Here is a 144,179-nt window from a genome sequence, read left to right on the forward strand (position 1 = left end):
GCACACTTGAAATACATCCGTAAGAAGATACGGGGCTATACAGCCCTTGTTACCAGAGTCGCAAAAAGGGATTGGGGATTGAAAAAGAAGACCCTCAAGCTGTTTTACAAAGCCGCCTTCCTGCCGATAGCTACCTATGCTTCCGGAGCTTGGTACCCCAAAGTCACCATGGCTGTAAATCGCAGAATCCTCGACTCTATCCATAGAGCCATGCTGCTCGCTATAACCCGGGCCTGCAGAACAGTTAGCACCCACGCGCTGCAGGTGCTGGCAGGAACCCTACCTTTAGACCTCGAAGTAGCTAAATGTGGAGTATTATATGAACTCTCCAAGGGAAGAGCCTGCACCTTCGCCGGCTTCGACGCAGATCCTACCACAAATCGTTTGACTGAGAAAAAGAGACTTGCAAATCATCTCATGCAAACCTGGCAAACCAGATGGGAGAATTCCCCAAAGGGAGAAGTCACCAAACGATTCTTCCCCAACGTTGGAAAACTCTATCCAATGGCTCCAGCATGGTTCACGCCGGGACTCCACGCGACCTTCCTGCTAACAGGACATGGTGCCTTTAAGGCTAAACTTACAGCCCTGGCCATTACAGATGACCCTACTTGCTGCTGTGGAGAGCTGGAGAGCTGGCACCACCTCATGCATGAATGCCAGCTTTATGATGACCTCCGCTGCCAACTCATCACTCGGATCACTTTTTTGCCCAGAGATAGAGAACAACACCTCCTGGATGGGAGACAGGAATATATTGCCTTCTCAAAGTTCGCTGAAGCCCTGTACAGAAGAAGACGGGACCTGAATGCACATTAGCCACATAATGGCTAGAAGCCAAAATGTGCATAACACCAAAGATGGACTACTAAGCAACCATGAAGATAGACAAAAAATCTGAATGAAGGACGAATAGCAGCTGTTCTGGCGGCCTGAGCCAAGCACTAGCCTGGCTCTCCTTTAATATCCCTTCCTGGCAGGAGGACGAGATGACCAGTCGCCTCGCCCCCTGCTACCCCACCTTTCCTTCTGGTGAGGCATGGGCATGCCTCACTGACCACCTGGGGGAATCTCTTCTGTGTCCCCCATACTTCTGCCTTTTCCCCCCAACCTTCTTCCTCCCCTCCCCCACTCTATCTATACACAACGCGAGCGCCCTACACACTAAATTTAATCTAGCAAAAAAATAATCTTCGCCCAGTCTCGGCCTAATTATCCTACGCAATGCCCTACTCCTGCCATATGAATGCATGCACACGTGCTGTATGCAAACATCCAAAGTAATTACGATTGCATGGATGCGTATATATTATGTATCACTGTTGTGTATATGTGCATATATGTGTATGTGTACATAAGTTTTTTTTTTTTTTTTTTAGGTCCTAGCTGCCGAAATCTCAGGAAATTAAGCGGCAGGACCTGCCAGAGTAAATCTTAGTCTACTGGTGTTTCCTGGTCTGCCTCCACGGGGCGAAGGTGGGGCAATGCTGGGCTCCAGCAGGGGTCCAGCGGCTAAATGACCAGATGAACAACGGTACACGACATTACACAGGTACAATACCCACACACTTTTAAACCTCTGGCATTCCCAGGAAACTGGTACACCCACAAAGAAAGCAACGCGGAGATGGGGGAAACCCCTGGGGCCGCATGACAACAATATACCTTACACCTTACACCTTACACCTTACACTGTGCTGCCACTTTATTAGGCACACCCCTGCTGTGCACACAAATGGTTTGTCCCACAACATTGCAAGTCACATGACCACAGTTGTGGATTGTAAATGCAGCAAAACAACCTTTCTAGTATCAGTTAAGCATACAAACCGTAGCAAGAATGGGAAAAACGAGTGATCTAACGGACTTCGAACGTGGCATGGTAGTAGGTGCAAGACGTGCTGCACAAAGCATCTCTCGAATGGCAGTTCTTAACTTTTCACACACAGTTTCAAGGGTGTATCGAGAATGGTGCAACGAACAGAAAACATCATCTCAAGGGCACTCCTGTGGAAGTAAATCGCTTGTTGACGAGAGAGGTCAGAGGAGGATGGCTAGAATTGTGCCAGCAAACACACGGGCCACAATGTCGCACATCACGTCAGAATACAACCTTGGTGCGCAGAACAAAATATCACAACGGACCACTAGTCGCACTTTGTCGCGAATGGGCTACAACAGCCGCTGCCACATCGCGTACCTTTATCAATGAAGAACAAGAGAGCACGCCTCTTGTGGGGATAGCAACACCAGCACTGGACTACTATCGAGGATTGGAAGAGTTGCTTGGTCTGACGAGTCGAAGTTCCTGGTGCATCACGTTGACGGAAGGTTCAGAATTTGGCGAAAACAATATGAATCCATGGACCCGTCATGTCCGACGACTACTGTGCAAGGTGGTGGGGTCGTGGTGTTATGGTGTGGGAAATGTTATCTTAGCACACGTTGGGTTCATTAATACCCATAGATTCACGTCTGAATGGCACATCGTACCTAAACATCGTTGCTGACCAAGTGCATGCGTTCATGTTGACAGTTTATCTTCAGTCAGATGGTTACTTTCAGCAGAATAATGCGCCGGTGCACAAAGCCCGAATCACTATGGAACGGTTCCAGGAACATTACAATGCCTTTTGTTTGCTGTAATGGCTCGCTCAGTCCACGGTTCTCAATCCTATTGAACACCTTTGGGATGAGCTGGAAAAGGCTGTTCGCTGCAGGCCTACCTACACCTCCGTCGAATCTCAAGGAAATGCGTGACACACTCATGTCTGCATGGTACTCCATTCCTGCACAACGTTTTCATCTTGTTCAATTCATGCCTAGACGAATTCAGACTGTTTTGAAGGCTAGAGGAGGGTCAACACGCTACGAGGTAGGTGTACCTAATAAAGTGGGAGCACAGTGTATCTTCAATCCATGGCTAGACGAATTCAGACTGTTTTGAAGGCTAGAGGAGGGTCAATACGCTACGAGGTAGGTGCACCTAATAAAGTGGGAGCACAGTATATCTTCCTTTCAAGGAAGATATTAGCACATACACACATATATATATATATAACAGGGTGTCTCAAAAATACACGGCATAACTTCAGGAACGAGTTCCTCATATGTTGCCAATAAAAATATTTTTATCAACATAGTTCCGGAAATGCTTGGTTTACGAGTTTTGATGGTTTGTCTATGACACTTAACTGTTCACATCACCTTATAGTAATTGTTCAAAATGTCCACCTGCCTGAATACAGGCCTCACATCGACGTCCCGTGGACTCACGAAGACGATACCAAATTCCTGGCATGTTTCGTATAGTCACGCAATTCGATTGCGGAGAGTTTCCACATCAGCTACCGGAGTCGAATACACCAATGACTTTAAATGGCCCCACAAAAAGAAATCTAGTGGTGAGCGTGGAGGCCAGGCAGTGGTCCACCTCTACCTATCCACCGACCAGGAAACCTTCGATTCAGGTAATTGCGGGCTAGGTGGCGGAAATGTGCGGGAGCGTCATCGTGCATGAAGTGTGCTTGTTGACGAATGATCAGTGGCGTGTCGTCCAAGAAATGAGGCATGTTTTCCAGAAAGTTTCTGTACCACTGCCCTGTGAGTTTGTTTGGAAGTACATGGGGTCCAAATAACTTAACACCAAAAACACCTGCCCAGATGTTGAGGCTGAACCGCTGTTGGTGATATGATGGAAGAATTGCATGCGGGTTTTCCTCAGCCCATACATGCTGATTGTGAAAGGTTTGGATTCCGTCTCGTGTGAACTGTGCTTCATCTGTGAATATCACTAAGGCAAGAAAGTGAGGAGTTGTACCACACTGCTGCAAGAACCACTGGCAGGACATTACTTGTGCAGGGTAATCTACTGGTGACAAGGCCTGTACTCATTGCGGATGTTAAGGATACAGTTGGTGTTCTCGCAACACTCTCCAAATAGTCGAACATTAAACAGCCAGTTGCATTGCTATTCTATGTGTGCTGATTCCAGGAGTGACATGCACAACATCCAAAATCTCCTCTACTTCAGGCGTCGTAGATCTTGGTCGTCCTCTGTCGGCAGCACGAGGTGTAAAGGTCCCGTGTTCACAAAGGTGGCGATGGATACCTTCAAACGTTTTCCTGTCTGGACATCTTCGTTTTGGGAACCTTTTGTGGTACAAACGACGAGGCTCCAGAGCATTGCCGTCCGCCAAACTTACATAAAGTGCATATTCGCTTCTGATTTTAGTACATGGTCGGAATGGAAAACCACCAGATTCTGTCAGTATCTTGTGATGAGGAAAATCACCTGAGGGAGACAAGACATTTCGGTTAATAACTCGGGAACCAAGCATTTCCGGAACTATGTTGATATAAAATATTTTTATTGTCTACATATGAGGAACTCACACATGAAGTTATGCCGTGTATTTTTGAGATATCCTGTATATGCCGCAATAATGTCTAAATTGCGTGCTTTCTGTGGTCGATTTGCTGTTTGGTGGTCGAAAAACTCGATTTTCCGGGAGACAAACCACACTACTATCGCCTGAGATCGACCAGCTGAGCTACATTATGAAAAATACCAAAAATTCCTTGCGACTTTGAAGGGATTCGAACTCAGGTCTTTTCCACCCGCTGTTGGGAGGACAGCGATTATACCAAATGTGATTTTGTATAATCAAATCATAATTTTATGATTTGATAGCATTTGAAATGTATAAAAATAATCAAGAAAGGATACTGTCATCAAGTTGTTGTGAATTTGTAGGGTTTTTGGCGCATCGGAAACTTAGGCTATATTGTGCCATATATAATATGTAAATTACGAGGAACAAATATGCTAAACACACTTTAGAAAGGTTGAAGCAAGCGAAACGATGTAGTCGTATGTTTTAGGTGTAAAAGCTATTAAATTTAACATAATCACAAATCTCAACATAAGAAATGTATATACAAAATAAAATCAAAAACAAAAGCACGGACAAAAAAAACAGGAAATTCGTTCTGATACGCGTGCGTGTTTCCGCGACTAGAAACGTCAACGAAAGGCACTAATTTTGCTAATAATAGCACTGATGCAGAGAGCCCCAACCAAAGAATTCAATGGCCTTTTATAAAACATTTAACTTGTTATGCCTTAATCAAAATTTATTAACGATATTGACGAACGCAGATTAAGTTTAATTTCTAAGTTTGCCGGTGATACAATGGTTGAAGGGTAGTTAATGAGAGAAATCAGGGTGTTATGCATTATGCCTAGAGGAATTAGGTGGATGGGGGTCATAAGTGGAAACTGAGGTTTAACATTGATAGACGTAATGTACTTCATTTGAGTGGCAGTAATTTGTTCAGTAATTCCAGAATAACTAGTTAAATTGCTCCACAAAATTAACACAGCATGTAGAAAACCTGGTGTAACTCGTGCAGCTTGCGATGAAGCGGGGCAATATTTGGTATGCTGGTGTAACATACAAGAACGGTGAAATGAGGAGAGAACGAGAAACTTAGGACTGGTATTAGGGACATTTATAAAGATTGTATTATGATTACCAAAAAGGCCACATTACAGAAGTCGATATAAGGTGCTCGAAATGACATCAGTACAGCGTGTGATCCTCTCCAACGGGAAAACAGGCCTAACAGCAGTGAACCATGTTTGATATAACGGTGTCTATAAGCTTGTAGGGCAATAAATCCCATTCTTCCACCAGCAGAGACTTTAGCTCCCCAAGCGACTAAGAAGTTGGCTGTCATATTGCAATGCGATGCCCAAAGGCGTCCCACACGTTCGATCGGATTTCAGTGTCGTGATCGTGGTGTCCACGGCAGTCGCTGGACATCTTCAGTTTCAAGACGTTCCTCCACCACTTGAGCTCTATGTCTGGTCGTGCAGGAAAACAAAATTTGCACCAAGAGCATCCTTAAAAAGTCACGCGGGGTTCGAAGATCTCTTCTGGGTACTTCTGCACAATTATGGTACCCCTGTCAAAAATATGGAAGTGCGGCCGTTGATCTTTATTCCGCCCCACACGAGAATACCGTCTCCACCATAAGTGTCCCTTTCTCTGATTTTGGAGAGATGATACCATATTCCTCTTGTCTCCAGATGAAATAACATCTAGGATCTATTTGTAGACTAAAAATCAACCCCAAGGCTCACGTCTGATGAGTACGGACTTAGCACACCCAGGGTCCTGAGCTGGATATCATCATTCTTCTCTTTCTTAGTGACTCCCTTCTCTCTTTCTCTCTTTCTCTCTCTCTCTCTCTCTCTGGGTAACTCGGGAACTTTTTTTTTCGGCTGGTGCAGCAAAAGCCTTGGGCTTCCTAGTACCGTATAGCTAATGATAATTATAATAAAACGGGACCCTGGAGAGAACAGAACTCTATCCCATTTGTCAGCGCTCCAAGTCACGTGATCATGGCACCAGTTTCGACGAGCTCTGTGGTGGTTTGTTAATGGGACCACTGGCTTTCTTGAGTAGGAACTACTTGAATTCAGTTTTCTTAACACAATCCGCTTAGAAAGGTGTTCACTCATGGCTGCATCAATCTCGAGAAACAAAGTATTCAAAGTATTGTATTTATTTATTTATTTTATTATTTTTTTTTTTTTTTTGGTGGGCTCCAGGGTTTCCCCTCTCCGCTTAATCTGAAGAGACAAAAATTCAATTATTATTATCATATTAGGGCCACCCATATTTTTCTTATATATGCCTGTACATGTATTATGTCTGTAAATTGTGTGTTCTTTGGTGGATTTGCCTGTTTTGCAGAACAAAAAAAACCCCAGTTTTTAGGAGAAAAATCTTGCTATATACGCCTGAGGCCGACTAACTCGGCCACGGAGTGACAAAAGCCCATTAAAGTTCCTCGCATCTTCTACGGGATTCGAACCCGTGCCTTTTCCACCCTGTGTGGGAAGGACGGTGACAATATCACTGTGCTACCGCGCAGAAAATCTCGAGAGACAGTAGAGTGTAGAGTGTGTTTAGTGTCAAACGGCACCAGGGGTTTCCTCCATCTCCGCGTAGTATACATTGTGGGTGTGGAACAGAACACTGTCAATGCCAGAGGTTTAAAAGTGTATGGGTTTTGTATACGTGTAGTGTCGTGTACCGTTGTTCCTCTGGTCATTTAGCCGCTGGGCCCCTAATGGGTTCCAACGTTGTCCACACTTTGCCCCGTGGAGGAAGACCAGGTACACCAGTATTATAGTTATTTACTCTGGCAGGTCCTGCCACCTAATTTTCTGAGATTTCAGTGGCTAGGATAAAAAAAAAAAAAAAAAAAAAAAAAAACGCTATAGATAGGGGTCAGCCAAAAGGATTACTGATTATGCAACTGATGTTGTTATTAAGTTTTTGGGTGTAGGGCTCAGGCAATTTAGAGATGGTTCAGACGCTGGTTATAAGTTAGAGAAGGGGGGGGAGACTGAAGGTTGGGAGGAAAAGACAGAGATAAGGGGTCCATAGAGAAGATGACCCCCAAATCAGTGGAGCAGGCCCATACCCGACCAGAGGGAAAAGAGGGATGGCAAGGGGGCAGGCGACCACGGGTAATCTCCCCCTGCCTGGGTGGTGGAGAAAAAGAACCATGCAAGGGAGCAAAGAAAGCTTAATGGCAGCAGCTGAACTGTGCTTTGGAGTGTCATAGCTGGGACGAAGGTCCGTCCCATCTTGTCTTCTTTTTCAGAGTCTGGCAAGGCTGTCACATTGGGACTGTACGTAATGTGTCCCGCCCGATGTATACTTGTCACTACGAGTTCGAAGCTTTTAGGTCTGGTCGTCAAGTGTGTGATTATCACTAGACTGTGTCGCTAGTACGGGTCTCACCGCGAATTTGTTCCTGTTGATGACAGGTCATCATAGGGTTCCGTCTTACTGTTAGAGCCAGATGCCGTCTGTTATGGTTGACAGCCTCAGACAACCTTAGCCAACTCTTCTTGTAATGGTTCCTGACTGCTGAAACTGCTTCCATAGTCCCGAAACGCCATTGCGTGACACATTAAGCCAACGTACCATCTCCGCCTGCGACTGCCCGGCTTCAGGTCGATCAATGGCCAGCCATATCAAAGAATCATCTAAACATTGATGGATGATAGAGCCACATCTCCAGTACTCAAGATGACTTGCCATCTTGAGTACTGGAGATGTGGCTCTCCCGCTGAACAAGCCATGTTTTTACACGCATGAATAACTTGCATAATATGCGGTTCTGAAATGTGGTAGATCGATTACTATTGGATACTCGGAATTTGCATGCCAGGATGCCTATAATATCACATATTCGACACTGTTCACAATAAAATATTCACGAAAAAGATGGTGTGGTGTGGCTTAGTTGGAAGCAAAAGCATAATGAGAGGGAGTAATATACAAACCAGAAGATTGTGAAGAGTACGAGAGAGTCTTTATATCTAAATGGAATGGAAAAGCAAACGTGAATGTCTTATTATGGGCGACTTCAATCTATAGAATGATTGGAATAAGTGGGAAGGAAACTCACAATGGGGAAAGCTTTTTCCAAACTTGATTATTATTTGTACCAGCATATGAGAGATAATATTAGGAATCGCTACATTCTTGACCCCATCATTACTCACGAATTGGATGACATCACAGCGCTTAAAATACAAGAACCATTGGCAGATGGTGATCACACAGTCGTCAGTTGGAAGATGAAGAAAGAGGTTGTAGTAATTAAAGTTATGAGTTTTAATTTCAAAATGGGGATGAAAACCGAAACCTACAAGAGCTACAATTTGATTTGTAATAGTACCAGAAATAAGGTTAGAGAGGCTGAAGTTGCGTAAGAAAAAGCACTGGCTAATAAAGAAAAGAAATGGAAAAAGGAATTTTTCATATATGTGAATATAAGGAAGAAAAAATCGAATCAGATCGAACGCTTGTGCCCTGGCTGCTGGGAAGTCTGAGATAATCCAGCTGATGTTGCTGATGAATTTAACAGGTATTTATATTTGTCTTTACTGAAGAAAGACCATTGATGTTGAGAAGAGGCTGTGCAAGTTAGTGATTTCTTAATTACAGGTGACCGTTTATTAGAAAAACTTTCGAGCATAAAGGTAAGTAAGGCTCCTGGAGTTAATGGCATAACCCAGTAATTTTGAGGGGGGGGGGGGCCCGCCTGAGAGAGTGTACTGGGCCACTGAAGTTAATTCTGAGCGCATCTTTTTGGACTTGGGAGAGATTCCTGGACTTGGTTTGGAGAAATGCCAGCTTATCACCAAAAACATAAAGGCAGTTCTAAGAGCGAAGTTGGCAACTACAGACCGGTTAGGCTGACTTCAGTGGTAGGGAAAATCTTAGAAGAAACGATTAAGAGTGCAGTTCAGGGACATTTAAATATGGCATTATGAATAACACATATCGTGGTTTTGTTAAGGGAAAATCATTTTTAAATAAGATAATTTGACCCAGTTACTCATGAGCTGGACTTAAGGAATAATTTCAACAGTTTATTTGGGTTTTAGTAAGGCATTTGACTCAGTACCTCATAAGAGCTTGTTGTATAAACTATAACATATTGGAGTTACTGGAAATTTTCTAAGATGGATTGCTGGGTAGCTGCGGGCAGGAGGCAGAGGGTTGTGATTAATGAATATTCTTCAGATCGGTGTAAGTCAGAAGTGAGGGACCTTAAGAATCGATTCTTGGACCACTGTTATTTCTGATTTTCACAAAGGACGACGATGGGATAGAAGACTTGATGTTAAAATTTGCAAACGACGTATAAGGATGGGTAGAGTAGTTAATGATCAGTACCAAGCAGTGTTCCTTCAAGATGATTTGAACAGTCTGCAATAATGGTGAGAAAAGTAGCAGACTTGTTTTAATGCAGCAAAATGCAAGGTCTTACATTTGCGAAATAGCAGCCCAAAAATAAATTATACGCTTGGTTTGGTTGAATTAAAACGTCGTGGCGCAAGAAAGGAATCTGGGAATTATAAAAATGAAGTTTTCTGAGCAATGTAAAAAGACAGCCAGAAAAGCCTATGGCGTCCTATAAATGATTTATCAAACATTATCCTGTAGATATTTGGAGGTCATAGTCCCACTGTAGAAGGCAATTGTAAGACCACATTTGGAATACTGTGTTCAAGTATGAAAACTTCATCTGAAAAAAAAGAAATTGAGCTTCTTAAAAGGGTCCAAAGATTGGCAACTTATATGGTGAGATCGGCAAAAATGCGACCTCAAGTGAAAAGAATCCATTTATGTGGGCTACAGAGCTTGGCAACCAGGCACCTCAGAAGTGATCTGTTTGAGCATTATAAGGCTCTGAAGTGGGGAGTAAGTAAAACGAAGGAAGGGAGAATTTTCGCTATTATAGAGAAGTTCAGAACTTCGGGCATAAATTAAAATTACAGGGGAAGAGGTTTAGACTAGATTGTAGGAAGTTTTCTTTTAGCCAATGAGTCGTTGATTGTTGTAACAGGTTGCTTGCACAGGTAGTTGAGGTTGACAGTTTGAATAAATTCAAAGGTTAACTGAATATTTACCTATGTGAGAAGGGAGCAAATAATCTGTATTTTCTTATCTACTTTTATTTTCTCTGCCAGTCATCAAATGCCTGTGGCTTTCTTGCACAATATGGTGTCCTCGTGGGTAGCACAGTTGGTAGGATCGCCGTCCTCCCCACATCGGATGGAAAAGACTTGAGTTCGTGTCCCATCGATGAGGTAAGGAAATTTTATAGGCCTTTTTTACAATGTGGCTGAGTTAGTTGGTCTCGGGCAAGGGTACTGTGGTTTCTTCTCACATACACACTGGTTTTTCGTCCAGCAAACAGAAAATCGACCTACAACGCACGCAATTTACAGACAATATACCCGGATCAATATGGCCTTAGTCGCTGATGCTCCAAAAACACTATTGCAACATTATATAGCTATTACTATTACTATAACATGCAAATTTTAGGGGTATCACACTCAAGCTGGTGCGGAACCAATTGGATAAAGGATCATCATACAGTTAGATCTGAAGTTCAATGAGATACAAATAGGCTGCTAGGACAGCTCTCATTGAGTTCTGTTAATGATATCCAGGAACTTTGGTAGTAGGAAGAATTAAGTGATTATCCTGTTATTTAGGAAATGTTTGTCTGCGTCTTGAACAGTGCATGTAAGTTTGGAAGTTGCTCTGTTCGAACGGGTGAAGAGAAGAGCAACAAGGCTAATCAGGACACAAAAAAGTATTATCATCATGGAAGACTTCAGTTGCGCAAAGTGAAACTTCTGAAAAGAAGTTGCCCTTTTCGCAACTCATAATTCAATATTTCAATCAGGCCTCCTTGCAGATGTGCAAGGAGGCCTGATTGAAATATTTAAGGCTTTAAATGGATTGGGTAAATTAAATGCTGTTGGCAACCTTGCTGTGTTTTTCGGGCAATACACATGAGGGTACATAAATGTCAATTGAAAAAGGATGATTGTAAGGATATATGTGAAAATTCACTTTTAGCCAGAGGGTGATTAAATGTTGGAACAAGCTTCCATCAGATGTTGTAGAAGCGGGTAGATTAATAAATTTAGAGGGCAATTGGAGAAATTATTAGAGGAAATGAACAATTGATATAGTTTTTTTTTTGGCCGATGTAGTATAAACTTTAGTCCTTGTATCATTTTCTTCTGCTAATATAAATATTATAATAACCTTTCAGAAGTACAATATTCCCTTGCCATTTGCGAATCTTCGGTTTCAGTTCCTCGAAAATACAAATTCTCAAATCGCATGTTTAAGTCGCGAACGATCCCATGGAATCCTTCCTAAATATTTTTTCCTCAAGCAAATTAGAATATAAAGATAAAACAAAGTTCTAAATGACAATTTTAAGCACCTTAAACGAGATAATGCATAGCTTCATGGAAGGTCAGGAAAGTGGTAGCTACTTTTTAATGCACCGAAATGCAAGGTCTTGGGGAAGAGCAACCCCGGAAAAAGTTATTCACTTGGTAAGGTTGAATTAAAGAAAAAAAAAAAAAAAAGGTGAAGAACGATATTTATTTATAAGTTCTCCAAGCGGTGTAGACAGGCGACAATGAAGGCCTGAATATGATTAACTATTGTATTCATGTTTTATTTTAAACTGCTCTGAACTGGTGGTCATCACGGAGTACAAACAAGAATATTTATCGAACATTTGCTTGTAGAGATATTGTATTTGTGATATGGGTTTATTGGCGCATAAGTTGCTGCAGCTATAGTATCCCTATCTCTACAGGTCACATGCTTAAATCCACGTGATGCCAAGAAATACGATAATATCATAATCACAAAAAATTAAAAATTAAAATGGAAAGAACAGTAGCTCCATGAAATCCGTGAGTTTATAACCTTGAGTGTTGGCGACTTGAAATAAAACTATAATCCCAGGGTCTCACATCTGGTGAGTATGGGGTTGGCACACCTAGGGTCCTGAGCTGATATCATCATTCATCATTCTTCTCTTGCTTGGTGATTTCCTTCTACTACACTTGACTATGGTAGCGCGTTGTGACAAGAATTACGCATTCACAAAGGGGAGAACGGTGATTACTTTGAATCCACATGATTTGCAGACAACTTACCGGCTCAATCTACGCGCAGGTAACAAGGGGTCTAAACATGCTTCTCCACACAGTGGGTGGGAATGGCTTGGGTTCGAGCTCTGTCAATGATCCGAAAAAAATATATCGGCTTTTTCTCCACTCCGTCGCTCATTTATTCGATCTCAGGAGAGGACAGCAATGTTCCTCTTCCGACCACCATGGAAACTCTGAATTTCGTCCGACAAAACAGGCAAGTCGACCAGAGAAAACCCGCAATTCATGAAGTATTACATATGGGAAGAAAATTAATTTATTCTCCGGTGGCCGTGAATGACATACCGGCTCGACGTGATTAGTCCTAGATCACATTACGGGGTCCAACTGGTTCGCTGTCAAAAAAAAAAAAAAAAAATAATAATAAAATTACAACTTATTGTTTACTGCTGGTTTTTCTGCAGTTTCGATGTTTCTTACTGTTAGTAATTATGGCGCTGGTATCTCCTCTGATCCTTGGACGTTAATATGGTGGACATTTTTATTGATTGAATTCCAGAACTTTATTGTCAAGTTCGTGTATATACATTGCCCTACCATGCCTTTAGACAAAAAAAAAAACGAGCTTTTATTGTGTCATTTAATTTTTTCTGCTGAAATCTTTTGCTTCTATGACGGCCTTCAATCTTCTCAGCATAGTCTCAACCATCTTTTTATAAATGTCAGGTGATATGTTCCTCCACTCGGCCTTTAACGCAGCCGCCAGTTCGGCCTTGTTCTTTGGGCGATCTCGACGTGCATGTACCCGACGATCCAGTATATCCCCAAGATGCTCGGTAGGGTTCAGAACAGCACTTTGTCTGGCCAATCCAATTTTTCCACACCCATGTCCTCAAACCACTCTAATACGACCCGAGCATGGCGCTTTGTCTTGTTGATACAGATATGGGCCTTCCCCGAAATATTGCCATAATGTTGGAAGTGCATAATTATCCAGATTGTCCTGGTATTGCAAAGCATTCATGGTTTTGTCGATAACGACTAATGGGCTCAAGCCTAACCATGAAAGGAGATCCATACCATGACACTGACTCCAACAAACTTCATTGGTGGGAGGATACAATTAGGAAGGAACTGTACCCCTGGCATTCACCACACCTAAGAACGGCCATCAGACTGGTAAAGTGTGAACCTTGATTCGTCTGTCCATAAGACTGTTTTCCACTGCTCTACAGTCCAGGATTCGTGCTTCTTATATCGTGTTAATCGGCGTCTAGCATTTGTTGAGGTGATCAATTCTGTTGGACTGAGGAGGTAATTCTGTTGAACGTGTCATCTTGCATGCCCACTTTTACAATTGCCTGTTCGATGCCCACTGTGCATATTTATAGCGGGTTCTGTGACGTGTTGCATGCATAGAACCTGTTTCCCCATCCATGGAGGGGTGTCCGGATGTTAATGGTAGGGCAGTGTAGCTACCCTTTTAATTACTGTAGTACAAAACTGGTGTATTCAATCTCTCATTAAGTATGAGAGAATTAATTTCGTTTTATTCATTTTGTTTTTATTTCATGAAAATTAAAATTTTGGTTTATGCAACGAAATATTTTGATTTAAATTTAATAAAACTAATGATTTGGGAATAACTTTAATGACAGACGGCGCACAATACAAGATTTTCGTTCAACCCTATTTGCAACGTTATTTACAAATTTCACCTTTTGGATTTTGTGGTCTTTTACTTTCGTTTAATGGCTGCAGCAATGGATCTTGATGATGATGTCGATAGTGAACAGCCAGAGTTGTCTTCTACGGCTAGTACTTCCAGAGGAGAAAAAAAGCGATTTGAAGTGAAAAAGGTAACGGTATTTGTTTTACAAAAATAATAAAAATAAATGTATGCGATTTAGTTGTAACTTAGTGGTTATCACAATTTTGATTACCTGAGTGCAGCCCTCACAATATAAAATAATTTAAGTTTTACGACGCAATTTAAAACTTGTAATTTGAAGGCATTTTATTGTTATTAAAACAATTAAGCGTATAGTACTAAAGAAATTCAGTCTTTGCAAGTAATACTTATAGTTGAGTTTAGTATTAATTTTGTAAATTAAAAACAGCATACGCTTTAGGAAACGACTTTTTTTGTGTGTATTTGGAAATTTTTTCTCTGGTGGCTTAACAAAGGGAAAAGTATACAGCAGTTTTCATATCCGTTGTCTAAGGTAGGTTAGTGAAGTAGTCTGTAAATCACTGGTTCCACGTGATATCATCAGGTAACTTTTGTGGCACATGTTGATACGTTTGCTATATGCATGTATTTATATCTGAAAATTCCAACATGTATACATTAATAATCGTTAAGGTTAGCTGATAATGATTTTAATTATCACCTAACTTGACATAACTTGAATTGTCATGTAAGGCTATGTTAGATATGGTTTAAAGTAAGTGTTGAGTCATCTGTAAGTTGTTTATTATATGATTTATTTGGCTGTGTTTCCAGGAGTGGTTAGACTATGGAAATCATCATTATAGGCTAACTAACTTGGCAATTGTGTGAAATTAATTCAGAAAAGTTCTTGCTGTTCGGTCCTTTGTGACAATATAGTGGTTTTGCTATATCACTTTTCTGGGAGAGCCAAGTTCGAGACTGGTCATAGACCAGAATAATTTCTAGAAATCTTTTCAATTGTGGCTGTAGTCCACCTTACTCCCTCTGCTTGAGATTGCTTTCCCTGTTATCTGGGGTTATCTGGGCTGTAGTCCACCTTACTCCCTCTGCTTGAGATTGCTTTCCCTGTTATCTGGGGTTTTTCTGTCCATACATAGGCATGTACAGAAATCATCCACAGTGTTAGTAATGCGATTAGACCCAACAACAACAAACTTCTTGTCCAGAGATAAATTGAACCCTGGTCTTTCCGGTGTGGGGTGCAAAAAATCCATGGTTTGGACTAGCTGTTTTAACGTTACTACAATTGCTTAATAAATTTTCCTTTCGTGCTCTTTGATGGCCCCTGAGTTTACAGCTTCATTACGTACCTACATTGAACAGCAGCATCATGTGAATGCAAACACTGTATTCATTATATTGATCACATGTTATTCTAGGACCACAGTGATCCTTGTATTAAAGTAATAATTCCTTCATGTATAATAACTCCTCTGAACATCATTTGCTGGAATGTGTACATCATATAACTGTTGAACCAGCTTGTCATGTTGATACAGCATGCACTACTAATAAGAATGTGGCACTGGTTGTGTGGTTGATGGCATGCATGACTATTAAGCAATCTGAAGATCTAGTATCTGGCAGTGAATTCAATAACAACCAATATGAATACTTGAGATAGTACATAGATGTCTCTTCCTAAGGTGCATATTATGTTCTCACAGTATCTTAAGTTTATCAAAAATTGTATCTATAATTGAATGTTAAAATGGCCAAATTTCTTCACAATCCAACTGTTTTGATGCCGAGAACAGCTTATTATGGCCCTTCCCAAATGGTGCTGAAATAGTTCAAGCAGACATGGAGTTTCATCTTTAATATCTTCCTGAACTAACCATTTTGCAGTGTTTTATCCTGTAAACAGACAAAATGACTTTAGAATGTATTTAATTTGTAGATGATTCAGCACCTCTCTTCTTTGTTGGAAGGCAGGGAGAATGAGAGAAGCCAGGATACGCTAGAAACCGTTTCTTGATCTGTGGTTCACAACCAACCATAAGAATTGCATTAAAAATAAAATAAAACAAATGCACTTGTATATTACAGAATGGTAAATCATAAATTTTATCACAGTAAAATTGCAGTTATCAAAAAACATACCTACTATGGGGAATTTTGTTGGAAAAACTTGCAGCTGTTGGGAATGCTCAAAATTTAATATTTTATATTATTTATTTTACAAGGGGTGTTTTGAACAGTTCATGGCCCGAGTATGAAAGGGTAGTGGTACAGTGTTGAAAATTTCTGTACTTTATGAATAACACTTCAAATAGTAACCTACCAAGTTTCATGCAGTTTCAGTAACATCTTGTTTTTTTAATTATAGTTCCCGATATTAACATAGTTGTGTGAATGAAGAAACACGGACAAAATTGGTCACCATGCACTCGTCCAGTATTTGGGGGGAAGGGGGCTAGTGCTAAGGGCAATTCATGAGGATATGGTTACATTGTTAGAGAAGGATGCCCTTATTCCATGGTTAAGAAGTGGACAACAGAATTTAAATGAGGGTGGGAGATCCTTGAAGGTGATCCATGCTGTGGAAGACCTGCAACGTCTATCACTCTAGTGTGCATGTCCTGATGATGAGTGATTGACAAGTGAGAGTTTAGTACATTGCCAGCATCTTGTGCATCTCATCTGAATGTGTATACCACATAAGAGGTACTTGCTATGAAAAAAGATGTCAGCACAATAGGTCCTAAAGTTGACAAGCACATCAAAAACACACAAGAAACTTGTCAAGTTTTGAAAATGATGCAAATGTCAAATGAACATTGCATTGTTTTCGAGCAGATCCAGAAAATTTCCTTGCAAGTTTTTTTTATGAGTTTCATGGCACAAGGTTAACTATGGCCAAAATGTGTCTGTCAGAGTCACTATATTCATTTTAATGAATTATGGATATAATATTAAAGTGTATCTATTATTCTAAGATGTTTAATATATATAAAGAGTTCACTTAGGTTTGCTTTGTCACTAAGTATATGAAAGATAATCAGAGGAGCTTGCAAGTTTGCTTATGATTGGAAAGAGATGGTATGAACAGCTGAATAAGATGGACAATCTATCAGAATGTGCCTTGCTGTGAGTTGTATATGACAGACAGAACAGAGTGGAGTGTGAGATTTGTGATCATGGATGAGATGTTGATTCATCACTTTCAGCTAGACAAAGGAGCAGTCCAAACAGTAGAAACACAGCTCTTCTCCTCCTTCCAAAGAGAGCCAAGTTGATTTTTTCTGCTGACAAGGTGGTGGCATTGGATTTTTGGGATGCTGTTGGAGTGTTGCTAGTGGATACATTCACAGGGGACATATTACACAGACCTTGAGAGGTGTTTGTGGGAAACATCAAAGACAAATGCCAAAGAAATCTCAACGATGCACCTGCTCACAAGTCTGTCATTGCTATAGTTTCACTGCATGAGTGTGGCTTTGAAATCTTGGATCATTCCCTATATTTTGCAGATATAGCTTCTTCGGACTTTTACCTATTTCCTAATTTTAAAAAATACCAGGCTGGAGTCCATTTTCCTACAAAGAGTGATGTCATTGCTGCAGTGGATGCATTCCTCCAGTGGACTGGAGGAATGTATCCACAATGGGATTCTGTTGAAAAGTAACCTTTTGCTAGACTCTTAAAATAAACCCTTCATAATCAGACCATGAACTTTCAAACATCTCTTATATATCAGTTTGCTCTATTAACCTTCTATTATTAGTACATAATTACCTAGTTATTGGTTGAAATTGTATCTATTATGAACTCTGTTATGCATTTATTTACCTATTATAATTTTTTTTTTCCAGTGGAATGCTGTTGCATTGTGGGCATGGGGTGAGTAATTTCTATTTTATATTTTAAAATAACTCATACTATATACCAAAATTTTTTAAACTGGTGTTTGCAAATCCATGGCAGGTTGCAGATGTATTCCACAGGGATGCTGAACTTAGTCTGAAATTACTGCCTTGCACACATATTACGCTGAAAAGTTATAGGGCATAGTTGTAACTAGAGTGAATTCGTGCACCTTATGTCATTGTTGCAACATGAAGTTTGTGGGTGGAGTCACTTTAGATGTGTAACTCTGTTTTGTGTTATCATTCCTGTAATAGGCACACTAAAGCCACAGTAGCTTGTGCACCATTTTATACTCATACCACACACATACATTCCTCCTGGCCGACCGGGCTAGCCGAGTGGGTAACGTACCTGCCCGGCAACCCAAAGGTCGCGGGTTCGATTCCCGCCTCGGGCTTGGATCAAAGTACTGCAAAAACCTTGGGAGGTGCAATATGGCCACAGAAGCCGATGCGCCAACAACTACCAAATCAAAAAAAAAAAAAAAAAAACATTCCTCCTGTAATTACATAGCAATACTCAAAGCACTAACTGTATAGTGACTTGTATATGCATGCATGTGTGTAGAAAAGTAAATTTTTAATTTGAATATAAGCAATAATGAAGCCGAACTCTATTTGTTATCCCATAATGCTGCTATGTAAGTGAATCAGATTTTAATTTTTCTAGAGGCATATTGGCGTGGGAGGATACTCCTCATCTCATTGTTAACAAATAGGAAATGGATACAAAAAAAATGGTAATTTTTTTATTTAACTTCGGAAAAATATTTGCCTGTCCATTTTATAGTTGTTTTTTTCTCAATTTAGATCTGCCTCTAATTGGCTATATCACATGAATACATCTAAAGACTCCCTCAGCATTTAGTTTACTTGACCCTTTTAAGGTCTTAAGTACCTCATTCAGGTCACCCTGCAGATGCCTAGTTACCATATACAGTTGATTCCGGTTAATTGGGACTAGTGCATTTTGGCCCGATTAATCGGCTGCCCCAATTATCTGAAGTTTCACGTAAAAAAAGTTAAAAATACAATGGACCCCCCGCTTTACAATTGGTTCACTATACAATCAAATCACATTATGATGGAGTCACCTAAGTAAAGTACTGTTCACTATACGATGTGTAGTAAGCGCTGGTCATTGTGATCACGTTTTTGAATTGAATTTTAGTTCTATTAAACAGATTCTAATTAGCAAAAATAGGAGGAATATTATCCACAGGCTATAAAAGTAAGATATATTAAGGAGAAATTTACCCTTTATTACCTTACCAATTAAAAAATTAAATGATACGTGAAAATCGGAAGAATATATGTGAAAATCGTAATAATTAATACGCACTATAATATGTACATACTAACTAGTTGACATTTCTGTTCACTGACATTTGTGGGTGGGGATTAAAATTCAAAACAGTAAAAAGATAAGCAATCAATAACAAAGAACACGGCACACACAAAATGAAAATTAATTATGAAAATTAATTTTTTTATATGATTGAAGATTTCATGGACGTGTAAACACATTTTACCATAATAACCCATAGAATTCCAGCTGTCGGTATTATTGCAAATTCAGTAAGATCGAGTTTACTATCTGTTTATGATAGATTGCACTAACAGAAAAGCCCAATAAACAGGTGAATGCTAATTGTTTTTATTGTTTTGTGTTTGTGACCTCCAGAAATCCGACCAAACCATGTGGTTCGGTCGGAGACAATGAAGAGAAGATTCCGAAAATGTAAAGTATTTGTTTTTATATCAGTGAAGGGGAAACACATTTCACCATAATAACATAAAAACCCACACAATTCCAGCTATCGGTATTATCGCAAATGCAATTAGATTGAGTTTACTACCAGTTTATAACAGATTCCACTAGCAGAAACATAACTGGAAATTGTTTTTATTGTTTTATGGTAGTAACCCCCAGAAATGTGAGCCAGTGAGGTGTTAAGAGTGTCTCTGCCTTTACAGTGTTGTTTATTGTTGCTACACGCGTGCAGCTTTGTTTATGTGTATCAAGCGGGCCTCCTCGTTTTGTAATTGTGCTTTATTCCCTAAAAATGAGTAAAATTCTTAAAAGGTGTGAAGAGGAAGTGTCCTGGTGAAGACACTACAGATTCAGAGAGAAAAAGAAAAGCAATAGCGATACACAGAGGCAGACTGGGTCAAAAATTCTTACCTGGGAAAATTTGTAGCGGCCTCATACTAGCGTTTATGGTCAAAATCACACTGGCCTCCGGCCCACCGGGGAAATATGAAATTGTGAAACGCTTTGAGCGAAGTGAAAAATCATGTGATATTGCACGTGCTACAGGCTTAAATGAGGCAATGCTGAGAATTAGAAAGAATGCAGAGAAACTAAAAACAACTTTCCTAGCAGGAATAGCTCAAAGTGTAATTAAAATCCATTAGATCAAGACACAAAGAATTGGAAGAGATGGAATGGCTGTCATCTGTTTGGATAGAAAATCAAACAAAGAACAAATTTGCTTACGATAGAAGCAAAAGCATTAGCAATATTTTATTACGATTATTTATTGTGTTTGGTAATGCTTTGATTACAAATGCGTGTTCAATCTTGGGTGGTCGGCACCTAATCCTATTTTTTCCATAGAGCCTGTTTATATTGCACGATTTTGCATTGCACGCGGGTTTCTAGGAACACAACTATTGTGCTATACGAGGACTGACTGTACCTCTCATAATGGTTTTGTACATGCCAGTTTCAAACAGTTGTATTTCTGTATCCGTTGAGAATTGAACACATGTTTATATTAACTTTTTTATTCAGAATTATCGATACTGTAACCTCTCAATATATTTACTATTCCTCCTGAATCACCCTGTATAATGGAATAATTGCATCTTTGTCTCTGCTGCCAAAGTTCTTATATATATATTTATTTTATCATATGATGTGAGCAATACACAAAGGAACCAGTTTTTTCCTGCTTCCTTCGTGTATTGTGGCCGTGAGGTCCAACCAGAGAGTACGGCACCATTGTAATATCCAAGCCCGAGGCAGGATTTGAACCTGCGACCTTTTCGTTCCCAGGCAGGCACTTCACCCACCCAGCTAGCCCGTTCGGCTTCTTATTTATATATAACATTGATACATGATCAGGTATTTCATCGGGGACTACAGCTGATCATGCATCAAAGGACTGTGTTTCCACACTTGCCCATAGCTGTGTAAGAGAAAATTTATGAAATATCAAATGTAAATATGATCAAAAAGGAAAAGCTATGATCAAAAAGGAAAAGCTATATACTTCTCACAAAGTACAGACGAGGTAGTCCCTATGCAGTGTTTATAATGAAAGTAAAACTAGATGTAAAATTATTAAGTATAAATGAAAGCTGAAAGATTAATAATTACTGAATAGCGTAAATAATCTATACCTGAAAATGGCAATGTGAAAATACATGCGATCAATACGATAGTTGCAACCAAAGCAGTAACAACTAGGGACAGATCTATTTTATAATAATAAAACTAACGTGAAAGATAGCTACAAAAAATTGATAACCAGTGACTTCTATTATCAATTTTGAAATGTGAGTGTATAGAGATATAAAAGGGAACGAAATATTCCAAAAATGAAGACAGTATTTTAAGAAAATATATAATATTTAGAATGAATCTATACTAAGTTTTAGACAGAAATGTGCAACAGACAGGACTATCTAAAGTTATAAGCAGAAGTGGCTGTAACATAGAAAGATTAAGCAGCAGATAACTAAACTTAAATTGATATAAAATATAATATCAGTGAGTTAAAACCAGGAGAAGAGGTGGAATGATAAAAATAGATTGGATATGACAAAGGCACCAAAGTGTACAAAGCAGCAGCAGGGATGCAGATGTATAAATAATAATATAACAGTAATATAAAGATGGCAGTGCAAGTTACACAGAAGGCCACAAGGAATATTCCAAAAATGAAGACAGTATTTTAAGAAAATATATAATATTTAGAATGAATCTATACTAAGTTTTAGACAGAAATGTGCAACAGACAGGACTATCTAAAGTTATAAGCAGAAGTGGCTGTAACATAGAAAGATTAAGCAGCAGATAACTAAACTTAAATTGATATAAAATATAATATCAGTGAGTTAAAACCAGGAGAAGAGGTGGAATGATAAAAATAGATTGGATATGACAAAGGCACCAAAGTGTACAAAGCAGCAGCAGGGATGCAGATGTATAAATAATAATATAACAGTAATATAAAGATGGCAGTGCAAGTTACACAGAAGGCCACAAGGAAAAGGACAGAATAAAAAATTTAAGCGAGCAAATGGCAAAAGGTGTTACAAACAAGAACATCTAATGACAGGAAACAGAAATGGCTTTATCTGTTGCTTTGCGTGATGCTATTCTTTAAATTACAGCCATTTCTGTTTCCTGCCATTAGATGGTCTTGTTTGCAACACATTTTGCCATTTGCTTGCTTTAATTTTTTATTCTGCCCTTTTCCTTGTGACCTTCTGTGTAATTTGTACTGCCATCTTTATATTACTGTAGTATTATTATATATACAGCCAGGCCCCGCATAACGCGAGTTGGATTAATGCGTTTTTCAGTTACCGCTATTTGAAAAAATTATACCACTTTACACAATGCAAATTTCCATTTAACGCAATCTTTTTTGTGATGGTTGAAAAAGATTTGAATCGCGCGTTAAGCTTACCGCGCCTCGGATGGACAGTAAACAAACGTTTGTCTACTGTCCGCTTCAGTGTGTTCCATCAACCATTGGAAGAAGACGTGTTGCTTGTTTGTCTCCTGCTAATAAAGTCAATGCAGACTTGCATTTAAAAATTCTAATTTTTAAATGAGCCAGATGAAATCTTTTGTATTGCAGAAAATCGCAGAGGTTCTCTGCGATATTAATTTCGCCAGGTCCCAGAGAAGATTGTTGTCGGCTATCAGAAATTGATTGATGAAAAGAGAAAGTCAGCACCATTCAAACGACTCTGTTCAAATATTTCCGTAACAAATCGTTTCATCATTGCATATTTTGTCAGAGGTTCCCAAACTTTCCTGGTTCACAGCACCCTTAGTGTCTCAGTAATTTTTTCACTGCGCACTTAGACCAAAAGAAATACCTAACAATTTTGTTTATTAAGTAGTTAGGTCCAAACAACTTAACAAAAGAAATGTTGAAACTGTGAACTACCTCAAGCTAGTAGTTTGTGTGGTGTCCGACAGATGTTGAGCATTGCTGTGTTTCCCTTGAAAATTTAAAATATTCCCTGGTGCACAGTTTGGGAACCACTATTTTATGCAATAAACATTTAATTCCATAATTATTTTCATTATCTTTTACATGGTATACAGTTAAAAAGTTATTTAAAAGGTATTTTTAAAAATTTTTATTGACATTCCTGAAGGTCAAGGACCAATTATAATTTTTCCTATTGATTATTATATTCGATTAACACGTTTCCGTTTTGCGCAGTGCGTTCGCGGGACGAATTAATCGCATTAATTGAGGTCAGCCTATACATCTGCATCCTTTGCTGCTGCTTTGGTGCTTTGTCATATCTAATCTATTTTTATCTTTCCACCTTTTCTCCTGGTTTTAACTCACTGATATTGTATTTTATATCAATTTAAGTTTAGCTATCTGCTGCTTTGTGCAATGCTATGCTTTAATTACAGACACTTCTGTTTATAACTTTAGATAGTCCTGTCTGTTGCACATTTCTTAATACATTTCTGTCTAAAACTTAGTATAGATTCATTCTAAATATTATTTTTTATCTTAAAATACTGTCTTCATTTTTGGAATATTTCATTCCTTTTTATATCCCTATATACTTGCATTTCAAAATTGATTATAGAGTTCACTGGTTATCAATTTTTTGTAGCTATTTTTCATGTTAGTTTTATTATTATAAAATAGATTTGTCTCTATTTGTTACTTCTTTGGTTGCAGCTATTGTATTGACCGCTTGTATTTTCACATTGCCATTTTCAGGTATAGATTATTTAAGCTATTCAGTAATTATTAATCTTTCAGTTTTCATTTATACTTAATAATTTACATCTAGTTTTACTTTCATTATAAACACTGCGTAAGGACTACCTTGTCCGTACTTTTTGAGAGGTATATAGCTTTTGCTTTTCAATCACATTTATATTTACATTTGTATTCATAAATTTTCTCTTACACAGCTATGGGCAAGTGTGGAAGTATAGAAACCCAGTCCTTTGATGCATGGTCAGGTGTAGTCCCTCGATGAAATACCTGATCATGTATCAATGTTTATTTTGGCTGACATCAGATCTATTTTATTTTATATTTAATTGCATATTTGCTCTGCTCTATTTCCCCAATTTGAATTATAGCCAAATTTGCCTGCCCTTATCTGATGCAAGCTGCCATCAACTTCATTTGACATTCTGATGTAATTTAATTTAATTTTATTTTTATTTTACAGGTTACTACTTTTTATTTCTTTAATTTAACCTACGTTTTTCTCATATTTCGCCTATCTTCTTTTTTTTGGCATTTGGCTATCTGTGTGACTTGCACTGCAATCTTTATTTTTATCTGTCATTTATTACAATATATATATATACATCCATTGCTGCTGCTTTGCACACTTTGTTACATTTGCCATATCCAGTTTATTTTTATCTTTCTGCTATTTCATCTGGTTTTTTCATCTGGTTTTCATCTGGACCCTGTATATATAATATTTTATATATACAGGGTCCAGTCACATTATTATGACCGCCTACCTAGTATCCAGAATATGTGCCTTTTGCCGCATGCACCGCAGCCAGCCACCATGGGAGGGAATCAGTAAGTCTGCGGAAGGTTGCTACAGGTATCTGTGACCATGCAGATTGCAGCGCACCCTGGAGTTCCTGTAGGTTCCTTGGTGGAGGATCCATCCATCTGATGTGTCAGTTGAGGTGGTCCTGTAGATTTTCAGTTGGATTAAGATCCGATCAGTTCAGTGGCCAAGGGAGTAGTTTGAAGTCTTTGCTGTGCTCCTCAAACTACTCGCGGACAATTCTGGCAGCATGGCATGGCGCATTGTCTTGCTGATAGATACCATTGCCCCCAGGGAACACGGTCAACTTGTACGAGTGTACCTGATCGATGACGATTGATAGGTAACCATTTGCATTCAGGGTGCCTTCCAGAGGTATCAGCGGACCCAACCCATGCCATTAAAATATTCCTCAGACCATAATGCCATCCCACCAGCCTGCCTTCTGCCAACAATCGTGTCCGAGTGTCTGTTCTCGGAGGTTTCACGCCTAATATGCCACCGTCCAGCCACTCAGTGGAGCAGAAACCATGACTCATCGGAGAAGGCCACCTGTTGCCACTCTGCCGGGATCCAGTGTCAGTATTGCTGTGCAAACATGGGTGCTGTCACCAAGCGTCTGCTCTGGAGCCCAATGTGCAACAGGTTTCGCTGCACTGTTGTGTTGGAGACCTTTCTGGTGGCCACTGTTCATTTGGATGGCTAGTTGAGCAACAATAGCACGCCGATCGATCCTGACCAACCGTTTCAGCCGACGTTCACCTCTGGGACCAATGGCGCACAAGGCTTCACAACCATTTTCGGGTCGTCAAAAATGTCCCATTCATCCAGTTTTGATACACTTTCACCACTGCAGCACATGAGCATTTCATAAAGTCCGCTGTTTCGGAAATGCTGGCACCCCCGGCCCAATAGCCGATGATCTTGCCTTTTTCCAGGTCTGATAGGTCGTGTGCTTTACCCACGACAGAGGCTGTTACTGTGTTCACGGATGTTGAACATTAAGCCTTATATGCTTGCGGTGTGCGAACTTGACACGTGTTCTGTATGCTTTGCTAGGCATGTGTGATGTTTGCATTGGGGAGTGGTCATAATATTGTGACTGTACTCTGTGTATATATACACACAGAGTACAGTATATATTTCATTGATAAAACCTGCATCATCGTAGCAGCCCGTTTACACTGTTCCAAGGATTTCATATTAGATGTTACTTTTCTTGCTGTAGGTCTGAGTCTACCAATCCTCCCATTGTCAACTATCATGAGTTTGATGCTACCAAAGCAGTATTACTCTAGGATTATACTAGAACCCATTTGTCTTGCCTTCTGTTTTTCAGTGTTTAACCTCCCTTGCCATGTCTCAGCCCATCCAAATAATTTATATATGTCTTGTTGAAGTAGCATACCCTTATTACTGTTTTTATCCATCCTTCCTGCCTTTTTATCAACAGCAGACTGTGTTTTTAAATTTGAAATATCTCTTTGGCATCATTCATAACTGTTAGAAACAGTAAGGGGATCCAATACGGAACCCTGTTCTTGCATTATTCCATGATGAGTAGTGCTCATTTATAACTATTCTGTCTTCTATCACTCCTTTGTTCGTAGCAGTAACTGGCCCGTAATTCCACATTTCTTCAGTCTATATAACAATTGCTCGTGTAGATGTGTACTAGAAGTTTTACTGCAGTCTAAAAGTAATGATACTTATTACATCCTTAATTGAGGACTCCCTGCATTGAATGTGGGGGGGAGATTTCTTTCTCCAATCTATGATTTCTTTGGCTGAATCAAAGAATAATACCATTATAAATTAAAGGTTTGTTTATTTCTTTTGTTTCTTCCTTTATTATAATTGGGTATATTCCATCAGCTCATGTCTTTTTCTCATTTAATTGTAAGTGGTATCCCGAAGCTTAATCTATACCTTCCACATGAATGTGAATGCATTTTCACCCAGTCTTTGAGGTAGCAGTGCCACTCTTTTAACCCTTTTATGAGTGAGTACATAGAGTGATTTTTGTTTAGATGGTTGTTTTAATATATGGCAGCACGAAAAGAGTTTTGTAAAGCAGTGTTGGGTATACACCTGTTATGTGCTTGTTAGTTTTATGGGGATTTTTTTGTATAAATGCTGAAATACAAGGAAATCTCGAGATTAAGATACTTAAGTTGCTTAAATTTAATTGAGTGATGCTTAATTATAGAGGATATTAACATGTTCTGTAGTATATGTGTATATACACTGGTGTTCAAAGAAAGTGCATCACCTAGGAATTTGACATTTCTAACCATTTTTTGCAATGGTATGTTACACTAATGACTAGCATCACAAATAGAAATATAAATAGAAGATATTTATTAATAGTTAAGGCAAAGCTAAGTAATATTTGACATGTGCTCTCAGAATGTTCCAAAATGAGCATTTGCAACCTTTATACAACAGTTTTGATAAACATGACAATTGTGGCTGAAATGTTATCAGAACCCCTCAATTTGCTTCAGTTTATCATTTTAAATGGAAAACAAAATGAAAAGTTCACCAGGTGCAAACTAATATTTAGTTGAACTGCCTCTGGCCCTGATGACAGCAGCACACTGTCGAGGCATTGACAAGGTCAATTTCTGAAGGTAATCAGTTGATAGTTCGTGGTTCCAAACATGAATTATGACTTCCTGAAGTTCACGAAGGGGCGTTGGTTTCTTTCTGGCAGCTGCAGATTTCACACGATTCCAACTGTTCTCTATAGAATTCAGGTCTGCCTGGGCTGTTTCCTGGCCAGCCAGCTAACAGTTATAATGGACCATTCTTCCAACAATTTTTTCACCTGTAACAAAAGTAAATGCATTACTGTCGAACCTCTAATGCAGAAATGAAGCTAACGTAACTACAGAAGTGCCTATTTACACTTTTTGCCCGATGACAAGGAGCAGAGTCGTCCTGAAAGAGGCAGTTACTTGGCAGGTTGAAATGGTCTCCAATGGTTGGCAGCAATTTGCCTTCCAATATAGCCAGGTATCCATTGGCATTTACGGAACCTTTTATAAACTGCAGGTGACCTACTCCACGATACAAAATGCACCCCCATATTGTTTGGCTGGCAAGGAATTTCACTGTAGACACCATACAGTCTGGATGGTATTCTTCACCTCATCTACAGCGAATCGTTTGTCTCCCATCAGAGCCATGCAGGTTGAATTTCTTCTCATCTGAGAAAATAACTGACTTCCACTGCTCGTGGGGACAGTGGAAGTCAGTTTGACATGCTCCTTACACCAAATTAATCAGGCCTTTTTCATTTTTTGTGAGGGGGGGTTTCTTCTTAGGACGACGGACTAGAAGTCCATTTTTGAAGAGGCATCTTCTGAGTGTTACTGCACTTGCTACCACTACTGTATGTTCTTCCCATTCTCTTTTCAGCTCAGGCAAAGAAGCTTTACGGTTTTTAAGGCATAAGCGCTTCAAAGCACGGTCCTGTTTTGGCATAGAGACGTCTTTGCATCCGATTCCTTTTTTCCTATCAGCAAAACCAAAATTCTTGAGTTTGGAAAGAAATCTACTCACTGTCGACTGATTACAAGACACTATAAGCAATATGAAGGGAAGAACATCCTTCCTCACGTAAAGCAACAGTAGCACTCTTTCTTTGTGGCGGCAACTGCACGTAACCTGCCATCCTGACACAAGCAAGGAATGACCGCAACTCTTGAAGAGTGTGCTTATATAGCTGAAAGTAACAGCTGATGCAATATTATGTCATCACCTATGCGTGTAAATCTTATATAATGCAATCTGTAAGAAATATTGCCATATACAGTACTTACGTTATTCGGACGACAATTACAATTTTAAAGGGTGATGCACTTTCTTTGAACACCAGGGTATATACATTCTTTGTGTGTGCTGTGGGGAGTGCTGTGCATGTGCGTATTTCAGTCATTTCAAGTACATTTCAAATAATGTGTCCATTTATGGGCATAAATGTACAACGTTTTCATTTTTACAAATTTTCAAAATTCCACGAAAAAATTTACTCCAAGAGCCAGTTCCTTGTGAAGTAAGATTTGATGAACCCCTGAAAGGTTTAATTTATACAAAAAATGAAGTAACAGTAATTTTAACAAAATTTACTAATGTTTGCCAGTCTAGTCAGATAAAAACAAATTAATATTTAAAAGCATTTATTATACATTTAACTTTAGACAGATTTCAGACACCGCAAACATTCACTCCACAGATCTATCCCTCTGCTTTTGGGGATTACTTGAAGCTTACAACCATTCAGAAAATTCACTTGTGCAAGGATTAAATAATAGCAACATAGCCTTTGTGATAATTGAAAGTTAGCTACTTAAGAAGAACTAAAACTATGATAAAATACTTTTTTTTTTCCAATGAGGCATACAGTAGTAAAAAGGAACAGTACAGTTCCTCTAATCTTTGTTAATATATAAACAAAATGAATAACGTAAATAACAGTAAAATCTTAAATCTGGAATTCACCAGTCACTTTTTTGAAAAATTTATGTTAAAAAATATCCTGATCTAAAAATTATTCTGCATGCTCCAGGCTTCATCGAATGCTGTTTTTTGTCAGCTGTAAATTATGTGTGACTACAGGAAATTTTGCTAAAACTTCTCAAAGCACATTATTATTTTAAGTAGTAACAAATAATGTGGGAAGGCAAACTTATACAGCAACATAAAAAAAAAAAAAAAAACCAACACTCACTGTTTCACCTGTTCATCCCCTCTAACAGAGTAGTTCTTCCTTGAATTTATTGAGACTATCCACCTCAACACCAGATGGGAGTTTGTTCCAGCAGTCAACCACCCTCTGGCTGAAGGCAAATTTTTGCACATCGGACCTGCAACTATCCTTCCTCGGTTTGAATTTATACTCTTTCAAGTCTGAGTAAGAGGAAAGATTCTATTGGCTTTGTGCTTACATGATCTATTCAAGGCCTAAAACACCTCAATCAAATTTCCTCGCAGGTGTCTAGTCTCCAGATGCTGCAGTTTGCAAAACTGAAGCCTTTTCTGGTAAGAGCACCCTTTTGCTTCACTCATTAACCTTGTTGCTCTTCCTGCGTCTGTTCCGACAGATCCATTCCCTTCTTAAAATGAGGAAACCTCGTGAGCTGTCCTGACAGCCTACCTGCACTGTTCAGAGAACTTCATAATTGACTTCGCTATTACCCGCAAGTCGTTTTCAATTTCCATTACACTGAGTGTAGTACCATACAGTTGGTATGTTAATCTGGGATTGCTACTACCCATAAGCAATACCTTGCATTTGTCAATGTTAAACTTCATCTGCCATTTCTCAGCCCATTGACCCAATTTTCTTAGATCTTGTTGCAGTAGCTCACCCTGATTACTGCTGTTAACCACCCTGCCAACCTTTGCATTATATGCAAACTTTGACATTAAGCCTGATATACAAACAGAAGTATCCCATGAGCAGTGAGCAGGCTCAGTGCTGATGGGATATGTCTGCTTGCTCAGATTAAGAACCTGAGGGGACATATATTCAAATTGAGGCATGGATTCAAACATAGATTCAAATTTAAGAAAGGCAGTTGTAGAATAGATGTGCAAAGTTTGCCTTTAGCCAGAGGGTAGCTGATTGCTGGAACAGACTTCCATCTGTTGTTGTGGAAATTGAAAGCTTAAATAAATTTAAGGCTGAACTAGACAAACATTTGGAGTGACCGGATGGGTGAAATGGAAAGGGTTTTTTTTATTTATTTATTTATTTTATTTATTTTTTTTTTTGGCTGATGCTCTATAATCTTGCCTTCTTGCATCATATGCCTCTGCTAATGCTAATAATTCATCAGTATCATTAATAAATATTGAAAACAAAGAGTCCAGCACTGAACCCTGTGAGACTCTGCTAATAACATTTGTCAACGAAAGGCAGTACCCATTGACAACCACTCAGTTGTTTCCCACTCAACCACCCCTTTATCCATAGCAGCAGCTTGCCCTTAATGCTATAATGCTCCAATTTGTATAGCAGTCTTTTATGTGTAAGTATAAAAAGCTTTTCTGAAATATAAATATGTGATGTCAAGATTATTTTTTGCATCTAAATCCTTTGTTATTTGTTTCATAGTATCCAATCAGATTGGTTAGGAAGATTGCCCCTTAACAAATCTGTGCTGTGACAGTATAACAGCATTCTTGTCGAGATGGTTGTGCATTACTTCTTTAACTAGTGACTCCACTATTTTTCCTCAAACAGAAGTCAAGCTAACAGGTCTGTAATCACTCATGTCTCCCTTTGATCCACGTTGTGAATTGGGGATACATCTGCACATCTCCAGTTCATAGGAACCTCCTCTGAATCCAGGGATGCTTCCGTAATCATGGCTAAAGGTTTTCTTGCCTCTTTTGCTGTCTCCTTTAATTAAAGTGGGTGGATCTTGTCTATCCCAGGGCCTTTTTTATGTTTATTACAATTTCTGCACTTTCCTCTCAGTTATCACAAAATCATCCAACTTCCCCCCCCCCATCCCTAAATAATTGCTCATGTATGGATGTAGTTGCAAAATACCCAAACATTTTGTCCACAATCTGAGCAGGATTACTAACAGTTAATTCATTCATTTCTAGTGAACTAATGTGATTAAACTCCTTCCTTCTACTGTTTGCATAAATAAAAATGCCTTTGCTGCTTTTCTTTTAATTCTTTGCTAGAGACTTCTGATAATCTGCATTAATTTGCCTAACCTCCTTTGTGACTTGATTGCAGTCTAGTTTATATCTACTGTAGGAATCTGTATTGCCTGATAATTTGTCACAGATACACCCATCGACAGTCAGACTGTCACTATGTTTTGTTGATCTGTCGTTACTCCTAATTGTGACTGACAACTTATATTTCAAATACACCAAATTTAACTACCTAAGTAATGTAAAATCATCGTTTGATTTTTATTTCGTATTGTGGCTGCTTTCACAAGATACCAGGTATTGCACGACTTCGAATAAATAATGCTTCTTGAGTTGAGGGACTACTGTTATTTATTCTCAGTGGGTGCCACCACCCAGATGGCACTGTTTTGGAACTTGTTGGCTCACTCATCGGTGGGCAGCAGGTACCCTGATAATGCAAACATGCCATTGTGGTGTATTTACACCGATGTTATATAGTTAATTTCAATCCATAACACATTATGCCTTGTGCATTTTGTCTTCAAAATATTATCATTATCTTTACCATTTCACATTTCTCATATTGTGGAATTAACTTCACAGCTGCGATGGCGTGTTTGCATTATCAGAGTACCTGCCTTTCCCACCGATTAGTGAGCCAACAAGCTCTGAAACGGTGCCGTCTGGGTGGTGGTGCCAACTAAGAATAAATAACAGTAGTCTCTACTAGAGAGGTGTTATTATTCGAAGTAGTGCAATACCTGGTATCTCGTTGTGAAGGTAGCCACAATATGAGATAAAATCAAACGATGCCTTTACACTACTCAGGTAGTTAAATTTATAGGTGAACATGGTGTATTTACACTGATATTATATAGTGAAATTTGTATGTATATGAAATATGCAAAGTTGTTTCAAAGAAAACTTAGCTGATTAAATCATCAGTATTTTACTTTAAAAGAACCTTATTGGACAACTGAGATAGTATTACCCTTTTTCCTCAAACAGTAAAGCTAAGATTGAATGTGCAAGAATTAGAGGAATTGGAAAATTTCAGTAAGGATTTTTTAAGACGCTTGATTTATAACAAATGCACTTATTAATCGTAATGTCTCATTAGATAATTTACTGTACTTCAGTTGGTTAAAGACAGAGCTTGAATACATAAATTCTGAACTACATTATCAAATGAAACGTTTCATTTGATAATGTAGTTCAATTATTGATGTTACTGCAAGCTGTCATTGTTTTATATGTTACATGCATTTGGGGCAAGGGTTTGGACCATTTTTCGAAAGCAGCATGTATGTTTTTTAACTTTCACTTTCATCACTGATAGAAAATCTTCATTTTTCTTGGTGATCAGCAGCTCTTTGGTGTTGTTTGCATTGCTGTAATAGGAACATCGTCTGCTTTAATAAAGTCCTCAAATTCCCCAACAAAATTTTATGTACTCTTTCAAAGTCTTATGTTCCCCAGTATTACCCTCAAATTTGTTCATGTTTTTCAACAGTATTCTCACCTTATAATATATTCACTTTTTTTTTTACCTATTGACTTTGTTATATATATTAATCTAATTTTGTAATAAACAAGTATGCAAGTAGATATATCATTGGCTAAAGGATACGCTTTCCATTTTAAATCTCCTCTTGTCAGTCCTTTCACTGAATTTTGCACATGTCCATTTTATTTTATCAATTAAATATTGTTTCTTAATTTGTTTTCAATAATTTATGTATTATATGTTTTATTTTATATTTCTTGTTTGCTTTGTCTCTGTACATTGTAATTTCTTCAGTGGATGAAATTATGAAATGAAATTTATGAAATAAATAAATAAATGAAATTTATGAAATAAATAAATAAATGAAATTTATTTATTTTGATGAAATTTAATAAAATTTCATCAAAATAAATAAAATGAAATTTAATAAAATAAAATAAATAAATTAATGGTTCAGTGAATGTGCATAACAGATTTTCTTGCATGAATTTAATCATTTTAAATTGTATGATATTATGTAAGTTGAACTGCATACGCTGAATGGCCACCTTATTAGATACACCTAGTTAATAGATCCCCTTTAGCCTTCAGGATATCCTGGATTTGTCATGGCACGGACTCACTGAGCTGCTGAAAGCATGCCACAAGAATGCTGGTTCTTGTTGGCCCATTTGCTTTCCACGTCAACATAGATTGTGATACTCCATCTGCATCCTGGTATGAGTCATGCATTCTGAAATGCCTCTTTGTTTACCACCATTGTACTGGGCTTTTATTTGACTAATAGTTTTTCTATTAACCTGCAACTCTTATCTGCCTTTTTTGGCCTCTCACATCAATGATTTATTTCCAACCACCTGATAAATATGGTTATTAGATCAGTCTCGACACAGCGAAGACAGTTGTATGTGAAAGCCCCAGCAAGGTTGCAGTTTCCGAGGTACTGGCATATCTGCTACCATCTACTATTCCATGTTCAAATTCACTTAAATCTCTTGTCTTGTCTGTCCTTGCACTGAATTTCACACATATAAAACTTCTATGTCCACTTGCTTTATAATGCACGATATGAAGACATGATGCTGTTACTGAACGAGTGCTCCATTTCATGAAAAGTGTGGATGTATCTAATAAAGTAGCCACTCATAGTATATGAATATATATAGTTAAATCTTTAATATATTTTATTATATTAAAAGTTTTTTTTTTTTTTTTTTTTTTTTTTATCTTTATAGACATAGTTGTGGATAACTGTGCTATATGCCGTAATCACATTATGGATCTTTGTAAGTACTCTGAAGATTTTAATTTTTGAACTATGTAAACTATAAAATTTTTAATTATTACTGTTTAGCACAGTGGTTCCGAACCGGGGGGTTCGCACAAAAAATCCAGTAATGGCATATGTTTAAATTTACATAGGTATATTATTGTAAACTACAAAATATAACTAATACAGTAAACCCCCCCGCTATTCGCGGGGGTTACGTTCCTGAGAAATGTCGCGAATACTGAGTTATGGCTCCCATAGTAATAAAGTGGTTCCGTTCCAAAGTATGAAATATATAAGAAAAACTAGTCTAAAATTTTGTCTATGTATGTATTATATGTACCTTCATAATATGACTATGTACATCGACAGTATATAGTGAAATGCAAGCATATGGCATCGAAATGAAAATAAGAAACAATTTAATATTAAATGTAATATTTATTAGAAATTTCAAACAAATCTTTCAATCCAGCGCCTTTGCTAGCTAAAAAACTTATCCTGCCAGTGTTATCACCAGTTTTGCTAAAAAGTGTTGATAAAGGAGTTTTGCCTTTTCACGAATGATGAGTGAACTTAACGGAATTTTATTTTGAGTTCGGTCTTCTATCCACAGATTTAAAGCTTTTTCCGTTTTTTCTAATTTAACATCACGAGTTACTGAGCAAATTTTTGAAGCAATTAGCGCGTTTTCACGGACACTACGGCGGATTTTTTATTCCGATTTCTTGATTGATCGCACCGTTGACTCATTGATTTTATAATGTTTTGCCACTGAGGAGACACTTTCACCATTAGAAATTTTATCTAATAACTCAATTTTATTCGCTAATGTCATCACCTTCTTTGATACTTTCACATTTCTCTTGTTATTCGTAGCCATATTTTTGTAGGGGTTAGAAAGAACTTGTCCACAATAAAGTCACTTTCTTCCGTTAACACACTCGAAAAAGTTTGTTTTACACTGCAAAATGGTAGATTTATCATTTTTTAAGCATATCAATTTATAAATTGATACATTTATTCAATTTATAAGCATATAAATTAAAAACAAACGACGAAACCTTCCATGAACAAGGATTAGCGAGAAACATACACGCTCGCGATTTTGTCACCTCTCTCCCCCACCCACTGAGCGCTGTTTTGACCGGGAAAGATAATTTTAGCCACGCCGATGTTTTTTTATGGCTGAAAACATTCACGGCGCTTTAAAATTCACATTTTTTTAGGTTTCATTTTATATTAAATCGGCGATCGCGAATACAGATACCGCAAATAGCGGGGGTTTACTGTACTACACAATAACTCCTACTCGAGGTTGGCATTCGAGGTGAGCGGACGCGCTTAGACAGGGCTCCTCAGTTAAGTGGTTTACTTTTGGATAGTGCTTTTAAATATTTGATTTATTTAGATATTGTTGGATTATTTTGTTATAGGTTTTCCTGTAACTGTTTGATTTTAATAATATTATAGATATAATTTTTTAAAGTTACTTTCATTGATATTTATTTAATTTTATAATGGTAGTTACGAGATCTGCCTTAAACACGTCACAGGGTATCGTGACTCACACGGAAATAGCAGATGGCGATTTACGGGTGAGTCATGATTTAATCCGTTGTGGAACCTGTGGTATGTTTTCCAGGGTCGACCTGGTGACTAATCCTACCTCACCTGGGGATTCTTTTCTTTGTGATCGATGTAAGGAGTGCACCGATCTTAAATTACAATTTGGTGCACTGAGGGAACAATTTGAGTCCCTGAAAAAACGAGTGCTTGCCCTCGAAAATAATGCATCTGGGAGCTCGTCAGGGACTCAAAACTCCAGCAATCTACCAAGTGATGCACACCCGATTCGAGCCTCAAAACAGAAAAACCAAGTGCAAACTACTCTGGTTAAAAAGGACATTGTATTATTAGGAGACTCCATTGTCAGGGAAACGGGGAATATTTTTTGTAATAAAGATAGGTGGAGGAGAACCAGGGTATGTCTGCCGGGAGCAACTATTGATGATGTCACCAACAGACTGTCAGATTTTAAAGGGGGTAAAGAAAATATTATTATTCATGTGGGGACAAACGATATTAAACGTACACGATCTGACGATTTGTTGGAAAAATACAGGACCATGCTGAGGAAATGTCGCGAGCTAGGCCATAATGTCTATGTGTCTGCAATTCTGCCCAGACACGATAGGAGGGATTATATGTTAAGAGCCTTGTGGATTAACTCAAGACTTGAAGGAATCTGCAAGGCTTTAGGGGGTAAATTTCTATCAGCATGGCCCACACTTGTAGGTAGAAGGAATTTGTTTTGTAGAGACGGGATACACTTAAACAAAGGTGGTGCAAAAGTTTTTGCCAGTATTATTGAGGATACCTTAAAGGTTCAGGGAAACTGCTAGTCAGGGGGGATGTGGGTAATACTGACACGCGTTTATCTGATAATATTGGTCAAAGTAACTCTTGCACATACCTTAAGAGTTCTTATCTGTTACCACAACTGGACGTATTATCTAGATGTTCTGGGGGCACAAACGTTTCACGTGGGCGGGTAGCTAATATCAGGGAAGAGAGCCTAAAAAACTTCAAGGGTTGTGTTAGGGTTGTTAAATATACAAGAACAGTAAATCTTAATTGTTTATACAGTAACGTTAGAAGTGTCGTCAATAAAATGAGCGAATTCGAACTGCTGGTTAAAACAAGTAACGCGGACATAATAGGGCTTACAGAGACGTGGTGCCACCCGGAAATTGGGGATGATGAGTTTCAGTACGGCTTGTATAATGTATTTAGGAAGGATAGGTTAGATAGAAGGGGTGGTGGGGTAATGCTTCTTATCAGAAGCAGCCTGAGTGCGACGATAGCTTTCCCGGATTCAGACGTCTCACATGCTAGTATAGAGTCTGTATGGTGTGAGATAGTTGGAAACAAAGGTATAATGCGAGTAGGAGTAATCTACAGACCAGGTGATTGTGAAGATTATGACAAAAGCCTCTACATGCAAATGGAATGGGCAAGTAAGCGTCAATGCCTTATTATGGGTGATTTCAATTTGCCTCTAATTGATTGGAGTAAATGGGAAGGAAACTCGACATGGGGAACAAAATTTTTAAACCAACTAGATGACTGTTATTTGTATCAACATGTCAGGGAAAGTACTAGAGAAAAGAATATCCTAGACCTCATCATCACACATGAATCAGATGACATAACAGGGCTGACAGTAGAGGAACCAGTAGCAGGAAGTGATCACGGAGTTCTACGGTGGATGATGACGAGAGAGGTAGCAGAAGTAAAAGGCAAAGGAATGGGTTTTAATTTCAGAAAAGGAAATAACGATGCCTTAAGGTACTACATGGCCTCTATTAACTGGGTAGATATCGCGCAGAGAATGAATACAATTGAACTGTGGTACGCTTTTAAAACATTAATCACAGATGCCTTGAATGCGTATATACCATTAAAAAAATACTCCACGAGGAGGGTTCCAAGTTGGATGACTAGTGAAGTTGCCGCATTACTTGAGCAGAAAAAGGTGGCATGGAAAGGTTACAGAACAATAAAAAGTACTGAAGCCTATAACAGCTACAAGGTGGTGTGTAATAGAGCCACAGAAAAGGTTCGACAGGCAAAGGCAATTTATGAGAAATCACTAGCAAACAGAGCAAAGAGGGGGGATAAAGAATTCTTCACATATATAAATGCCAAGAAGAGCAGGACAAACCAGATCGGACCTTTATGTAAGGGAAAGGGGATAGTAATAAATACACCAGCTGCCGTTGCAGATGAACTCAACAGTTATTTTGCATCAATATTTACAAATGAAAAGCCTTTTGTGGCAAAGGGAAATTGTGGGAGCGAAGTTAAAAAATATGTAATTAATGATATTGAAATTTCGCAAGATTATTTAATGAAAAAACTTTCGAGCCTACAGACCAGTAAGGCTCCTGGAGTTGATGGAATATACCCTATAATCTTAAGAGAGGCAGCAAGCGAGTGCATTGAACCATTGAGGCTAATTATGCGAGCATCATTAGACTCTGGGGAGATTCCCTTGGATTGGAAAAGTGCAAATGTATCTCCCATACATAAGGGTGGCTCTAAAAGTGAAGTTGGAAATTATCGACCTGTCAGTCTGACTTCAGTAGTAGGGAAAATCATGGAGGCAATGATCAAGGGTGGAATTCAGGATCATTTGGATAGATGTGAAATTCTCAAGGATACTCAGCATGGTTTCGTAAAGGGAAAATCATGTTTAACAAATCTGGTTCGCTATTTCGAAAGGGTCACTCACGAGCTGGATTTAGGGAATAATTTCGACATTGTTTATTTAGATTTCAGCAAAGCTTTTGACTCAGTCCCACATGAGCGGTTGCTTTATAAGCTGGAACAGGTTGGAATCACTGGGAAAATCCTTAGATGGATAGAAGGATGGCTTCAGGGCAGGAGGCAGAGGGTTGTGATAAATGGCTATTCCTCAGATTGGGTTGATGTAAGAAGTGGGGTTCCCCAAGGATCAGTATTAGGACCACTGTTGTTTTTAATTTTCATAAACGACATTGATGAAGGGATAAAGGGCGTGATGTCTAAATTTGCAGATGATGTTAAAATTGGGAGAGTAGTTAATGATCACTGTCAAGCTGAGCTTCTTCAGAGAGACCTAGATAGACTTCAGGAATGGTCAGAAAAATGGCAGCTGTGCTTTAATCCAACAAAGTGTAAGGTATTACACCTGGGAAACAGTAATCCCAAAAAAACTTATTCACTTGGTGGAGTTCAACTAAAGCCAGTACTGGAGGAAAGGGACTTGGGTGTTACGATACGGTCAGACATGAAATTCTCTGAGCACTGTAAACAGGTTGCAAGGAAGGCCCATGGTGTCCTATCGATGATCTATCGAACTTTTGCAAGTAGAGATAGGGACGTGATAATCCCATTATATAAGGCTTATGTTAGACCACACTTGGAATACTGTGTTCAAGTATGGAGACCGCACCTGAAGAAAGACATCGAGCTTCTTGAAAGGGTGCAAAGAAGGGTAACTCGCCTGGTGAGATCGGCAAAAGGGCGTCCTTATGAAGAAAGACTTCGAATATGTGGGTTGCAGAGTTTGGAAACTAGACACCTTAGAGGAGATTTGATTGAGGTGTTTAAGGCTCTGAGAGGCATCAGTAAAATGAATGAGCACAAAATTTTCAAGATTATAAATGATGCTAGAACTAGGGGACATAAATTCAAGTTACGGGGGGAAATGTTTAGATTGGATTGCAGGAAGTTCTATTTTAGCCAGCGAGTTATAAATTACTGGAATAAGTTGCCTTCATGGGTGGTAGAGGCCGACAGTTTGGGGAAATTCAAAGGTCATCTGGATAGTACTTTCGGGTAAGGGAAGCACATGGGATGATAGGTTTAATTTCCTTTTTATTTTATTTTTTTTATTTATTAATTATTATTATTTAGTTATTTATTTATTATTATTATTATTTTTTTTTTTTTATCATTGTTTTGTTCGGATTTTTTTTTTTTTTTTTGGCTGGTGCAGCATAAGCCATAGGCTTTCTTGCACCATGCGGCCGTTACTAATACTAATACTAATACTAATACTAATAAAGTTAAATAAAAAGTAAAGAATTGCCAAAGAAAGAAACCATATATACCACAATTTCTTAGAATTAGTTTACTATCTTATAGTACATAATGTTAAATAAATATGTTTTCTGTACTAAATTTTTTTTTCGTTCTTAAGGACCATTGTTATGTATAGGTACTTTTCTTTTTTTTAAGAACATATAGTACTTAGTACCATGCATGGGTTGAGGGTTGAAAAGATGAAACAAGATATAACTTCTTCTTTCATCATTAGAATTGAACTTTTGTAGATTGTAATTTTCAGGAAATACATATGAAGGAAGGTTGTTCGAGAAAACAGAAGTTGAATGAATAAATGAGTAAGAAGAAAAGTTGGTTCTTTGAGTTTGAACTTGGACATTAAAGGGTTGTTGACTGGTTTCAGCACATGTTCAGACTTCTTTGAAAGAGAGAGAGCATGAATTATAAAAGCCAATTCAGAAGAACAGTGCCCATGCAAGTATCTGTAGAAAAGGCATGCAGCAGAAACAGAAATTTGTGTCTATGAGACAGAGAGACTCTGTTACAGATGAGGCATTAATTAACCTAACTGCCCTCTTTTTAATGGAATCTAGAAGCCTGAGAGAAGTTTGGGGGGTATTGCCCCAGATGTGGGAACAATATTCCATGGTAGGCCGGATTTGCGATTTCTACAGAGTCAACAACTGTTTGGAAGAAAGGTAATGCCGAGAACAGAAGAGAAAACCCAGTTAGTTTTTTAGATGCAGAGAACGCAATATTTGTAATGTGCTTTATGCCAAAAGAGATTAGAAGTCAGAGTAATCCCCAAGATGTTGCCTAGAAATCGGAGTGTCATCGGAGATAAGCATAGGAGCAGAAGAATCCTTTTTGCGAGATATAAGACAGGACTGAGTTTTAGAAGGATTGAAATTAAGTTATCTTTGCCCCGTGGGAGAATTAACTGGAGATTAGCATTTAAGGATTTGGCAGTGGATACTCGAAGTTGAAGCTGTTTCAGCAGGGCAAGGTTTCTCAAACTGGAAGGTGAAATGCAATGTGCTATAGTCAGCAAAACTATGGATAGGATTTCCGGTCAATGGAAGAAGGTCATTAATATATGTAAGAGGAAAAGAGCGGGAGGAAGAACTGAACATTGGGTAACACCAGCATTAATGGAGAAGTTAGAAGACAGAGAGTCGTCTGTCATCACCTGCAGTGAGCAGTCAGAGAGAAAACTGGATACCCAATTACAAAAAACAGTGGCAAACCAAAGGATGGGTTTTATTTAGAAGGCCTTTATGCCAAACACGATAAAAAGCCTTTGAAAAGTCAAGAGCAATGGCTTGAGTTTCACCAAACTTTTCCATTAAATTTGTCCATAGATGGGTAACATACGCTTCCCTACCATTAATATCCAGACACCAGCCTTTAGACAAAAAAAAAAAGAGCTTTTATTGTGTCATTTAATATTTTGTGCTGAAACCTTTTGCTTTTATGATGGCCTTCAAGCTTCGTGGCATACTCTCAACCAGCATTTTATAAATGTCAGGTGATTTGTTCTTCCACTTGGCCTTTAATGCAGCCACCAGTTCTGCCTTGTTCTTTGGGTGATCTTGACGTGCATGTACCCGACGATCCAGTACATCCCAAAGTGCTCGATAGGGTTCAGATCAAGACTCTGGGCTGGCCAATCCAACTTTTCCACATCCATTCCTCAAACTACTCTGTTACAACCCGAGGCAGTATGGCATGAAGTGTTGTCTTGCTGATACAGGTATAGGCCTTCCCCGAAGTATTGGCGTAATATTGGAAGTGCATTTTCCACAGCATTCATGGTTTTGTTGATAACGGCTAATGGACCCAAGCCAAACCATGAAAGGAGCCCCATACCATGACACTCTCTCCACCAAATTTCATTGTAGAGAGGATACAATCAGGAAGGAGGTGTTCCCTTGGCATTTGCCAGACCCAGGAACGGCTATCAGACTGGTAGAGTGTGAACCCTTGACTCTTCTGTTTATAGGACTGTTTTCCACTGCTCTACAGTCCAGGATTTGTGCTCCTTACACCATGTTAATCAGCATCTAGCATTTGATGAGGTGATCAATTCTGTTGAACGTGTATTCTTGCATGCCCACTTTTGCAATTGTCTGTTCGAAGCCCAGTGTGCATATTGATAGCAGGCTCTGTGATGTGTTGCATGCATAAGACCTGTTTCCCCATCCATGGATGGGTGTCCGGATATTAATGGTAGGGCAGTGTAAGCCAGAATATCACCAGTGGAATGACACTGACAGAATCTACACTGGCAATCGTTGATCAGATGAAAGATTTCCAGATAGTTTAAGAGTTAAGTGGTTAATTGATTTCTCCATTAGTTTAGAAAGAATAAAGTAATCGCAATGGAACGATAATTGGATGGAAGGTACCCACTTTAGGAACTGGCTGGATATGAGCAAATTTCCAAGAAGGAAAAACACCTCTGGAATAAAAAAGTGAAAAGACGACACAAAACAAGAGTAGGTTCAGGGACACAGGTTTTGAGAACAAGTGGAGAAATACCATCAGGACCTGGAGCTTTCTTATCTTCGGATTCATCCAAAATTGTTCTGATATCCTTTTGATGGAAGACCATGGGAGGTATTGAATGGAGTGTACTGGGAATGGTTTGAGGTGATTTACCAAGATCATCAATACATGAGTTGGAAGAAAAATAGGATGCCAACAGGTCAGCTTTTTATCTTTGGCTGATGTGGGAACAGAACCATCTGGTTTTGACAGAGGTGGGAACAGAGATGGCCAATAGCTTTGGCAAGAGACCAGAATGCTCGGTTACCATTTGGACAAGAAGCAGTTTTCTACTCTTAGCCTGTTCGAAATCTAGTTTGGACTGAATAATCACTGCTTTACAAAGTATAAATAATACTTACTAATAATTTTTATTATTACACAATGTCGCTTATAAAAACGTAGTACTGGAAATATTTTATAATAAAAATTCAGAGAAAATAGGCTTAGTGTTTTGTATTAAAAATATTATGTTGTGAATGGGATTCGCGATAAAAAAATATTACGTTTAAAGGGGTTTGCGAGTAAAAAAGGTTGGGAACCACTGGTTTAGCAGATATATTTGCATTGTCTGTAAAAATTATCCCATGGTTCTGAGCTGGATATCATCATTCTTCTCTTTCTTGGTGTTCCCCCCCTCTTTCTCTTTCTTGGTGTCCCCCCCTCTCTCAGGGTGCAGCATAAGCCTCAGGCTTCCTTGCACCATATGGCTAATAATAATAATAATAATCAACCTGGTGTGCTGCAAGCACTAACCAAGCATTCCACAAAAGGTTCCACTTATGAACATTTTAATATTTTGATCCACTTTAAAATAAAAAGGAAATTCATTTGATATAGCTGAAGTAAAAAATTCTTTTGGTGTAAATTAATTTGAAAATTTGAATTATTTTTCTAGTCATGAAGGCAAAGTTTTTTTTTTTCTGCTGAAGGTGAATGAACAAAAGTTTTATATTTAAGGAGTTGTGTATATACGCATGTATGAAATGTGATCAAAACAATCAGGGACTGAACTAATATTTCAGAAATGAAGCTTACTGGCTATTTGGATGGATCTCCTTTGAAGTAGTCTTCTTACTGTGTACACCAGTGTCTGATTTTGCAGCTTCTTGAGCCATTTCTGATAGGTTTCTTTGGAATTTTCAATAGTTCCTATGTCACATTGTGAATAATTTCCTCAGTTATTCCAAATCTGTTATCTTTCATTGGGGCTATAAGTTTGAGAAACAAAAAAAAATTCAATGGAGAGCTAAATCTGGTAAGTATGGTAGTTCTTTGCTTATATTGAATATTTTCTGTGATAAATAGAGTAAGTAAGGTGCAGCCATTATCAACCCACTGCAGGGTGGAAGCCTCCTCAACAATTCATGCTGAGGGAAATGGACCATAATCTGCCACGCTGGTCCAGTGCGGGTTGGCAGATCGACCGTATTCAGCAGTCAGGGGCTTGAACCCCGGTCTACTCAAAGAGCGTGTGCTACTGCACTCCCGCTCCTGCCCACTCAGCTACGGAGGCCATTTGATAAATAGAAGTGAAAAGTAAATGTAGTTACTCCTTATCAATTAGTTACTAAGACTATGACTTTATAGAATACTTAATAAAACTGCATACTTTACATTCTCTAAACTTTGCCATTTAGTTTAATTACAACTGCATAATATTTGTTACTTTTCTTCCCATATATTTTTTTTTTTTTTTTAATCTCTTTTCTTTGTGTATCACTTTCTTCAGAAGTGATACCATGTTTACAAGTCTTACATAATAGTACATGCAAAGCATGCATGGACTGTCCAAAGCTAACAGTACTGCACTAAAACTACATTTAATCTCAGAATTTCTTTTTATATATAAATTTTTTGGAAAAAAGAAATAACTTTCTTTATTTCTATTTGTCCAATTTTTGATGAAATTTAGAATAGCTCGGCAAATTTTTAAAAGGTCCAAATATAAAATTTACTGAAAATCTGCATTAGGAGTTAAATTGTTATGCACAGATGGGCAAACGTTGTGAAACAGTAGGTGTTTATGCATGTACAGAGGTGGACAAAATAATGGAAACACCTGTGATAAGAGTTACAGGCTTACACTAATATGGTGTTAGGACACCCTTTGCTTTTACAAAACAGCTTGTATTGTACATGGAATGGATTAAAATAAATCTTGAACTGTCTTAAGAGGAATATTGGACCATTCTTCTTGGAGGTATGTTTCAAATTGTGTGAGTGAAGAAGGTAGAGGAAGTCTGCTTCTTGTTCTCCTCTCCAAATATGCCCACAGTGACTCAGCAATATTTATGTCTGGTGATTGTGCGGGCCATGGGAGATGCTTAGTTTCAGTTTCATGCTCCTCAAACCAAGACTGGACACATCGGGCTGTGTGTGTATTTGAGCATTATCATCTTGAAACATGGCATCATTTTGTGGAAAACAATGTTTGTACCATGGGATGAACCTGGTCACTTAGCATATTAAGGTATTCACTCATATGTGATGATAGAACCTAAGGAATTCTAAGATATTGTTGCCCAAGTCATTGTTGAACCATCTTTGATCTTTGACAGTTGGCACAAGACAGTTGCTTTTTTGCACTTTCTTTGGCATTCACCAAATGTCTCCTGATGTTGGGAAAAGTGTGAAGGATGATTCTTCTGAAAATATCCGTTTCCAATCATCATACGGCCAGTTTTTTGCTCCTTACATCATTCTGTCCTCTTTCTAGCATTATCATCAGTAATGAGCAGCTTGGGAGTAGTGACTGCTTATAAATATCGGCTTCGTGAAGTTCTTGCTGAACTGTTTTGCTATAAACTGGATTGCTGAGACTCTCATTAAGTTCTGAGCTTATTTTTGAGGTGGCAGTTTTATGTTTTCAGGCTACAATTCTTTTCGGTATCTGGTGGTCTCTTTCAGTCAGCTTCGATTTTTCTGTCATAATTCGTTCTATCAGATTTTGTTTTTCTGTAATTAATGCAGAAATCATTTTTGATACAGTTTCTCTGGACACATTAAACAAATTATCAGTTTTAATCACTGATGCCCCTGCTAAATATGACCAACAATCTAATATCTTTGAAATTTAGATACGTTGTCCATTTTCTTCATGTACTTTTTTTATATCATATCTAAGTAAACATAGCTTTATCATCTTTCCTTCACAGTACTATCTGCAAGAAACAAAACAAAAAAAATCACTACGTGTTAATAAATATGTTATACAAGGCATTACAAAAACTACTTTCATATCAGCTGTTTCCATTATTTTGTCCACCCTCTGTATATACAAACATGCCTGAATTTGAATATGAATGCCCAATGCTTGTGTCTTGGAAATTGTATTTTATGGCAATTGAGCATGCCCTTGTTACAAAAGAATGAAGAGAAACTATGTGAAGAGAATTAGGGCCATGGTCCTGTTTAGTGGAAAGTTGTTTCTCTGTAATTATTTTGTATTAGTGCTAGTAATATAAGCTGTTTTTTTTTTTTTTTTTTTCCTTGAAAGAGTCTCCTTGTTAATAACTGAAGAAGACTATTGAGTAACCACTCTTTTAGTGCAGAACTAATAAAATCTTCTTTAACCCAAAAGTTAAAGAAATGTGTCATGAGACAGTCCTTTCAGAAGTGAAAATATCTGTAATATTTTATCACAGTTAAAAAAGACTAGTTTCTAAATTTGATTGGTTTTCTATAGCTCTTGATGAATCTGTCAGTATTTCTGATACGTTGCAAATGTTCATTTGTGATAATTTTGAAATTACGAAGAACTAGCTTCGGTACATGGTATGCATGGAACACCAAGGGGCGAGAACATTTTCTAGAAAATGAAAGACTGTTCTATTTTAATCTTCATTGGAAGCAGTAAAAGGGCTTTACTACTGATGGTGGCAGTGGCAGAAATAAGTGTAATGCAAGCAAAGGATTAGTAGGATGAATTTTTAATGCAGCTGAAACTGTAAGCTCGTCCAGACATTGTGGCATTATCTATCAGCAGGTGTGCCAGAAAATCATTGGATATACTTTTTTGATTACTCACTTTCTTCAAAAAGATTGAATAAGAGTAACCCAATGTTCTGTATCACTGCAGTTTGATAAGTTGGGATACGGTACTGCTGAGATTTTGACATTTGAGTAAAAATGAATGTTTTAACTGATAAAACATGAATATACGTGACACATATAATTTAGAACATGAATGATTATGACCACATTTACAGTGGAAATTAAGAGATGCATTTAGTTTAATAGCATTTTAAAGGACAAGCTTAAAGAAGAAAATCTGAGATTTCTAAAAATGTCATTTTGCAGTCGTAGGTAGTACAATCAGTTATATTCATTACACTGCAAATTAAATTGCAGAAATCTTCAGATATTCACTATTGAACAATACAGAGTTTAAAACCAAATTTGATACAGTTGTGGCTGGCAAGAGACAAATATCATAGGTCACATTAATGTTCTGGATAATTTTCACCTTTCACTAATTTCAATTCATATTTGGTGGTGGTGGGATGGAATACAGCACTCTCGATTAACCAGGACACTTCAAGACTCCAAATAAAAAAAATCGGAAATCATAAAATTCAAGTAATGCCTATTCTGGTTATAAACAGATATTTTGTAAATCGTTAATAAATGACAAGTGGAATTATAAGTCGTCATTGGGAGATTAGTGTACCTGTTATCTTACAATCCCCACTGTCGTCACATCTGCCACTCGAAGAAAAGAGAGAGAGAGAGACCAAATGTTTAGTTTGTTTTAGTGCGTCGTGTCCCATCGCAAAGCAAAAAGATAAATTTTGTTTCGTTATTTATGTCAGGGATGTTGGAATTTTTTTTTATAGTAATTTTTTTTTTTGTTTAGAAATCTCGAAAATGATGGATAAATGGAAAAGAGTTGCAGTTAAACAAAAACTTAAAATTATTCAAAAGTTTGAAAACGGGGAATCTGTTAAATCTCTAAGAAATCATTATAATAAGGATATATGAAAATGGCCAAACATTAACAAGTATCGCGTGGAATTCAGATTTGTCAATAATAATATAGTAGCAATATGTTATTAGTCATTCCCGAGTTATGTAAAACTCGACAAAGTAAGAAGTCCTGGAATATATCTCTTACATATGTCGGGGACTTTTGTATTTTTGGATTAACCGGGAAATCGAAAGTCTACTGTATGTATACAGTAAACCCTTGCTAATCTGGTTACAGTTAATCCGGATGTCAGATAATCCGGATCGAAAAATGAAAAATTCTTTTCACATCTGAGTACTTTGAAAGACACATGGGATATAGGAAGACAGATAAAACACCCTGACTGTGCAGAGAGAGACCAAACAGACATTACATTGTCTTGCATGTTGTTGTTCAGTATTGTTGTTGATTGGTCCTAAAGAATTGAAAAGTGAAATAAAAAGAAAACACGTTGCTTTAACTATCATTAACAAGCTCAAAGTGATAGAACAACTTGAAAATTGTGTTCCTGGAAAAAAAATTGCCGAAGAATTTGGTATTGGCCAACACACTATCAGAAATTAAAAAACAAAAAGAATCTATAAAGATATTTGCTTTAAAATTCGATGTGGGAAGTGATAAAAGCAGTGTATCAAATAGACAGACAATAAAAAAAGCCAAAAGAAGTATCGTTGGAAGCAGCTGTATTTAAGTGGTATTCAGAGCAATGATCAAGTCACTACTCTGTGGATCAAGTGGCATTGGAGTGAGATGCCAGCACCATCTGTAAATGTATAAAAAGACAATACATTTGTTCATCTGACAATGGATAAATGTATTGTCTTTTTATAGTTTTTAAGTAAAGACCTTTACAATATATTTTTTTTTTTTTTCATCAGCACTACCTATATTTTTTTTATTTATTAAATTTTCCATTTATTTGTGTTCTAAATTTTTGTTCTTTTAAGGTTATCTTTTGCTTCACTAATCCAGATTTTTGCTTAATCCAGATTAGCAAGAGTTTACTGTATATTCATACACACAAAAGTTAAACTGTGCACATATTGAAGAACTTAGCCAGCGGGTGGTTGGTTGGTGGAACAGACTTCCATCCCTTGTGGTGGAGGTTGATAGCCTAAATAAGTTTAAGGCTCAGCTGGACAGGTATTTTGAACGAACAGAGGGGTGATGTGGAAGTGGGTTTTTTTTTTTTTTTGGCTGATGCTGCATAAGCTTGCTTTCTTGCATCAAATGCCTCTACTAATGCTAATGCTAACTTCCTCAAAAATCATAATTTATACAGTTCAGTAAAATTCTTTTAATATGAAAATATTGTGATTTGTAGGTTAGGTACATCAAATTTTTTAAAAAAAATTTAATGTTGATACTCTGGCCTGCAAGAAACAAGTGGCCCATTTATGAAAAAGATTGGAACTCCTGCCTTACAAGACCTTGTTCAATAAGATTATGAATATCATTAAGACATTTTAATTTCGAAATTTAAAGTTATAGTAAAACAGTTAAATGGTTTTCCTACACATTTATGATTTTTTGAATAAATATGTTATGACTTAATATTACATCACAAAAAAATATAATAAATAAATAATAAAAAATATATATATCCTCTATCTTGATTCAAAATAAAGGTTTAGTGCTGTTTAATCATACATGTTGCATGCTTAAGTATACGGACAGTAGTAGTAGTAGAGGCATGTGATGCAAGAAAGCAAGCTTATGTAGCATCAGCCAAAAAAAAAAAAAAAAAAAAAACATTTTCACCCATCCATTCACTCCAAAAGTTTGTCTAATTCTGCCTTGAATTTATTTAATCTATCAACTTCCACAACGACAGATGGAAGTTTGTTCCAGCAATCAACTACCCACTGGCTAAAGGCAAATTTCCACACATGTGTTTTATAAATGTCTTTCCTCAGTTTGAATTAATGCCACTTCAGGTTCGTAATCTGAGAAAGAGGCAGAATCCCATCAGAATTGAGCCTGCTCAACACATTCAAGGCCTTGTACACCTCGATCAGATTACCTCGCACGTGCCTAGTCTCTAGACACTGCAATTTGCAGACCTTAAGCCTTTCTTGGTAACAGCAACACTTTTTTTCCATTCACCAATCTTGTTGCCCTTCTCTGTGCTTGTTCCAGCAGCTCTGTATACTTCCTAAAGGCCTCCAGACCTGTAAGAAGTACTCAATGCGTGACCTGACCATTGCTTTATACAAAGGGATAATCACCTCCTTTTCACTACTACCAAAATTCCTGTATAACATTGACAACACCCCATGACCTGCTCTGGCTGCACAATTACTCCAGGTCTTTTTCATTTTCTACCACCCTAAGTGTAGTATCACACAGTTGATATGTTTCTCTGGGATTGCTTCTACCCCTGTGCAGTACTTTGCATTTGTCGATGTTAAACTTCAGTTGCCACTTCTCAGCCCATCTGCCCAACTTTTCTAGATCCTGTTGCAGTAGCACACTGCCAGTACTGTCATTATCAACCCTGCCAACCTTAGTATCATCTGCAAACTTTGATATTAAGCCTGATATACCTTCATCAATGGCACCTCCGTAGCCAGGTGGGAAGGAGCAGCAGTGTGTAACACACGCTTCTTGATTAGACCGGGGTTCGATCCCGTCACCACCAAATACGGAGGATGTGGAAATGTCAGGGAATGACCACCGCATATTCCCAGAGCAATATGGCCTTAGTTGCTAATGCTCCTAAAAACCAAATAACTAACAAACAAACCTTCATCAATATCATTGATAAATATACAAAATAACAGTAAGCCCTACACTGAACCTCGGGGGACTCCACTAATAACATTAGTCCATGAAGAGCAGCGTCCATTGATTACCACTCTCTGTCTTCTCCCACTCAGCCATCCTTTTATTCATTGTAACAACTTGTCCTTAATACCATACTGCTCTAATTTCTAGTCTTCCATGCACAACATTGCCAAAAGCTTTCCTGACCTTTATGATATAAAATTATTTTTTGCATCCAGTTCTTTTGTAACCACATAATAGTATCCATTAAAATTTGTCAGACAAGAATTCCCCTTAACAAACCCATCCTGTGTCTGAATTATTACTGCAGTCTTGTCTAGATGATCCTGCATTGCTTCTTTAACCAGTGACTCCATTGTTTACCCCAGAGCAGATATTAAACTAACACGCCTGTAATTATTTGTGTCACCCTTTGATCCCCTTTGTGAATTGGGGATACATTTGCACATCTCCAGTCCGTGGGGACTTCCCCCTTCCCCCAAGTCCAAGGATGCTCTCATAATTATGGTTTCTTCCTTTGGCACCTCCTTTAATATAACTGAATAGATCCCATCCGGCCCAGGTGCCTTATGTTTAATTTCAGCAATTTCTCCTCCACTTTGCTCTCAGTTATTACAAAATAATTAAGCTCCCTGTTAAGAGTTTAATAAGCTTCTGTCCTCCTTCTCTACAGAATTCCTCGTTTGAATGTAGCTGTAAAATGCTCATTTAGTTTGTCAGCTATCTGAGCAGGATTATCAACAATCAAACCATCAATATCAAGTGGACGAATCTGTTTCATCCCCTTCCTTCTAGAGTTTATATAAGTAAACAGGTCCTTGTTGTTTTTCTTAGCATCCTTTGCCAAGGATTTCCTATAATCTGCTGTAGTGGGCAAGAAAAGCTTGCCTGACCTCCTTTGTGACTTGATTACAAACTAGCTTATATCTACCATAGGCTTCTGTGTCACCTGATAATTTATATGCATCCCATGCATTTTTCTTCTCTGCCATGAGTCTCATTAGTTCATCTGATATCCATTTAGGCCTAAACCTTGAACAGTATTTCTTAATCAGTATGAAAAGCCTAGAATTCTTCTCATTTAGAATTTGCTGTTGGTAACAGTTAGTCCCACTGTATAGAATTTAAAAACTGTCTGAAACCCCTGTAGTCACCTTTATGAAAGCAAAAACCCTTCCCTTTACCCCTGATGGTAGTAATATCTTTAAGTAAATCCCACATCTGTACACTGTGATCACTGCCACTCCTGGTTCCTTTATCTGCAAATTCTTAATGCATGAATAATCACTGCTGATAACCAGATCAAGGGTAATATTACTCCCTCTGGTTGCCTCTCGAACATGCTGCTGCAGAAAACAGTCATCGAATAAATCCACAAAAGTCTTGCTAGTGTGCAAGTGACCAAACCACAAGTTCTAGTCAATATCTGGGAAGTTAAAATCCCCCATTATTAGGCATTTTGATTTACTGGCCCATTTACTGTACTCAATACTGTAATGAGTACAGTTGTTCATTGTACTCATTACAGTCATTAGGCCTATAACACACTCCCACTCTCATTTTTGCTTTCCCAGTGCTTATGTCACACCAAACTGACAACATTGCACTGTCCATCTGTGTCAACTGAATGCACTTCCTTAGATTTTGTGTTTCTTGACTAACATCATAACCCCTTCTCCTTTCCATTTAGGAAAGGAGGAGGGGTTATGCTTTCATCTCTCTCTCTGTCTATCCTTTCTGTACACTTTGTACTCCCAAAATTCCAATTATGCCTTGCTTATATCTGTGTGACACCATGTCTCTGATATCCCAACAATATCTGCCTTTGATGTCTTGACCAGCACTTCAAATTCATTAAATTTATTTACTGTACTCCCAGCAGTGGTGTACATGGAAGTATACATACACCTATTCTTACTCTTAGTTACCTTAACACAGCCCATGTATTTATTTGTTCCATGATGACTCCCACCAATCCCTGAAATCCCCAGCACTCCGCTCTCCAGGTCATTGCTTATTCTAATATAAGCAGTTCAAAAATCGGTTTCATGTCTGTCTGTGGCTACTGTTAATCTTTTAGTCTATGAATACCCCCAACCTAGGCACCTCTGTAGCCAGGTGGGCAGGAGCAGCAGTGCGTAGCACACACGCTTCTTGATTAGACCGGGGTTCGAGCCCGTGACCACCAAATGCGGAAGATGCGGAAAGGTCAGGGAATGACCACCGCATATTCCCTGAGCAATATGGCCTTAGTTGCTAATGCTCCTAAAAACCAAATAACAAACAACCAACCTGACACTGCCTTGATAGCATGAGCAAAGACTCTTGCACCCCTTCTGTTTAAGTATATCACATCCCTGTAGAAGCAGTCTCTCCTGTTAACAAGCACAAATCACGCTGAAAAAAATTCCACCCCCATGAGCCTTGCACAATCTCTCCAGGGCCGAATTGATTGACAAGGCTCTCATTATGTACTCTCTTGTATCATGTCTGGGCAGAATTGCAGACACTTTCAAATTTTATCCTAATTCATGACTATTTTTCAACACTAACCTGTACTTGTTAAGTAAGTCTGCAGATCTTTTACTCATAGTGTCATTAGTGCCAACATGTACAACAATATCACCTTTTGTTTGTGCTCTTAAAAGATATCTTCTCTACATCATCGACTTTTGACCCGGGCAGGCATACTCTGGTTGTATTCCATCTATCCTTTTTACACAATATATTACCCATCTCCCTAAAAATGGAGTCGCCAACAATAACTAGCTTCTGTGGGACTAGCATATTCTGCCTTGGAGATTGCTGCTGTGTTGCGTGATGCACAGGAGTGAGCTCTGGCATTGAGTTGGGCAGCTGAGAGCTTGATGGGTCCCAAACTTTAATACCTTCGAGGGCATCTACCTGACTCTTCAAACTTTCATAGTGTCAAGAAATTAGGTGACAACTCATCAGAATGCTGAGTTGTCACATTTCTTGACACTCTCTGCACCTTGCACACACAAAGACATCCTCCTTGACTAGATCATGTTCTGTTCCAGAAGGTCTGCAAACATTTCACAAGTCGCACATTTTTTTAGGCTGCGATGTATTGGAGAATCGTCCCCCTCGGTTCTCCCCAAAGCCACAGCACTCCTGCTACTTTGTGCCCATTGCTTTGCTGTTCTAGTCTGGGGCATGATATTCAATTGAATAATATTGATTAACAATGAGAATTAATAAGATTGATTAATTAATTATCAATACTACACTATCTAATAGATTCCTACAGGCAATGATACTTATTATGCTGTCTAGTTTTACGTTAGAGCCACCTATTTACCACAATTAAAAAAATTTTAATTCCCTACCACTCACTCTATATCATAACAATGGCGGCAAGATTCAAACAAAACAACGGCTTTACGTATATTGAGTAGTATCCTACAAAATCTCTATCTAAATTAAAAATAACAAGGGTAACTAGGACTATAAAGCTACTTATAAAGTATGATACAATATGACAATTAAGTGAATAAAATGGTAAAAGTTTTCAAAAAACTTATATTTCTTGGAGCTTGAGATTCACTGCTTTCACTTATAACGACACTCAACACCAGTTCTTGACTTTCAGACGTGTCTGAAAATGAACGTATGTGATAGACTTGCAGACTTCCATCAGAGGTAAAGGGAAGGGTTTTTGTTTTCGTAAAGGCGACTATGATGGTCTGAGACAGTATTTAAATTCTATACAGTGGGACCAACTGATGATGTTACCAACAGCAAACTCAAAATGGGAAGCATTCAAGGAACTAATCTTGGAGGCTACCAGGCTTTACATATCAACTAAGAAATATTGTTCAATGTTTAGGCCTAAATGGTTGTCAGATGAACTAATGAGACATGTGGCAGAGAAGAAAAATGCATGGGATACATACAAATTAATGGGTGACATGGAAGCCTATGATAGATATAAGTTGGTCTGTAACCAGGTCACAAAGGAGATTAGGCAGGCAAAGGCAGACTACGAAAAATCCTTGGCAAAGGATGCAAAGAAAAACAGAAAAGAGTTCTTTACATATTTAAACTCAAGAAGGAAAGGGATGAATCAGATTGGTCCACTGGATATTGATGGTTCAACAGTTGAGGATCCTGCTCTGGTGGCTAACAATCTAAACAAGTATTTTGCATCTACATTCACGCATGAGGAGTTATTCAGGAAGGAGAATGATGTAGGTAAAGTAAACATTGGCAGTGAGCTGGATGATTTTGTAATAACTGAGAGGAAAGTGGAGGAGAGATTATTGAGGATAAACATAAAAAAGGCACCTGGGGTGGATGGGATCTATCCAGTTATATTAAAGGAGGCAGCAAAGGAAGTAAGCAAACCCCTAGCCATAATTATGAGAGCTTCTTTGGACTCAGGGGAGGTACCCATAGACTGGAGATGTGCAAATGTAACCCCAATACATAAAGGAGGATCAAAGGCTGACACAATTAATTATAGACCTATTAGTTTAACTTCTGTTCCAGGTAAATTAATGGAGGCACTGGTTAAAGAAGCACTGCAGGATCATCTAGACAAGAATTCAGTTATAGCTCAGACGCAGCATGGTTTTGTTAAGGGCAGGTCTTGCCTGACCAATTTGATTGGATACTATGATGTAGTCACAAAAGAACTGGATGCAGGGAATAACTTTGATATTATATATTTGGATCTTAGAAAGGCTTTTGATACTGTTGCACATGGAAGACTGCTGCACAAATTGGAGGCAAATTGCTGCTATGGGTAAGGGGATGGTTGAGTGGCAGAAGACAGAGAGTGGTAATCAATGGACACTGCTCAACGTGGACTAATGTTATTAGTGGAGTTCCTCAGGGTTCAGTGTTGGGTCCGTTGTTGTTTTCGGTGTTTATGAATGATATTGATGATGGGATATCAAGTTTAATGTCCAAGTTTGCAGATGATACAAAGGTTGGCAGGGTTGTTAAGGACACTACTGACGCTATGCTGCTGCAACAGGATCTGGAAAGGTTGAACAGATGGGCTGAGAGGTGGCAAATGAAGTTTAACATTGACAAATGTAAAGTACTACATATGAGAAACAGTAACCCCAGAGCAACATATCAACTCTGCGGTACTACACTGAAAGTGGTGGAGAATGAAAAGGACCTGGGGGTAATTGTGCAGGCAGATATGAAGTTCTCTGAGCAGTGCAGACGAGCTGCAAGAGTAGCTCATGGTGTCTTGTCAATGATATACAGGAATTTTTCTAGCAGGGATAAGGAGGTGATTATTCCCTTGTATAAGGCAATGGTTAGGCCACATCTTGAGTACTGTATACAGGTCTGGAGACCTCATTTCAAGAAGGATGTAGAGCTGCTGGAACGGGTACAGAGAAGGGCAACAAGATTAGTGAATGGAACAAGGGGTTGCTGTTACGAAGAAAGGCTTAATTTTTACAAATTACAGAGTCTGGAGACTAGGCACCGGCGAGGTGATCTGGTAGAGGTGTATAAGGCTTTGAATGGTTTGAGCATGCTCAATGCCAATGGGATTCTTCATCGTGCTCAGAATAATCACCTCAGAGGGCATAAATTCAAATTGAGGAAGGACGGATGTCGGATAGATGTGCAGAAATTTGCCTTTGGCCAGCGGGTGGTTGGTTGGTGGAACCGACTTCCATCACTTGTTGAAGTTGATAGCCTAAACAAATTTAAAGCTCAACTGGACAGGTATTTCGAATGAACGGAGGGGTGAAATGGGAGTGGTGTGTGTTTTTTTTTTTTTTTTTTTTTTTTGGCTGATGCTGAATAAGCTTGTTTTCTTGCATCATATGCCTATGCTAATGCTAATTATGAGGTGGATACTGTTTTCAGAGAGCCAAAAATATTATTAAAATTCCTAATTATGGTATAAATTTTTAGTTTTTTTTTTTTTTTTCTTTTACCTCTGGCAGTGGTATACAAAGTATTTTTAAACATTTAAAAGCTACATTTGACATCAAATATAACCAGTAAAATTAATCTTAAATACTACTCATTAAAATTCTCAAATTCACATTTGCTTGGTTGGAATGCTGGAATATTAGAAGCACTTTGCAGAGATTTCTCTAGTTGTGGTACAAACTGATAGCCTTGCCTTGAATGATTGAAAGACATTATAATTCCCTTTTTTTTTTTTTTTTTTATAATGTTGGTTCTGCCCATAATTTTTATAGCTATAAACTTTCTTTTTAATTTCTGGAAAATTTTTTTTTTTTTTTTTTTTTTTTACTTTTTAATTCTACTTGGAGTAGATCAATATTTAAACTTTAATGGATTGCTGTACTTATTTGTTTCCATATTTTAGTTTTTAATAATATTAAATATTTAAAAATTATTTTGCACCTTTTTTATTTTCAAGAAAATCAAATTCATTCTGTTAAATTTAAAAAAACAAACGTTAGAGGCATAAAATATAAAGATGAAATTATTAGTCTCTTCCATTTTCAGTTTTAAAAACTGTTAAATGCATTGAAACTTAAAACATGCACAGGAGCATATATTTTTACTTATTTTGTGTATGAATAATTTAAAAAATATGCATATATTAGATGCTTTTATTCTCTTCCATTCTCAAATTTTTTTAAAAATTTATTTCACATTTTGCACACTATGAAGCATGCAAAATTTTAGTTTTATACAAGTTTTTAACTCTCTATCCTGAGTGATTATTGTTGCTAACTTTCTTTTGTTCTTTCTTTGATCATGGGAAGGTTGGAGAATTGCTATTTTACTGTTCCTGGTTGAAGATCATCATATATTTTAATACGTATTGATGGGAAAGTTTTAAAGGTCCTCAGTTTTTAGAGTTGGGTGTCATTTCATAATGTAATTTCAGTTATGTTTATATTTTTTCCTTACTTTTCTTGTGGTTTAAAGATTTGTGTGATTTCCTGTGGGATGTTTTTTTTTTTTTTTTTTTTTAATTTATTTATCTACCATTTTTTTTAGTTAATCAGTTTCCATACATTTATTGTTCATAATAAGGAGCCAAATATGCTAAAATCCTAATGTAAGTTGCATTTGTTCTGTTCTACGTATATAGCTTGTCACAAAAAAAAAGAAGCTATTTGTTTGTTTTGCATCAGGCTTTCTAAGTTTTTGAGACAACAGGACATATTTCTTCTTTGAGATTTTAGTTGTTGAAAATAATAAGTGTTTAATTGGAATTTTTGAAAGAATTTCTACAACTGAGTAAGTTGATACACAAGCAGTTATGTGGTTTCAGATTATTTCCATTAACTTTTTCTTTTTTCAGGTATAGAATGTCAAGCAAATCAAGCTTCAGCCACTAGTGAAGAATGTACAGTTGCATGGGGAGTTTGTAATGTATGTAAAATCTTTTTAAAATCATGATAAAATTAATGTACTGTTTGTTAATATAAGTACAATAAAAATACTTAATTTTTACTAAAATAGCTTTCTGTAACTGTCTACATTTGGGTTACCAACTACATTATAAAGTTAACATTATAATGATAATTCACTTAGTCTTAGAAAATTGTAGATTTTCTGTTGAATTTATAATTTTCATATTCATTTGAATTTAAGAACATAAAATCTTAAATTTCATGTAGAATAAGTGTTTCTTAAGCTTTCTTAAATTGTCTGAATATAATAATAGATTTCCTCCTTTTTAATTATGGAAGGGAGGGATTTTCTTAGTCATATGTTGAGAAAACAAATATAAACTGAATATTTTCAAAAATTTCTGTTCTACTGTATAATACAAGGTGACAAAAAAGTAAACACATTTGGGGGTTCATGAAATATTAATCAGTCTGACAATAAATTCTCAAATACCAAATGCTAGATAAACTGAAATTTTTTATTTTATTTAAAATTCTCAATGAGATATTATTTCTGTCTTATTCACTGGTGGTGGGGGGGGGGATTGTTAAAATGGCTTCATTTTAACACGTTAACAACCAATTTGCAAAGACAAGTTCAGTGACTAATGTGCAGTGTGACTTGTTCTTGTTACAAAAAGGACTTGCCATAACATAAGTCCGTTTACCTTTGGTAAGGAACTCGGGAGCAAAGGCTATATTTTCAGAGGGAAGGGTCTAGTTGTTCCTGCACCACTAATGAAATAGTGTGGTGTTTAAGAGAAATCTTTCAGTAAAGCCAGCAGTAGTCCACTTGGGGGCAGATATGCCCTAAACAAGAAGCTGTTGTTTTTTCGATAAGTGTTCACTTTTCAAAGCTTTACAAGTTGCAGAGTACATGCATACATGGTCCTTGAGGTTGTCACAGGCATTCTCTCAGATATGTCAAACAAGTGCACTTGCTACCTGGGAGTCTAAAACGCTGATGGAACTGATATTCAAGTGACACTCAAATCTAGCGGATCCAATTTCGGCAAAGTCTGGACGGTCTGTGTCAGCCAAATCTTCTGCTTGCACCTTCACGATGGTGGGATTGTTAGTAATCCTGGGTATAACCTCCATCTACAAGCACACAGTGGGTGACCACCCAGGTGTGAACCAACGTAAGCAGGGGTCGAGGTGTAGCGCCCACACCACATGGAGGAATGCCGTACCTCTGTGTTACCAGGCAGTACTCGGTGTTAGATGACTCATCAAGTGGGGCAATGCCACCACTTTGCTTATTGGAGGCTTGAAGTTGTAGAACCCATGTTTAGTCTCCAGAGCTAAGTTCCAGTCAACCCTTCCGCATCTTTTCCATCATGCAGTATGATTGATGACTTTTGAGGTTATGATGAACATTGTGGCGAGATCCAATCTTCCTTACATTTTGAGGGTACAGCTCTAAAACTGTGTTTGCAGCCCGGCCGCTAGTTAGTACACCAGATCGAGCCTATTGGTAACTCTCTAGGAGGCTTCCGGATCAGCTAGTGTATAATCTTGCTACCTCTACACTGCCAGATAGTGACTAGAGGGAGTCCGAGTAGTCTCTATGCAGGGATCATTGTCAAGGCCACGTGTACGCCTTATCCAAAAATTTCATTACTTCATACAGCATTTCCACTTGCACTCTGCCAAATCCTATGTACTTTTTCTGACAATCTCAGTTATCAGTTGATTCAACTACTGCTCATCTCAGTTGCACAAATTTTTCACTTTACGATTCCTTTCACCTCAAAGGTGGTACTTGTGCATATGTCCATTGCGATATTCCTTATCAGAGACTTGGTAATTTGGAGTCTCCTCTTTTCGATCTTCTCTGGCTTAAAATCTCTCTACCTCATTGTGTCAAATTCATTTGTTGTCTCTACCGTTCTCCCAACTCCACTAATCACTTGGAGCTCTTTGACTTCCCCTCTTTTTAACTTGACTTTCTCCAGTCCAACTTTCCTAACAGTGAGGTAATTTTTCTTAGTGATTTTAATGTTCACAACTCCAGCTGGTTGAGATGCTGAAGCTTTTGCAATTACTAATGACCCTGCACAGATTGTTCATTTACCTACAAGAATACTGGAGAATCCTAACCATACAGCCAACATGCTTGATCTTTTTCTCATAAACAACCCTTCTAAGTACACGGCCGAAGTGAGAGGTCCTTTAGGCACCTCAGATCACAACTTGGTGACTGTCTTCTCCAATGGAGCCTTTATCTTATGGCTATTCCCAACCTTAGTACACGGCTGAAGTGAGAGGTCCTTTAGGCACCTCAGATCACAACTTGGTGATTTTCTCTTCTCCAATGGAGCCTTTTTCTTGGCTATTCCCAACCTCATATTGTTTGGCATTACAAGAATGCAAGGTGCCTCCGTAGCCAGGTGGGAAGGAGCAGCAGTGCGTAGCACACGCTTCTTGATTAGACCAGGGTTCGAGCCCATCACCACCGCATATTCCCGGAGCAATGTGGCCTTAGTTGCTAATGCTCCTAAAAAAACTAAATAACAACAAATAACAAGAATGCAAAATGGGATGACCTGTGAGAGTTTTTTTCCTTGGTCGGATTACTGTTTCAAAACTTCTGATGTCAACATTTGCTCAGATTGTGTCAGTGAAATTATCCTTTATCCTACACTACACTTTAAAATCTCGTCCTTTATCTAAACCTTGGTTTTCCAATAAATGTGCTAAGGCTGTTCAAGAGAAGAATGTTGCATATCGTAATTGGCTTATTTCTAATTCTTCAGTTTCATTTCTCCCTACACCAAAGTGTGCAACAACTGTAAAGCAGTTATTAATTAGTCCAAACTACAGTTTGAACAGGCTAAGAGTAGAAAACTTGCTTCTTGCCCTAATGGTAGCCGAGCATTCTGGTCTCTTGCGAAAGCTATTGGCCGCAACTTTTGCCCATCTCTGCTCCCACCTCTGTTCAAACCAGATGGTTCTGTAGTCACTTCTGCCAAGGATAAAGCTGACCTGCTGGCATCCCGTTTTTCTTCCAATTCATGTATTAATGATCTTGGTAAAACACCTCCCTCCATTCCCAACACGCTCCATTCAATGTCTCCTGTGGTCTTCTGTCCAAAGGATATCAGAAGGATTTTGATGAATCTTGATTTTTTTTTTTTTTTTTATGTAAACCCCAAACACGAGAGGTATTAGAACCTATAGTACTTAATACCGTGCTTGGGTTGAAGGTTGAGAAGATGAAAGAAGATATTTGTTGATATTGGGCTTGAACTGTAATTTTCAGGAAATACGTACGAAGGAAAGTTGTTCCAGAAAATGGCAGTTGAATGAATAAACGAGCAAGATGAAAAGTTGGTTCTGTGAGTTTGAAGTTGGACAGTAAATGGATGTTGGCTGGTGGAAAGAGAGAGCGGGAATTATAGAAGCCAATTCAGAAGAACAGTGCCCATGGAAATATCTGTAGAAGAGGCATGCAGCAGAAACAGTAAGTCTATGAAACTGTGAGTGGAGAGACTCTCTTAGAGATGATTCATTAATTAACCTAACTGCCCTCTTCTGAACAAAATCAAGAAGCCTGAGAGAGGTTTTGGGGGCACCACCCCAGTGTGGGAACAATATTCCATGGTAGGGCGGATTTGCGATTTGTACAGAGTGAACAGCTGTTTGGAAGAAAAGTAACGCCAAGAGCGAAAGAGAAAACAAAGTTTTTTTAGATGCAGAGGAAGCAATATTTGTAATATGCTTGTGCCAAGAGAGATTAGAAGTCAGGGTAATCCCCAAAAGAGATATATCATTTTGCCTAGAAATCGGAGTGTCACCAAAGATAAGCATAGGAGCAGAAGAATCTTTTTTGCGAGATATAAGACAAGACTGAGTTTTAGAAGAATTGAAATCAACTAAGTTGTCTTTGCCCCACTGGAGAATTACCTGACGATCCGTTTAAGGAATTGGTAGCAGATTTTCGAGAAGTTGAAGGTGATTGAGCAGGGAAAGGTTTCTCAAAATGGAAAGTGGAATGCAATGTGCTATCATCGGCAAAACTATGCATAGGATTTCCAGTCGATGGAAGAAGGTCATTAATATACACAAAGAAAAGAGTGGAGGAAAGAACTGAACCTTGGGGGACACCAGCATTAGTGGAGAAGTTAGAAGACAGAAAGCCATCTACCATCACCCTCAGTGAGCAATCAGAGAGAAAATTGAAAGTATGTTCAGAAGACCTTTATGCCAAACACAATCAAAAGCCTTTGAGATATCAAGAGCTACTACTTGTGTTTCACCGAACCTTTCCATTGAATTAGTCCATAAATGGGTAACATAAGCCAGAATATCACCAGTGGATCGACACTGATGGAATCCATACTGGCGATCATTGATCAGACAGAAGGTTTCTAGGTAGTTTAAGAGTTGGCAGTTAATGGATTTGTCACCCTTTTTAGGAACTGGCTAGATATGGGCAAATTTCCAGGCAGAAGGAAAAACACCTTTGGAATAATAAAGTGAAAAAAGGCAGCAAAAAATAGGAGTAAGTTCAGGAGCACAGAGTTTGAGAACAAGGGAATAAATACCATCGGGACCTGGAGCTTTCTTAGCATCAAGATTCGTTAAAATCTTTCTGACATCCTTTTGACGGAAGACCATAGGAGGCATTAAATGGACTGTGTTGGGAATGGAGGGAAGTGTTTTATCAAGATCATTAATACATGAGTTGGAAGAAAAATGGGATGCTAGCAGGTCAGCTTTATCCTTGGCCGAAGTGACAACAGAACCATCTGGTTTGGACAGAGGTGGGACCAGAGATGGGCAAAAGTTGCGGCCAATAGCTTTCGCAAGAGACCAGAATGCTCGGCTACCATTAGGGCAAGAAGCAAGTTTTCTACTCTTAGCCTGTTCAAACTCTAGTTTGGACTGATTAATAACTGCTTTACAATTGTTGCGAGCTTTGGTGTAGGCAGAAAATGAAGCTGAAGAATTAGAAATAAGCCAATTACGATATGCAACATTCTTCTCTTGAATAGCCTTACCACATTTATTGGAAAACCAAGGTTTAGATAAAGGATGAGATTTTAAAGTGGAGTGTGGGATAAAGGATTCCATACCTGCAAGAATAATTTCAGTGACATGATCTGAGCAAACATTGACATCAGAAGTTTTGAAACAGTAATCCGACCAAGGAAAAGAAGAAAAGAAATCTCGCATGTCATCCCATTTTGCATTCTTGTAATGCCAAACAATATGAGTTTGGGAATAGCCATGAGATAAAGTCTCCATTGGAGAAGGCAATCACCAAGTTGTGATCTGAAGTGCCTAAAGGACCTATCACTTCGACCGTGTACTTAGAAGGGTTGTTTGTGAGAAAAAGATCAAGCATGTTGGCTGTATGATTAGGATTGTCCGGTATTCTTGTAGGTAAATGAACAATCTGTGCAAGGTCATTAGTAATTGCAAAAGCCTCAGCATCTCGACCTGCTGGGTCGGTGTGACTAGAAAACAGAAACCAGCTGGAGTTGTGAACATTAAAATCACAAAGTAAAATTACCTCACTGTTAGGAAAATTGGACTGGAGAGAGTCAAGTTGCAAAGAGAGGAAGTCAAAGAGCTCCAAGTGATTATTGGAGTTGGGAGAACGGTAGAGACAACAGAAGAATTTGACACAATGAGGTAGAGAGATTTTAAGCCAGAGAAGATCGAAGAGAGGAGATTCCAAATTACCATGTCTCTGACAAGGAATATCAGAAAGGACATATACACAAGTACCACCTTTCAGGTAAAAGGAATCATACAGTGAATAATTTGGGCATATGAAACGAGCAGTAGTTGAATCAACTGATAACTGAGATTCTGTCAGAAAAAGTACATGGGGTTGGGCAGACTGCAAGTGGAAATGAACATCGTTGAGATTAGAATTGAGGCCACGTATATTTGTGAAATGAATTAGGAAGTGTTTGGGAGGTTTAGATCTTTTTGCAGATAAGCTTGCTCTATTAGTTTGACAATTCATTGTGTATTCAATAGTAAGAAAAAGTGGGTGGGACATGTTGTATGAAGTAATGAAATTTTTGGATATGGCATACACATGGTAAGAATATACCCAGATCCTTGACAATGCCCCCCATGCCCACACTACTCGGACTCCCTCCAGTCACTATCTGGCAGAGTAAAGGTAGCAAAATTATACACTAGCTGATCTGGAAATCTCCTAGAGAGTTACCGATAGGTTCAGTCTGGTGTACTAACTAGCGGCCGGCCTGCAAACACCGTTTTAGAGCTGTACCCTCGAAATGTACGGAATAATGGATCTCGCCACGATGTTCATCATAACCTCAAAAGTCCTCAATCATACTGCATGATGGAAGAGATGGGGAAGGGTTGACCGGAACTTAGCTCTAGAGACTAAATATGGGTTGCACCGGTTGATGAGAGTCATCTACCACCTAGTACTGCCTGGTAACATAGAGGGGCATCATTCTTCCATGTAGTGTGGACGCCACACCTCGATCCCTGCTTACTTTGGTTCACACCTGGGTGGTCACCCACCATGTACTTGTGCATGGAGGTTATACCCAGGATAACTAACAGTCCCACCATCGTGAAGGAGCAAGCAGAGGATTTGGCTGTCACAGACCATCCGGACTTCGCTGAAATTGGGTCCACTTGACTTGAGTGTCACCCGAATATCAGTTCCATCAGCGTTTTAGACTCCCAGGTAGCAAGTACAGCTTGTCTGGCATATCTGAGAGAATGTCTGTGACAACTTCAAAGACCATGCTAAGAAAGCTCCAGGTCCCGGTGGTATTTCTCCACTTGTTCTCAAAACCTGTGCTCCTGAACTTACTCCTGTTCTTTGCCGCGTTTTTTCACTTTCTTATTCCAGGGGTGTTTTTCCTTCTGCTTGGAAATTTGCTCATATTCAGTCAGTTCCTAAAAAGGGTGACAAATCCCTCCCATCCAATTATCATCCCATTTCAATTACTTCTACTCTCTCTAAAGTACAGTGGTACCTTGGATTGCGAGTAACTTGGTCTGCAAGTGTTTTGCAAGACGAGCAAAAATTTTTAATAAATTTTAACTTGATAAACGGGCGAGGTCTTGCAATACGAGTACAGTCAGGCCTCGTATAACACGTGTTTACACTACATGAATTAGATCATACACGATTTATAAATACCGGAACGATATCTTATATAACACGAACCGAATTTGCTTATGCACGATTTGCCTTTGTGTTTACAAGAAATGGCAGTCAAACGCAGAATCACCCCAACCGAACACAACACGATAAGAATGAAGAGAAGATTCTGAAAATGTATTTATGTTTTTTATATCAGTGAAGGGGATATACATTTTACCATAATAACGTAAAAACCAACACAATTCCAGCTATCGGCATAATCGCAAATGCCATTAGATCGAGTTTACTACCAGTTTATAACAGATTCCACTAGCAGGAACACAACTGGAAATTGTTTTTATTGTTTTATGGTAGTAACCCCTAGAAATGTGCTTTAGTAAAATGTGAGGTGTTTAATAGTGTATCTCTGCCTTTACGGTGTTGTTTATTCATTTACTACACGCGAGCAGCTTTGTTTATGTGTATCAAGCGAGCCTCCTCATTTTGTAATAGTGCGAGCGATGAATCTGTTTAACGACAATGCAATGTCATATTTCTGTGAAATCCTCAAAAGGAGGCAAAAGCAATTGTCATTGGATAGGTTCCTTGTTAAAGTCACATAAAGAAAAAGTCAACAGATAGCAGTGATTCCGTTAGTGACAGTGAAAGTCATCCTACCCAATAATTAATAAATTCGATTGCTTTATGTATATTAAATTTAAATATTAAAAATATAAAAAGGTATGTATGTATTTTGTATTAATCATTTTTACAGTATATGAATATTTTTGAGTTTTGGAACAAATCATCTGGGTTTCCATTATTTCTTATGGGGAATTTCGCTTTGATATAAGAGTGCTTTGGATTACGAGCACGTTTCCAGAACGAATTATGCTCGCAAACCAAGGTACCACTGTAATGGAGAAATCAATTAACCGCCAACTCTTAAACTACCTAGAAACCTTCCGCCTGATCAACAATCAGCAGTATGGATTCCATCAGTGTCAATCCACTGGTGATATTCTGGCATATATTACCCATTTATGGACTAATTCAATGGAAAAGTTCGGTGAAACACAAGCAGTTGCTCTTGACATCTCAAAGGCTTTCGATCATGTTTGACGTAAAGGCCTTCTAAACAAGCTTCCATCTTATGGTTTGCCAACTGTTGTAATTGGTTATCCAGTTTTTCTCTCTGATTGCTCACTGAGGGTGATGGTAGATGGCTCTCTGTCTTCCAACTTATCCACTAATGCTGGTGTCCCCCCAGGTTTGGTTCTTTCCCCCATTCTTTTCTTCTTGTATATTAATGACCTTCCATTTACTGGAAATCCTAACCATAGTTTTGCCGATGATAGCACATTGCATTCCACTTTCCATTTTGAGAAACCTTTCCCTGCTCAATCAGCTTCAAGTTCTCGAAAATCTGCTACCAATTCCTTAAATGCCGATCTCCAGTAGGGCAAAGACAACTTATTTGATTTCAGTCCTTCAAAACTCAGTCTTGTCTTGTATCTCGCAAAAAGGATTCCTCTGCTCCTATGCTTATCTTTGGTGACAGTCCGATTTCTAGGCACAATGATATATCTCTTTTGGGGATTATCCTGACTTCTAATCTCTCTTGGCACAAGCACATTACAAATATTGTTTCCTCTTCATCTAAAAAACATGGTTTTCTCTTTCGCTCTCAGTGTTACTTTTCTTCCAAACAGCTATTCACTCTGTACAAATCGCAAATCTGCCCTACCATGGAATGTTGTTCCCACACTGGGGTGGTGCCCCAAAACCTCTCTCAGGCTTCTTGATTCTGTTCAGAAGAGGGCAGTTAGGTTAATTAAATGATTCATCTCTAACAGAATCTCTATACACTTGCTGTCTCGTAGACGTACTGTTCCTGCTGCATGCCTCTTCTACAGATATTTCCATGGGCACTGTTCTTCTGAATTGGCTTCTATAATTCCCGCTCTCTCTTTCAAAACAGTCAGAACACGTGCCAACACCAGCCAACATCCATTTACTGTCCAACTTGAAACTCACAGAACCAACTTTTCATCTTCCTCGTTTATTCATTCAACTGCCTGCCATTTTCTGGAACAACCTTCCTTCATACGTATTTCCTGAAAATTAAAGTCTACAGAAGTTCAAGTCCAATGTCAACAAATATCTTCTTTCGTCTTTTCAACTTCCAACCCAAGCACTGTACTGAGTACTATAGGTTTTAATACCTCTCGTGTTTGGGGTTTACATAAAAAAAAAAAATTATAAAACTCTTGAAACATTGTTTCATTATTAGCCTCTCTCTCTCTCCTTCTCTCTGAGGATCAAAATGAAATAGTTGTTTTGTTTATAACATATTTTTGTTTCATGTTACAAATAACTCTTTCACTGTTTGTCAACACAGTCATTTGTTTCCTGGTTCACTTCTAATGATTTACCAATGCCCAGAGGCCATTGTGTTGATTATATATCATAGTAAAACTGTGAGGAAGCCACTCTACACCATCTACATCTTCAAACAGCCATATTACTATTAATGACTTTTATTCTGCAGCTCATGTTTTCTGATGTTGTCAGCTTTATCTGCTAAAAATCGTATAATGTGTTGTATTTCCATCTTGAAAAAATTTTTTTTGTGGTAACAGAACACATGCACTGCACATTTCATCTCCTGATGTTGTCAGGAGATGAAATGTGCAAAGCAGGTCACTTAAAAGGGCACATACTTATAAAAATTGCTTGATGTGAGGTCAGGTTTATGAGTTTACTTCCGTGGACAGGTCCTTTATTGATGTGCATGGAACAGTACATTATCCGGGCGCTCACATCTGGTGAGTATGGGTTTGGCACACTCAGGGTCCTGAGCTGGATATCATCATTCTTCTCTTTCTTGGTGATTCCCTGCTACGTCTCTCTCTCTCTCTCTCTCTCTCTCTCTCAGAGTAACTCAGAAAATTTTTGTTTGGCTGGTGCAGCATAAGCCTCTGGCTTCCTTGCACCATATGGCTAATAATAATGATAATGCAAAAAGGCTCCTCATGTAGCAATCCCTACTATTTGCTTATGATGCATGTACTTTGTTGAATCCCACTTCCTTTGGACCACTTTATACACAGAAAGCAACACTCATGTAATAATAATAGTAAAGTTATCCATGAATTATCTGAATTTTTTTTTTTTTTTTGAATCAGGCTTTCTACTTCAGTATATTCTGAGGTGATGATATGGTGTACTTGGATTGGCTGGGGAGCATCATTCAGTTCCTGTAGACTATTTAAACTTTCACTTAGAGACCATCTTCAGTCTTTCCTTCTTTGTGTATTATTGCATAAGTGCAAATTAGTAATATTAAAAATATTAATAATTTGAATGTGCTCAGAAAAGGATGTAATGCAGTAGTGCACATATTACATAACTTCCTTTACTATTCAAACTCCTGAGGATGAATTTTTTCAAATGTTCGGCCTAATTATGGGCAAATGGCTATATTTGACTGCATTGTATATTTGATTATATAGAATGGATTTTTGTGTTGTATGAATGATGAGAATGAAAATGTAAATATTTCCCTGTGTGTGTTTTCTTCCTGAATGTTTTAGTCCTAAGCCTAGTGTCTTTCTTATAACCAAATATACAATGCAGTCAAATATAGCCATTCACGGGAAGATTTAGCAGTGGAACTGCAATATTTAGCAAAAACGTTTACAACCAGAAAATATCCCATACAGTTGATTCAAAATATAATATCAAATGTTGAAAATAATATCAACAATCCCCGTATTAGTAATATTAGTAGGAATTACACACAGGGCACCTAAATTGTACTTCCATGTCACAGCCAATTTGCAAGACAGTTTCGTAGAGTGTTCGCTGCCACAGACATCACACTAATATTCTCTTCTTATAATAAAGTAGACACTTCCTTCAGTAAGTATAAAGAGTACATACATACACATATCAAACACAGAACATAATAATGTAATATATCTCATCAAATGTTAACCGGGTTGCGATGCTTGCTGTATAGACAGCACCACCACAAAATATGGGTCATCAAAAATAGCAAACACACGAGCATACTACCATTATAAGTTTCAGAACTAATCAGTCAAGCACTGAGCTTATGCTGCACATGCAACTTCACAAGCATAATCCTTCAGTCGATTTTGCCATTACGTTAATTAAATTAATGTCTAATTATAAAATACTTAAATACGAAGTGCTAGCAATAGAGTGGTTCCGCTACAACACTTCACTCGAAATATTAAACACAAAATTACTGACTAGCTTGTCTTCGATATGGAGCCTTGTGCGTGTTAAATTTCATGTGTCTAAGTGATTCATCATGGGAGCTTAGGACCACTTTTAAACTGTCTTCGCTTTTGGCCAGCTGATAATGAATACTTTGAAAGTCCTTCGTTTAGACTCTTGGTTCTATAACTTTTAGTATTTTAAGTTCACTTTTACATAGTGATTTTATAGATGACAACCGGGGGTGGTGCACTTCACTTCTTCCTCCATGCTAATCTTAAATTACTATTGCAGATGATTTCTATTTTTAATTAGTTCTTATTTCATGCTTTCATCTTTCCAATGAACTTGAAAAGATAATATACAGATAATGAGGTGAGTACTGATAAAACTAAGCTGTCGCTACATAATTAATTTTGGCCAGTACTGTGTAATTAAACAGAATGGGGGATTGGTGAACAAAGCAAGGAATTTTAAAATATAGTATTGCATTCCATGGTGATATGTAATTTATCTTCTAAGGGAAATGGTATGCATGTAATTTACTGTAGCAGATCAATGATAAATTACATGTTGGATACCTTTAACTATTGTGAATGTGTTAAGGTTATCTCATTAACAAATTTACTGGTTCCCAAATGCTAATATGTGGCTTTGGATTTTAATCCACTTGGAGTGGGGAATTTTTTTTTTTTTTTTTGGCTGGTGCTTCATAAGCTCATACACATGCTTTCTTGCATCACATGCCACTACTACTACTACTACCCTACATTTAGAACTTTTCTTCCACTTTGACAGAAGAAAAACCGGATGTTTTTGTCAAGCAACCTGCACTGGAGACTGATTAGTTCAGTCATAGTGAAAAGAAAGCTCAAAAATATTTCTTCCCTTTCCAATTCAGATCAACTTAATTTCAGGTTGAAACCATTGTCAGAAAAACCAGCACCAAAAGTGTTAACAGTGTTTTGTCACATGAATGCCAGAATATATTATTAAAGACCATAAACTAGTTGCATGCAGTTGAATTAGTTTATGATATAATGACATGTAATTTTAAGAGTATTGTTTTATTTTCTGTTTGTCTTCTCTCTTCTTTTGATTGTATTGTTTCTGTCTTCTTTTGATTGTAATGATCTTATTCTTCTGAAAGGCTTACCTACAACTGTTGTTTGAAGGATTTTTTTTAACATGTGATAATATATTACCAAAGACCATAAACTAGTTGTTTTTAAAGCATTACTTGTTCTTCGTCTAATAGCATTTTGTTCAATTTTTAGCATGCCTTTCATTTCCACTGTATATCACGTTGGTTAAAAACACGTCAGGTGTGTCCTTTAGATAATAGAGAGTGGGAATTTCAAAAGTAAGTTACAAGATACTAGTTTAGTTTATTTTAGTATATATTTTTACTGTAACATGTATTACATTTATTTATTTTGTCTGGTCATAAGCAGGTAGATACACATTGTATTAGGTACTAATACTGTGCCTGAATAAGGCATGTAATTTCAGTCTAATTGTTATACATTTTTCTTATTGGACAATGGAGAGGTCTAACAGTGTGTTGGGATGTTAAATAAGTGGACTCCATGTTCATTTGAGCATTCAGGAAACTATGACTAATTCAGGAAGAAACATAATGAAAACATGAGAATATATATAGGGATGATTTTTTTTCTGAGAGGACTGATAGACAGTAAGTTTATTTATTCCTTAGAAAATTTGTGAAAGAAAAAGAATTCTCCACTTGTCTAAAAGGAAGAGATGTCCTGATGAACAAAGCATTCTTGTTTTTTAGTGTTCCAGAAACAAGGAGAATTGTGTCACTACCATTTCTCTGCATAGTTAAGCATAAATAATTTAAAATGTTAAAACCATTGAATTATGAAAGTGACAATGTGTGGAAATTGTTATCCCTCCTCCCATACCATCCTTCTGTGTATTGATGAAATTGGGATATTTAAGGCTTTAAAAGGACCTAATTACTAAATGCTGAGGGCTTCTTTATTCTTTCTCACATGACACATGCACAAGGGGAACCTAGATTTAAATTGAGGAAGGATAATTATAAAGTAGAGTTATACTACTTTAACAAGTAAATAAAATAAATGGCGCCTCCTTAGCCAGGTGGGAAGGAGCAGCAGTGCGTAGCACACGCTTCTTGATTATACCGGATTTCGAGCCCTTCACCACCAAATACGGAGGATGCGGAAAGGTCAGGGAATGAAAAGTCAGGGAAAGGTCACCGCATATCCTGGAGCAATATGGCCTTAGTTGCTAATGCTCTTAAAAACCAAATAACAAACAAACAAAATAAAATAAATAAATAATATATAAAGTAGTTTAAAAAGACTTGCATCTAATCTTATGAAGTTGGGAAATTTGCTTAAATTTAAAGGGGGATTGAGCAAATATTTAGAAGAAATGGATAAATATAACGAATGAAGGTGACATAGTTACATTTATTATTTCCCCTCCCCCCATTTTGGTTGTGTTATATAAGATTGATTCCTTGCATTGCTTTGTCAATAACTGTTTTCAAGATACCTAAGAAAACAAGAGTGCAGGAGGTGGTCACTTGTATGTTGACTCCACAGACTGTTCATATGTTGAGTAGATTGATATCTGAAGCTGTTGTTGGCATTTCCAGTGCAGTAGTTAGGCCATATTACACAATGTCCTAGGCATTAAACATGTACAGTGTTTTATTATACTGACAGTTTTGTTACAGTGCAGCATGAGTTTAAAGTGAGATTTGGAAGCTAGAAAGATCAACAGTTTTGAGGTTACTAGAGGCTTCTGTGATAGACAAGAAGTGCATAGTTGGCAGAAATAAATCCATGAGGATGCCTGAAAATATTGGGCACGTATAGGAAATGATTATTCATTGCCCAGAGAAGTCTGTGAAACAATTATTGTTATAGTTGGATTTAAAAACAAACATCCACTTTAAGCATTGTTCAACAAGAGTTAAAACTGCTTCCTTACGAAATGCAGATGCAGAAATCCCTGATAAATGTCGATAAAGAAAGGTAGTTCACCTGTTTTTTGATTCATTTCATATTTGGAAAAACAGTGCGACAGCTATACACTACATGTGGTTGTGTAGAACACACACTGCGCTTCCGTAGCCAGGTGAGCAGGAGCAGCAGTGCGAAGCACACGCTTCTTGATTAGACCGGGGTTCAAGCCCATGACCACCAAATACGAGGATGCGGAAAGGTCAGGGAATGACCACCGCATATCCCTGGAGCAATATGGCCTTAGTTGCTAATGCTCCTAAAAACCAAATAACAATAACAGTAGACCACACTTCCACCTTAGTGGCTTAGGTTAATAAACAGAATATGCATGTATGGAGCAGTGAGACACCCTTGCAGACATAGATTCCTTTATATCCTGAAAAGGGCATGGTGTGGTGCAAAACGTCATCAGCTGGAATTGTCAGGCTAGTCTGACTAAATGACGCAGTTAATGTGGAACACTAGTTAAAACTCCTTCACGGCCATTTCATTTTGTTTCATCTCTTCAAGGCATGGAAGAAACCTGTTTTCCAAAAAGGTTGGGCAGGACCACGTGTTGAATGTTGTTCATTTCCTGAAGGAGCATTTCTTTGGCAGGGTAATCTCTGATTATTTCTTTTGTGGACTTTGAAGGACAGGGTCTATAGGAATAATCCGTTGAAAAATTTTTAAGGTGAAATCACAGTTGCTTTGGAGCACACTTGAAATAACACTGGCTGAAATTATAGTAAATTTCAAAATTCTCATATCTTATGTGTGTAATGACACCAAACTGACCATTTCCAATACATCAAAAAATGTGGACATTGAAAAATTGCAACTTTTCCTGAGTACATCTCTGAGAGGAAATTAGAAGTCTTGAATGAAACAGCTGTTTTACTGGTGCACAGACACTTTTTTCCCTTCTCTCTCTCTCTCTCTCTCAAATGAAAGTTTCGCTATCAAAAAATTATTGAAAATTTACAGAATCTGTGATTAAGGATGCAGTGCAGGGTCACCTTAATAGTCCCAATATTGTAAGAAAGCCACAATTTTATTTTGTTGAGCAGAGATATCTTATTTGGTCTATCTGGTATGGTATTGTGATGTAGTTAAAAAGGAATTGGTCACAAGGAATAACTTAGGTATAATATATTGGGAGGTTCAAGAAAGATTTGTATTCACCCAGAGGTAGTTGTGATAGAATGTTGTAACAAACATGGTGTTACACTTTTTTAACATAGTCACCAGACAAAATGACACTTCTGCAGGTCAGTTTTGTAGAATTCCTCTCACTGTCCTTCAAACCACAACTTGGCAGCAGAAATCACCTCATCAGCAGCAGCAGAGTGTTTTCCGCAAAGAGAGGGCTTCAGGCCATGAAACAGGAAGAAATCCAAGGGTAATAAGCAGGATGCAGCAACATTTCAAACCCACATTCATGGGCACACCTCGCTGCATCATGTGAGGAATGCACAGGAGCATTATTGCAGAGCAGGCATGCAACTTTTGGAAGCTTTACCACTTTTTTTTTTTTTTTTTTTTCATTTATAGCGGCATGTATATTTATGAGGAGGTTGGAACAATATTTTTTTCTGTCACAGTGCCGCCCTTCTAAGATACTGTGTTGGTATTACACCATGCGAATCCCAAAAACTGACAGCATCACCTTGGCAAAGGTGCATCCAACCTCCAACTTGGCTGCACCTTTGCCTTTTTGGGTGGTGGTGATTCTGCATGCTTCAATTGTTTTGATATTTGTTTAATTTTGAGATTGCAGTGGTGGATCCAAGTTTCATCCATGGTGACTAGCCATGAAAAACCTCCTTGTACATAGATGTTTCATGTGCACATTGTGCCCTTTCCTTCTTCTGGTAAGTCAAGGATTAATGCACCAATTTTTGCAACACTCTCTTCTGTTACAGTAGTTGCTGGGCACCCTGGATTTCTTCATCATGCATTGAGGTTCTTCCACATTTGAATTGTTTATACCAATATGCAACAGCACTTTAATTGGGGCAGTCTTCTCCCTAAACAGTGACCATTTCTTCGTGGATTGTTTTGGGTGTTTTCCCATGCAGAAAGAGGAACTGAATCGCTGATCTGTATTCATCTTTATTCATTGTAGCACTTCACTTCATTCAGCACTGCAAAGAAGGGGGGCGATGAATTGTCAGATCAAAACCAAAATTTGTATGGTTGCTATACAGATTAAGGTAGCAAACAAACAAAAAAAAAAATTTATATCTTTCCATCACAGTTACTTCTGGTGAATACAAATCATTTTTGAACTTGCCCTCATACTTAGTTCTTAGAATTGTTGACACAGTCCTACATGAATACTGTGTGCATAAATTGGAGAAATGTGGGACTGCAGACAAGTTGCTGTGATGATGGATAAAGGGATATTTAACTGGTGAAGACAAGAGTGGTTAAATGGGCTGTGGTTCTTGTTATAATTTTTATGTATGATATTGATGATGGTGATTCGCTCTGTTGTTAACCACTCTGTCTTCTTCCACTCAACCATCCCCTTATCCATAGTAGCAACTTGCCCTTAATGCCATGCTGTTCCAATTTGTATAGCAGTCTTATGTGCAACAGTATCAGAATCTTTTCTGAAATCTAAGTATACGATGTCAAAATTATTTTTTGCATCCATATCCTTTGTCACTGTGCCATATCCAATCAGATTGGTCAGACAAGACTGCCCCTTAACAAATTCATGCTGTAACTGCAATGTAAATGCATTACTTCTTTAATTGGTGACTCAGTTGTTTTCCCTGGAACAGAAGTCAAGCTTAACAGGTCTGTAATTACTTGTATCACCCTTTATGCCACTTTATGAATTGGGGATACATTTGTACATCTCTGGTCTGGTCCATAGAGAACTCCCTTGGATCCAAGGATGCTCTTATAATCATAACTGAAAGTTTGCTGCCTCCATTAATATAACTGGATAGATATGACCCACCCCAGGTGCCTTTTTTACAGTTAGATTCAACAATTTTTCTTTCACTCTCTTCTCACTTATGACAAAATCATTTAGTTCCCTGTTAGAATTTAATATACTTCTGGCAGCCCAATCTCAAAAAATATCTCCTGCACGAATGTCATGACATTAGGTAATGGGCATTCATCTGATGTCTGGAGCTTTTAATAGGTACATGTGAATGAAATGTTAGAATGGAGCTGATTTGATCTAATTCTTTCTGTATTTGATTACTAATAAATTTACACATATATTCTATGTGTACCAGTATTAGAATACACTATACTACTTGCAAGAGGTCCCCTTCAATACATGAAGGGGACCTCTTGCAAGTAGCACAGTTAATAGAATTTCCATCATCCCCACGCCAGGTTAAAAAGAACCCAGTTTGAATCGTATTGATGACGTGAGAATTTTTTATGTGCCTTTTTTCACAGTGTTGCTGAGTTGGCTGGTCTTGGGCAAGGGTAGCATGGTTTTCTCTCTTGGAAACCAAGATTTTTTTTTTTTGTCCATCAAACAGTAAATCAGCCACAGAACACACATTTTACAGACGTAATATATATGGCACACCATGGCCTATGTTGTTGATGTGCTAAAATTCACAAACAAACAAACAGTTCATGAGGGAGTATTTATTCGCAGTGTAATCAAGTAATAGGTAAACTGTTCATTGATTATTAACACAGAAAGGATGTCTTTCAATTACTGCAACTGCATTGCAATACATCTGATCCTTGGACTTATTGTGCATATGTTCCTAGAAATCTCCATGGCAGTATAGTGGGTTTGCTACTTACCACATGTTTGGGGGGCTAGAGCCGTGTCATGGGCCAGGGGAATTTCTAAGAGCATCTTCATTTTGGGCTGTAGTTAACTGATCACAAATGGAAGCAGTAGGATTTCCTTCCATGAGTTATTTTGAAGCTTTCAACTAATGTAATATGCACTGATGTGTGAACACACAATTTTACAAAAGTACAGAATAAGACCATGTGAACTAGAGTAAAATAAGAAGTGGCACAGTATTGTATAAGAGCTTATATAAAGTATATATGCATTAAACTTTGTAACTTAGTATTACTTCACTTCTAATGTTTCTTTACGATAGCCATCAGTTGGGTACTGATCTTTCCTTTACTTGATTTTTAAGTCTGAATAAATAAAATGCTTAAAAATCACTAGTGTGCAACAATATTTAGCACTGAAGCACTTTAGGAAACAAGTTGTGTGATGTGTTTTTTATGATGAAACAGAAGGGAATTGAGTCAGCTATATGCAATAAGCACTGGTCAGACTGCTGTATGTGTATTTTAAAAACATTTTAAAACTTTGTGTAAATGACATTACATTTTATTATTATTTTTTAAAATTAAACTAAATTTCTGGAATCCTGTTAAGTGACTGGAGGGAGTGTGAGTAGTGTGTATGCCATATCCAAAAATTTCATTACTTCATACAGCATGTTCCCCCCCCCCCAATTTTTCTTACTTTTGAATACATTATGAATTGTCAAACTAATACAGCAAGCTTATCTGTGAAAAGATCTAAACTTCCCAAACACTTCCTAATTCATTTCACAAATATATGTGGTCTCACTTCTAATCTCAATGATGTCCATTTCCACTTACAGTCTGCCAAACCCCATGTGCTTTTTCTGATAGAATCTCAGTTATCAGTTGATTTAACCACTGCTCATCTCAGTTGCCCAAATTATTCGCTGTATAATTCCTTTTGCTTCAAAGGTGGTACTTGTGCTTATGTCCGTTCCGATATTCCGTGTCAGAGACTTGGTAATTTGGAATCTCCTCTTTTCGATCTTCTCTGGCTTAAAATCTCTCTACCTCATTCTGTCAAATTCATCTGTTGTCTCTACCATTCTCCCAACTCCACTAATCACTTGGAGCTCTTTGACTTTCTCCAGTCCAACTTTCCTAACATTGAGGTAATTTTCCTTGGTGATTTTAATGTTCACAGACCCAGCTGGTTGAGATGCTGAGGCTTTTGCAATTACTAATGACCTTGCACAGATTGTTCATTTACCTACCAGAATACCAGACGATCCTAACCATACAGCCAACATGCTTAATCTTTTTCTAATAAACAACCTTTCTCAGATTGTGTCAGGGAAATTATTCGTGTGGGAATTGAATCCTTTATTCCACAGTCCACTTTAAAATCTCATCCTTATCTAAACCTTGGTTTTCTAATAAATGTGCTAAGACTGTTCGAGAGAAGAATGTTGCATATAGTAATTGGCTTGTTTCCAATTCTTCAGTTTCATTTTCTGCCTACACCAAAGCCCGCAACAATTGTAAAGCAGTTATTAATCAGTCCAAACTAGATTTTGAACGTGCTAAAAGCAGAAAACTTACTTCTTGCCATAATTGTAGCCGAGCATTCTGGTCTCTTGCCAAAGCTATTGACCACAACTTTTGCCCATCTCTGCTCCCACCTCTGTCAAAACCATATGGTTCTATTGTCACTTCAGCCAAGGATAAAGCTGACCTGCTAGCATCTATTTTTCTTCCAACCTATGTATTAATGATCTTGGTAAAGCACCTCCCAACACACTCCATTCAGTGCCTCCTGTAGTCTTCCGTCAAAAGGGTGTCAGAAGGATTTTGACTAATCTTGATGCTCAGAAAGCACTATTGCCTGATGATATTTCTCTACTTGTTCTCAAAACCTGTGCTCCTGAACATTCTCTTATACTTTCTTATTCCAAAGATGTTTTTCCTTCTGCTTAGAAATTTGCTCATATCCAGCCAGTTCCTAAAAAGCATAACAAATCCCTCCCATCCAATTATCTTCCCATTTCCATTACTTCTACTCTTTCTAAAGTAATATAGAAATCAATTAATTGCCATATCTTAAACTACCTAGAAACTTTTTTAATAAAAATAAATGGAACTAACAGATGAAGCAATGGCAGGACTATATTATAAACAAGATAATCTGTAGGAAAAAATCCTCTAATCAGAGGTAAGCTAAGCAGCTATTAGAAGCAAAAATGAATGGTAATAGACATTGAGGCAGTCTAATAGGAAGATGGATGAATTGTGTCCAGCAAGCACTAGACTTACTCTGGTTAGGCTAAAACTCTAATAGCAAATAAGATAGCATGGAAGAAAATAGCAAATGGAAGGCTGATGTGAAGGATTTATTTGTGCTACCATGGTGACTTGTACACCTTTTGGTGTATAATGGATGGTGATGTATCTAGGTGTACAGTCTTTAATAAAAATATAGTAAATTGTAAATCAAAATTAAAAAAAAATGATAAATGAACACTTGTTTGGTGTGCACATGGTTTTCCTCGTATTAGAAGCCACTTTGCAATTATTACTTATTTTACTTTAGAAAATTCAGTGGAAGGAGTTGGGAACATCCCAGTTTTAGGCATAAAAATTTCCTTTATGCTTAAGATGACAAAATGCAGACAATAAATGATATATTTATACGTAAGCGTAGTTATTAGATTAAATATTCCCTGAATAATGCGAATTTCATGTTGCTCAAAGAAGCCTTTTTTTTTTTTTTTTTTTCAGCAATATAATGAATTTCTATATCTTTTCAGTTCAGTTCAAATTCTGTTTTTATTGTATACTATCTTAAGTGGTTTTTTAGTGAGAGAAAAATAGCTGTATCGCTGTCTGGCATCCGGAATGACATGTATTTCACTTGGGTTGATGCACTTCCTCTTTGCTGGAATGCCTTTACTGAAAGTGTTCCTGTTATGGCTTCACTTCCTGAAACTTTTAATGAGGTGCTATCCTGGTTGCCATGGTTACCACCAGTTTCCTTGCTAGCTTTAAGATGCCTGATCGTGGGATTCTTGGGTGTCTGTCTCTGCAGGTTTCACTTTTCACTTAGTTATTACTTGTTTAAAGTGGCTTATGGAAAGCTGGCATTATTTGAATGCGAAACATCTTAGAATTTAATTGATAACTGTTCAGTCTGGTATAGCATTCTTATATTGTTTTGAGGAACCTGATTACCAGGAAATTTACATGAATGTACCTTCAACTTGCTGAACCTTATGAAAGTTTTGTTGAGCGAGATGAGGAGGATTTTCGAGCTTATTTTACTATAAAAAATATTTCATATACATTTCATTAAATTTTGTATATTTGAATAAAATAATTTGTCATTAACAATTTTAACACATTAGCAAAAACCTGGAAATAGTTTTTTATTATTATTATTATGTTATTTCTAATGACTTTGATCTTTTGAACAATATGCTGCCAGAATGAAGAATAAATTTCTAAAGGTTTCCATTTTAAACTATTTATTGCCTTTTTTTTCCCCCCAAAAAAACTGATTGGTGAAGTAAAGGCTGTGCCCATTCTAATGGTTTTGGCACATCCTATTAGTCTAAGTTAAATATGATTTTATTTATTTTTTTGAGTTACTGAATGTTTAATAGGGGTAAATGTTTAAATATATATTCATTATTAAAAATTGACATATCAGATCATAAATAAAAATAAGTTTTCCCCTCAATTTTTTTTTGTGGGGAAATTCATCACTACCACATGTTTCTATGTGGTAGTGATGAATGGTAGCACTTATGTTATAACTTAAATCTTTTAAATGCTTAGCTTTTAGAAGGCAGTGATTTGAATTTAGTGGAATTAAAAAAAAAAAGACAGATTACTTAGTAACATATATTAGAACTTATGTTACTTGCATAATAAGATTAAAAAAAGTATTTTAATTGATTTGGAATGGTGGCACATAACACTTTTTTTTCCTGGGAATGGTGAATTTCTGTGAATAGTACATGAAAAAAAGTTGAACATTTCTATCTGGCAATTGTCGAGTCATAATCAATGAATGTAATCATTTATGCTGCTGGCCTTGTAAAATCTTACCTAATTATTCACAAATGTAAACTCCTTATTGAGCAACAGTTTTACTGGTGATAGATTTCTAACAAATATTGTTAGTTTTATATATGTGAAAGCCCCAAACACGAGAGGGATTAGAACCTGTGGTACTTAGTGCCATACATGGGCTGAAGGTTGAGAATATGAAAGAAGATACTTGTTGACATTAGACTTGAATTTCTGTAAATTATAATTTTCAGGAAATACACATGAAGGAAGGTTGTTCCAGAAAACGGAAGTTGAATGAATAAATAAGGAAAAAGAAAAGTTGGTTCTGCTGTGAGTTTGAAGTTGGACAGTAAAAAGATGTTGACTGGTTGTAGCATGTGTTTGAATTGCTTTGGAGGAGAGAGTGGGAATTATAGAAGCCAATTCAGAAGAACAATGCCCTTGGAAGTATCTGTAGAAAAGGTACGTAGCAGAAACAAATGTTGATGAGACAGAGAGTGGAAAGAATTTATTAGAGATGAGGCTTTAATTAACCTTACTGTTCTCTTTTGCACTTGCTACCTGAGACTCTAAAATGCTAATGGAACTGATTATTGGGTGACACTCTGTCAAGTGGACCTAATTTCTGTGAAGTCTGGTTGTTCTGTGACAGTCAGATCCTCTGCTTGCACCTTCACAATGTTGGGACTGTTAGAAACCCTGGGTATAACGCTCATGTGCAAGTCTGAAATATGGCACCCAGTATACTGGACATAACCACCCAGGTGTGAACCAACGTAAGCAGGGGTTCAGGTGTGGTGCCCACACTACATGGAGGAATGCCCCCTCTGTGTTACCAGGCAATACTAGGTGGTAGATGACTCATCAATCGGTGCATTACCGCTACTTTGCTTATTGGAGGCTTGAAGTGGTGGAACCCATGTTTAGTCTCCAGAGCAAAACTCCAGCAACTCCCCATCTCTTCCATCATGCAGTATGATTGATGTCTTTTCAGGTCATGATGAACATCATGAATAGATCCATTTTTGCTTACATTATGAGGGTACAGCTCTAAAATGGTGTTTGCAGGCCAGCAACCAAATAGAACTTATTGGTAACTCTCTAGGAGGCTTCTGGATCAGCTAGTGCAGCAGTTTCCCAAAGTGGGGTCTGTGGACCCCCTGGGATCCATAGACCAGTTCCAGGGGGTCTCCGAAATGAACCTTCTGTAACTGATCAAATTATTCATTCTGTGTATAGCAAATTGATGATAAATAAAGTTGCTGTTATATATATATATATGTAAAAATAAGAATAAAGTTGAGTTGTTTTAACATAAAACTGAATTTTCTTTTCAGAAAACCCAGTGTTCATACACATATATAGGGGTCTGCAATTTTTTTTTTTTTTTTTTTGTTTTTTTGAAAGGTCCATAGATCTCAGTAGTTTGGGAACCGATGTACTAGTGTATAATCTCGCTGCCTCTACTCTGCTAGATAGCAACTGGGGGAATCTGAGTAGTGCATATGCAGGAGGCATTGTCGAGGCCATGTTATGTCAAGGAGTTGGGTATATTCTTGCCATGTGTATGCCATATCCAAAAAATTTCATTACCTCTTATAGCATGTCCTCTCCACCTTTTCCTACTACTGAATACATAAGAATTGTCAAACTGATAGAAGAAACTTATCTGTGAAAAGATCTAAACCTCCCAATTGCTTCCTCATTCATTTCACAAATATATTGTGGTCTCAGTTCTAATCTCAGTGATGTCCATTTCCACTTACAGTCTGCCAAATCCCATGTTCTTTTTCTGACAAAATCCCATTTATCAGTTAATTCAACTACTGTGCATTTCAGTTGTCTGAATTATTTACCGTATGATTCCTTTTGCTTCAAAGGTGGTAATTGTTCATATGTCTTCTCTAATATTTCCTGTCAGAGACTTAGTAACAAGGAATTTCCTCTTTTTGATCTTCTTTGGCTTATAATCTCTCTACCACATTTTGCCAAATTCATCTGTTGCCTCCATCATTCTCTCAACTCCACTAATCACTTGGAACTCTTTGACTTCCAAGTAATTAGTGGAGTTGGGAGAATGATAGAGGCAACAGATGAATTTGGCAGAATGTGGTAGAGAGATTTTACCGGAATACTAGACAATTCTAACCACAGTCAGTACACTTGATCTTTTTCTCACAAACAACTCTTCTAAGTACACTGGCAAGGTAAGTAGTCTTCTAGGCACCTCAGATCACAACTTGGTGATGGTCTCTTCTCTAGTGAGCCGACCGGGCTAGCCGAGTGGGTAAAGTACCTGCCCGGCAACCCAAAGGTCGCGGGTTCGATTCCCGCCTCGGGCTTGGATCAAAGTACAGCAAAAACCTTGGGAGGTGCAATATGGCCACAGAAGCCGATGCGCCAACAACTACCAAATCAAAAAAAAAAAAAAAAAAAAAAATCTTCTCTAGTGGAGTCTTTCTGTCTTTTTTTCATTTCTGTTCTCAACCTCTTGTTGTTTGGCATTACAAGAATTCAAAATAGGATGATGTGCAAGATTTCTTTTCTTGGATTACTGTTTCAGATCTTCTGATATCAACATTTGCTCAGTCGTGCCAGTGAAATTATTCTTGTAAGAATGAAACACAGGCATTGAATAGAGTTAAATTAGTTGTTCATTGTGTTTTGACTGTAATTTCTAAAATCGCCCCATATTTAAATTAATTATTCATTAAATAAAACATGAAAAATTAAAAAACTATATATATTTTTTTAATGATTTGTATTAAATCTTTGAAAGACTTGCATTTCAGTGGAGTAAATGTTGAGGACAAAAGAGAAATTATGCACTTTAATATAACATTAACCATCTTATTTTCTGCTTTACGTTGGTACTAAATGTACAGAATAAAGCAGTTTACATTGGATTTAGTGAACGGATGTGGGAATCATTTCTTAATTTTAATAATTTTGTATATTTATACCTTAGCTAAATATTCTATTCTAGTTTTAACTTGAGTTATTGCATATATGCTGTTTTCATATTAAGGTGTGCAGTTCATTTTTTTTTTTTTTTTTAATAATTATTTTCTTTGGTGGTTTTTTCATGCATGATAAGCAGCCAACTTTCTTTGTGGAATTTGGAACATAAATGCTTTTAAACATTAATTTGTGCTAATTTTGACATGAGTATCCACTGTGGAGTTTGATCTTTATTACAAATCAAACAATATCTTTTAAAAAAAGTAAAAAATCATGAAAAAATAAATTCATTCAATTTCAGCTTTTCAAATAGGGCAACCAACTCTAAACAGTATAAGCTCCCCTTCAAATTTTCATATCTGTTTGCTTACTACTGCCTTATATAAACTGTATCTTCAGTTAGTTAAAACATTGGTGTACATTCATGTGTACTTGCATGTACACCAGTGCTAGGAGTATAGTAAATAAATTTGATGAATTTGAAGTGCTGATCAAGTTAGATATTGTTGGGATACCAGAGATGTGGTTAGTTAGTTAGTTATTTGGTTTTTAGGAGCATTAGCAACTAAGGCCATATTGCTCTGGGATATGCGGTGGTCAATCCCTGACCTTTCCGCATCCTCCGTATTTGGTGGCGACGGGCTCGAACCCCGGTCTAATCAAGAAGCGTGTGCTATGCACTGCTGCTCCTTCCCACCTGGCTACGGAGGCGCCTCCAGAGATGTGGTGTCACACAGATATAAGCAGTGCAGAATTGGAATGTGGGGAGTACAATGTGTACAGAAAAGATAGACAGGATAGGGAAGGAGGAGGGGTTATGCTGCTAGTTAAGAAACATAAAATCTAAGGAAGTGCATCTAGTTGACATAGATGGTCAGTGCAATGTTGAGTCAGTTTGGTGTGACAGGTTATGCTGTTAGTTAAGAAACACAAAATCTAAGGAAGTGCATCTAGTTTACATAGATTGTGCAATGTTGAGTCAGTTTGGCATGACATAAGTGCAGGGAAAGAAAAAAATGAGAGTAGGCATGTGTTATAGGCCTAATGACTGATGAGTACAGTGAACAACTGTACAGAGAAATAGTGGGCCAGTAAATCCGATTGACTGATAATGGGGGATTTTAACTTCCCAGATATTGACTGGAACTTGTGGCACCTGCACACTAGCAAGATTTTTGTGGATTTATTGGGTGATTGTTTTCTACAGCAGCACATTAAGAGACACAACCAGAAAGAGTAATATTCTTGATTCGTGCATTAAGAATTTGCAGATAAAGGAACCAGTAGGTGGGGGGTGATCACAGTGTACTGATGTGGTATTTACTTAAAGATGTGGTGCCTCCGTAGCCAGGTGGGTAAGAGCAGCAGTGTGTAGCACACGCTTCTTGATTAGACTGGAGTTCGAGCCCGTGTCCACCAAATACGGAGGATGCAGAAAGGTCAGGGAATGACCACCGCATATGTCCAGCGAAATATGGTCTTAGTTGCTAATGCTCCTAAAAAAAACCAAATAAATAACTTAAAGATGCAACTACCATCATGGGGTAAAGAGAAGGGTTTTGCTTTCGTAAAGGTGACTACAGCAGTCTCGGGCAGTTTTTAAATTTTAAACAGAGGGACCAACTGATGACGTTACCAACAGCAAATTCTAAATGAGAAGCATTCAAGAAATTAATTGTGGACGCTACTAGGCTTTTCATACCAATTCAGAAATACTGTTCAAGTTTTAGGCCTAAATGGATGTCAGATGAACTAATGAGACTCGTGGCAGAGGAGAAAAATGCATGGGATGCATATAAATTATCAGGCAACACAGAAACCTGTGGTAGATATAAGCTATTCTGTAATCAAGTCACAAAGGATGTTAGGCTAGCGAAGGCAGATTATGAGAAATCTTTGGCAAAGGATGCTAAGAAAAGCAGCAAGGACTTCTTTAGTTATATAAACTCTAGAAGTAAGGGAATGAATCAGATTGTTCCATTTGATGTTGATGATCCTGCTCGGATAGCTGACAATCTGAACGAGTATTTTGCATCTACATTCACATGAGGAGTTATTATGGGAGGAGAAAGCCAGACAGTTTATCAAACTGTAACCGAGTGCTTGATGATTTTGTAATAACTGAGAGAAAGAGGAGGAGAAATTTTTGAAGTTAAATATAAGAAAGGCACCTGGGATGAATGGTATCTATCCAGTTATATTAAAGGAGGTGGCAAAGGAAGTAAGCAAACTCTTAGCCATAGTTATGAGAGCATCCTTGGATTCAGAGGAAGTTCCGACAGACTGGAAATGTGCAAATGTATCCTCAGTTCATTAAGGGGGATCTAAGGGTGACATGAGTAATTACAGACCAGTATTTAATTTCTGTTCTGGAGAGAATAATGGAATCACTGGTTAAAGGTGCATTGTAGAATCATCTAGACAGGACTGCAATAATAATTCAGACAGCATGGGTTCATTAAGGGAAAGTCTGGTCTGACAAATTTGATTGGATACTATGATGTAGTTACAAAGGAACTGGATGCAAAAAAATAATTTTGATATCATATGCTTGGATTTCAGGATGGCTTTTGACACTGTTGCACATGGAAGACTGCTGTACAAATTTGAGCAGTATGGTATTAAGGGCAAGTTGCTACAATGGATAAGAGAGTGGTTGGGTGGGAGAAGACAGAGAGTGGTAATCAATGGACACTGCTCTTAGTGAACTAATGTTATTAGTGGAGTACCTATGGTTTGGTGTTGGGCCCACTGCTGTTTTGTTATCAATGATATTGATGAAGGTATATCAGGCTATACCTTCATCAATATTTACTTAATGCTGTCTGAGTTTGCAGATGATATAAAGGTTGGCAGGGTTGTTAATGACAGTAATGGCAGTGTGCTACTACAACAGGATCTAGAAAAGTTGGGCAGATGGGCTAAGCATTGGCAACTAAAGTTTAACATTGGCAAATGGAAAGTACTGTATATGGGTAGAAAGAACCCTAGGGAAACGTACCAACTGTGTTGTACAACACTTAAGATGGTAGAAAATGAAAAATACCTGGTATTTGTGCAGTCAGATATGAAATTTTCTGAGTAGTTCAGACAGGCTGACAGAGCAGGTCATGGGGTATTCAATGATATATAGGAATTTAGCTAGTAGGGAAAAGGTGATTATCCCTTTCTATAAGGTAGTGGTCGGGCCATGCCTTGAGTACTGTACACAGGTCTGGTGGCCTCATTTTAGGAAAGATGTAGAGTTGCTAGAATGAGTACAGAGAAGGGCAACCAGATTAATGGTAAGACCACCCCTTCATTCCCCAAGAACGAAATGGGTGGTTTTACCAAGAAAGGCTTAAATTCTGCAAATTGTGACATCTAGAGACTAAACACATGCGAGGTGATCTGATTGAGGTGTATAAAGTTTTGAATGGCGTAGGCTCAATTCTGATGGGATTTTTCGTCTTGCTCAGGTTATGAACCCGAGGGGGCATAAATTCAATTGAGGAAAGACAGTTATAGAATAAATGTGTGGAGATTTGCCTTTAGCCAGTGGTTAGTTGATTCTGGAACAAACTTCCATATGTTCATTGTGGAAGTTGGTAGCTTAAATAAATTCGAGAAACCAGACAAACATTTAGAGGGAATGAGTGTGTGAAGTGTTTTTTTTTTTGTTTTGGATGATGCTATCTTATATCACATGCCTCTACTACTACAACAAGGATGGACCTACTTGAAGATATCTAGATAATTTGTATATAAAAGCACATTGAAATAACCTTCAAAACTACAGAGGGTGCCATAGCTGAGTGGTCAGGCACGTGGTTACATAAGTGCATGTGCCTTGAGTGACTGGGGTTCAAGCCCGTGATTGCTGAATACGGTGCTGTTTCTTGTGCAAACTCCTCTGACCGTTTGGTTGTCCCAGAGTATAAACAGAAAATTTATTTATTATGTATAGACCTATTGCCATGAGAATGAACACAACGTACTATCATTCATATTGGACAAAAAAAAAATCCCTGTGTGTGAACATGCACCCTACTTGCCAGTCTATTTAAGAATTGAGTTATTGGTGAACTAGAGAAAAAGAGGGGATGAATACAGTAGTGTAATGAGACTGCATGTGTAGCTACTACCCACAGAGCACCACATGTGAAACAAAGACAGCAGTTGCTTTGCACTTTCCACTAGTTGTCTGCCAAGTCATGTTCTAACATGCTCATTCACTTTGCAGTTAGACAGGTTTTAATTACCTTGTGTTTTTGCAGTTTGCTGGAAAAATGACAGACAGAATCAGGCAATGAATCAACCTCAAATTTAAAAAAAAAACTCAAGAAAACAACTGAAAGTTAGGAGTTATGTCAATTTTCTGGGGAAGAAACTGTCAAGAGCTTGCATGTTTGGATGATGTAAGAGATTTTTAGAAGGACGAGAGAATGTGAAAGACAGTGGACAACCTAGCCATCCTGTAATGCATGAAAACTGATGAAAATGTGGACTGTTTAAGGGAATCCATTTTCCATTGAAGACATTCAGGAAAAATGAATAGTTTTAAAACACTTTCAGAAGGTGCCTTCTAGAAATTTTACTGTACTTGGGAGAAACATATGGAACAGTGTATACAAGCCCAAGGCAAATTACTTTGAAGAGATAACTTGTAAGGTACAAAATATTTCATTATATTTATTTTATTGCAACAGTCTCATTATTTAATAGTCACGCCTCATATATATTATATACCAAACTTAAAATGAGATCTGATTTGATTCTATATGTTATTTCATTTTACATTTATATGATTACTTTTATTTGTATGAAAATTTATATGATTACTGTACTTTTATTCAAAGGGCCGTTATCATCCCATCACTCCTTTACTTCTAAAATAGGCTGCATCTGCTGGTGATGAGTTTATACTTGTGATGGTACCACCTGATATACATAGATACTGTGGGAATCCACACATGAAAATTTTATATGTGCATACTGCACATGTACTGAGTCTTTCATAATGTGGCCATATTTTCAAGATCTATTCGGGACCTGAAAACAACAGAAACAGTTTATAAACGTGTTTGATTCTGAACAGTTATGGAGCTATGGCTGTTTGAATTTTAAAAAAAATGTTATAAACAAATTTGAATAAGCAGACACATAGTAGTAAAATGTTTATTTTCAATAAGTGTATGTTTGCTTATTCTTTGTTTTTGTTATTTTTTCCATTAAATTTCCATAGTCGTTTTTTAAAATTCAGGCAGCCATTCCTCTGTAACTGTTCAGAATCAGACACATTTTTATGAACTTTTTTCATTATTTCAGGTTCTAAATTGTTCTGAAAGTATGGCTCACATGTTATGAATTATTCTGCATATATATGTCTTAACTGTCTTGTAAATGCTGTTTAGATAATATTTTAATGATTTTTTGGGGTTCAGAATTTGTCATAGCCCAGTTGTGGAAGATAAATGTTTGCATCCATTGATAATATTTAATAGCAGGGAAAAAAAAGTTACATGGCCTTGATTATTAATAGCAATACAAATAAATCTGTTTTCATATCAAATAAATCTGTTAACAATAACACAATATCATTCCTTGTTTCCCTGTAGGTATGGCCACTGAGGATGTTTTATCTTTGTGCTGTTCATATGTTTTACAAGTAACTGTAGGAAGTGTTCTTGTGATATTACAATTGTTTATTTTTCCTTCCTGAAATAATATAACTCATTTTTTCAATTATCATTGAACATCTACTAGATATATATTTTGCAGTAAATTTATTTTGCATCCAATACTTGGTAATTTAAAAATCTTTTAAGAACTAGAAATTAAAAAAAAAAAAAAAAAAAAAATGTATAAAATATAAAGAATAAAATGAGTTGTTTTACTATTGAGTGTCTGCCTATGTTTATTAGTAGTGATTTCACTTGGTTATTATAAAGTTTCCAAAAGTACATTTTGTAAATGTATGTTTGAATATTATTATATAATTATGTGAGACAGTCTTTCTTTATAATCCTAACTAACATCAAAAGATGTCATAGTTTGAAAACAGCAGAATCGCTCTTTAGAAATGAGCTCAGTACTCATTATCTGAAGAACTAAAATGCTATACATGTTTATTTTTACTTGTATGAAAGATTATTATAACTGTCATAAAGTTATGGAGAAAAAAACGTTGAAATTTGGAGAAAATGAAATTTTATTTTTACTGGGTATTCAATAAATGTCACAAAATTCTTAATGTTATTCGTTAATAATGAATTCTTTCCATTCATTTGAAATATGAGGTTTGATGATAAAGTTTGGTGAATGATCTTATAATGCTTGTGTGTATAACAGTAGCTAAATTGTGAGTGAGGCTTATAACATCTTTAACAATGCTCACTCGTGTTTTACTTGTTACACACCACTCTAGTAGAAAGCTGTTTCGATTGAACATCCATTTTCCTCATATATTGTAGGTACTGAAACTCAATATGAACATTAAATTTTGTTATAAACTTAAAGTTGGCTACAGAGACATACAATGCTTATAGTTTACAGAGATGATGCTATGATGAAAACAACAGTTTCCAAGTTGTTTCAAAGGAAATTTGCTTGAAGATGCAGTTGCATCTCAACACCTGAAACAATAAATAGTGAAATCTGTACCATCATTCATTTGGGTATGTTACTGATTATTTGAGAAATCGCTAAGATGATCTTTCATTTATTTGGTTTTGCTCGTTGTTTGACTGAAGATTTGGATATGAGACAAGTGAGAATCAGGGCCTCGTTTCATATGAGTTTGAGCAATTTATGCCAGGTCCCATATTTTAAACAAAATATAACAGGTGATACGCCTTGTGTATGTGGATATGATCCAGAGATCAAGTTTTAGAGCTCACGATGGAAAACTTCATCACCAAGACCAAGAAAAAGGCATAAATTAAAATTGCATGTGAATATCAGTTGATTGTTATGAAACTCTGAATTCATTTGCAAGGTGCTGCTGTTAATGCAGCCTATTGCCAAAAGTTTTAAAAATGGTTTAGAGATCCGCCATAGAAAAATGGTAAAATTGTCTCCTTCACAATGACAGTGCATATTGTTGCACATTACTCATGGCTATTCCTAAAATTAAAATGATGCGAAAAGGAAATGATTTAACTTGATTCGAGAAATCCTGTAGAGCACAATGGACCACCAGAAAGAATTTTAAAAAAGGACTTCAACAAATGTTTTGCTTGCTGGTGGCAGGCATGATGGAACGAGTGTGGTTGTAGATTGCATATTTAATAATATTAACAGTGTAAATATTTATTGTAGAATAGGTTAATTTTTGAAATTTTCACCAAATGTGATCATACTACAGTTTTGAGCATGTGCTCCAGTGTTTTGATGTGCCTATATGACAGCTGTAAGTGCTTCCAGATCATTTCTAGAAGCTTAAATAGTGAAAGTTTTTTTTTTCCTTTTATTTATAAATATAAATTTAAAAAATATACTTTCTCATTAAGCTTTATGCTGCGGTTGCTTTTTTGAGGAAGATAGTTCAGAATTAACCCACCTTTTCTTTACCTGCCCCATTTGACATGAAACATTGAGCACAACTGTTCTGAAGGACATTCGTATTTTAGAAATGAAAAATATATTAGCATCAGCCGGGAAAAAAAAAAAAAGCCCTTATTTCACCCATCCACTCGCTCCAAATGTTTGTCAAGTTCTGCCTTGAATCTATATAAGCTATCAACTTCTACAACGACAGATGGAAGTTTGTTCCAGCAATCAACCACCCGCTGGCTAAAGGCAAACTTCCGCACGTCTATCCTACAACCGTCTTTCCTCAATTTGAATTTATGCCTTCTCAGGCGATTATTCTGAGCAAGAGGAAGAATCCCATCCGCATTGAGCATGCTCAAACCATTCAAGGCTTTATACACCTCAATCAGATCACCTTGCAGGTGCCTAGTGTCCAGACACTGTAATTTTCAAAACTTAAGCCTTTTTCATAAGAGCAACCCTTTGTTCCATTCACTAATCTTGTTGCCCTTCTCTGTACTCGTTCCAACAGCTCTACATCCTTCTTAAAATGAGGCCTCCAGACCTGTATACAGTACTCAATGTGTGGCCTGACCATTGCCTTATACAAGGGGATAATCCCCTCCTTATCCCTGCTAGAAAAATTCCTGTATATCATTGACAAGACACCATGAGCTACTCTTCCAGACCATCTACAATGCTCAGAAAACTTCATATCTGCCTGCACAATTACCCCCAGGTCCTTTTCATTCTCTTACACTGTCAGTGTGGTACCACAGAGTTGATACATTACTCTGGGTTTACTGCTTCCCATAAGTAGTACTTTACATTTGTCAATGTTAAACTTCATTTGCCACCTCTCAGCCCATCTGCTCAACTTTTCTAGATCCTGTTACAGCAGCATACTGTCATTAGTGTCATTAACAACCGTGCCAACCTTCGTATCGTTTGCAAACTTGGACATTAAGCCTGATATACCATCATCAATATCATTTATAAATACAGAAAACAACAGTGGACCCAACACTGAACCCTGAGGGACTCCACTAATACTATTAGTCCACGAAGAACAGTGTCCATTGATTACCACTCTGTCTTCTCCCACTCGACCATCCCTTTATCCATAGCAGCAATTTGCCTCCAATGCCACAATGCTCCAATTCGTGCAGTAGTCTTCCATGTGCAACGGTATCAAAGGCTTTTTTAAGATCCAAATATATGATATCAAAGTTATTCTTTGCATCCAGTTCCTTTGTGACTACATCATAGTATCCAATCAAATTAGTCAGACAAGACTTCCCCTTAAGAAACCCATGCTGTGTCTGAGCTATAACTGAAGTCTTGTCTAGATGATCCTGCAATGTTTCTTTAACCAGTGCCTGCATTAATTTCCCTGGAACAGAAGTTAAACTAACAGGTCTGTAATTACCTGTCTCCCCCTTTGATCCTCCTTTGTGGTTTGGGGTCACATTTGCACATCTGCAGTCCATGGGTACCTCCCCTGAGTCCATTGAAGCTCTCATAATTATGGCTATGGGTTTGCTAACATCCTTTGCCACCTTCTTTAATATAACTGGATAGATTCCATCTACCCCAGCTGCCTTTCTTGTGTTTATCTTCAACAATTTCTCCTCCACTTTACTCTCAGTTATTACAAGATTAGCTAGCTTACTGCCAGAGTTGAATACACCTCTAGCATTCCCCTCCCTGAATAACTCCACGTGTGAATGTTGATGCAAAATATTCATTTAGTTTGTTAGCTACCTGCGCAGGATCATCAACAGTTGAATCAAGTGGACCAATCTGATTCATCCCCTTCTTTCTAGACTTTACATAAGTAAAGAACTCTTTGCTGTTTTTCTTTGCGTCCTTTGCCAAAGATTTCTCATAATCTGCCTTCGCCTGCCTAACCTCCTTTGTAACTTGGTTACAGACCAGCTTATATCTATCATAGGCTTCTGTGTCACAAGTTAATTTATATGTATCCCATGCATTTTTCTTCTCTGTCACATGTCTAATTAGTTCATCTTACATCCATTTAGGTCTAAATCTTTAACAATATTTCTTTGTTGGTATGAAAAGCCTAGTAGCTTCCAAGATTAATTCTTTGAATGCTTCCCATTTTTAATTTGCTGATGGTAACATCATCAGTTGGTTACACCGTATAGAATTTAAATACTGTCTCAGACCACCATAGTCACCTTTATGAAATCAAAAACCCTTCCCTTTACCCTTGATGGTAGTTACCTCTTTGAGTAAATCCCACTTCAGCATACTGTGATCACTGCCACCTAGTGGTTCCTTTATCTGCAGATTCTTGTTTCATGAAGAATCACTACTGATAATCAGATCAAGAGTATTACTCCCTCTAGTTGCCTCCCGAACGTGCTGCTGTCGAAAACAATCATCCAATAAATCCACAAAAGCCTTGCTAGTGTGTGAGTGACCAACCCACAAATTCCAGTCAATATCCGGGAAATTAAAATTCCCCATTATAAGAAACTCTAATTTACTGGCCCACTCTATTTCTCTGCACAATTGCTCATTATACTCATCAGATTCATTAGGCCTATAACACACATCTACTCTCATTTTTCCTTTCTCAGTGCTTATGTCACACCAAACAGACTCAACATTGCATTGTCCACCCACATCAATTGAATGCACTTCCTTAGATTTTATGTTTCTTAACTAACAGCATAACCTCTCTTCCCTTCCTGTCCTTTCTGTACACATTGTACTCCCCAAATTCCAGTTCTGCACTGCTTATGTCTGTTTGACACCATGTCTCTGATATCCCAACAATATCTGCCTTTGATGTCTTGACTAGCACTTCAAGCTCATCGAATTTATTAACTATATTCCTAGCATTGGTGTACATGCAAATATACATTCACCTGTTTCTACTCTTAGTTACCCTAACACAGCCCACGTGTTTACTTGTTTCACTATGACTCCCAGCAGTCCTGGAAATTCCCATTGCCTTGCTTTCCAGGCTGCTGCTCAATTGCATTTCAATAGAAGTAGTGCAAGAATCACTTTGGCCTCTGCCAGCAGCTACTGTTAATCTATTAGTCCGTGTATCCCCCCCCCCAAGCTAGCAGTTTTCCGACCCACCTAACTCTGCCTCGATAGCATCAACAAATATTCTTGCACCCTTTCTATTTAAGTGTATCCCATCCCTGTAGAAGCAATCTCTCCTGTTAACAAGCACAGACCAGGCTGGGAAAAATTCTACCCCTTGAGCCTTGCACAATCTCTCCAGGGCCGAATTGATCAACAAGGCTCTCATCATATATTCCCTCCTGTCGTGTCTGGGCAGAATTGCAGACACTATATAAAAGCCAAATCTCTCATGCTATCAAAATATAGGATGATTCACTACCAGTGCGACAAACTTGCAGGAGGTGTAGGGGGCACAAAGACGAATCGGAATCACATAGCATTGCAGGGTCCGAAATGCCTTCGTCATGCGGTAGAGGACGTTGAACGGGAGGTTGTGTGAACAGTGAATCTGCTGGAAGTCAGCGTTTGCAAACCGGTTCCCGAGGCAGTAGGATTGACGAGTATTCAAACGTTGAACTAGCCGACATGCACCTTGCGTATGGAGCTGTGGACTGTAACGGGCGCGCTGCTCTGCACTTGTACCAGGAACGTTTCCCGCACAGGCGTGCTCCTCATCATACGATTTTTGCACGTGTGTACAGAAAGTTACGTGAGACTAGTTGTTTCATGAGAGGTACCATGAAGCGAGAGTGAATGACGAGGATGCCAGACAATGAGGAGAATGTCCTATGTCTTGCAGAAAGCAATCAGAGTACGAGTACTCGAGCGATAGGCCAACGATTGGGTATTTCCCAATCCACTCTATGGAGGATACTGTCAACAAACCAAATGAGTTCATGCCATCTGCAACGCATCCAATCATTGGAGCCTGCGGATTATCCACTCCGGAGGACATTTGCTACTTGGTTTCTTCAACAGAAACGGTTCACAAATGCTGACTTCCAGCTGGATCGCTGTTCACGCGACCTCCCGTTCAACGTCCTCTACCGCATGGCGAAGGCATTTCGGACCGTGCAGTGCTATGTGATTCCGATTCGTCTTTGTGTCCCCTACACCGTCTGCAAGTTTGTCGCACTGGTAGTGAATCACAGGGTGATTCACTACCAGTGCACACGGAATAAGACAAATGCCATTTACTTATTTATACCATGTGAAGGAGAAAACATGAAAGTTTCCCAGTTGTTCCTGTTGAGGAGTGTTGTTCCATCATTCACTGCCTGTTAATGTAACTGGGCAGTCCTACCTTGATATGCTGCAGCAATGGTTGATGCCTCAAGTTTGGGCCTACCTTAACACCGAGCTACACAAGTGCCAGATCGGACGTGCTGGAGAAAGGAACAAATGTTTCTTGAAATGCCCGCTGAGATCACCAGACTTAACTCCGTGTGATTTCTTCTTGTGGTGCTACATAAAGGATCGTGTTTATGTACCACCTTTGCCACGTGACATCCAGGAACTAAAGCAGAGAATTGAAGAAGCTACCACCACCGTCACACAGGATATGCTGGACAGGGTATGTCAAGAGTTCGATTACTGTGTGGACATTTGCTGTGTCACATGTGGTTCCCACATTGAATCGTATGTATACGACATACTTGTGAAAGGTATGTATACCACACTGATATCTGTTCTAGTCTTTGTGCAATAAATCACTGAAAGTGTTCCCACCATTTATAAACACCCTGTATGTAATATGAGGGAGTGGAGGTGTCCTGGTAATGCACAAACCTTTTGAGATGTGCCTTTTGTGCCTTGTATCCTTTGACACAATTATGTAGCACCCAACTGGATTTTGACTCATTTTTAATCTGTCTCAATGTTGTGACATTACTTTTTTTTTTTTTTTTGTACAAAAAAAAAAAAAAAAAAAAAAAGCCATATTAAATTGTGATTTTTACTTATTTTAGTTAATAAATTGGTCATCAGGTATGCTGGATTACGTGTAATGTGTGACTGCAGAATTTCATTGTACCTGTGTGTGATGTGAAGGTAATTAATGTTGTCCTTCAGTAAGATGCGAAAGAAATAAGATGTGAAATTTTAGAAGATATGTATGTTGGATTTTCCATGTATTGTAAAATCAGAAAAGAATACATGTTTGTCTTGCCTTTATGGGTAGCATTAGTTCAATCACCATCCTCCTTTCACCAAGTGGAAAAGAGCCGAGTTCGAATCCCATCAATGATGCAAGAAATTTTTATGAGCACTTTTTCAGTGTGGCCGAGTTGGTCTCAGGCAAGGGCACTGTGATTTTTTCGTCTGAAAGTTGGGTTTTTCATCCAGCAAATCAACCACAGAATACACAATTTACAGACATTATATACATTGTAATATGTTGAAACTAAGTTGCTGTTTTATCTAAAGCCCTACAATGACATGTTTGCATATACTGTAATGTCGATGTGCTTATTCAGTTTCAAGTAGAAAGAAAGGCAATGGAAAAGAGCTGAGGAAATAATCAGATATTTGCAAACAAATAAACGTGGGGACAGATTGAACTGTGTAGGAAAAAAGGTGCAAAAATAGATGCATAATTTCTCAGTGTGAATGAGTTACAGGTCAACAACAAAAAATCAACCTTGATACTTTGAGAATGGTGGGTTTTGGATTTTCCAGCTTTTAGATAAATTTAACCAATCAGGAACTTTAAAAATAAATGTCAATCTGAGCATATATAAACAAGGAATGTGTCTCTGCAGTTGTGCCTGCAACATTTTTTTAACTTTCCTTGTGATTAAAAAAATATATATATAACAGTGAGAAAAAAATAAATAAATATGCAAATACCACACGACATATTTTATATTTTTGTCACTGACCCATGAGAAAACCTCTGCATACAGGGGGAAAAAAAGTACAATAAAGAAAAATGTCTTCTTTTTTTTTCATGATTCACATGAAATGCTTTGGAAGCTGTGGGGAATGTGTTCTGCAACCATTGGAGCATCTTGCAATTGTCCTAGAATCAAAGCAAAATAAGTTACTCCTGAGAATAAAACTGTTACTGAGAATGCAGAATCTGGGTCATAATCTCTTAGTATTATAAAGTGTCAAACTGTCAGAAGAGCGATATGCCACAAGCTGGTTTTCTGAATAGTACATATTTCCTATAGGTGGTTTGCCTGTTTTATTTATCAATAATTTTTTTATAAATGGCTATAATTATATATTATAATGTTTTATAAATGGCTATAATTAAAAAGGCAAAAGTGATGAATACAGCCATAATACATCTGAGGAAAGTTTGTTGTAATTGTTCATTCGTAAAAAAAAAAACAAGTTAATTCTGTGGGTTTTTCATTTCCAGTGCAACATGTGCAATACCCTCTCTTGATTTAGAAAGCGGCAAAGATTAATGGCAATGAACATTTATTACTGAATTAAAATAAATGGTACAGGATGGCAACTTCTCTAATTGCATTGACAATAGAATCAGAAGTCTAGGAATATGAGCCAAAACACTGCCCTGTGCTATCAATAAATTAGTAGAGTGCGCCTTACTTTGTCAATCACAATTATTAAAGATAGTGAGAGAGTAGTACAAAGACTGTTATGAACATCAAAACAGTTTGATAGATGACAAACTGATCGGTAGCAAGCTACAACAGTAATGGCAAACTACTGTAAGGTTTTATGCATATGGTGAAAAAGCAACAGCTCAGTTCTACCCACTTGCTGTCTAGGTGATTTGCCTGCTATTGTGATCCAAATATTGAATATGATTGTAGCAGAAACCGTATAATTATAAATTTGTTAATTGTGGATTTAGTTTGCTAGCCATCTGACTTTCTGTTGTGAATTCATAATACCCAAGTGTGTTTCTTTAATAGCAGCCTTTTGTCTGCTGTGAACACTCCTTTTTAGAAAATCTGCCTGCTTCTTTAGAAAAAGATTGACTTTTTATCAAAAAAATACCAAAAGGACTTATTTTCTAATTTGTCATGGTAATTTTTTCCCAATAAATAAAATTTAAGAAATCTACACAATCAATGCATATTTCGGCAAAATTTCAGGATTGTTTTCGCTCCTGTGAAAAACTCCGATCATTTTGTGGGGCTCGAAGAATTGTTGGATGTCTGCAGCACTTGCAATCTTCCAGATTCTCATAGCCATCCGAAATCCTTCAAATTAGTGACAAACACACAAACGAGATAAAGGCATTACCATATGCTTATTTAAACAATTCATAGGTTTTAATTGCCCTTTTAACCTTATTGAACAACTCAACGTTTATAACATGACTGCATGCAAACAACTTATGATATGTAAATGTACTGTACTGTAAAAGGCAGTAACATAAGTTAGCTGCCACGACACGTTGGATCGTAGTCATATAGGCATTGATATGCATATCAGACCACATACCGATAATAATGGACAAAGTCCTGAAATATAATTGGCAAACCTTCTATAACAACCAATTAGCTTCAGGCATGTTGAATATTCTATGAATTGTTAAACCATTCATTATCAGATGGTATTTTGTTTTTGTGCTTATGAACAGTTGCATTTAACAATAGGACGCATAAGTACACGTGCCTTGAGTGATGGGTTCAAGCCTGTAACTGCTAAATATGGTACTGTTGTATTCTCTCTATCTTGTGAACTCTTACTGTGTCACGGTCCCAGAGTATAAACAAAATTTATTTATATTTATTGACAATGTGGTGACCTGACATTTTCTCCTGAGGAGAAATAGTATACAGTTAAGCTCAATTATAAAAATTATGGATGTGGCTACTTTATTGGGTATTCATAGGAACACTGTATGAGCAGTCCAATGTGATAATGGGCAAAACGGAAGATTTGTCATTTTGAACATTGCATGGTAGTTGGTGCCAGACATGCTGCTGGGTATCTCAAAAATTGCAATCCTACTGGGGTTTTGAGTATGACTGTGTCTTTGATGTATTGAGATTTGTTTAATGACCAAATAATATCCAATAACTGAAATCGTGCAGCAATCAAACAGAGCAGTGACAAGACTGGTGCAGGGTAGCAATCTGTCCTGCTTCATCGCAAGCTGCATGAGTTACACCGTGTTTTCTGCATGTTCTGTCAATTTTGTCAAGCAGTGTATATGTGGCGTAATATGGCCTAAATTGTTGATGCACCTAAATCCCTACGATAATCAACCAACTATTTCTACCAGAAATTAATAGAAAAATAAAAATGTTTCTTTTTTTCTTATCTACAATTGTTCTACGATTTCTGTTAGGACAATGCTAAACTACCAAAAGTAATGAGACTTGTAGTGAAGGGATCTAGGTCCTTTTCGATTTTTGTTATATCTTCCTTCCACTGAGTGTGCATTCCTTTCACTTATTTTTTACTTTCATCTGTATGTGACCTCTGTAATTAACCATTACTCAGAAGGAGTGAGATAATATAATATATGTTGGAGGATAGTGTATCTTTACACTATCCTCCAACATGAGAATATCAAAAATAATGCCACCTCCTCCTCTGCATCAAAAAAAGTAAAAAAAGCTGAAGGTTTTCTCTTTTGTTGTGGTTGTTGCTTCTCTTCTAAACGGCTACTAACTGTACAAAATCTCAAATTCCCCCCCCTACCATATATTATTCCCACGTCTGAGGGAATAATATATGGAAGAAGGAATTTGAGATTTTGTCATCCCCAGAATTTAAAACGCTGTCTAAAAGAGAGTTATAAGATTAATTTATTCTTCAAATACAAAATCACTCTACTCCCAATCAAACAGATGTTCCATTTCTACTGCATGCATTTGTGTAGATATTTCCACAGACATTGCCCTTCTGAATTAGCAACTGTAATTCTATGACCTTAAAAAGGAGCCCAAATACGTACTCAATTATCCAATATCCATTTGCTGTTAAAATTTTAATATCGTCGAACTAATTTTTCATTTTCTTCCATACCTTTTACTTCTGCTTTTTGGAACAACCGTCCTTGCTTCCTGGATATTTCAATCTACAGTCTTTAAAAGTCTTTTCACCCACGCACATACACTGCCCTACTAGTGTATGTGTATCCGGACACTCCTCCATGGATGGGGAAACAGGTCCTATGCATGCAACACGTCACAAAACCGGCTATGCTATAAATATGCACACTGGGCTTTCACAGACAGTTGCAAAAGTGGGCATGCAAGATAACAGACTTCCACCATGGAATGATAGTACGATTCCACATAAGCATGAGTTCTGTGCGAGACATAGCAGTCACTCTGGGGATCCCTAGGTCAATGGTTAGTGACGTAATATGCAAATGGAAGAGGAATGGGACTGAATCTGCCAAAAAATGGCCTGTTAAACCCTGGAAACTAACAGAACGGGACAAGAGAATTCTGTGGAGAACTGTGCTATGGGTTACAATGGTCGTGCAGCTGTTCACAAGCCATTGATCACCTCAACAAATGCTAGACTCCGATTAACATGGTGTAAGGAGCATGAATCCTGGACTGTAGAGCAGTGGAAAACAGTCCTATGGACAGACGAGTCGAGGTTCGCACTCTACCAGTCTGATAGCCATTCCTGGGTGTGGTGAATGCCAGAGGAATAGTTCCTTCCTGATTGCATCCTCCCAACAATGAGTTTGGTGGAGGTAGAGTTATGGTGTGGGGTTTCTTTCATGGTTTGGTTGTTGTTTGTTTGTTATTTGGTTTTTAGGAGCATTAGCAACTACGGCCATATTGCTCTGGGATATGCGGTGGTCATTCCCTGACCTTTCCGTATTTGGTGGTGACGGGCTCGAACCCCGGTCTAATCAAGAAGTGTGTGTGCTACGCACTGCTGCTCCTTCCCACCTGGCTACGGAGGCGCCTCATGGTTTGGCTTGGGCCCGTTAGTCATTATCGACAAAACCATGAATGCTATGCAATACCAGGATAGCCTAGACAATTATGCACTTCCAACATTATGGCAATACTTCGGGGAAGGCCCATACTCGTATCAGCAAGACCATGTGCCATACTGCTCGGGTTGTAACACAGTGGTTTTAGGACATGGTGTGGAAAAGTTGGGTTGGCCAGCCCAGAGCACTGATCTGAACCCTATCGTGCATCTTTGAGATGTATTGGATCGTTGGTTACGTGCACGTCGAGATCGCCGAAAGAACAAGGCTGAGCTGATGACTGCGTTAAAGACCGAGTGAAGGAACATATCACCTGATATAAAAAGCTGGTTGAGAGTATGCCACGAAGATTGAAGGCTGTCATAAAAGCAAAAGGTTTCACACAAAATATTAAATGACATAATAAAAGCTCTTTTTTTGTCTGAAGGCAGGTGTCTGGTACCGGAGTTTGACCCTAGGCCGAAATGACAAGGGCCTTTACACGGGCTCCAAAATCATAATTTATTAAAAAAAAAACAAAAAAACGTTTTTGTTGATTTGTTAAGCAGAATTTCATGTATATGTTTTTGTCTTATTCCAACTTATTTTAAATCAGGAAAGAAACGATAATATTATTCGGATCGAACAGAAAATATTTTACTTAGCACTGCAAAATACTTCATGCATCATGCACTCACACATTTTACTAAATATATTCCAATCTAATTCGCTCCAGAGTTGATTTTTATTTATTTATTTTTGTTTTGTGTAACCAGTCGCATGATAATCATAGAGTAAGAGATCCGGGCTCTTGAATAAAGCGTTGTCGTGTTGGGGGTTTGCATTATCAATTAATAACCCTACCCTAGCAATTAACTTAAAGAAAGAACTGCATTATTTATTAAGATAACTGCGTAATTCAAATATGAGAAAATCGTAGTCAGAAGTTGTTCAGCGTACTTATTAAGGTATTGATCTATTTATAGTGTGAATTTTTATAAGCAAAATAAATTCAGAACACAGAGTATATATGAGCCATTAATTTTCATAAATGCAGAGTTTGTAGCAAATTTTTATCTAAAACCTTTTTGTTTCTGTTTTAAAATGAAAAAGGAAAATAATAATAATAAAAGAGATAAACTGTTTGGATGAGAACAGTGCTGTTTTCCACATGGCACCTTAACTTTAAGGAAATGGATATTTTATCACGGTTGATGTTTTTGTTGTTGGCACATTGCCAATATTTTACTTTGCTTTTTTCGAAAGCCTATGCCAAACAGATGTTACTTGTATATATATTCAACAAAAATGCCGTTTCTGTTCTTTCTCAACATTTTTTTTTTCAAGAATATTATTTTGTGCAAAATATGAAAACTTTGGCGTTATTAAAAGTAAATACGCAAGACCGGAAAGGAATTTTAATTACTTCACCATAACTGTTAATGTCTTAAATATTCAGATTCCATTATCTTCATAAATTCAGTGTACTATAGAAATAAACCGCTGTAAACAAAACAATATTAATTTAATTTATATTTTTATTATTAATATAATCCATATTTATTTTCACCAATAAAATTTACTTTCATGTTATCACACGGACTTATATTATTGTTCTTCCAATAGTGGACGTCAGATGGCGCCTCCATCGCACGAAGAGACCTGATCTGTTAATAGTAATAAACCCTAATAAAAGCAAATCACGATTGACGTCATTTAAATCTTGAAAATACGTCTGTCATACGTAGGATTAATTAATTATCAGCATGCATAAGAAAACAAATGACTGAGTAATAATTTATAAGTTGTTTTAATTAAAATTTCCCCTAATAAAAACGTCATTCTAATTATGAATGACGACATAAAGACTTATGAGAGTGGAAAGAAGAAATATATAAAGTAACTTAAAAGATATTTTCACTGAGTTTAGGGGTAAATGTCACGGGAATGGTGACAAGATGCTTTAAATGACTTTCTTTTTTTTCTGCATCAACCATATCTCTGATGTCCCCAGGTATCGATTAGCTTAAAATGCTCTTCTAATGCGGAAATATGATATGGGTCTCGTGATGCTCCCAAAACGCTTGTTTCACACTCATTATATCCAAAAAAATAACACATCATCTGCGAATGTTTAATGATAACTGCAGTCTGCTGAACGTCTAGACACGGTGGAGCCAAATGCTCTGAAAATCATCGATTCAAAGGAGAACAAAGCCACGAAACATCAGTCCTTTTTACGAAACATTACCATTATCCATATTAAAACAGCCAGCGAACTGATTACTTAGGCTCGTTTCATAAATTTAATGAACTGCTCAAATCATAATTCTTATGTGGTACCATATTTTGTCTGAGGGCAATTTAGAGCCCCTAATAAAAAAATATAAAAATAAAACGTCTAATTTTTTGAATCATTCCTATATCTTATTTTAGGCTTCAATTTTTATGCTGCGAAGAACCTTTGGATGTTTTATATATGGATTATTGACAGCAGCTATTCGACTCCAATAACTAGTTGGTAAGTGTGATCCCTCCCATCGTCAAATCTCTTAGCAGTATATAGTGATGTAGTGTACAAGAGACCAGAGAGATGCTGAATGACAGATCGGCTCGGCTATAGAGAGGAAGATTACAAGTCGTGCATCAGGGCTTTGGAAGTGAGAGAAAAGAATGCCATCTATCAAATCCCAACTTGATCTCCTAGCAACCACCATTCATTGCTGGAGCAGTCTGTGCCTGCACTTTACTTCCAATAGACATCGAACATTTGTCTATTTCTCCCTTCTTGCTGCAAGTGAAAAACTGTGACGTCCACTTGTCCAGGGTGAAGTGGCCCGTGGTTGAAGTGCATTCAGGGCACTGCCGCCTTGGAGAGTTCTTGTGTCTCGAGTTTTTTAGCCAACATGCTGTAACGCGTTTTTTTTTTTTTTTACTGCCTGTTTTTTTATTCTTCAGAAGTTACACAAGAACGCGGTAAAAAGGTACTCGAATGTTTATTGGAACTTCGGAACTTCCAATAAAAGACGCTTGTGGTTGTTGACAAAAGTGTGGAAAGTATTAAAACTGGCGCCACGAAATCTACATAAAACACGATCGAAAAACATCTCTGAAAATGGACATTAAATTTTCCATCGAAAAACAAAAAAATAAAAATAAAATGAAAAGATAAAAATTCTACTTCCGGTGATCAAAACATAATGAAATGGACACGATTTTTTTATTATTATTAAAATGTGGAAAGCATTTAAACTGGCGCCAAGAAATCTACATATAAAACACAATCGAAAAATCTCTCCGAAAATGGAGATTAAATTTTCCATCGAAAAAACAAACAAACAAACAAGAAAAACTCCTTCCGATAATCAAAAATGGTGAAATAGACATGAATTTTTTTTGGTAGACGAAGTGTGGAAAGTATTAAATCTGGCGCCACGAAATCTACATAAAAAACACGATCGAAAAACCTCTCCGAAAATGGACATTAAAGTTTCCACCAAAAAAATAAAATAAATAAATAATAATAAAAATACCCCTTCCGGTGATCAAAAACGTGGTGAAATGGACACGACTTTTTTTTTTTTTTTTTTTTTTGATGATTAACAAAATGTGCGAAGTATTTAAACTGGCGCCACGAAATCTACACGAAACATGATTGAAAAACCTCTCTAAAAATGGACATTACCTTTTTCATCGAAAAAACAAATAAATAAAAATAATAAATAAATAAAAATTCTCCTTCTGGTGATCAAAAACGTGGAGAAATGGATATGAATTTCTTTGATTAACAAAACGTGGAAAAGTATTAAAATTCGCGCCACGAATTTTAATACTTTTTTAATATACAACACGATCGAAACCTCTCTGAAAATGGACATTAAATTTTGCATCGAAAAAAACAAAAAAATAAATAAAAATACTCCTTTCGATAATCAAAACGTGGTGAAATAGACATGGTTTTTTTGATTGACAAAGTGCAGAAAGTATTAAAATTGGCGCCACGAAACGTACATTAAATTTTCCATCGAAAAAAAAAAAAAAAACGTTCTTTTTCGGAACAAAAAAAGCAGTGAAATATACATGTGAAGTTTTTTTGTTTGTTTGTTAAAAATAAATAAAAACAAAAACAAGGAAACTGACATGTACAGCACGTGACTAGAATCCCAATGAAATCGACATAACTTTTGAATGGGAAAAAAGCCACGCCCACAACACCAAGTGGAGCATTAACTCTCACAGGACTTAAGAAACTAAAAACTGCTGCGTACACAACGCGCGAAACCTTACAACCAGCCGTAGTACAAACCGAATCCAGTTTGCCCTTCGTTTCGTAAAATAGATTACGGAGGCACCCGCATCGTGTTCGACAAGTAAGGCGGCAACAGCTGCGTGTACTTTTCTCCCAAAGTCCGTCAGGAAGCCCGTTTAGTGCGCGCGCGTGTGTGTAAGCTTGTTTACCGTAAGTCAAACCGGCTGTTCCGCGAAACCGTAATATTAATACGAACATTCGACAAATTAGCATTTTTATTAAGTTTGTCCCGGGATGAAGATTGCAGTAAAACAGACTTCCCGAAGAAGCCCGGGGCTTTTCTGATTAACTCTAACTTCGTTTATGGGATCGTCTTTACAACGCTTACGATTCATTTTGAAATTCTAACCGCAAAATAAGCCGAAATTAACGTCGAAGTGGCGGAAAATATAGATAAGAAACCGCGCAAGTCGACGTGGATTACACTCATTTGCATATCTGTGGTTGTTTGAATTATTGGTGCATATAACGCGAATATTATAGCAGTATTGCATACTTCGCTCAATTTTGAAGACATTAAACTCGGAAACGTGATTTCCATGCAGAAAAAAGTTTTATAAATACAGTAAATGGCCAAAAAAATAGAAACATTTTGCAATTGGTGTCAACAGATGTACGGTATGTAAGTGGTCAGGTGATGTGATCACAAGTTCCTTGCCATCAGATAAATACTTTGCATACTTTGAGGCTATGAAGGAAAAATTAAAAAAGGGAAAGAGAATAGTTAGCGAGAAAAACAACAAAAAAGAAATGACGGACCAGCTGTTTAGAGAGTGGACAGAAGTCACATTCGGAAAGCCTTTGAATGAGAAGCAGAAAAATTGTGAGGAAAACATCCGCGAGATGCAGAAAATGATTGAAAAACTGACGGATCCCACTGGCACAAACCAAACTAGAGCTAGAAACGTATTACGTGAAATTAATATCAGCAGGGAAAACTTAAAGGAAGCTATTAACTCGCTCCCCAGCAAAGCAACGGTCGGGCCGGACCAGTTCCCGCTATTCATGATAAAAATATGTAGTGCTTATATAATCGACCCGCTCCACCACCTCTTCCAGCGAATACTAAGTGAGGGGGTTATCCCGGAAAAATGGAAGAGATATTACGTAAAACCAGTTCCAAAAATAAGCAATCCTAAAACCAGTAAAGATTTCAGGCCCATCGCAATCGGATGCTCTCTGCAAAAAATATTTGAAAAAGCAATCCTGAGCACCATCAATCAGCACTGCTTTGGGGACAGGCCAGAATACTTACATTCTGTGCTTCCTCGAAGGTCGACTATTACTAATTTAATGGAGACTCTACTCCGAATACAGCTAGCTTTAAACAATAAACAACAGTTGGACATCGTTTTTCTGGATGTTGCAGCAGCCTTCGACAATGTCTCAATCCCAGCTATAACAGTAATCCTCAAGGAGTATTTCCTCATTTCAGGAAGCACTTTAAGCATTCTCACTAACACCCTTCAAGAAAGACAAATTATCGCAATAAACGGGAAACAAACAGCATCTTACTGTATCTCCAGGGGTGTACCTCAAGGGGGCGTATTGTCCGCCACTTTCTTTGCAATAGCACTAGCCCCATTTTTAGCTCAAAACTGTGAACAATTTATTACATATGCTGACGATTTGAAATTTTTTGTAACATCTAAAGAACAAGAAACTGCACCCCATCTATCAGAGGAAGCAAACAAGGCAATCAAGAAGCTAGAAGAATATCTGCACTACATTGGCCTGAAACTTAATGAAAAGAAAACTGCCCAAATGACCTTCACCAACAAAAAGAAGAAAAATGAAATTACGATTTTTGTGAACAATACCAGAATCCAAAATTCCCCCGCACATGTTGACCTTGGCCTTAAGTGGGATGAAGGATTAAACTTCATACCTCACTTCGAACACATTAGGAAAAAGACATACGCAGCACTGTGGAGCACTAGACAAGAACTCACCGGTCTCCGAAGCCCTCATCTCATGATTCAATACATCCTTAAATGCGTTACACCGATTCCGTTGTACGCATCGACTATCTGGTCATCGGCCCCCGAGAACAACATCAAGGCCTTCTTAGGAGTAGAATACTGGCTCCTGAGATGGCTAAACAAGATTGCCGGGAAACCGTTTACCATCTCAAGAGCGGTCTTGTCTGCCAATCTGGACATCACACCCTGGAAGTATATCATCACAACCAGAAACATCTTAACTCTGGCAAAGCTACTAACGGAGAGAATAGATTCGCCGAAAGTGGGAAACGTGATCACTCGCCCCCGGATGATACGACCGAGAATAAAAAGGGAAGAACCAAGTCTCAAGTGCCAACTGACTCAATTGGACTCTCTGGGGAGATTTTTCCCAGCAAATACTGTGAATTATTTTAATAATTTAAATATAGATGCAGAGAAACTATGTACAGACAAAATGTATAGGACAGAAATCTTTGGTAATGTGTATCGGCAAGTATAAATATAATAAGACTAATTTAATAATTTATATAATAATATTTAGCATTTAACAACCATTTGCAATTAATTCATTAACTACATATTCTGTGTTTTTGCATCTCCAAATTTTGTAAATAAGTTCATGTAAACATGCTTGTAAATACTATAATGTAACCACACCCTCTAGCCACGTGCTGTCTATGGGTATCTCGAAAGAGAAATAAACAGATAATAATAATAATAATAATAAAATACTGTACGTTTTCCTAGAGCTTCTTAGTGGATCCATTCATGGGGGAATACAGATGATCTCTCCGATGTTTTCAGAAAGGTTGTTAGAGTATGTTCAGCAGGAGACAGTTGAGAAATTGAAGTCAGTGGTGTGTCGAAAGCAACCATCACAAAGGTACACAATGAATGGAAGAAGAAAGGAGAATGCAGCTCAAAAAGGGAGGATGAGACAAAGTTGGTACTCCAAGGCGAAGATCGCAGGAGCGAATTGTGAGTCAGAATAGAAGGTCCAGTGTGCAGTAAGTGACTGAAATTTTCAATTTACGCAAAGAAAGACCCATTTCCAGCCGAATTATATGGCGAGAGTTGAAGAATCTGGGATTTGGTATTCATGTGTCTGTACAAAAGCCACTTCCTTCTGTAAAAAATCGAATAGCTCAACTGGTGTGGTGCCCCCAACACCAAGACTAGACTCCACCGTGCAGTGCTCCTTTTTTATCTGGATTTCAATAAATTCTTTCAAGAGGACAACGCAACTGTCCACCCCTTAAAAATTGTATCTAAATAGTTCGAGGAATGTTCCCAACATTTCTGACATCTACCTTTGACGCCTAATTCTCCAGATTTGAATACAGTTGAGAATGTCCGCGATATGTTGGAAAGGACAGTTGGGGTTCGCAGTTCCCTACTGGCCACAACACAGCAGCTGACAATAACTTGATGGAAGAATGGTCAAATCTGGAATTAGACTCCCTCAGACACACCACTGCGTGTTTGGGTTGTAATTGTGACAAGAGGTAGCCTTACTTGAATTTGAATAACGGTTTCTAATATTTTGGACAGGGAGTGTATTGAGAATGTGTATTTGAGAGATTAGATGCAGAATCTCTCAAATACACAGAATCTCTTCGGTTTTGTAGGTTCTCAAAAATCCAATCTCTCTGAAAGCAACGCATAAAGACAAACTGTACATGCGCAGATGATCGTGAAACTGACATTTATAAATTCACGCGTTAACTGTCTTGTGTCCAAGATCACGCGCACACGAGACTTTTATTTAAATAAAATGTCAGTTTCAAAGTCAGCAGTAATGGATACGTCACCTGGATTTGGCCAATCAGAAAAGCGAAGCAGTTATTTTAATGTTTGGCCTTTAAGAATCAACTCCACCAGTATTTTATTGGAGTTGTCATTACAATATAAACCACCTGACGCGAATAAATCCAACTCTTTTATGTCCAATGACTCCATATTAGCTTTTTTTTTTTTATTATTTTTTCCAAGCTTTGTGAGGTTGGCGTTCATCGGTATACTTTATCCAAACGAGATGCAATTAAGGACGTAATTTCTTAACTTCAATGGCCCGCAGACTTTTATAAGACACACATTAAAGAAATGCCGGCCCCCAGTTAAGAATAAAATACATCATTAAATATACTCTCTAACGAAAATGAAAGGAGTAATTTTAAAAGGCGAAATTATTATTTTTACACCAAACGACACGACAAGAAAAATCAGGACCGGGTTTTATTGTAGTCGTTTGGGGATAATGCCAAAGGCAGGATTACTTTTGATTCTTTCTTGTTGGATGCGAACCTTGTTTGTCAGAGAAAGTGAAAAATAAGTCGGGTCATTCACCAGGAAAGCCAGTAGATACGAAAACTCCATTAAAGCTAGCGTAGTCATTCATCATCTAAAACTACCAGGAATGGCACTCCGATAAAACTTTGGATTTTTATAAGCATCGATTGTCACAAATAACTGAAGGTTTTCATAAATGGGAGAAATGCGTTGGATAACAGATGACTTGCGCGTGCACAGAGAACGCCCACAATTATTTGATTTATTTATTAATTATTATTTGCATAAAAGAGAGACGTTGTCTCTCATTAAAAGAGCATTTTATACAGTACGTGAAGAAAGAGTAATCTGCCATTTTAAAGAAGAGATTTAATATATACTACATTGCCAAAAGTAATCGACACCTGCATGTTTCTAAGAACCTTTTATTGATACGATATTTTAAGAACGCGTAGGCTGAATTGATCGCTGTGTCATTCTTCGGCAGAGGGGTTCGTTCAGCTACTGACTGTGTTTGTTGGCCTGGTCCGAAGCCGGTGTTCTAGTTCATCCCAGAGGTGTTCAGTCCGGTTTAGGTTGGAGCTCTGGGCAGGCCAATGAAGCCTTTGCCCCTTATGTCTTAAAATCATATCGGTACAGACTATGAAGTGTTAGATGGTGCATTGTCATGCTGAAAATAGGGACCTACCAATATCGCTGCCACAATGCAGGGGGAACAAAATTGCAGAATTGTCCATTCATCGTTCGAGGAAAGAAAAGACAACCAATAATCTGAGTAAACAAAGTCTGGTAAACAAAGTTCTTTGGGCATCTGCTAGACCCGAATATGACCATCGGATTGAAAAACTTTACCATGCACCCTAGATCATCTACCATTGATCTTCGGTGATTTGCTAATATGTCATCCTATGATTTCCATTGAAAGCAGCGAATTTTATACCTATTCCTGACACGTGTATGGGGATTGTTCATTTTTCCCAAATTCCAGGGATCTACGGATACTTTTGGCAATATAGCGTATGTATAGATGATTCTTCGTGGCATTGTCTTTATTTTATTCTGCTTGCGATAATGCATCGTCTACAAGCCCAGTATGTGGCAACTAACCTCAAGAATCTGAACTAGTCACATTTCCTCATATGTTTTATTATTTAAAATCCTGCGACTTCTACTTGTTCTCAAAAATAAGGGAGACCCGACAAGCTAGAAGGCAACCCGTTCATCATTCGAGTACATGTATTGTCTTTCAGTACGTAAACAAACAGTACATCAACTATTCATATGAAGTGTAGAAAAAAAATAAAAAAAAAGGTTTTTGCAAATCCAATGGAATCAATACTTCTTCTGTATTTCACCATACATTTGGTATATTTCACACGATCCATCCACGAAGAAAACATTTTAGATTAAGTTCGTGGTATTGGCTCACCCCAGGCACAGGATCAATACTGACAATATTGTCCTCTTTCGGTTTTCCGAATGGGTGGACCCAAATAAAGTATCGCCATCTGGTGGCCACCTCGCCTGTTTCTCCACTGCCAATCACCTCAAAGACAAAATTATTCCACCAATGCAGACTCCAACCGAAAAACGACAATGCACGCGCTTTAAAAAAGAAAGAAAGAAAAAAAAAAAAAAGACCGAAATAAACATTCTCCCACGCGCGCCAAACGTCACACCAGGCAACAATGGCCAACCGCTGTCAATTTCCACACTCAATATTTCACTACTAGAGGGAGCTGATGCAGCTGAATATTTCACTAATATTGATGCTTCACCTATATTATAAAAAGCTCCTGGCAGACATAACCGGGGCCATAAAAAGCCCTCTGCACTCTTTCTACTGCGGGCCATAAACTCAATATTTTACTAACTCGCTGATATAAAACTTCCTTCAAGTCTTCGAGATGGGCTATATCGAAGCGCGTGGGACAAGAAAGTGACTAATATTGAAATGTTTATAGTAAGGAACGCCACCTGGGGCTTGTAATATCCGTAAATTCGCATTTGCCGGCCCCCCTTCTGTCGAAAAATAGAGCGATAGAAGCATTTTAAGATGAGTTTCAACATCGGTCGACCAGAAATAGTAAAGAAAATTACGTTGGAATATTCATCGAGTTTTTTCTTCTTCTTCTCTTTCGAGCAAAAGACACCAATTGAAACATTAATTTCTCCCTTGATATTCTCCTACAGAGACACTGCGAAGAAAAAAAAAAAAAAAAAACATCTAGGAGAACCAAAAGATGTTTTTTTTTTTTTGCGCCAAGAGTTGAATTAGTTTAAATAAGTTACTGTTATTAGCGCGAAGGTTATAAACGCCAAACGAAAAAAAAAAAAAAAAAAAAAAATGGGCCATGAAACTAACAACTCGAAGCAGGTGGGGCGCGCGCCAAGCGTGAATGAGGCAACAATGAAAATTTGTGGTCGTCTGTCAAAACGTTAATTGAAATGAACACAAACTGTGCGCCGAAAGAAATGTGACAGCGTTAAAATTTGTGGCCAACCACGTGACTCTTTTACGGAAATAAAACCGAATGGCGGCAATGATTCACCGGTCAGCAATTTGTGTAAATTTCCCAAGTTCCCTCGCTACCAGACGTTCCCTTATGAAATATTTAATTATCGATATTGTTGAAGTAACGCATTATTATAAATAATTTACGTTTGGTTACAAAAATCGGTAGATTTTACTGTTCTTTTGGTTTTTATTTTCACTTTAACGCTTTTTGCTTTTGCTACTGTCAAAGATGGCGCAATCAACCATGATGGTTTCTATAGTAATGAGCTTAATGCCCTTAAAAAAAAAATCTTAGTTCGTTCGGTCAGCTTTTGTATAATCTCTGATTGGAGTACAAATCTCTGTTAATTAGGGTTCAATTAATATTTCTAAAGTTATCGTCGAACCAGTAGGCTTCGGTATCAACTATAACCCCGCCCGCTTTTCCGTTTTTCTCTCTATTTGTTTCTGCGGTTTGTTATTCTCCCCACGCATTGTTGTAAGAGCACGAGCATCGTAAACTCACCGAGCGAGCCCGTAGCCATATAGGCGTTTTTACTTCAGGGTCACCTGGTGGCGGTTAATGGCGTTTTTATTGGTCGTTTCAAGCCAGGCGCCTAAACATAACGGTATCGTATGCCCGCTATCGAGAATTTATTGGCAGTTCGTAGTCCGGTAATTACGTGGTCGGAGGTGTTGCTCAGACGAAAGTGCGGTTTAGTCAACAAGGTGCGAAAATAAAAATAAGAAAAGGGTCGTTCGTGTTGTATGTAGTGGAGAAACATTGTGTATAAAAAAAAAAAAAAAGAAAAAAAAAAAGCGGACCTGTAGATCAGTTGCAGACGACAAACTCGTAGTACGCGTCTATTCAATAAATAACAATAGCTTTAAGGAAAAAAAAATCACGTGATTGTTAATCTAGAAATAAAAATAGACGCGGGGAAAAAAATGACAAATAGAGCGCGCTTTATTTTGTTGCTGTTGTTGTCAGTTTCACCACGTCTGTTGGTTCGCGGACATCAGTAACTGTCATTGTTGCGTGTTTCGTTTTTTGATTGTCGTGAGTTATTGTTGATTTATGAGTGTTGTTGATTTCGTGTGGTTCATTGTTGGCGCTTCATTTCGTGCTAAAGTGCGGTTAAGAGAAAGCGAGTCGTTTGGTTATTTTTTTTTTTTTTAACGTATTTCTCATTAATGAGAATTTTGTAAAGCCGACGTTTGCTATTTACGTCGGCGGCGTTGTAAAGCGGGTGTAAAGTGGAACGCGAACAAAGCGCGAAACATTTAATGCGCGCAGATGGCCTTGTACAGTTTGTTACGCGGAAAGCGGACATATTTGAAAATTTTATGATTTTTGTTATGACGTTGTTGGCCGCCACATAAATCGCGTTTGTTTTGTTTCTTTGAGGCTGCCCCCCCCCCCCCACCATGTCCCTTTTTGGTTTATCTTCTGATTTTTGTGTTACTTGGGTGGTTTGTTGCAGTTCAAACGTCCTCGGGTGGTTCTTATCGTATGAGTTTTGATAAGAGAAAATCCTGCAGTTGGAATCCGAATCCGCCCCCCCCCCTTCTCTATTCGGGCAACTAAGACGGAGATGTTTATTGATCACGTGATTTGGTGAAGTGAGAGTATCGGTTATCGATTATCAGCTACGTGGTGGCATTCTCGAGAGACTCGACTGCATACTCCACCAACACTTTTCTTAGCGATCCGCACGTTGGAAGATACGTGAGTTTAAGGCTCTTTCTCTCTCTCTCTCTCTCTCTCTCTCTCTCTCTCTCCTCCTTACTCTTTTTCCCATCCTTTTGTCTGTCTACCCCCTCTTTTCTCTCTTTTGATCTCCCTTCTGTTTTCTTCTTTCTCGCCGCCGTCTCCCTCCCTTTTTCTTTATCTCTCTATCGCTTTCCCTTCACCTTTTCCTTTCACAAAGAAAGAATCTCGTTTTCTCTCTTTCCCTCTTTCTCTCTTTTCTTTTCGCAGTGTCTTTCTACATTTCTCTCTTTCGCAATGGCGTTTTTTCTCATTTTCTTCTTTTTAGTGACTATCTCTTTCTCTTCCTCTTTGTTCCCCTTTTCTGTCTTTCTCTTTCACTCTGTCTCCTTTTTCCTTTTCACCTTCTTTCTTTCCTTCTTTCTCTCCGTCTCTTTCTTTCTTTCTTTCTTTCTCCTTATCTCTCACTCTCTTTTTCCTCTGTTTTTCTTTATTCCTATTTATCTGTCTTTCTTTCTCCGTTTCACTTTTTTGCTTTCTTTCCCTCTCACTTTCTTTTTTCTTCCCTTTTCTCTTTAATTATTTTTTCTTTCTCTCTTTATTAGTGTCCATCTCCTTTTCTCTCACTTTCTTTGTCCTCTTTTCTTTTTCCTTTTCTTTATCCCTTTTTATTTATCTTTCGTTCTTTGTTTAACTTTATTGCTTTCTTTCTTTCTCATTTTTTCTTTCCTTTTCTTTTCTTTCTTTCTTTTTCTTTCCTTCTCTATTTCTTTTTTTCTTTCTTTCTCTCTCTGTCTCTCTCTCTCTCTCCCTTTCTCTCACTCTCTTTGTCCTCTTTTTACTTTTTCTTCTTTCTCTTCTGTCTTTTTATTCTCTCTCTCTCTCTCTCTCTCTCTCTCTCTCTCTCTCTCTCTCTCTCTCTGTCTCTCTCTCTCTTGTACGATGTAGCTCTTACTATATAATAGAAGTAAATATAATAGAAGTATCTATTTAGCTAGAAAAAATCCAGGAAGGGCAATGGAAAGTGAGGATTAGCATTAATGCTGGTTGGGCGCATAAGTACACGTGCCTTGAGTGGTAAAAAAAGGTAAACTGCAGCCATTATCAACCTCCTCATCATTTTCCTCAACAATTCATGTTGAGGAAAATGGACCACTAATGTGCCACCCTGGTCCAGTACGGGTTGGCAGATCGACCGTATTTAGCAGTCAGGGGCTTGAACCCTGGTCTACTCAAGGAGCGTGTGCTACTGCACCCCTACTCCTGACCACTCGGCTACGGAGGCCGTTGCGTTGAGTGACCGGGGTTCAAACCCATGACTGCTAAATACGGTGCTGTTTCTTGTATTCTGTCTATCTTGTGAACTCCTCTGACCGTTTGGTCGTCCCGGAGTATAAACAGAAAATGTATTTATTTATTATTAATTTAAAGATAGTAAGTATTAAGATTGGATATTTAGTTTTAATGTAAATAAGGTTAAAGTTTGAAGAAACACTGGATTTCGGGATGGGAAAGTTATAGAGGTATATGTAAATAGCGGCTAAATGGAAACAAGTAATTTCGAGTAATATAACAGAAGGCAAACAGAGACAGCAGGACTAGGTAGAGGATGCCATTTGAGAACAGGTGTGAAAGAGTTGCTGAGGGCAAGAACAATAGGACTGTGAAACTGGATTACGAAGCGTCTCTTTTGATCTAAGCCACCGTCAGGAAGTAAACAGGAAATGGGTGGACGTCCAGTGTATAAAAATAAAACGGCGTCAGGGTGGCTGATATTTTGGCAAGTTGGCCGTATTTATCAGAGAAGGTGTGAACGCGAAAATGAAAGTTTTGGAGGTGACTGGCAAACATGAAAGGGCCATACTGCCGTGTGAAAAAAAAAAAATTTCTAGAGAAGGGTTGGTTTGTGTGCTAGGGAGACAGCTGGGGTGAGATGTTTTAGCAAATAGGAAGGAATGAAAAATTAAACAGAGTATGAGGATTGGTTGCGAGCCCTTGGGGAAGGTGTTCCAAACTTGAGGGAAAAGAAAAGTTTGGGGGGAGTAATTGAGCAAGTGTCCACTCTATCTGACTTCTCTGTGGTCAAAGGAGAGAAGGTCGTGAGTTGTGGGTTGAAGTAGGAGTAGATTTTTTGGTGGTCGGAGTTCACGTCTCGTGGTAGCAAGATGAAGAAGAAAAAGAAGGAAAAACGTGAGAGAAACATTCCCGTTGTATTAGGCAAGTTAAGGTTGAGACAATTTGTTATGAATGTTAATGATTATTAATAACGTAAGGGTGGTAAAGGGGATGGCCAAGATGATAACTAGAGAGTAATTAAGGTAGAATGGGTAATCCATAGCGAATGTTATTGAGGTAAGAGGATGCCAGTTGCAATACACTTCGTGTGTTGAAGGCTAGAAACAAAGGCGCCTCCGTAGCCAGGTGGGCAGGAACACGCGCTTCTTGATTAGACCGGGGTTCGAGCCCGTGATCCACCAAATACGGAGGATGCGGAAAGGTCAGGAATATGGCCTTAGTTGCTAATGGTCCTAAAAACCAAATAACAACAGCTAGAAACAAAAATAGAAAAAGAGTTGAAATGAGTTTTACTGATCCAAGTGATAAAAATTGGTAATGGCAGAGGATGATGGAGTAATCATTGATGATTCATAATAAGTAAAATACAACTGATACAAATCATATATATAGAAATTCATATGCATATATGTAGTTTGTTTGTTTTTTTGTAAATAAATATGTCTTTAATGTTCTGATAACACCCGCTTTACACACACACACCCTACAATCTAGAGTTTCCTGTGAATTTGAGCCAGATTTACGTAATGTGGAGTGGGCTTGTGATTTCAGTAGGGTGGAAGTCAAAACTCGAACAAAAACAAGAATAATAAAAATTCCCCTCCCCTACCCACGCTCTTTATTTCTCTTTTATCCGTCTTTCTTTCTCCGTTTAACTTTACTGCTTTCTTTCTTTCTTTCTTTCCCTCTCTCTTTCTTTATTTTGTTCCTTCTCACTTTTGTCTTTCCTCTTCTCTTTCGTTTCTTTTTTTCTTTTCTCTCTTTCTTTCTCTCTTTCTAAGTATTTTTTCTTTCTTTATTGGTATCTTGCCTTCTTTTTCTCACCTCTCTGTCTCCCTTTTCCTCTTCTCTCTCTTTCTCTCACGTTTCTTTTTTCTTTTCCTCCATTGTTCCCGCTTTGATTTCGCTTTTGTTATTTCTGTTTTTTCAGTGTTGCTTTCTATTCGTTATCTTTCATTTTCACTTACTGTAGCTCTTTATTTCCCACTCTATCTCAGTTCCTTTCTTTCTGTCTGTCTGTTTTTCTCTCTCTCTTTTCTCTTACTTTCCTCTCTTTCAGCTTTCCTTTTTCTGTTTTTATCTTTCTTTTTCTCTCTCTCTCTCGTTTTCGGATTGTATTATTATTATTATTTTTTTTGTTTGTCTTTAGCTCTTTCTTTCTGTGATTATATCTTCTTTTCTGTTCTCCCTCCTATTCGTTTTCATTTTTAGTTTCGCCATCCAGCAACCCCTCAGAAGTCCCCTATTGCTAATAGGGGGCTTCCCCACCACAACCATTCAAAAGAAGGGACTCAGGTAATCTCCAGAAACTGGCTTGCGCGAGCTCTCGAGGGCCCCTGCATCGCATCTCTGATTTCGACCCTACAACATTCTTGTGTCGACTTTCCGTGGCGTCTATTCGCATCGCCCCACTAATCCCCGTCGCACCGCTGCCGACCCACAAAGGACGATTGTTTCGCAGTTGTCCCGCTCATTTACCTTTAATCGCGATTAATTAGCGTTCCTCGGTCGGTTTTTAATGCGGACGATCACGCGCAACTACACGACACTCGTTCGAAACCTGCTCCGTTATTTCGCGGGCCATATCTCGAAATTCACGGGTGGGCGGACTCTTCCGTCTGCCCGGCCGTCCGAAAGTCTGCTGCAGACGAAGTGTAGCGGTCTTGACAACGAGACTTAGTTTTCAGCGGGGCGTGACTAACCCTATCAGCCTGATGGGGCGTGTTGAGTGTCGTTCTCGTATTCCGAGCAATTATCATAGCGCTCGCTTGGCTTCACGGTGTTGTCGCGTGCCGGTTCGAAGATCTGCGCGCTCGCCGATTGCCGTTTATCTGTTTTGCAGAGAAAATAAACGTCTGCCGGAAAAGGGAATTTCCTCTTGTGTCCAACAACCCCATTCCCGATTATTAAGCGAGGGGAAAATAAATACTCGCAGATAAAAAGTGATCGTAATTACTGCGGAGATTTGTGGTCCGCACGTAGATGAAGCGAATCCGATCGATAAGAAGTTCGTAGATTTCTCCGCCGTCGGTTATTATAGATGAATGTCCGATGGTGCGTTTGCACTATCGATTTTGGCATCTTCTACTTCCTCCCCCCCTCCCTCTGATTTTTATTATCCTCACTTTGTGGGACCAGTGGTGCACTAATCATAGAATCGATGTCTGATTGTTTTCCAAGTTACCATTTCTACCAATAACCACTTTCGACCAATTGGGGGTCGTATCCACCCACATACAAATATTTCACGTAGTCTTCCCTCTAATGGAAGGTCATGTGTTCTCTGCATGCCACGACATCTTTCTTGGAAGTTTTGTTGTTAAATTTCTCATTATTTGGTGTCCCTAACTTTTTCATACTCGGTGTATTAAAGTATTTAAACGGTGTATTAAAGTAAATGGCTAATGCAAGAAACTTTTTAAAACATAATGTTTTTAAATAAAATATTTTATTTAAAATTTTTTTAAAAAAAATCGATCACCTGCTACTGAAGCGTTGTCTTCCGTAGCAGGCGGTCGATTTTTTTTTGTAATTCTTAAAATCGTCCCTAAAGTTTTCAGCTTTCTGACTTTCCCTCTCAGTGTTTTTATGTTGTTCTTATAGCTGGATATTCTGATCACATGCTCTGATCTCTCTCTCTCTCTCTCTCTCTCTGGACAAACATCTGTAGACAGATCAATACCCCCTCAACAATACATGCACAGAACGTAAAATTCGTGGAATTATCGGAACGCCAGCAAAATTTGAGCTTTGTAATAACTGCGCGTCCTTACTGACGCCTGAGAAAGTCACGTCCCTGTGTGTGTGTGTGTGTGTGTGTGTGTGTGTGTGTGTGTGTGTGCGCGCGCGCGCGCGCGCGCGCGTGTGCTGCGTCTACTTCGTTTCTGGCACAATCCTTCAAATTTTCATATGCGGTCAACTATTTTTTTTTCTTTACCTTGTCATCACTATGGCAACCGATGACGTACGATGCCTTCGGAAGAACACCCACCATAATCAGCGGCTGAATAGAGATTGGGACCATCAATCACAGTCACACACACCAGACAAGACTTAGCATAAAAGCAAACCACTCCTCGGGATCGAAGTAGAATGGACGCCTCAGTCTTATCGTCAGTATTTTTGGACTTTTCGGCTAAACGCGAATTACGGCACGATGATCGAAACTCTACCTTCCCGCAATTTGATCCGCTATTGAATTTCCGTAAAAGAAGAAAATGGCGGAAAGTGGAGCCAAAAAAGAATGGATAAAATAATATTTCTCTTATTCACTAGAGTAGTCCTGACTAGCCTAAATGGCTATTGATCACCTAAATAATGTGGGTAGTCTAAAATAGTTGTGCGATGGCCTAAATCGGTATCGATGGCCACTAGTGGCCCAAACAACTGTGGTAGTCCTGAGTGGCTGAAAATACTTTTGGATCACCTAAACAGTTTTGAGTGGACTGAATAGTTCTGGATTATCTATACAGTCCTGAGTGTCCTAAACAGTTTTGTATGATCTAAAGTCATAAATGGCCTAAATAGTTTTGGATAACCTAAACAGACCTGAGTGGCCTAAATATTTTTGGCTGACAGAAATAGTCATAAATGACTCAAGTAATTCTGGATGATCTAAATAGTCCTAAGTAGTTTTGGCTGGTCGAAATAATCATAAATGGCCTAAGTAGTTTTGAATCACCTAAATGGTCTTCAGTGGCCTATATAGTTTTGGATTACCTAAATAGTCTTCAGTGGCCCAAATAGTTTTGGATAACCTAAATGGTCTTCAGTGGCCTAAAAAGCTTTGGATAACCTAAATGGTCTTCAGTGGCCTAAATAGCTTTGGATAATCAAAATAGAGCTGAGTAGCCTAAATATTTTTGGCTGACAGAATTAGGCATAAATTACCCAAACAGTCCCAATGATCTAAATAGTCCCAAGTAATCTAAATAATTTTGGCTGACTTAATCATCACTTAAATAATCGTAAATGGTTTAAATAGTCATGTCTAGTTTTGGATGACATAAATAGTCATAAATGGCCTAAATAGTTTTGCTTACCTATAATAATCATAAATGGCAAAAGTAGTTTTGGATCACCTAAACGGTCTTCAGTGGCCTAAATAGTTTTGGATGTCCTAAAAAGAGCTAAAGTGGCCTAAAAATTTTTGGCTGACAGAAATAGTCATAAATGACCCAAATAGTACCGAATGATCTAAATAGTCCTGAGTAACCTAGTTTTGGCTGACCTAAATAATCATAAATGGCCTAAATATTTTTGGCTAACCTATAATAATCATAAATGGCAAAAGTAGTTTTGGATCACATAAACGGCCTTCAATGATCTAAATAGTTTTAAATGACCTAAACAGAGCTAAGTGGCCTAAATATTTTTGGCTGACAGTCATAAATCACCCAAATAGTACCGAATGATCTAAATAGTCCTGAGTAAGTAGTCCAGTAGTCCAAATACAGCAGTCCCGAGTAACCTAAATAATTTTGGCATAGTTAATCATAAATGGCTTAAATAATCGTAAATGGTTTAAAAAGTCATAAATGCCTAGTTTTGGGTGGCCTAAATAGGTTTGGCTGTCCTAAATAATCATAAGTGGCCTATATATTTTTGGCTAACGTATAATAATCATAAATGGCGAAAGCAGTTTTGGTTCACCTAAACGGCCTTCAGTGGCCTAAATAGTTTCGGATGACCTAAACAGAGCTAAGGGGCCTAAATAATTTTTGCTAAGAGAAAATCTGTGTATATTGTCTGTAAATTGCATGTGTTCTGAGGTCCATTTTCTGTTTGCTGGATGAAAAACTCGCTTTTCCAGGATGAAAAACAATGCTACCCACCTGAGACCGCTAACTCAGCCGCATTGTGTAGAAGACCCATAAAAATTCTCCACATCATCGACTGGACTCGAACTCAGGTCTTTTCCACCTGGTGTGAGGAGAATGGCGATTCTACCAACTATCGCCAACGAGGACGGTAGCGAATGGAAGGAATCCGAGTAGTGTGCATTGTGGAGGCCACGCTATGTCAAGGATCTGGGTATATTCTTTCTATGTGTACGCCATATCCAAAAATTTCATTAACTTCATACAACATGCCCCCGCCCCACCTTTTCTTACTAGTGAATACATCATGACCAATCACACTAATCGAACAAACATCTGCAAAAAGATGGAAACTTTTTTTAAACTTTAATTAACCGCCGACTCAAAAACTATCTAGATATCTTCCATCTGATCAACGATCGCCAATATGGGTTCCATTAGTGTTAATCCGCTGGTGATATTCTGGCTTATGTTACCCATCCATGGACAAATTCAATGGAAGAGTTTGGTGAAACTCAAGCAGTTTCTCTTATCATTTCAAAGGCTTTTGGCTTTTGATCGTGTTTAGCATAAAGATCTTCTAAACAAGTTTCCATCTGTTTTTGGTAATTGGGTATCCAGTTTTCTCTCTGGCCGCTCACTGTTGGTGATGGTAAATGGTCCTCTGTCTTCTAACTTCTACACTAATGCTGGTGCTCCCCAAGGTAAAGTTCTTTATCCCACTCTTTTCCTCTTGAATATTTAGGTGGCCTAAATCTGTCAAAATAAGTTTAGATGACTTGAACAAGTATTGAACAAGTAGGTACAGCTGTTCTAAATGATTTTGAATGGCCTAAATAGTTATAAATTAACAGTTATGGATGAACTACTCCTTTGGCATTAGAAACAGTTTTGTCAGATTCGGGAAATAAAGTTGTAAATACCTGAAGCCGTTTTTGTGTTCAATTGAAAATGCAACTTATTAAAGACTGTGATTTCGATTTCTTACCGAAGTCTTTCTAAGATAAAACTTCTCAAAGTCCATTGTACTTCAGAAGAATGACAGATGCTTGTTTTTATCACTTTGGAAAGAGTGTCTAGGGATAAAAATGAAGGGGTTCAAGTCTGGTTTGAAGCTTGTTGCGAGTGGTTATTGATAACAACTGTCTGGATACATCGTGTCATACCTCTGCTGCAGTTTAAGGACTACAGAAGGTAATGTTTTTTTCTTCTTCTTCATCTACGTGAGCCAGAACTTCGGGTCTTTTTTGAAAAACACAAGCAGCAGACATAGAGAAACGCTTCTAGATACACAATGGACGCTGACGTCTGCGTTCTATACCCTCTGGTGACTTTGATGGATGGGGTTGTATGTGTGTGTGTGTGTGTGCGTTGTAGAAAAAAAAAAATAAGGTCACGCAACAGTGAGCTAGAGTGGAATTTGCCACTCAGTTTATTACTGCTGGATAAAAGACATAAGGAAGTCAATAGAAGGGCCTAAGTATGGTAGAAAGGCGATTTATTTCTCTGGGCAATACTTTGTGAACACGCAGAAATGATGCCTCGGGAAAAAAAGTTTTTAGAAGTTGCAACGCAGGATGTTGGAACTCTAAAAGATTAGAAAACTTCAGACAGAGAAAGTGAATTAAAAACTTTAGTTCTTCTGGTGTCGCCGAATGTCGAGAAATCAGCGCTACTTTCTGTTTGACAAGATTGGCAAAGGACAGTGCGACAGTGACGTCATTGAAATACTCTAGATACCATTCGTACTCTGAATACCCGATTGTCATTTCTAGAGTTCCTGGCCCCGGGTTCCAAGCTTTATAGTGATCAAACAATTCCCTGAGTGATTTCTAGAGCGTTTTTCTCAAAGCCACAGTTTTGTTCATTTGTAAAAGTTTTTTACAAAGATGGACAGCATAGAACTCAAGCCTAGTTACAAATGACATCAATAATAACTTTTCTCAACCCGAGAGGTTGAAAACGACCCCTCAAGAAGAGATACCAGCATTCCTCATACTACGCTCTATATCAGAAAAGCCTCTGAATAAACTATCCCCGTTCCTTGTGCAGAAATGCATTGAGTCTTCTGCAGGTAAGGCGACTCCAGTCTGGAGATCTTCTGGTAGAGACCATGAAATTCCAGTATTCTACAAAGTTTAATAACCAAAGCTGACTACTTTGGCGGACAACCAATAAAAGCTACTCCCCCATGACATCCTAAACTCCTCAAAGGGAGTAATCGCAGAATGGGAGTTATTAACTTTATCAGATGAGGAATTCGTCAAAGAGCTACGCGAACAAAGAGTCATCCAAGTAAGGATTTTCATGACTCGGAAGGACGGTATTCTTGTTTCGACAAGGAGCATAATCCTCACTTTTAGCTCTTCCATCCTACTAACATCTGTCATATTTCCATTGTGGTGTCCGTCCCTATATCCCGAACCCAATCAGGTGCTGCAATTGAGAAGAGAAATGATCAAAACAGAGCCAAAGCGTACATATGCCACAGCTTCTCAACATTTCCAGTCAGTAAGTATTCAAACAGATGTTAAGAGTTCCTCCAAATATATCTATTGCCAATTGGGCACGTTCCATTCTCTCTACTTCCAAACAGTGTCCAATTACCATTCCAGCCGATGCGCCTTCAACACCAAAACTAGAAACCACAATACTGCAACCACTGATTTCAACCGGAATGGATATTGAACAACAGAATGGTTCAGATGACAGAATTTTAGAACTTCACGCAACCGATGAGATGGACATGACACGTCCTTTCTTTCCTAAGAAAGACGAAGCAAAAATAGATAGATACAAACAAGCTACGGAATACAAAAGACGATTTTCACGATCTCATCGGGCGCTATGAACCAGCAGGCATATCCTTAAGGAAAGCTATTTAAATCCACAAGTGTGTCACTACCATTAAAAATTACACTGTCTTCAGAAATGATGGTGTATTGGCTCGCCAGCCCGTGAAGGGGTGACGGTTCTTGTTAGAAACAACATTCCATCCAAACATGTTGCTCTTTGAACTCCTTTTGAAGTAATGGCAGTGCACGCTGTGATTGGCATCACCCTTACAATAGCATCTATATATACCCCAACCCCTAATTTCTCATTCTCTTCAGATGAACTAGAAAACCTAATAGAAAAGCTACCATCTCCGTTCTGCTTGCTCGGAGATTTCAATACTCATCATTCGCTGTGGGGATCTCCAACAATCGACAAGAGAGGTAAACTAATAGAATCTCTTCTTGATGTTTGTCAGCTTACCCTTCTGAACACTGGTGAGCCAACCTATATTCATTTTTCTACAGGATCCGTGATTGCAATAGACCTTTCAATCTGTTCTTCCCCCCCAAATATATACCAATAAGGAGTGGTGTCTGTTATTGAAACTCCACCAAATAGTGATCATCTACCAATTCTTTGCAAGCTGCAAGCACAGATAAATTCCCCTTCACTGCTTCGCTCTACTTGGAAATTGGGTAGAGCACACTGGACGAATATGCCTTTCCTGTCCAGTTTGAAGATGAAATAGTTCAATCCCATCCCACAGATAATGTCACAAAACATATAACTAATCGTCAAAGAGCTGCTGGCCTCTGCAATACCTAAATCTTTGTAGGGGAAGCGCAAACACAGTAATTACTGGTGGAATCAGGATTACACGTGCTAAACAGGAATAAAATAGAATTTGGAATTTGGCAGTGACCACCTACAACCCAATGTTCCAGCAAATTAAAGAATCTTCAGAACAGCATTAAGACCAATTTTATTACGATAGTTTCACACCCATAAAACCAGCAATTTACATTAAAAGAACTTTTAGGATCTCTCAATAAAACATCCAGTAGTGTTGCTGGTCCAGATGGGATCTACTACGTGATGTTAAAGCAAATAAACAACAGAGCAAAAAGAACTTTGCTAAAATACTGCAATCCAATATTTTTAGAAAATAACTACCCCCAACTCCTGACATCCTTCAATTGTACAAGTCTTCCCGAAGCCAGGCAAGGGTCGCACCTTTTCGCATAACTAAAAGCCGAATTGACTGACCAGCTGAGGCAAAGTCCTGGTAAAAATGGTTCACAAGCGGCTAACGCTGTTCCTGGAAACTAAAAACTTGCTGAACAGTCATCAGTATGAGTTTCGGAAGAATCAATCCATATGTGTGATGGTAAAAGCAGAAGCAAACATCCATAATGCATTCATAAGGGGACAACATCTGGCCATGATTAATCTTGATATCGAAAAAACCTTCAATACCACTTGGCGATATGGTGTACTTAAAGATCTTCATTTTTTCGGCTTGGAAGGTCAGTTGCCCCAATTTATACAAACTTTCTACGCCGCAGAACGTTTCAGGTCAGATATATGAACAATTTATCCAAATCACTCGAACAAGAGGAAGGTGTACCGCAAGGCTCCAACCACAGTGCAACATTATTTGCAATAAGAATTACAAACACGACACGGATGTCCCAAATACAGTAGAATTGTACATGTTTGTCGACAACCTCATTATGTCTTGTCAGTCCCAAACTGTGAACACCATTGAAGCCAACTTCAAATAAAAAAAAAATTGAACATCTTAAGAGTTGTCTCCGCTATGCCCTGGGATGCTTATAGCAGCTTCCTCTTACATCAGCCCTCGTAGCACAGTTTGGTAGGATCTCCGTCCTCCCACACCGGGTGGAAAAGACCTGCGTTCTAGTCCCGTCAATGACGTGTAAAATTTTACGGGCCTTTTTCACCACGTGGCTGAGTTAGTCGATCCAAATCGAGGGTAGCATGGTTTTTTCTCACGGGACACGAGGTTTTCATCGAGCAAACAAAAAATCGCCCTCAGAATATACGCAGTTTACAGACAGTATACATAGAGCAATATGGCCTTATTGCTGATGCTCCTAAAACCCAATTACTGCCACTTCCACTACCACCTACACTGTGCTGCCACTTTATTAGGTACACCCCTGCTGGGCACACAAATAGTTTGTCCCACAACGTTGCAAGTCACATGACCACACTTGTGGATATAAATGCAGCAGAACAACCTTTCTAGTATCATTTAAGCGTACAAACCGTAGCAAGAATGGAGAAAATAAGTGAATGATCTAACGACTTCAAACGTGGCATGGTAGTAGGTGCAAGACGTGGTGGACAAAGCATCTCTGAAACGGCAGTTCTCCTGAACTTTTCACGCACCACAGTTTCAAGGGTTTATCGAGAATGGTGCAATGAACAGAAAACATCCTCTTAACGACACTCCAGTGGAAGAAAATCGCTTGTTGGTGAGAGAGGTCAGAGGAGGATCGCTAGAATTGTGCAAGCAAACAGACGGGCCACAATGTCACACATCACGTCAGAATACAACCTTGGGGTGCAGAACAAAATATTGCAACGGACCACTAGTCGAACTTTGTAGCGAATGGGCTACAACAGCCGACGGCCACATCGCGTTCCTTTGTTATATATAAAGAACAAGAGCGCATGCCTCCAGTGGGCACAGCAACACCAACACTGGACTATCGAGGATTGAAAAACAGTTGCTTGGTCTGACGAGTCGAAGTTCCTGGTGCATCATGTTGATGGAAGGCTCAGAATTTGGGGAAGACAACATGATTCCATGGACCCGTCATGTCTGACGACTACTGTGCAAGGTGGTGGGGCAGTATTATGGTGTGGGAAACGTTTTCTTGGCACACGTTGGGTCCATTGATACCCATAGATTCACGTCTGAATGCCACATCATACCTAAACATCGTTGCTGACCAAGTGCATCCGTTCATGTTGACAGTTTATCCTCAGTCAGATGGTTACTTCCAGCAGGATAATGGGCCGAGCATAAGGCCCGAATCACTATGGAATGGTTCCAGGAACATGACAACGACTTTTCTTTGCTGTAGTGGCCCGCTCAGTCCGCAGATCTCAATCCTATTGAACATCTTTGGGATGAGCTGGAAAGGGCTGTTCGATGCAGGCCTACACCTCCGTCGAATCTCAAGGAACTACATGACATACTCATGTCTGCATGGTACTCCATTCCTGCACAATGTTTTCAGCATCTTCTTCAATCCATGCCTAGACGAATTCAGGCTGTTTCGAAGGCTAAAGAAGGCTCAACACGCTATTAGGTAGGTGTACCTATTAAAGTGGCAGCACAGTGTATGTCTCTATAGAGGTTTAATATGACCAGGCTTCGATTATGGATCACATGTCTATGACCCCCTCTAAGAAAAGTTCTATTACCTCTGAACATCATCCAGAATACTGTCCTTTGGAAAGCTGTAGGAGCTTTAAGAACATCTTCGGCCCACAGCCTGCATATTGAGGCAAATGAATCCCCTCTGTATCTTAGGAGAAAATCCTTATTGTGTAACTATGTAGCAAAGACTAAGAGTATTCTATCCCGCCACAGTTGGCAGTATCTTTTGATCCTTAATGATCAGAAAAGAAACTGATTAAATTCAAAATGCATCGACGAAAATTGTCACCTTATCAACCTTTCAAAATTTTGTCCTTGCCAACAGAACCACCGACTATATTATGGAAAATGGGAAATATTGTGTAAAGAGGATAGGTGGAACAGGACCTGGGAATATCTGCCAAGGGTAAAAATTAAATATTGTTGTAGATTAGCTACCATCTTTTAATGCTGCAAGAGGTGTTGTATACGGTCACATTAGTGATATTAAGAGTAGAGGAACTGAGAATTTAGTTAACGAGTACAGGGCAATGTTGAGAAAAAGTCGCGAGTTAGGACTGAAAGTGAAAGTGTGTACAATCCCGTACAGACACGTCAGAAGGGAGTACATGGTGAGATTATCGTCAATCGGTTCGTCGCTGAGAGACTCTGCAAAGCTCATTGGGATAGAATTTTTCTCAATGTGATTTGTACTTGTTAACATGAGAGAGAGATTAAGGTATATGGATGAGATGCACTTAAATAAGGGTTCAAGAATATTTGCTGATGCCATCATCAGAAAACTTCTAACCTGGGGAGGATATGTAGATTAATAGATTAATAATAGCCACAGGCAGAGGTGAAGGTGATTCTTGCACTACTTCTATTGGAACATGCAACAGCCTGAAAAGCAAGGTGTCATGGTTTAAAGACCTGCTCGGGGAGCTCTCGTGGACAAGCAAATACAAGGCAGTGCTAGGATAGCTAAGAGTAAGAACAGGTGCATGTATATCAATGCTAGAAGTATAGTAAATAAACTTGATGAATTTGAAGTTCTGGCCAAAGTCATTAAATGCAGACATTGTGGGGATATCAGAGACGTGGTTTTACTCAGATATAAGGGATGCAGAATTTAAATGTAGGGGAGAACAGAAAGGTCAGACAGGACAGCAGGTGATTGGGTTTATGCTCTTAGTTAAAAAGCATATTAAATCTAACGCAACGCATCTAGTCGACATGGGTGACCAGTGCAATATTGAGTCAGTTTGGTGTGACATAAGCACTGGGAAAGCAAAAATGAGGGCAGGAGTGTGTTAGAGGCTTAATGACTCTGATGAGTACAACGAACATTTGTACAGAGAAATACAGTGGGCCAGTGAATCAGAATGTCTTATAATGAGGGATTTTAATTTGGGCATTGCACTCGATTTAGTAGAGAACGACAGAGACCCAGGGGTGGTTTTAAAGTCTGCCATCAATTTCTCTGAGCAGTGCAGACAGGCAGCCAAGCCAGCACATGGGATTTGTCAATTATATACAGGAACTTTGCTAGCAGGGATAAGGAGGTGATTGTCCCATTGTACAAGGCAAAATGGTTGGGCTGCACCTTGTAGTCTGAAAGCCTAATTTGGATCTGCTGTAACAGGTGCAGAGAAGGGCAATGAGATTGGTGAAGGAACGAAAGGGTGGTCTTACCAAGGAAGGCTTCAGTTATGCAAATTGCAGTGTCTGGAGACTAGGCACCTGCGAGGTGATCTGATTTGCACTGTTTTAAAACTTTGAATGGATTGAGCAAGCTCGGTGCTCAGGGGATTCTTCCTCTTGCTCAGACTACACACATGAGGGCTCAAATTCAAATTGAGGACGGTTGCCGAATAGATGTGTGGAAGTTTGCCTTCAGTCAGCAGTGAAAAAAAAAAAAGGAAGTGTGCTCACAGTTAGAACCGCATGCATTTATGGTGGAACAGGAGAAACAAGTTGCTGCGTGTCGATATTTGATTGAGATGGAAGACAGTGAGCCAGACTTTTTAAAAAATCATAACTGCTGACGAATCCTAGTGCTTTGCGCACGAATCTCAAACAAAAAGACAATCGGCTGCATGGGTTGGAGAAAATTCGTCGAGGCCGAAGTAACTCCCGTTCCAGAAGTCTCGAACCAAAACGATGTCGATGATTTTTTTGTTGGCAAGGCAGGAGTTGTGCACAAAGAATTTCACCAGAAGGAACGAGAGTCAACTCTGAATTTTACAGAGGAATATGGCCAGACTGTTGAAAAGAATTAAGCGTGTTAGGCCAGACGTGGCCGAGCCAGGTGAGTGGTTCTTGCTTAACGATAATGCATCTTCACACAACGCGGCCATCATCAAGCAGTTTCTTGCACAGAAGGGCATTACAGTGCTTCACCATCCCCGGTTAAGTCGGGGTTTGACCTCTGCTGATTATTTTCTGTTCCCCAAAGTGAAATCCCGCCTGACAGCGTTTCAGAGATCCGAACCAGCGTGACGAAGGGAGTTAAACAGGGTTCCAGAAGGTCAATTCCAAAGAGCTATCCAGAAGGTGTACGACCTTGCAAAGGGGTGTATCGAGTTACGAGGGATGTTCTTTGAAGATTAAATGGTAATAAATTTTTTCCTTGAGATTTTGGTTTGTTATGAATGTAGTTCTAAAACTTTTCAGACACATAATTCAACTCCCTCTGAACTCCCCCCCCAAAAAAAATTAGAAAACGTTGGAAACGAGGAGCATATTTACAAAAACAACTCAATGTCGAAAAATTCATATCACTTAAGCCAAAAGAAAAAAATGGTGACATGTCGGTCAACAGCGTTGTCCCAGATTACCTAAACAAACGCGGCTGAGATGTGGTCCTAACGTAACCATAACAACCGCACGAAATCTGCGAATTCTTCACTAAAATACTCGAGTAGGATTTGCTGGGCAGACGGTGTGTGTTCGGATCAGTCGGGCGAAAGGTTTAAAGTGCACGAATTTGTCATGTAGCGGCGCATTTGGTTATCGCGTGCTGCCGACGTTGGCGGAGGGTAAATGGTACGCGTTAAACAGCATTTACTTTGGCGTTCGAGTGCTTTCTTGAGAAAGTGGGCGGAAGAATGCTTTGCTTAACTCTTTCTTTGTGTGTGCAACGTCATTAGCGCGTATCGCAGTCTCCGCCCACCCTGTCGCTGGTCGGATGTGTTTTTGTCGGCGCGAGGTCACATCGGTGGAGCATCCCTCGATAAAAAGTGTCGAAAGAAGAACGAAAAACATCGCGTGAGTGACGGGAACATTTCGATGGTCCGCTGAAGAGCAGCGAAAAGGTTAGAAAAACGTTGGCAAATGTCGCGTGGCGAGGAATAAATTATTCTCACCACTTGCGGGTCTTTAATTGTTCTCTCTATCAGGAACTTTTAATGGTCTGTATGTCCTTTATACGTAACTGGGTTTATTCGAAGGACTGCTCAAAGATGCGTAATTACCACAGATGTCTATCGATTGTATAGGCTAGGTCTCTTTCGCACGTGGTGCCTCTTTCCATCTTCGACAGCACTTAAAACTCCCACGGAGATCTGTTGGTATACGTTCTATCATAGAGAGTCCTCATAGTCCTTGGAGAGATAGAATTCGCTATTTCTTCTTTTTTCTGGCCATTCCAAGTGTGACGACTCTATTTCTCAAGCTATTTCCGGGGAGACCCGATGGACAAAGGCAGAAGATTGATAAATCTCCCCTGGGATGCTTTGGCTGATCAGAAGGGGAAAGTGACAGGTGGACAAAAACGAATCCATGAGCCTTAAAAAAAAAAAGAGGATTAAAAAAGAGGGAAAGAAAATAAGAAAACAGCCCTCTCCTGCAGCAGACATTTTATTAGAGCTCGAGTGGTACTTGAATATACACTATTTTTTTATGGAATTCCGATATAATTTCATAAATTAACGAATGCCTTCATTTACAACAGTCATTGACTTCGGTTTGATAGTTTAAATCCTGCCAGATATCTCAATCGAAAAGGCATCAGTATTGGCCCATGCCCATTCGCGTGAACTTCCAAAACAATCTCCAATAACCCCTCCCATTTTCTCGAAATCAGCTACTTTATGTGATTCAACGATTGGTCACTTTATTAGATACACTTATTTAATGGTGTCCCCTTTAGCCACCAGAACACCCGCTTGCGTCATAGTGTCGATTCTACTTGGTGCACATTTGATCCTCTTGATTCCAGTAGACAAACATCCAAATGTTTCTCCACTGATATCAAGGGGGCTTGGAAGAACCAATATGCAGCACGAAAACAATCCTCCATACTACTACCATCACGACCAGAATGCATCGTTGAACCTAGCAGGATGGGTTCATGAATTCATTCTGTTTTTGACTCATTCTGGTCTTCCCACCAGCGTGAAAAAACAGTAACTGGGATTCATCAGACCAGACAACGTTTTTCCAGTTCTGCACTGCCCAGTGTTGATGTTTCTAACCCACTGTACCAAGTGGACTTCAGAAATACCACAACTAATTTTGTTCCGGGAATCATTAATCCATCAACGTTGGGATATTTTCATCTTTTACTGTCCTGAAAAGCGAAGCTTGCATATAACGCAAGCTTGTTGCCATGTTGAGTGACCGTGTGCGACTTGATACTGTACTGGTTTTGTGAAATAAGATTTTGGAATTGTTCTACAAGAATCAGGCACCATTTATCCACGGAAGAAGCCATCAAATACAGGTTGGAGGGAAGCAGAAACCTCTGTCGTTGGTGCCGCTACATGATGGGCAGCTTAGTCTTCATGGTCTTTGAAAAACCTCTTGGCAACATAAGTCCTGTTGCAGAAGGTACAGCTTCTCAGGATTTTGTTTTAGAAAAGTCAATTTGTCTTTTAGACAAAGACCACGTAATACTTACCAGAAAACGTCAGTTTCATAATAGAATCGACCCTGGATAGATATTAGCTTGATCTTTCCATAACTTGTTTGGTAAATGGATAAGATAAAGGAATAAGAACAAAGAGAGACAGGCTCAGCATTGGATTTTTCAATTTTTCTCCAATAATAGAAGTCATAGACAAATGGGTGGTCGTAATGTGGTACTGATCCGATGAATCTTGGGATTGTATCGACTCAAATGTTGAATGTCGTTGCTAACAGGCCAGATTCACCACTCAAAATTTACTTAATCTCAGGCAGATGAATTCTCAATAATCTGGGGTTCACCAGAAACCTTGTACGCAATTCTAAAAATGTAGTAGATGCCTAAAACTAGCCGAATGTGGATTTTTAACTTTCTGGTTCCAGGAATCTTTATGAATTACTCAACCAGAATCCAGCGGCTCTAAGGCCATATGTTACCTCTTGTCAAAGTTGGTAAACGTCTGTAGATCCACTTGAAAACTTACCCAGTTACGTTAATCCTAACTTCAGAGAGTACTGGTTTAACGTCTGAGAAAATTTCTTGGAAAACAGACTGGGTGAGCATCATCCCTCCCACCAATCCACTTTCAGATTCATTACAATAAATCAAATTGCCTGCACGTGTTCTTAGCCATGATCTAAAAGCCTTTAACTTCCTCCTGCTGCTGATTTAATTACACTGAGAAAATTCTGCGTTCTATTTGGAATAAAGCCAGTTGAACGTCTTAAACGATGGGGAGGCCAAAAGTTATCATCAGATCTTACAGTGCATACGTACTGGTAATATGCGGCATTATGATTTTCCTTGTGGACACGTCACGAAATTAATTATGAATATTATATGTAAACTTATCTTCTTGGTTTTAATAGTTACTAGGGGGCTTCGTCCCCTACTCGCGCTCTCTTCTTTTGATAAAATAAAATAGATGCTTTCGACACTGTGTGTGTCTCTTCCTCAGTTATGAATACATATAAATACGTTACATATGGAAATCAAGAATGGTAGCGCGTGGTCATGCTAGATAAATAAAGCGCGTGCATGAAGTTTATCTAGTGTGACCACGCTAAAACAGAAGCTTGTTTTACCACATCCCTCGTGCTTGTTTAACCCGCATTCCTCTTCTCCCATTGGCTGAATAAATATCACTAGGAGGAAAATTATTTTAATGTATAGAAAGATTAAGCCTTTTAATTTATATTTTTTCTGTTTTTCAAAAATGAAATTCGTTCATTACAACTAATTATGATTGTATTATCGTGGATGGATGTTGGTGTTTATCCGACTAACAAATGATCAGGCATTAGGGTATCGAAATATCAAATCATGCGCCTGTCCATGATCTCGAAGAAAACGTTTATAAAACGCAGTTAACATTCCACATCTGGCATTGGGCCAAATACTTCCGCTATCTCTTTCTGTGTTTCCCCATTTCCAAGCGATCCACGTGACAGATGCTCCATCATCAAATGTATTGTTCTCTGATAAGAAGCATTTCCAAGTTCTTTTGTGACACACCATTCGGTTATTAAACTTCGACGAATCCAACAGATCAACCACTAAAAAACAAAAAATTCCAAAATTATTTTTCCTTTTTTTAAATATTTAAATAAAAATGAAACCACGCTACAAAAAATACTCGCCCATTAGTGAAAAATAAAACCTATATGAAATCACCCTAGAAACTCACGTATCCATGGCAACCGGATTATATTTCCTCTTATACTTCGGTATGTCCGTCTGTCCGTTCACACGTAAAAAGTCGATTGTTGACGAACGGCTTTTCGTGAATTTTTAGTATTTTGTTCTACTAATTTACTTTTTGTTTATTTATTTTTACCATATTTCGAGTTATGTTCAAAGAATTTCCTTAAGAAATAAAAAGAAAGGGGAAAAAAAAAAAATTACAAACGAAAGTGTAAGCAGTTTGGAGGCAGTCCAAACAGACAAAAGATATATTTTCGATGCAAAAACAAACGCATAAAGTGATTCTGCTTGCCAAAACACCATTCGAAGTTGCTGTGTCGACTGTGTTCGAACCACAGATTGCAGCTCGTCCAATAATGCGCATCGTACCTTTTCTTAGCAATGTTTCCACTCTGACATCTCGTTTCCGGCAAAAGTCAATACCTTAACACGGTCTGCGAAGAAAGCAATATCTCCGACGATGCCGTCAGCAGTGGGGGAAGAGAGACCGAGGTGGTGGTGGGGGAGAGAAGAGGATATCAGAAAGGTGGCGTTCCATCCACGCTGTATTCCAGCATTCAATTTGTTTGTCAGACAAGAGAGAGAGCGGTGAGTTGATATAAGAAAGAACTTCGGGTGGGGTTGTTATTGCTATACAAGTAACTTAATTCTGCATTCGGTGTTTGGAAATCAATGGGGGCCTTCGGGTCACAGGGAAGTCGCTCGTTCGGAGGAGAAAAAAGAGAAGAGAAGAGCGAGCTAACGGAAAAGAAAGATTAGGGGGAGAAAATCACCGATTTCCATCGGGTTAACGGGGAAAAATGAATGTGAGGGGAAATAATAAACAGAATTGGACCAGGGTGTCGAGTTTCGTGAAGTTTCCACCAGGTGGCGCCGCTTGTAAAACATTTAAAAATCGCTCCGAAAGTAGCCAACTACCACGTCAAAAAATAATAAGTATAAAAAAGCTATTTTCTATATTTCCGGTAGATGGCGCTTCATTCAATTTCCATCGATTCCACCTATGTGTGTTGTTGTATTCGTTTTCTTCACTGTCCCAATTTATCTTCTGTTTTCTTGGCTAAAAATATCTTTGGATTATCCGAACCCTATTAAAGAGATGACTAACACTACAAGCAAACACGAACAATGCGTACTTTCCTCAGCGATAATCCTTTTCTTTTTGTTTTACTCTTCTGTCGAGTAATGTTTACCTACGTCACTTCCCATCCATTAGTGCCTTCCGTTGCCCTTAGCAACCGCCCTCTTTTAGAGCAGAAAACAACTTGGAGAACTCCTTAATGATTCAAGATGCAAGACTTTAATGCATCCTTAGAGACTAATTCCCCGATATTGCTTCCAGCATGGTTAAAACGAAACAGAGAGAGAGAGAGAGAAAGAAAGAAAGAAAGAAGAAGAAGAAAAAAAAGATAAGTTTCTTCTTGGAAAATGACCACTTTAATTTCTTGATGCAGCATTTCAAAAACAGTCGTTGTTTTAAATAAACAAATAATTTTAAGTCACGAAATACAACAATTGAGCGAAAGAAAAATTTTAATGAACATTAAAGAAAAGATTTTTTTGGAGAAAAAAATTGCATATTTTTAAAATATATGTTATCGTCTGCCAACCTACAATTGTTCTCGTCTGCAATTTCTCTTAAAGTATTCAATTGTTGTCAAAATCACGCGCTAACCAAAAGATTAGCAATCTAAAGAAATTATGGTAACAATGGGAAATTTACAGCATCTCAACAATGCCTGCAATTCAATAAGCGTACTGTTATTTCAATTTCTATTATTGAGATGTGTTCTAAGGATGGTTGTTTTTATCACTGTGTCGTTTGCTTCCTGGGTGCACCCAGCACGACTCATCTACCCAACATCAAAGCCATCAATAAACGTAGAATATAAAATTAGATCTAAATGTTGTCTTTTTTTCGATAATAATGTGTTGAATGTGAAGAAACAATTTTATTTCTTTCTTCTTTTTAACACAGACTGGGTGACTCTGACAACAGACGCCTGATTAGTCCTGTTAGGTGTTCGTCTGCGATAATAAGATGAAGGTCCCAGTAGGGGCTACTGTATTTTCCACCTGCTGCTGGTTTGTCCTGCTGCCTCATTAGAAATGCAATAGAAAGGAGACCAAAGTGTAAAAATGTTATTTCTATGCGCGCTCTGAGGATAGATACTTTTAAAGTGTGTGTTGTCCTAGTTGGAGGCTGCTGGTCCCACGAGCATCACAGGCCATTCTGGATTCGGCACGGCGAAGGGTTGGATAAAGAGTCGTTTCTTATTTCACCTAAGAAAAGGCTCCCTGTTTTAGTAGAAGTTTAGCTATTGATTCTCCAGTACAAACCCTTTTCCTTTCTCCCTCTCTTTCTCTCTCTTTGCGTGCACGAACTTACTAGATGCAGAAACAAAAGCTAATCAGAGAGAGAGCCTTTTCCTATTTATTTTTCCCGATCATGGAGATTTAAATAAACCACAACTCTCTCCTCCTTTGCCTGTTTATGTTAACCATCCACTCGAGGCTGGAATATGATCTGCTAGAAAGCATACATGATGTATTATGTCATGCATTACGTCACGCCAATATTCTAGTTCTCTTTATAAAGTATTTCTGCTGATGTCCAGATTTGTTTTCCTCTTCTAGAAGGTCCGGTTCTGTCTTTTTGGACATTAACAGCTATACGCTGCTTTTCCATCTGATTTCTAGAGGCCTAAATCTAAAATCATCTGATTCCATAGAACAGTTGGATGGGTTAATAACAAGACGGTTAAAAGGACATCATCATCATCAGCCATTTTCAATTCACTGCAGGTCTCTACAGCAACTTTCCAATTCCTTCTGTTTTGTGCAATGTCCATCCATGATGGGTCTAGGGAGGAACATTGGGGTACACCACACACAGTAAAATTTGTGCGAGCTAACACTTGGGATAATAACTGTGTACACAATTGAGGTTGTAGCTGATGGATCCACGACATCCTGGTGCAAACGTTTTCTACTGAGCAAAATGTGCGCGAATGGGTGGACCAAGTTTGTGTAAAACTATAAGACTGAGATTTCCAGGAAGTTATATAGGATCCCATGGAATCGTTTCAGAAATATTACCACGTAATATCTTAATTAACATAGATTCTTAATATTTGATGGATCCTTAATTAGTTATAACCAGGTTGAGAATATTTCTTTCCTTTATGGAAACTCTATCGTGCTGAAGTAGAACGCACTCACCCAACAAATCCAATCTACTAGGCTAGTCTGGTGCATTTCCCAATGGACTAGACTACCTCAATATACAGTGTCCTCCAACGTGTATTGGGACACGAAATGAAAAAAAAAAAAAAAAAAGGTTAATATCGAGTACAGTTCCAATGGAGGTTTATTGACATCAACAACCCACCAGGTAGCATTTTATGGATGTTTGGTTCGTGGAGGCTGCAAACTTGCTTGGCTAGCTTGAATCAAAACATCTGGTTCCGGTTCTCAAATATTGATCCAAAACATCTCATAAGTGTTCAGTTGAATTCTGACTTGGGCTGTTATTGGGAATGGCAGGATCGCTGCATTATTTTTCTGCAACCATTGTTGTACCAACAAATACGGCCCTTATCTCCAAAGAATTGCCAATTAGGTAAGGAAAAATTATTCAGAAATATCACAACAGAGCTGCATCCACAGTTCCATCCATGAAAATCATTGTACCAAGTCCAAACTACATGCACTGCCTATCATTGATATTAGACACCTGCTTATCTACAAATAATCTTTGTTTTATGGAGAACTAATAATGTGTGCTGAAGATTTCAACTTGAATGACAGCCTCTAGTCTCAGTGGAACACTCTCCACCAGTTTTTTTTGTAAATGGCCTCCAATATATTTTGCCATTTGGCCTTCAAATCCCCGACGTGTTGTCACAGCGTAGCTAACGCATTATTGTCCGGGTATCTACATAGACCTCAGCATTGAAGGATTTGTGCAAAATAAGCAATGGTCCCAGCCCTAACCACGAAAACAGCCTTAGACATCGCACTGTCCCAGAGAAACTTTGCTATCGGGAGATAGCTTTCTACTGGCATCCGCTTCATCGAGGCAAGACCATGCACCGTAACTTTTTACCACAAAGAACAACTTTCCATTGGTCGATTGTTCAAGAACAGAAAGCCTTATTCGAAGCTAGACGGCGCCTGGCATTAGTTGGGGGTGATTATTGATTTGTGGATGGTTGCACGACTGTGGCAACCCATGTCATGCAGCGTCCTGCGCACTGTACCGGTACTGACATGTGTCGCAATCGTCTCACTGAGGGCCGGTGTGTGTGCTTTGACAACGTCCACCTGTGTTCCGATTGGACGATTCTTTCAAGAGTTCTCCTGTCACGTTCCGTCATCAGAGGATTTCCGGGTCATTTTGAGATGGTTTGCGCCATTCCGCTTCCATTTTTAGATCACATTACTAATTGTCGACCTAGGGATCTTCAGTGCCGTTGATTCACATACCGGCCGATTGTTTTATGTGACACTCGATTATCATTCCGTGCTGGTGGGTTGTTAACTCTAGTATGAAGAAACCCAGTGGTTATAATCGAAATTGCACGATAAATCTGAGGTCCACCATGCCCTTCTCCTTAGAGAAAAGTTTCGGGCGATGCCTACAGATTAATTGCATGACTCTATCTCGTGATGAAATCAACTTATTGGGTCATTTGATCTCTGCAGATTGGTCACGAGAGGGCAATGAGGAGGCAAAAGATGTGAGATGTCATGTAACATGGGGTCACCCATGAAAATACGAGATCGAGCAGAAACAAGTGAACCAGGGTGTCAAATTTTGACATCATATACGGATTCACTTTTTTAAATTCCGTTGCTCCAAATACAGTCTTGCAAGAATATGTCTCTAACGTTTAATCGCGTGCTTCCTCTAGCCGGGGCCCCCTAAGAACGAGGCCCGAGGTTCTCATCTGCCGCTTATAAAACCGCTTATGCAGCACCCCGATTTATCCCTCGGGAAGAAATATTTCCAGCGATTCCCTCGCTGACGACATTAACGACACCGTTGCCGACCACCGGCGATGGACGACAGACACCGGTGCACGTGTGACGTCGGGTTAATTCGCCATCTTTCACCGATGCACACTTTGCTGTAATGATCCGCTTTGCTGTCGCGTTCGCATTTGTCTCCATAACACTCCACTTCGTCGAGAACCCCCCCGGATTAAATGAGATATACGTGGTCATCGCAAAGTTAGATGGATGCTCGCACGTGGTCTTTAACGTCCCGAATGTCTGTCGGCAGCTGATGCTGACGGCGGAACATCGGATTTCGGATTGTTAAAACGCGTGCTTCGATTAATTCGCCGCTCAGCAAAACTCTGCAGGAGATAAATTGGAGTTTTCAATCGTTAATGCGACATTTATCTCGTCCAAATCTCCAACAGCGACGTCGTGCACTCCCGTTCAAAAGTATCAGTGCGACAGTTTTGAATCCGGGATCCCACGATGTGATTCTGTGATGTGATTCACCTCAGTTGGCTGACTGAGGTGATTCAGTGCATCACTTACTATCGTAACCTTCAGAAATTACTGAATTACCATCGTAGGGGACATCACTGAGTCACTATCATAAAAAGGTAAATTGCTGAATCACTTAATATCGCTGGGGAAATCACTGTTGTAAGGAAATTCACTAAACCATTTAATATCGTTAGGGAAATCACTGAATCGCTATCATAATCACTTATTCACTTAATATCGTTAGGGAATCAACTGAATCACTCTCATAAAGGAAATCATTGAATCACTATTGTAAGGGAAATCACTGAATAACTATCGTTAGTGAAATCACTATCATAAAGGAAATCACTGAATCGCTATCATAAGGGAAATCACTGATTCATTTAATATCGTTAAGGAAATCACTGAATCACTATTGCAAGGAAATCACTGAATCACTGTTATAAGGAAATCACTATCGTTAGGGAAATCACTAAATCGCTATCATAAAGGAAATCGCTGAATCGCTATCGTAAGGAAAATCACTGAATCACTTAATATTGTTAGGGGAATCACTGAATCACTATCATAAACGAAATCAGTGAATCAGTATAGTAAGGGAAATCACCGAATCGCTTAACATCATTATGAAAATCATTAAATTCTTATTGTAAGGGAAATCACTGAATCACTTAATGTCGTTGGGAAAATCACTGAATCACTTAATATCGTTAGGGAAATCACTGAATCACTATCGTTAGGGAAATCACTGAGTCGCTATCGTAAGGGAAATCATTGAAGCAGCAGTTACACTGTGTGTTCAGCTCGTGAAAGTGTATTTATTTCAGGGAGATCTCGCGATTCATTTTACTGCTCTTTCGAAATTTCTGCAAGAGTTTAGAAAATATTAAAAGTGTCCGGTGAGAAAGAGATTTCTTCGAGGAAGAAGAGGCGTGTCAAGAGATGTTTATTGTGATTCTTCTCTGCAGTCCACACATTTTTGGAACAGCTGGAACTGTAGAAGGTCTCGCGGGGATTTTATGGCTCCCCTTAACAAAAGTTATGCTGCACGTGTTTTCCGTAAGAGCAACAGATGTGGATAAGGTCGAGGATTCGATTCCGAGAAAGGGACAGCAGGGATAAAGAAAGGATAGGCAAAAAGAGAGGGAAAGGGTTGCGGTGCATCCAGAATTTTCCTTTGGTGAGGTTTTTGTTTTCTGTTTTTTTTTTTTTTTTTTTTTGTTTTGATCGAGCCTCTTTGTGGGTTGCTCAAGCATAGCAGCCCCCCCCCCCCCGGTGGATCCAGAAAGAGAAATTAAGAGAAAAGGATAAATTAAAAAAGGATAGAAACTGAGATTAAGATAACAAAAAAAAGAGAGAGGAATTAAGATAAAGAATTAAAAAAGGAAACTACTTTAGAGAGTTGTGAAATTAAAAGAAAAAGAATTAAGAGAAAAATAGAAATTAAGAAAATGGGAGATTTAAAAAGAACAGAAGAAAATGAGAAAGATGAACAAAAATAAGGGAAGCAAGAGGAAGAAGTAGGAGGTGAAAGACTGAGATAGAGAGTGAGAGAGAAGGAGAGGAAAAAATTAATAAAGAGATAAGAAAAACGAGAAAGAAAAAGACAGAAGTAAAAGAGAGAAAAGGAAATGTGAAAGAGAGGGGAATAAAGAGAAGAAAGGAGTGAAAGAAAGAAAGTGAGAAAGAAAGAAAGAGAGAGTTCCTTTTTCTCTCGCTAACTCTAAGCGAGGAATAATGAAAAGAGAGAAAAAAAGAGAGAGAAAGTGAGCAAAAGAAATAAAAAGAAACACGGAAAGAAAAAGAGAGAGAGTTAAGAGAGAAAATGAAAGAAAAATAAAAAAGAAAGAGAAAGAAAAAGAAAAAGAAAGATAGAAAGAAATAGAGGGGAAAGAATAAATAAAGAAGGAAAGAGATAAGAAAAACAAGAACGAAAAAAGAGACAGAGAAAAGGAAAAAAGTGAAAAAGAAAGAAAGAAGAGTGAGTGACCAAGCAAAAGAAGAAAAAAAAAAGAAATAGCGAAAGAAAAAGAGAGAGAGAAAGTAAAGAGATAAATAAAGATAAAAAGAAAGGAAAGAAAAGAAAAGAGCGAAAGAAGAAGACAGAAAATTAAAGAGAAAGAAAAAGAGAGAGAGAGAGAGAGAGAGAGAGAGAGAGAGAGAGAGAGAGAGGTAAGTTAAGAGAACAATTTCTCTTAAGATAACAGAGATTAAATGGAAAAACGAAAGAGAGAAACAGAAAAGTATAGCGATCCAGAGAGAGAGAGAGAGAGAGAGAGAGAGAGAGAGAAGAAAAGAAAGAGGGTGAATGAGAGGAGAAAAAAGCGGGTGAAAGACAGTAATGGATTGAGAGAGAGAGAAGGAATACGAAAAATTTAGAGAAAGAGAAAGACACGAGAGATGGAGAGACAAAACGAGGGAAGAACCCTCATCGAACGACTTCCGAAACGACTCGGCACAAAGACGCCGAAATGCATTTCGGATGGTGTTCGTCCGACTGTCTGTCCGTCAGCAGATATTCGCGGGGCCTTCGACTGCTGCCCGTTTAAGTTTATCGTCTGTAATCGGCTCATTCTTCCGCAAGAATTTTCATTAAGCGGGGCAGTGCCGACTGTTTTCGCAAAACGGAAGTGAGGTCACGACACTCGACTTCCTCCTCTCGGAAGTTTTATTTCTTTTATGTGCGGTGTTTGCCTGTCGGAGAGTGAGTTCTGTAATTACCTCGCCGAGTGATACGACACTGCCCTTTTCTGGTGACGGTAAACGATCTGTTGCCTTCGTCCGTGCCGTCAGAAATGCGTGTTGTGTCGGGCGATAGCAGTCCGAATGATGGTCGTAGAACGCAGACGTGACCGTTGGGGTTTTCTTTAAAGGATGCCAAACGCATCCCCCACCCCTCCACAGAGCACTCTCGCTTTGTGAACGCGTGGCTCGAAATAAATTCGTTTATTTTTCCCTCAAGCACCTTTGAAATGCTTACTGTTGTCACTAGAGGTCAGCAGCGTTGATAGACAGATCAATTTTGGTTTATTTCTGCTGCTGATTGGATGAAGCACTTCTTTGATCTGGATAAAACGTGCTATTTGTAGGGGAGTTAAGTTTGCGATCGATTTTTTCTTCTTTTTTTAGGGACCGGGGGTATGGGGGATGGACGGTCCGTCAGTGGTAGGTTAAGGGAGATAACTCACATTATTGACGAGATTAAGCCGCTCGTTTTGGCCAAATAAAATTACGGTGAAGAAGGTCCGGGGATGGGGAGATCACTCTTTTCCCAGGGGACGTCGGGGATCCCTCTTGTCCATCTTTGTTGTGACGGTAACAAATACAATTGACAGACTTCATCGAATTATTTACTTATACCGCCATTGTACCGGTACAAAAGAAAACTCGAAAAAGCTTCTGCTTATTAAAAATTCAAACGAAATTTAAAACACACTCTTACATTTCACACCACTATTGTTACGTCACAGTACAGCGCCCTCTTTTTCACACACCACAATTCTCTTGTCGTCTGCCGAAGCTGTTTTCATATCGTCTTTATTTTCCGAGACCAATTCGCATTCGGAAAACACTCCAGCAACACTGAATGAATACAAGTCACGTGCCCCAATAGCAGACGACTTCGAAGTTATCAAAAAAGCCTAACATAACTTGGAGCCAAGGTAAGTCCAATGTAGATGAATTTCTCAAGGCTGTAAGCTATTAACGAAACTTAAGACACCACACGACCGCCTCCTTCCTTCGTTCTTTTTTCTCTCGTTTGTACGCTAATGCACGGTTCAAAGGCAAACTTAATTCTACCTTCAAAGGCACCCACTGTTTGTTTTCTTCGTTTTCTCTTAGCGGCGAAACACTTCTTTTTCTAATACCCGGAATATTCCTCTTTCAATTTCACTCGCTATTAGTTTGATCTCTTTGCTTTCTTTTGCCAGATCTTCTATCATCTTCTTTAATAGCTTACAAGAAGAAAAGAAATCGAACGAGATTATATCTTCTGGGAGATGGAAGGATGAGGTAAATATTTTCTGCAAATGTTTCTTCTGCGAGATAAGATCAGAACCAGTTATCTTGATATGTAACTATAAATGGTCACTTTTGTGGGAGGAGAAACGCGGGGCTTTTTCTACTTTCGGTAAAAGAAATAAGTCCATCCACCTTTGCGATTACCGAACTGGAAAAGATGAAAGATTGAGTGGGCAGAAAGTGGGAGAAAATTGTATACGTGCTTTTAGGGCACCAGTAAGGCTGATTCAAAGAGATCTCTCCTCTTGGGATAAAGTGGTTACAGTCACTCTCCTACCGTACTGTAGAAAAATATTAGAACATCACCAAAATATCAGAATATCATGAAAAAAATATCAAAACAAAACATCGCAATATCATGATTAATATCATGATTCATGATATACCAAATATCGCGATGAAAAATATCAGAACACCTTGTGATCAAAACGTCAGAATAAAACATCAGAAAATCAAGATCAAAACATGATAATGCCAAACCATCATAATATAATCAAAGCACTAGAAAAAACACTAATGCAATCAAGAATGAAACATCAGAACAAGGTATAAAACAGCATCACAAAAAACATTAAAATATCACTATCAAAATATCAGAAAAACATCAAGATATGATCAAAACAGCAGAAAAAACACCAGAACATCATGATGACATCAAATCACCGGAAAAAAAAAAAACATTAAAAGATTATAGTTGAAACATAATAATCAAAACATCACAAAAAACCAAGACATCATGATCAAAACACCATAAAAAAACATTAGAACGTAATGATCAAACACAAATCATCATGATATAATCAAAACACCAAAAAATAAATAAATAAAAACAACATTACATGATAAAAAAGATTAGAACCCAAATATTAAATGATCATGATAAAATCATCAGAAAAATACCAAAACAGCATAAACAATAGAGAGCATCTTAAAAATAAAAAAATCAGAACTTCATGGTCGAAACAACGGACGAACATCAGAACGTCACGATCAAAAACATCTGATCATGAACATTTGATCATTAAAAACAAATATCAGGAGAATTATGGTCAAAACTCCACAAAAAAAGCACAACATTAAAACATCAGGATAACATCGAAATATCATGATCGAAATATCGTAATGATCAAACACAAATCATCATGACATAATCAAAACACACACACACAAAAAACAGAACATTGTTACATGATAAAAAAAGATTAGAAATCGAAATCATCAGAAAAACACCAAAGCACCATAAAAAACTAGAAAGCGTCATAAAAATAAAATCAGAACATCAGGATCAAAACATTGGAAGAACATCAGAACGTCATGATCAAAACATTGGAAGAACATCAGAACGTCATGATCAAAACATTGGAAGAACATCAGAACGTCACGATCAAAAACATCTAATCATAAACATTTGATCATTAAAAACAAACTTCAGGAGCATTATGGTCAAAATACCACAAGAAACATCACAACATCGTAATCAAATATTTAGAACATCATGATGTCACTGAAACTTCATGATATAATCGAAACACGGGAAAAAACGGTTAAAAACATCTTGGTTGAGACATCAGAACAAGATAATCAAGACATTGCAGAAAAAAAATTTCAAAAAAAAAAAAAAAAAACACCAGAGAAAGCATTATAACATAATGATCAAAAACCAAATCACCATGACATAAAATGCCAAAAACAACAGAACATCATGATATGATCAAAACATTAGAACAAAACATTAAAAGATCCTGACAAAATCATCAGAATATCACGATCAAGCTTC

The 144,179-nt window shown here is 38.2% G+C and overlaps 1 protein-coding gene across 1 annotated transcript; it reads left to right on the forward strand.

Annotated features, from left to right (window-relative positions):
• Positions 1-14,250: 14,250 nt before the first annotated feature.
• Positions 14,251-88,690, forward strand: Roc1a (Regulator of cullins 1a). The gene is made up of 6 exons (XM_090382581.1): positions 14,251-14,394; positions 18,086-18,113; positions 34,349-34,399; positions 57,582-57,652; positions 70,291-70,376; positions 88,410-88,690. The coding sequence occupies exons 1-6, from the start codon at positions 14,287-14,289 to the stop codon at positions 88,420-88,422; spliced, it is 357 nt and encodes a 118-aa protein (XP_090238707.1). The 5' UTR covers positions 14,251-14,286; the 3' UTR covers positions 88,423-88,690.
• The last annotated feature ends 55,489 nt before the right edge of the window (positions 88,691-144,179 follow it).

The sequence above is a fragment of the Mastigoproctus giganteus genome, chromosome 10 (genome assembly GCF_048544385.1).
Source record: "Mastigoproctus giganteus isolate SK-2022 chromosome 10, ASM4854438v1, whole genome shotgun sequence".
NCBI classification, from domain to species: Eukaryota; Metazoa; Arthropoda; class Arachnida; order Uropygi; family Thelyphonidae; genus Mastigoproctus; species Mastigoproctus giganteus.

Coding starts and splice junctions, on each gene's coding strand:
- Roc1a (XM_090382581.1), top strand. CDS start 14,287: ATGGCTGCAGCAATGGATCTTGATGATGATGTCGATAGTGAACAGCCA. Junction 34,400..57,581: donor TAATCACATTATGGATCTTT/GTAAGTACTCTG, acceptor TTCTTTTTTCAG/GTATAGAATGTCAAGCAAAT. Junction 57,653..70,290: donor TTGCATGGGGAGTTTGTAAT/GTATGTAAAATC, acceptor TTCAATTTTTAG/CATGCCTTTCATTTCCACTG.